Source organism: Dasypus novemcinctus, chromosome 10, assembly GCF_030445035.2.
Source record: "Dasypus novemcinctus isolate mDasNov1 chromosome 10, mDasNov1.1.hap2, whole genome shotgun sequence".
In the NCBI taxonomy this organism is placed as follows: domain Eukaryota; kingdom Metazoa; phylum Chordata; class Mammalia; order Cingulata; family Dasypodidae; genus Dasypus; species Dasypus novemcinctus.
The window spans coordinates 16,528,823-16,673,001 of record NC_080682.1 but is presented as its reverse complement, the minus strand read 5'-3'; the positions used below and the strand labels follow the sequence as shown (position 1 = coordinate 16,673,001).

Here is a 144,179-nt window from a genome sequence, read left to right as displayed (position 1 = left end):
ACATTAACAACATCCTTCATTAGAGTGGTACATTTGTTACAATTGATGAACACATATTGGAGCATTGTCACTAAGTGTGGATTATAGTTTACATTATACTTTATACTCTTTCCTGCACAATTTTGTAAGTTATGACAAAATATATAATGGCTTGTATCCATCATTACAACATCATTCAGGACAACTCCAGTGTCCTAAAAATGCCCTCCATGTTACAGCTGTTTTTCCCTCTCCCTTCCCTCAGAACTTCCGGTGGCCACTGTCTCCACATCAATGATAAAAGTCTATAGTAGAATAACAGGAAGAGATTCCAAGTGTTTTGAAGGTAGCTGAGAACTTGATGATATCACCAGCTTTCAGAGGATTACTGCCTTGGAAAAACAACGCTTACTGATTTCTGGGTTCATTATGGTCAGTCTGACTAGCTTTGCTTCTTGGCTGGGAATGGAAAGTTGAGGACTTTGAGTAACAACTCTTAATTGTTAGTTTATATTTGCCCTTATGGATTACTAGAATTTATTAAATATAACAATTGTCCTAAAACTTATACAGGTCAAATCATGTGTAGGGCTTTCAATAATGGGAAGGAGAAAACTGTAATATTGGGGGTATCTAAAAGATTACCAGATCCAGTTTTTAAAGAGGAGTTCATGTTTGAGGTCATGCTATTTAGAAATATTTCTGCTCCTTGTCATTGGAGATCTATGTGTTCGATTCATGTTCTTTATGAAGGTGCCTCTGAAAACTGCAAAGACTGCTTTTTCAAACTCTGCTTTTTTTCCAAAGTCATCTTTAACATCCTCTCATACTAAGTTACTCTCGGCTGCATGCTTCCAACACCATAATCCTACATCAACATAATACTTTCAATTGATTTGCAAAGAATTTCCTGAACCCTGTCCTTTGCAACATTTTCTGAGAAGGATAGATCAACACTCGGAAGAAGCAATGGTTAAAGAGCACAGGTATTTGGAGTAAGACATACCTTGGTTTGAAACAAGGCTCAACCAGCCATGTTATCTGAATCTTTCAGTACCTCAATTTCCCCATCTATAAAATCAGGATAATAATATCACAAGGAAATTATAGGTCTTGAAAGAGTTAAAATGAAACACTTACTATAGCATATAAGAATCAGTCAATAAATGTTAGCTAAAAACAAACAAAAGATAAACAAAACAGAGCTGCGTTATTCAGCCCACAGTTCTATAATGCTGAGAACTTGAAGTTGCCTGGAACCCCTGGGGCCTGATATCCAGATAACTGGATTTCATATTGAGGATTATGGTTCCTTTTCTTTTTCTAAAGGTTATGACATAAAATATCTATAATTTTAACTGCATGCAAAATAATTTATGATACTCCGAAATTTTTGGACATGTATCCTAGCTCAAATTTCTAAGCAAAAAGGAAAAATATCCCCAGAGGAGAGAAGGCATTTTCCACTTGCACATAGCTGTTGGGAAAAGGACTTTAAATTGCAGGGGTTGTAATAGGATTAGCCACTCTCAGACAAGTCCCCAGAGATGAACCAGGCATATATAAGAAGAAAAGAACACACCTGGGACTGGCTGGACTGGGTAGTCACTGGTAAAACCAGATTCCTCAGCTGCTTTCAGTTTCCAATGTAGACATATTCTTGCCCACTCCTTAGAAGCTTCCTTGTACACAGTAAGCCTTAATATCATGATTTTGTAGATAAATTATAATGTGTGTTTAGAATTGACCCTATGCCATGCCCTGTGCACATCACAAAAGTTTCCCATGAATTTGGTACAGTTCTCGCGTAACTTGTCTGAAATCTCACCAGGCAAGGAGTGGTAAAAACCCAAATTGCATAAATGTTCCAGATGATTCACATATGAAAAAAAAAATTCAAATACAGAAGTGATTTTTTTCAGCAGAGCTCCCGGACAGCAGGAGGTTTTAAACATTACACACCCAAATGGGTCTTCCTGCTGTTTTTCATGGACTACCTTGATCTTGTACCGTCTCACCTTTCCTTCTGCCGATTTCATAAGCTGCAACACTCTCCTTGTCTTAATTCTAATCTTTTTAGTTGTCACCTTTCCCCCAAAGACCATCTCAATGCCATTGAAATAGTAAATGGGAGAAGAAAAAAAAGAGAGAGAAAATAGAAAAAAAGGAAAGAAAAACAGAAGAGAGAAAGAAACAGAGGAGAGAGGGGTTGGACAGGGACACAGGAAGTTCTTAAGCCTGTCACAGTGGTCTCCTAAGTGCATACCATCTGATTTTGTTTACATAAAGAATGAAAATATATAATACTGAAGGGAGAATGAGGGAGGCTTCTAGGGTGCTGCTAATGTTCTCTTTCTTGATCTGATTGCTTGCTATAACTGTATGTTCAGTATGTATGAGAATTCAGTGAGCTGAAAATCATTGACATATTCCAATATCCAAAAGAAAGATTCTAAAGTGGGCTGCTGTCTAATTAAAATGTGTTTCTATTTTCCAGATGGAACAAAGACTCCTTTGGGGATGATTCCTCCCTTTCTTGCCTTGGTCAGAATAGTATGGAAAACTCTCACTTCAGAGATTCTGGAAACCTAAAATCTCCTGTGATCATTATTTTGAGCATTCTACTGAGTACTGTTGACATAAACACCAAAAAGGAAGGGACAGAAATGAATCTGAACTAATGCCAATGGAATGAGAAAGTGGGCTCTTAATCATAATATTCTGTGTGAGTAAAAAGGAAAGTGCCCCTTGGGGAACCATGGTCATTTAAGGGTATTTCTAAGATTAGATGATATCGTGGGGCAAAAAAATTAGAGAAACAAAAAACCAAAATCAGAGAAAGAATTGCATGTAGACAGCAAGGCAATTTGCATAACTAGAGAGCTTGGGAGGACCTAAAGTTCATAATTGAGAGGAAGATCAAACAGTAACTCTAAGATTGTACCTGGTGAAAGTTTGTTATAAAATTACCTGTTAGTAAAGTAGGCAGTCAAATAATGTTTGTTTTAAATTACATTCATCTTTAGACATGAGGTAAAATATTATAAAATCATTATTATAAATATTTATTATTTTTAACTTTTATCAAAGTATAATATACACAGCAGAAATGCACATAAGCGTTGAGCTCAATGGATGTTCACACAAACTGAAAATAACTCTATAGCAAGCACCCAGATTAAGAGAGGTGACATTACTAGTACCCCAGCAGCCTCCCTCATGCTTCCTTCAATTTTGTATACTTCTGTTCTTTATATAAACAAAGCCAGACAGTATGCACTCATTTATGCCTGGTTTATTTAGCTCGACATTATTCTTGAGGTTCATTTATAATGTCACATGCAATTGTAGGTAATTCTCATTGCTGTATAGTAATTTCATTGTGTGTATTTAGCACAGCTTATTTATCTTTTCTACTATTGGTGGAAATTTGTGTCTTTTCCAGTTTGAGACAATTACAAACAAACACTGTATGCTTTGAATCATCTGTCTTTTGGTGAACATATGCATGTATTTCCTAGGAGTGGAATATTGCTATCGAGAACTGGTTAGCAGATATAATCAAACAGTGATTATATCAATTTTACTCATACACCAGTGTGCAAGAGTTTCCTTTTCTCCACGTCTTCACCATCACTTGGTATTTTTTATCTCTTGCAGTTTAGCCATTCTGGTGTGTGTAGAGAGGTTTCTTGCTATAATTTTAATTTACAGGAAGTTGAATTAGCATTTGGATAACTTCTTTTGTGAAGTGCTGATTCATGTCTTTTGCCATTTTTTTTGTTGGATTATTTGTCTTTTGTATTGATTTGTGGATGTCCTCTGTATAATTTGGATGTAATATAATTCTCTTAACATTGTCTTTTGTGAAAAGAAAATCTTAATATAAAACAATTTATGCTTTTTATTTAGTATTTTAAGTGGCAGATATTATAGTAAACATGTAATAGAATAGCTTCACAGACTGTAACCTGTATTTCAGTGGCCACAATGGTGGAACCTGGCTGCTTGGATGACTGAGTCAAAAATCTAGGTAATTTTCCACCTGATGACAGCATACTGAATTGCCTGCACAGTGTATGGGTAGAAAAGGAAGAACCGTATTCCTGAGTCAAAAACGAAATCTTGAAGTGACAACAAAAAACACTAGATTTCGTAGTACACTCTCTAACTGCACTGTGCATGGGCTCTCTGATCCAATGGATCAGGGAAATTATACCAGAGTGAAAGAGTTTGTCTTTCTGGGAATTACACAGTCCAGGGAGCTAAGCTGGGTCTTATTTGTCTTCTTATTTTTAGTGTATATGACAACTCTAGTGGGAAACCTCCTCATCATGGTTGCAGTTACCTGTGAATCTCATCTTCACACTCCCATGTACTTCCTCCTCCGCAATCTATCTGTTCTTGACATCTGCTTTTCCTCCATCACAGCTCCTAAAGTCCTGGGGGATCTGCTATCAGAGAGAAAGACCATCTCCTTCCATAACTGTGTCACTCAGATATTCTTCTTCCACCTTCTGGGGGGAGCAGATGTTTTTTCTCTCTCTGTAATGGCATTTGATCGTTACATAGCCATTTCAAAACCCCTCCACTATATGACCATTATGAGTAAAGGACGATGCACCAACCTGGTGATGGCCTCCTGGGTGGGGGGTTTTGTCCATTCCATTGTACAGATTTCCCTGTTGCTGCCCCTCCCCTTCTGTGGACCCAATGTTCTTGACACTTTCTACTGTGATGTCCCCCAGGTCCTCAAACTTGCCTGCACTGACACCTCCACACTGGAACTCCTGATGATTTCCAATAATGGGTTAGTCAGTTGGTTTATATTCTTCTTTCTCCTCATATCTTACACAGTCATCTTGAGGATGTTGAGATCTCATACTGGTGAAGGCAGGAGGAAAGCCATCTCCACCTGCACTTCCCACATTACTGTGGTGACCCTGCATTTTGTGCCTTGCATCTATGTCTACGCCAGGCCCTTCACTGCCCTCCCCACAGACACTGCCATCTCTGTCACCTTCACTGTTATCTCCCCTTTGCTCAATCCTATGATCTACACCCTGAGGAATCACGAAATGAAGTCAGCCATGAGGAAACTAAAGAAACGGTTAGGGCATTCTGCAAGGATTTAAATTTGTGATGAGTGAGGTAGCACCAATATTTAAAGATACACTTTGAATTTCATTTTCTCAGAATGAGAAAAGACCACCTTAAGACCAAAAACAAAGGGACGTCTCTGACTTACAGGAGTCCTAAAAGAGGTTGGACCTATAGTATTTGCCGAGGACCGTGTGGGTGATAACTGCTTTCAGGAGAGGTCCATTCATATATTCCACACTCTGTCAATTATTCATTCCACAAATATCTATGGAGCACATCCTATAAGCTAGAATACAGACTGATGCAAACATTGAATACATTTACTGTCTTAGAGGCATACTTTAATAAGTAGATGAACAAATGTTTTAATAAAAAATGACCGGTGTGCTAGAGAAACATTGTAGGCACCTTACTTGAGAACTTCAAAATACGTTTGACAACGAGTAAAGTTTTTTCAAAGGGAAAAAAGCAGAGAAGGTCATTCCAAGCAAAGAAAACAATATTGCAGAGGGAGAGAATGGTTTAAGTTATGCCGCATTTGTGCAGCAGTGAGTTCAGTGTAGTCACTAAGTAGTGTGCTCACAGGATGAATGCCAATAGTTAACATTTATAAGGAAGTTGGGAAACAAGGACTCCATCTGTGCCATCTGTGCAATCAAATTGAGAGAAAGCATCAATTTTACTTTCCATTGGAGAGAAAGCATGCCTAAATCACTTCAAGGCTATGGAAAGAAGGAACCAATGCTGTCAGTGGGAGTATTCATCAAGAAATAACACTGATAGGAATAAGCTGGGGAAAGTTCATTTGAATTTTGATAACTTAAGCAAAGGCAGATGCTAAGCACTCTCATGGAAATCAACTGACTCCCCATTATAAAGCAGGATTATCCTAATCACAGACTAGCCAGGCCCAAATTTCTCATTGTTTCTGTATATAGGAACCTCATCACTCCTTTACACTTTCCACTAAATCCAATGGAAGTAGATAAAGGGCCATAAAAACCATAAGTAGTAGAGAAAGGGCCATAAAAACCATGAAAGTTTAATCAGCAAATCCAAAAATTTTCTAGTCTATGTAGTTAAAGAGATGGAAATGGTGCTAGGAGAAGGTTTATTTGACAATTTAGCTGATATTTTGTTGAGATCCAATGACCTTTACCGTACTACATCTCTCATTATCACAGAGTTCAAGACACAGCAGTACTTATGTATTAATCCAAGTAGGCCAATGACCATAACAAAAACTCCCAATCTCCGTAGTTACCCACAATAAAAGTTTGTTTCCTGCTTACATCATAAGTCAGTACTGTTCTGCAGAAAGAGGGAACTGCTCCATGTAATTACTCAGGATGTAGGTCCCTTCCATCTTGGGTTTCTTCTATTCTCTTCCCACCACTTAAAATCTGAATTGTTTTCCAATATTAGCTGTAGTAAATATTAGAAGTATTTCCCCAAGTATCACCATTCCAATAAAGACATACATTTTTCTTCATTTGCATCTATCTGCAGCCTACTCACCCTTTTCTGCCTATTTCCATCTTGGCTCTGTGTCATTGCTCTTCAGTCCCTTTATATTTTTGGAGTTGTGCCCTTCTTTTGCTACATCATTGTTGGCTTTCCCTCGAGCAGGGTTTTTGTAACCAAGGCAGAATTTATTTTAACTTTATTTTGTACATTTAATAATTGAAAATATAGACAATAATTTTAAAAATAAAAAGTACAGTTGAATAAAAACATACATTTCTCAATTAAATGGACTGATACATATAATTTTTTTAATCATACAGTATGTTACACAATATATTTGTTTCACAGTAATGCAATTATACAGTATTTGTCCTTCTGTCTCCAGCTTGCTTCACTCATCATAGTCCTCCAGGCTCATCCATGTTGTCATATACTTTACAACTTCATTTCTTCTTACAGCTGCATAATATTCCATCATATGAATATACCACAGTTTGTTTATCCATTCATTGGTCAATGGACACCTGGGTTGTTTCCAAGTTTTGGCAATCGTGAATAATGCTGCTATGAACATTGGTGTGCAGATGTCTGTCCATGTCACTGCTCTCAATCCTCTGGGTATATACCCAGTAGTGGTATTGCAGAGTCATGTGGCAAGTCTATATTAAGCTTCTTTAGAAACTCCAAGGCAGAATTTTAAATGACCAAAGATCTGAACAATCAGAGTGTATGTTCCCAATATAGCACCCCAAAATGACAGTAACACCCTGGAGCTATGCCAAGCTTTGGCTACTATAATCTTGAGTAAAGCCTACCTTGACTGCATCCTGTTTTGAGAAAGGATCACATACCAAAATGTTACCCAATACTTGCACACAAACCCTTGGCACTTAACCACCTTTGTTCTTCAACCACATATAATCTGTGGAGCAATTGCCATAGTTACAAACATACTCAAGTGAACTTCTTTCAAACTTGCTGCCTATAGCAAGGTAGCTGCAGCTCTGTGGACACAAATTTCCCTAGTAATGCTTTTGGACTCATCACCCTAGTGTTTAATGCCTCTTTTTGTTTTATTTTGATTTGTTCTTTTTCTCTTTTGTTGCTTTTAGGTTTTTTTGTTTTGTTTTGTTTTGTTTTTTTATTGTCTTTTTTTTTTAAGATACATAGATCACACAAAATGTTACATTAAAAAATATAAGAGGTTCCCATATAACCCACTTCCCACCCCACCCCCGCTCCTCTCACATCAACAACCTCTTTCATCAGTGCCTTTCTTCCAAATCTCAACCAGTCCCTGTAGGTCAGTTTAAGGCAGTACCAAGAGGTCTTTCCCTATTTCTTCTTCCAGAGTGAGTCCTGCTGCTGGTTTGGCAGGTTACTTCAGTCACTATGTCCAACACGCATACACAAGGGCATGAATACTAGGAGGTGAGGATCATTGGAAGCCATTTCTGAAGTGTCTATCAGAGAATCAAAAGGACTTAATCTGTGAACAGCATTACGTAAGTACTGACAAGGGTACAAAATCAGTCTTTCTGGGAGTGAGCAGTTGGATTGGGACAGACATACAAACACAATACATTTGCACATTATGTGTGTTCTGATCCCTCTAGAATCAGGTATCAGGAACTCTCACTCAGAATATAATCTGGGGAAGAAGATGTGGCTCACACAATTGAGTGCCTGCTTCCCACTAGGGAAGTCCCATGTTTGGTCTCCAGTGCCTCCTAAAAATAAAAACAAACAACAAGCAAACAAGCAAACAAAAGAACCAACTCAAGGCAGCTGATGTGGCTCAATGGTTGAGTGCCAGCTTTCCACATACAAGGTCCCAGTTCAATCCCCGGCCCTGATACCTAAAAAATAATAATAATAAATGTTTTAAAAGAATATAATCTGCTGTCCCACAGATGCTTTTGAATTAGAAGGGGTTGTGGGACCATGAAAAGTAGAGTCACACAGCTCTCCTACTCTTTTAGTTGCCTTTTTTCTTGATGCACTGTTCACTTGGTTGCTTCTTATTCTACCATCTTGTGGGTGTCACCTCTAGGTAACCTTCAATTCTTGGTTGATTAAAAATAGTAACTTACCCTCTGCCAAAAGAAATTCTTTGTACAAGTGGTGTGTATCTTACATAGGGATGACACTCACAAGATGGCAGAATAAGAAGTTCTAAATATGTACTCCCCATCCAAAAAAATTTTTTAAATTTTCCTAGAATTCTGGAAATAGTCAAAGGTTCACAGTAATGAAGATCAAGATCCTCATCTGTTTTACTTACCCAGAACTCCCCTCAGGATGGAGAAGTGGTACTGAGAAGTGGAATGGAACTGAGAAAATTTCAGTTGAAATATACAATTCAGTGCTTAGGACCTAGGAGAAACTGGAGGGGGAAACTTTGTGATGGGAAATTAGCATATCAAGAAGCACTCATACACACTGGAGAATTGAAAACACCACACATGTCCAGGGCAAAACAAATGGCCAGAAAAGCCTGAGAAGCTCATAAACATACACCTCAGACTGATCTATAAGCTCGCTGTAAACTGGACTAAGTGTTGAAGGAGAGCCTCAACACAGACCAATTTGTACCAAAGCCTTCTGCAAAAAAACAGCATACAACAACATTAACAAATACAAGAATGCTGGGGGAGTGGAAGAATCTGATTCTTAGAGTTAACACATAAAATATTCAAATGTCCAGACTTCAGCCAAAAAAAAAAAAAAATCACAAGGCAAAAAAGCAGTAAGAGACAGTTCATTCTAAGGGACAAAATTAAGTGACAAAATATCCCTGAGAGGAAGCCCAGACATTAGAATTACTAATCAAAGACAGTAAGTCAACCATTCCTAAATAAATTCAATGAGCTAAAGAAAAGCATAGACAAAGACCTGAAGGAAATCAAGGGGGAAAATGTCTGAACAAAAGGTAAAATTCAATAAAGAGACAAACTTTTAAAAGGAACCAAATAAATTCTGAGTTGAAAAGTAAAGTAACTGAAAAAAAAATATTTCACTAGAGGAGTTCAATAGCAGAATTGGACAGTCAAAAGAAAGAATCAGTAGCCTTGAAGATAAGAGAGTTGGAATTATTCAGCTTGAGGGGCAGAAAGAAAAAATGAGAAAAAGTGAAAACAACCTAAGGAATTTGTGGCACACCATGACACATAGGGAGTCCCAGAAGAAAAAAAACTAATGGATGGAAAGAATATTTGCATATTTAATGTTGAAAACTTCCCAAATTTGATGAAGGACATGAACATGCACATCCAAGAAGCGCAACAAACTGTAAATAGGATATACTCAAAAAGAACTAACCAAGACACATTATAGTCAAACTGTAGAAGACCAAAGACAAAGAGAGAATCCTAAAATCAACAAGGGAGAAGTGGCTCATCACATACAAGGGATTTTCAATAAGATTTAAATGTGAATTTCTCTTCAGAGACCATTGAGGACAGAAAGCAATGGTATGACATATTTAAGGTGCTGAAAGAAAAAAGTGTGAACCAAAAATTCTATATGTAGTAAAACCATCCTTCAAATATGAGAGAGAAATCAAGATATTCTCTGGTGAAAACTGTGTGAGTTCATTGCCACCAGACCTGCCCAATAAAAATGCTAAACAGAACTTTTCAGGATGACAGAAAGGGCACTAAATAGTAACTCAAATCATAAGAAATAAAGACCCAAGACAAAGCTAAAAATATGGGTAAATATAAATGTCAGTATTATTATCTTCTTGTCCTGTAACTCTTCTTTGTATTTCTTTCATAATCTAAAATACAAATGCATAAATATAATAAATCTATGTACCTCCTAAAAGAAATCTATGTTATTAGGCACACAAAGTATAAATGTATAATTTGTGATAAGACCAACATAAAAGGGGACTAAAGGGGTATAGGAGCAGAGACTGCATGCTACTGAAGCTAAGTTGGTATTAATTAAAACTAGATTTTTATAGATTTAGAATGTTAGATATAAACCATACAGTAACAACAAAGAAAATACCTTAAAAATATACAGAAAAGGAAATGAGAAGGGAATCGAAATTTTTTTTACAAAAAATCAATGAAATTAAAAAGAAGGCCATAATGGAAGATATGAGGGACAAAAAAGTTATAACTTACAACAAACAAATGACAAAATGACTGAAGTCCCAGCTTATCTGTAATTACTTTGAATATAAATGGATTAAACTCTCTAATAAAAAGACACAGACTGGCAGAATGTATTAAGAATATGACACAACTACAAACTGTTTAAAAGAGACTCATTTCTAAGCCCCCTCTCAATTAGAGATGGGGTGGGCATTACCATCACAGAATCCTCAGGATTGAGGAATGAACCATGGACTAGAGCAGACTTACTGTTATCCTACTGTAGACTTATTGTGATTCTAACAATGGAAGAACTTTTACCACTGATGTGGAGGCAGTGTCCACTGAAGGTTCTGGGGGGGGGAGGGAAAAATAGGTGGAATATGTGGGCATTTTGGGGACTTTGGAATTGTCCTGAATGGCACTGCAATGACAGATACAGGCCATTATATACCTTGTGATGACTTACAAAATTGTGCAGGAAGAGCATAAACTACAATGTAAACTATAATCCATGGTTAGTTGCAGTACTCCAAATTGTGTTCATCAGTTGTAACAAATGTATCACACTAATGAAGGATGTTGTTAATGTGGGAAAATGTGGGAGGGTAGGGAGCAGAGAATATGGGAATCCCTTATATTTTTTAGATAACATTTATGTAATCCAAATATCTTTAAAAACAATAAAAATCAAAGTATATAACAATTTTTAAAATGAGACTCATCTTAGATCCAAAGATACTAAATAGGTTAAAAGTTATTAAAGGATGGAAAAATTATTCCATGAAAATAGTAACCAAAAGAGAGCTAGATGGCTATGCTAATATCAGACAAATTAGACTTTTAAGTCAAAAAATGTTAAAAAGAACAAGTAAGAATATGATATATTGATAAATAGTTGACTCCATTCAGAATATAAAACAATTATAAACATATATGCACCTAACAAGAGAGTCCCAAAATACATATGCAAGCACTGACAAAATTGAAGGGAGAAATAGGCAGTTCTATAACAGCAGTTGGAGATTTCAAGACAACACTTTCAATAGCAGATATAGGAAAGCAGATATGGCTCAATGAATAGAGCTTCTACCTAGCATATGGGAGGTCTGATTTTCAATACCCAGAGTCTCCTGAACCAGTTGGCCCACATGGAGTGCTGCCATGTGCAAGGATTGTCACCCCACACAGGGGTGACACCCATGCAAGGAGTGCAGCTCCACACAGGAGAGCAGACCACCCAGGAGTGGTGCCACCCACATGGAGAACTGACACAGCAAGATGATACAACAACAAAAAACAGACGCAGACAAGAGACAATGTGAGACTCAGTGAAGTAGACAGCTAAGGTGGAGCAAGAGAATGATCACCTCTCTCCCACTCTGGAAGGTCCCAGGATGTGTTCCCAGAGCTGTCTAATGAAAATACAACAGACACAAAAGAACACACAGTGAATGGACACAGAGAGCAGACAACAGAGGGAGGAGGGGGGAGAAATAAGAAAAATATAGATAAAGAGCTAAAAAAAATAGATATGACATTTATACAAAAGATCAATGAGGAGACAGAAAACTTAAACAATACTATAGAGCAACTAGACATAGAAGACATATATATGGAATACAATAGCAAATACACACTCTTCTCTAGTGCACATAGATCATTCTCTATGATAGGCCATATGTTTGGTAACAAAACAAGTCTCAATAAACTTTAGAAGATTGAAATAATACAAAGCCTCTTAGTCAACAACAATGGAATGAAGTTAGAAATCCATAAAAGAAGGAAAACTGTAAAATTCATAAATATGTGGCAATTTTAAAAGTCTTAATCAACAGTGGGTCAAAAAGGAAATCAAGGAGATTAGAAATTTCTTAGAAACAAATAAAAATGAAAGCACAGCAAACCAAAATTTATGAGATAAAGAGAAATCAATACACAGGGGGGAATTTAAAGCTGTAAATTCTTACATTTAAAAAAGAAGAGGGAAGTAGATGTGGCTCAAGCAATTGTGTCCCATCTACCATATGGGAGGTCCAGGGTTGATTCCCCAGGCAAGCTGGCCCACAGAAGAGTGCTGGCACATGTGGCAAACTGGGATGAACAGAGAGCTGGTGAAGCAAGATGAAGCACCAAAAAAGACATAGAGGAGAGACAGCAAGTGATGCAGCAAACTGGGGAGCTGAGGTGGCATAAGAGATGGAGCACCTATCTTCCACTCTGGAAGGTCCCAAGATGGGATCCCAGTGCTGCCTACAGAGAAGAAAAGCAGAGACAGAAGAACACACAGCAAATGGACACAGAGAGTAGATAATGGGGGAATAAATAAATCTTTGAAGGAAAAAAAAGATCTCAAATCAATAACCTAACAGCATATCTTAAGCAACTAGAAAAAGAACAGCAGTCTAAACCTAAAGTTAGGAGAAGAAAGGATATAATAAAGATGACAGTGGAGATAAATTAAATAGAGAATAGAAAAATAATTTAGAGAATCAACATAATGAAAAGTTGATTCTTTGCAAAGATCAATAAAATAGATAAATCCCTAGCTTGACTGGTAAAGGGAAAAAGATAAATAATTGGAAATGAAAGTGAGGTCTTTTGGAAATTAAAATAATTAAAAGAGAATACTATAAACAATTGTATGCTAAAATAACAGATAATCTAGATGAAATGGAAAATTTCTAGAAACATGCCATCGATCCAGACTGACTCAGAAGAAAGAGAATTTCTCCATAGACACATAACAAGTAAAGAGATTGAATCAGTAATCCAAACCTCCCAACCAAGAATTCTGGTAACAGATGACTTCATTAGTCATTTCTACCAAACATTCAAAGAATTAACACCAATCCTTCTCAAACTCTTCCAAAAAAATGAAGGGAACTCTTCTAAATCATTCTATCAAGCCTGCATTGCCATGACTCCAAAGCCAGATAAAGACATCAAAAGTAAAGGTAATTGCTCCTGAGTGTGACACAGCTGGACTCAGATGTGACTTTTCTACACATGCCTCTTCTGTCACTTTTACTGAACCTGTGGTTGGTGCTAGGGATGGTCCATATTCAGGAGACTTGAGTCTCTGGACTGCCTATGTGCCAGCTGGACCCTGAGCCTCAGCAGGGTGGCAATTCCTACTCTCTGGTCCATTGGTCTTACTCAATCAGATAAAAGGAAGGTGAAGATGGTCAACCACCACACCAGGGAATCAAGAGTACTTACAACTGTAAGCAGAGGAATTGCATCCATCATCCATGCAGAATCTAAGCCCCTCTTGATCTAGAGTGGAGGGAACATCACCATCCCAGTGTCCACAGAATGGAGGAATAAAATATGGACTAGAGTGGACTTACTGATATTCAACTATAAAACTATTGTGACTAGTAATAGAATAAATTTTAGCATCGAGATGGAGAAAGTGGCCACAGTAGTTGCTGAGAGCAGGGGAGAGGGTAGAAGAGATGTGATGCGGGGACTTTTTTTGGGATTTTGAGTTGCCTTAATGATACTAAAAGGTCAGATGCTGGACTTTATATATCCTGCCATACCCACTGAATGTACTGGGAGTGAGTGCGAACTACAGGGTAAACGATTATCTTTGTAGTGCAGCAGTACCCAAAATGTGTTCACTGAGTGTGATGAGGGTGCTGCTATGATGAGGGAGGTTGTTGGAGTAGAAGGAGTGGGGTGAGGGGATGGGGTGTATACAAGAACTTCTTATATTTTTTAGTGACACTTTTTTTTGTGATGTACATTTCTTCAAAAAATTACAATTTACAAAAATGATGTGGTGGGGAGTGGGTTATATGGGGAAATCATGTTTTTTGTTTTTTTATGTTTTTTAATGTAACATTCCTTGTGATCTATTAATTTTTTTAAAAAACTTTTTAAATTTAAAATAGAAGTAAAGTTAATTAAGGACCAATTTCCCTTATGAATACAGATGCAAAAATCCTCAACAAAAATATTTGCACATCAAATATAATGACATATTTAAAGCCTTATATACAAGGACCAAGTGAGATTTATCCCAGTAATGCAAGGGTGGTTCAAATTAAGAAAATTAATCAATGTAATACAGCACACTAATAGAATGGAGGGGAAAAAACACATAATCATCTCAACTGATGCAGAAAATGCAAATGACAAAATCCAAAACCCTTTCATAATTAAAAAAAAAAAAAGGAAAACAAACACTCAGAAAACTAGGAACAGAGGGCAGGGCAAGATGTGGTTGAGTGAGTGCACCTGATAATCTCTCCTGCAAAGAAGCAGCTGGGCAGCATTGGAAACTCTTTGGGACCAGGCTGTTTAGGGATTTTGCAGGGCAGGAGGTGTCTGGACATCGATTTGGTGGGAAGGTAACAGAGAAAATTCATGCATAAGATAAAATTGAGGCTCTCTTACATGGAGGTGGGGGCTGCGTGCAGGATGCTCCCTCCTGGGGTGGGCGGAGCCGCAGCACCGGCACCGCTGGGGCGATTCCTGGAGGCTCTGCGGTACTGGGGAATTGATAAGCCCTTAGCGGGCTAATTGGGAGCTAACAGGGCAGAAGGCCTTTGCAGACCGATGTGGGAAGACAGACAGGAGATTTATTGCGAGGTGGGGAATTTTTGATTGCAGACACAAATAATACCGCTTCCAACTAGAGCCCCGCCCCCAAGGCGGGCTGCCAATCTGCAGCGGCCTTAAATCACTGGCAATAAAGAGACATCACCAGGAGGCTGTTTCAGGGGCTGGAAGGGTGGGAGACGTCTGGAAGCCAATTAGGGGAATATTTTGCGAGGCGTGGGAATTTTGGTTTCGAACACTGATATCAGCACTTCTAGCTGGAGCCCCGCCCCTGGGCCTGGCTACTGATCTGCATCATTAAATTGGCTGCAGTGTAGAGGCGCCCCTAGGTGCCTGTTTCGGGGGCTTACAGGGCGGAAGATGTCCTGAAGTCGAATTGGTGATAAATCCACAGAGGAGACCCTAGTGAGAGGGTGAATTGCGGGTTTCTGACACATAGGTCAGAGTTTGTGGATATGACCACCCCCCTCGGGCTGGCAACCAGCTGTGGGAATCCCTGAAGTCTGTGTTGCACTGCAGTGCTCCCAGGCTCCCTGTTAACCAGATTTGAGGTTGTCAGGTCTGTGTCCCCTAAACCCTGGTGGCCCACACCCCAGAGACTCACATCTCTTGAGTCTGCAATATCACAGACTTTCCATCCCTGAACCCACCATGTCCTGAGGTCCATCTGAGGTCCTTGAATGTCCTAGCCCTCAACGTTTGCGTTTTTTCTTTTTTGTTTTGTTTTGTTTTGTTTTTTTATTTTTTATTTTTTATTGTCCTGATTGCTAACATTACATTATCTCCTAGTCTTTTATCCCATTATATCCCCCAAGGTCTTTTTTTTTTTTCTTCAGTTATTTAGGGGGTTTTTTTGTTGTTGCTGTTGTGGTTGTTCTATATAGTTTTCTCTTTTCCTTACTTGTTCCCCTCCCTTTACTCACCCCGCTTTTTTCTTTCTTTCTTTCTTCTCTTTTTTTTTTCCTCTCTTTTCCCTCATTTTCTTTATTTTATTTTATCTTAATTATACAATAGGTGCTGCAGGGAACACCTCACATTTGCTGGGTTTCCTCATCCTCCATTGCCTCATTTCTGTGTGAACTGATTTTGGCTACCTACACTATCCCCTTTCCCCCACATCTTGATATCTCCATCATCTACTGTCTCTCCTATATTCCACCTCCCTTTCTTTGATCCCCAAATTGTCTAACTCTTAATTTCTAATACCGTTGTTTTGTTTTCTTTTATCCACCCTTGAAACTATTGCCTTTCTTTTCTCTTTCCCTCTCTCACGAAAACACTAGCTTTTTAATTCATACCATATTCCTCCCATATTCAGTCGACTACCTCATTATAGGTACTCTACCTACTGCTATAACTCTACACAACTTACATGAATCTAATATCCATCCTCCCAGATATCATATTGTTGCTCTGTTAACATTTATTACCAATACTACTTTACACATTTTCCTTTCTTACACAATTGACTTTCCCTGGCCCTAATACTTTCCTTCAAATTGAACTCAGCCAGCAATAAGAAATTAGAATAAGAAGAACAAAGTGACAAAGAGAAGATATAACACTTACACAAAAACAACAGCTAATTAATCCCAAAGACTAGACAAAGAAGCTAAAGAACTAATTAAATGCGTCAAGATAAAATGATGACCAGACAGCAACAAAAATCTACAAACAAAACCAGTAATCAGGAAAACATGGCTGAATCCAATGAACAAACTAAAAACCAGGAAGGGGAGCAGAACTTCACACAAGTAATTAAAGATCTCAGAACATACATCACAGAAAAATTTAATAAAGTAAAGGAAGAGGTTAACAATATGAAGACAACACTTGGAGGGGAAATTGCAGACATACACAAAAAGATAACAGATATGATGGGAATGAATAACACAATTCAAGAAATCAAAAATACACTTGCAGCAAATAACAGCAGATTAGAAGAGGCAGAGCACAGAATTAGTGATGTGAAAGACAGTATATTGGAAATCAAACAGATAGTAGAATTGATCAATAAAAATATAGAAAAAATCCAGCTAAGACTTAGGGACCTAAATGACAATGCAAAATGAACAAACATACGTATTATAGGCATCCCAGAAGGAGAAGAGAAGGGAAAGGGGTCAGAAGGAGCGTTGCAGGAAATAATGGCTGAAAACTTCCCAAATCTGCTGAAAGAGACAGATGTACATATCTAAGAAGCACAGTGCACCCCAAAAATCATAAACCCCAACAGGCCCACCCAAGATATATACTTGTCAAATTATCCAATGCTCAAGACAAAGAGAAAATTCTAAATGCAGCAAGAGAAAAGAAAACCATCACATACAAGGGAAGCTCCATAAGATTTCTCATGTGAAACCATGGCGGCAAGAAGGCAGTGGTATGATATAGTCAAGGTACTAAAAGAAAAAAATTTTCAACCAAGAATATTCTATCCGGTACACTAGCATTCAAAAATGATGGAGAGTTCAAAATATTCACAGATAAACAGAAATTGAAAGAGTATGCCAACAAGAAACCTCCGCTTCAAGAAATTCTAAAGTGAGTTCTGCAGGAAGAAAGGAAAAAACAGGACAGGCAGAGTTGGAGGAGAGTGTAAGAGCAACAAAAAAGACAAAAAGAGAAGAAAAAAAAATATGACAAACACAAATCCAATCAAAATATTGCTAACATAAATAATTCCTTGAAAGTAATAACACTGAATGTCAATGGATTAAACTCACCTATCAAAAGATTCAGACTGGGACACTGGGTAAGGAAATATGACTCATCTATCTAGTGTCTACAAGAGACACATCTTAGATGCAGAAATTCATGGAGGCTGAAAGTGAATGGTTGGAAAACAATCTTACAAGCAAACAATAACCAAAAAAAGGCAGGAGTAGCTATATTAATATCAGACAAAATAGACTTTAAATGCAAAACAATTGTGAGAGACAAAGAAGGATACTATGTATTAGTGGAAGGGACAATCTGTCAAGAAGAACGAACAATCATAAATATTTATCCTCCTAACAAGGGCGCCTCTAAATGTGTGAGGCAAATGCTGGAAAAACTAAGTGAAAGAATAGATGCATCTACAATTATAGTAGGGGATTTTAATACACCACTATCAACTCTGGACAGAACATATCAAAAGGGAATCACTAAAGAAATGAAATATTTGAACAGTATATTAGAGGAGCTGGATCTAATAGACATATACAGATCATTACACCCAAACACAGCAGGATATACATTTTTCTCAAGTGCACATGGATCATTCTCCAAGATAGACCAAATGCAAGGCCACAAAGAAAGGCTTAATGAATTCAGAAAGATTGAAATCATACAAAATAATATCTCTTACCACAGTGGAGTGAAGCTGGAAATTTGCAAGGGCCAGAGGCCCAGATTTCACACCAAGATATGGAAATTGAACAGCACACTCTTAGAAAAACAGTGGGTGAAAGAGGAAATCTCAAAAGAAATCAATGACTACCCTGAAATAAATGATAATGATAACACAACATACCAAAATTTATGGGATGCAGCAAAAGCAGTACTGAGAGGGAAATTTATAGCCATAAATTCATACATCAAAATAGAAGAAAGAGCAAAATTTGAAGAACTAACTGTACATTTGGATGAATTAGAAAAAACAACAACAAAGTAATCCCACAGGAAGAAGAAGGGAGGAAATAACAAAGATAAGAGCAGAACTAAATGAAATAGAAAATAAGAAAGCACTTGAAAAGATAAACAAGACCCCAAGAGCTGGTTTTTTGAGAAGATCCATAAAATTGACAAACCTTTAGCAAGACTAACAAAGAAAAAAAGAGAGAAGATGCAAATACACAAAATAAGAAATGAGAAAGGAGATATCACCACTGACCCCACAGAAATAAAGACTATCATAAGAGGATACTTTGAAAAACTATATTCCAACAAAAATGACAATTCAGAGGAAATGGACAAATTCCTAGAAACACATAAGCAGCCCATATTGACAAAAGAAGAAATTGATTGATCTCAACAAACCAATTACAAGTAAAGATATAGAATCAGTCATTAAAAACCTCCCAACTAAGAAGAGCCCAGGGCCAGAAGGCTTCACAGGTGAATTCTACAAAACATTCTGGGAAAGAACTAACACCAATCCTGCTGAAACTCTTCCAAAAAATCAAAACAGAAGGAACATTGCCTAACTCCTTCTATGATGCCAACATTACCCTAGCACCAAAGCCAAACAAAGACACCACAAGAAAGGAAAATTACAGACCAATTTCTCTAATGAACCTAGACGCAAAAAAACTTAAAAAATACTTGCTAATCGTATTCACCAACACATTAAATGAATTATACACCACGACCAAGTGGGATTCATTCCAGGTATGCAAGAATGGTTCAACATAAAATCAATCAATGTAATACACCATATAAACAGACTGAAAGAAAAAAATCACATGATTATATCTATAGATGCAGAAAAAGCATTTGACAAAATACAGCACCCTTTCTTGTAAAAACACACCAAAAGGTCAGAATATAAGGAAATTTTTTGAACATGATAAAGAGTATATATGAAAAATCTACAGCCAACATCATTTACAATGGAGAAATCCTAAAATCCTTCCCTCTAAAGTCAGGAACAAGAAAAGGATGCCCACTCTCTCCCCTTCTATTTAACACTGTCTTAGAAGTACTTGCTTGAGCACTGAGGCAAGAACCAGATATAAAAGGCATTCAAATTGGAAAGGAAGAAGTCAAAATTTCATTATTAGCAGATGACATGATCCCATACATAGAAAACCCTGAGAGGTCTACAACAAGCTTCTAGAACCCATAAATGAGTTTAGTCAAGTCACAGGTTATAAGATCAATGCGCAAAAATCACTAGCATTTCTGTACACCAATAACGAGCAAGATCAGGAGGAAATCAAGAAACAAATACCATTCACAATAGTAAATAAAAAAATCAAATATTTAGGAATAAATTTAACTAAAGATGTAAAAAACTTATACACCGAGACTATACAAGACTGTTCAAGGAAATCAAAGACCTAAAAAAATGGAAGAATATTCCCTGTTCATGGATAGGAAGACTAAATATTATTAAGATGTCTATTCTACCAAAACTGATCTACACATTCAATGCAATCCCAATAAAAATAAACAAGCCTTCTTTAAGGAACTAGAAAAACTAGCTATGAAATTTATTTGGAAAGGAAAGAGGCCCCGAATAACCAAAGACATATTGAAAAAGAAAAACAAAATTGGAGGAATCACACTACCTGACTTCAAAACATACTACAAAGCTACAGTAGTGAAAACAACATGGTATTGGCATAAAGAGAGACACACAGACCAATGGAATTGAATTGAAAGTTCTGATATAGAACCTCATATATATAGCCATATAATATTCGATAAAGCCACCAAACCCTCTCAACTGGGAGAGAATGGCCTATTCAACAAATGGTGCCTGGAGAACTGGATAGCCATATGTAGAAGAATGAAAGAGGATTACCATCTCACACCTTATACAAAGATCAACTCAAAATGGATCCAAGACCTAAATATAAGAGCCAAGACCATAAAGACCTTGGAAAGCAATGTAGGGAAACATCTACAAGACCTTGTAATAGGAAATGGCTTCATGAATATCACACCAAAAGCACGAGCAGCAAAATAACAAATAGATAAATGGCACTTCCTCAAAATTAAAGCCTTCTGCACCTCAAAGGAGTGTGCCAAGAAAGTAAAAAGGGAACCTACACAATGGGAGAAAATATTTGGCAACCATATATTCGATAAGAGACTTATAACTTGCATATATAAAGAACTCCTGTATCTTGAAAATAAAAAGATAAACAATCCCTTTAAAAAATGGGAAAAAGATTTAAACAGACACTTCTCCAAAGAAGGATTGCAAATGGCTAAAAAGCACATGAAAAAATGCTCCAAATCTTTAGCTATCAGGGAATTGCAAATCAAAACTACAATGAGATACCATCTCACTCCCATAAGATTGGCAGCTATGAAAAAAAAAACAGAAGAATACAAATGCTGGAGAGGATGTGAAGAAATGGGAACACTCATCCACTGCTGGTCAGAATGCAGAAGGATCCAACCATTCTGGAGGACAGTTTGGCAGTTTCTCAAAAAACTAACCATAGATTTGCCATATGACCCAGCAATACCACTGCTGGGTATATACCTAGCAGAACTGAAAACAAGGACACAAAACGATATATGCACACCAATGTTCATAGCAGCATTGTTCACTATCACCGAAGGTTGGAATCGACCCAAATGCCCATCAACAGATGAGTGGATCAATAAAATGTAGTATATACATACAATGGAATACTACTCAGTTTTAAGAACAAATACACTACAAACACACGTGATAACATGGATGAATTTTGGGAACCTTATGTTGAGTGAAGCAACCCAGGCATGGAAGGACAAATACTTCATGACCGCAATAATATGAAATAAGCAAGCTGCCTCAGAGAGCTAGAGACTGGAAGATAGGCTTACAGGACATCGGGGGGTAGAGGAAGGATGTAAGCTGACATCTACATGGGTGAAATCTATGATAAGCTGGAGGTAAGCATGTGTACAAGGAAGCGATAAAACGGGGGCATAGGGTTACATTTGGGTGGGGCTTTGTGGGCTTGAGGGGAGCTAGGGATGGGCGGATGGGTAATATTGCCCAAGAAATTGGGGAGTGGGTGGGGCAACATACGAACATAGGAGATTGTCAGGTGTTGGTTGAAATTATAATGCTGAGAAAACCTTTTCAAAATATAATTAGGAAAGCTACCTGTTTAAGATACTCAAAGGGGATAATCTGATGCAGGACAGACTCCTAGGGAATATGTGAATGCTCATTTTGCCAGAGTGGGCTATACCATTGGGTAGAGACCCATATAATGAGAGTGAAGGTAGACCCACATCCTGGGGAGGACTAATGTCATCAAATATAGGGAACTGTATCTCTCAAGAGAAAGGGTGCCTCCCAGGGCATTAGGGCAGTTGAACAAGTCAATCCCTCAACACTATTGCAAGTATCTCTGAACATGGCTCCTCAAGAAATGAAGATTGACTGTCACCGTGGGCCCCAAGGGAAGGCGGAAATAGATATTGAATAGATGAAACCAAAGTAATGTGAGGACAAAAGAAGTGTTTCACAAGAGTACACAAGGATGGATATAAAACATGTAATATTACACCAAAAACATATAGGGGACGACAGACTAATAATGTAAACCATAATGTAAAACATAGGATAACTAAAAAATTTAGAAAACGGTATAGCCTAAAGTATAAACCACAATGTAAACACAAATGTTACCTTGTTTGAAAGCTATTGTCTCAATATCTGTACATCAGTTTCAGTAAATAGGATATGAATAAGTTAAAAGATTATCGCTGTGGAAGGGAACAGGTTTCATAATGGATATGTGGGAGTACTGTATATTGTATATATGAATTACTGTGATCTAAGGCTCTTGTGAAGAGAAGCTCAATAATTAGGAAAAAAGAAAAGAAAAAGATAGGATGTAGAATTTTTCCAAATCAATATGTATACTATATCTACCCCTTAAACTCATTGCTATACTCCATTTTACTAGTAAGGGAACCTGACATTATATTGGACTTCACTTCTCAGGAAGTTTTGGATCACAGAGTGGTTCAACAATGGCAGTGGAGGAATACTGGTATGGGATGTTATTGACAGGCGATACATGGTTGACAGGGAGTTATACAGGGCATGTGTCCAGGATGCATGGAAATGTTTGGATATACTCATAGTGGAAACAATTAAAAACAACAGCTGGAGGGGTACTGGGTTCCTGGCCAGGGAGGAGGCTCTGTCGTGGTCCCTAGGGGAGCAGCGGCAGTCCCCCAGATGCAACGGTAAGGACCAGGAAGGAATGAGGGTCCAACAGCGAGCCCCTGATACTAATGACTATACTTGTGAGCCTATACACCTGAAATAAGAACAAGGCCTAGAGCAGCACTGTGCCTAAGTGTTCCCTCCTGACAGCCTCCGTGTTACTCAAATGTGGCCAGTCTCGTAGCCAAACTCAGCATGTTAATGCAATGCCTTCCCCCCAGCGTGGGACATGACACCTGGGGATGAGCCTCCCTGGCACCAAGGGTTCACTACCAAGTACCAGCTGATGACGTAACTAGAAAATGACCTTGAATTAAAGGTTCAATGCGGACCAGCAGAATATCCCTGCCTACATATAATAACAGGAGTTAAAAATGCTGTTTGACCTAAAGTAAGGGGGAAATGGAAAGGACAAATGAGTTTATATGGCTATGGGTCTCTAAACAAGAGTCTAGAGGTTGTCAGAAGGATTGCCCTTATGCACACCTGAGCAGAGTCTCAGAGCCAGATAAAGTAGATACAACCCCAGGTATTGGTCCTTTTGAGGGCTAAAGAGACCCACAGGTTCTATGGTCATGGCAGATGGGGTTCACTGCCATGTCATTTGGCCCTTCTTTGGAACTGGTGTTTCTGCATGATGGAGCTGGACTCAGATGGGATCTCTTTTCACAAGCCTTTCATGCTACTTTACTGGAATTGTAGTTGGTGCTGGGGCTTAAGATATATCTAGGGGATTTGAATCTCTGGACTGACAATACGATAGCCAGGCCCTGAGCATCAACAGACTTCAGCTCCTACACTCTGATTTATTGGACTTTCCCCACTCAGCTAACATAGAGTTGAAGAATGTCAGCCACCACACCATGGAGCCTGGAGTGCCTACAACTGAAAGCAGGAGGGCTGCATCCAGTATCCATGTGGAATCTAAGCCCCCTCTTGACATAGATGTGGAATGGACACAACCAAGTCAAGGTCCACAGGAATGAGGAATACAGTAAGGATTAGAGTGGACTTAATGATATTCTATTCATGAACTATTGTGGTTAATAATCGAGAAAATTGGGAAACGGACTTTGGCCCAGTGGTTAGGGCGTCCGTCTACCACATGGGAGGTCCGCGGTTCAAACCCCGGGCCTCCTTGACCCGTGTGGAGCTGGCCCATGTGCAGTGCTGATGCGTGCAAAGGAGTGCCGTGCCACACAGGGGTGTCCCCCGCGTAAGGGAGCCCCATGCACAAGGAGTGCACCCGTAAGGAGAGCCGCCCAGCGCGAAAGAGAGCGCAGCCTGCCGAGGAATGGCACCGCCCACACTTCCTATGCCGCTGACGACAACAGAAGCAGAGAAAGAAACAAGACGCAACAAAAAGACAGAAAACAGACAACTGGGGGAGGGAAGGGGAATTAAATAAATAAATAAATAAATAAATAAATAAATAATCGAGAAAATGTGGCATTGGTGTGGAAAAAGTGGCCATGGTGGCTGCTGGGTGCGGGGAATGGGAGGAAGAGATGAGATGTGGAGGCCTTTTCAGGACTTGGAGTTGTCCTGGGTGGTGCTCCAGGGACAATTGCCGGGCATTGTATGTCCTCCCATGGCCCACTGGATGGAACGTGGAAGAGTATGGGCTATGGTGTGGACCACAGGCCATGGGGTGCAGCAATGCCCAGAGATGTACTCACCAGATGCAATGGATGTGTCATGATGATGAGGGAGAATGTTACTGTGGGGGGAGTGGCGGGGTGGAGGCAGTGGGGGTGAATGGGGACCTCATATTTTTTGAAAGTAATATTTTTTTAAAAATGAATAAATTGAGTAGAATTAGAAGGAAAAAAAAAAGAAAACTAGGAACAGAAAGGAGCAAGCTCAACCTGATGAAGGGCATATATGAAAACCCCACAGCAAACATCAAGCACAATAGTGAAAGACTCAAATCCTTCAGCCTAAGATCAGGAGCAACATGAGGATTGACATTTTCACTACCATTATTCAGCATTGTACCAGAAGTTCTAGCAAGAGCAATTAGGCAAGTTAAAGAAATAAAATGCATCTAAATTGGAAAGGAAAATATATAACAATCTCTATTCACAGATGATATTATCTATTATACAGAAAACTCCTAGGAACTCACAAGAAAACTATTAAAACTAATATACTAACTCAGCAAAACTGCAAGGTAGAAGATTAAGATTCAAAAGCAGTTGTGTTTCTATACACTGGCAATGAACAATCTGAAAATGAAATTGGGGAAACAGTCCTATTTACAATAGAATCTCAAAGAAGAAATTACCTAGGGGTAATTTAACCAAGGAGATGAAAGACTTGTGCACTAAAAACTACAAAACACTGCTGATAGAAAGAAAGCCTAAATAAATGGAATGACATTTCATGGTCATGTATTGGAAAACTTTATATTATTAAGATGTAAGTTCTACCCAAAGCAATTTACATACTCTATGCAAATCTCAATCAAATTTCCATCAATCTTTTTTGAAGAAATGAAAAATCTTATCCTCAAATTTATGTGAAATCTCAAGGGATCTTGAATAACCAAAATCGTCTTGAAAAAGAACAAAGTGGGGAGGCAAGATGGTCGCTGAGTGAACTTGCCTTTGCGGTAGGTCCCGGGAGGACACGGTTGGGCGTGGCTGCAGGCTCTCCAAGGTCAGGCTTTTTTGGGATTTTTGCAGGGCAGAAGTGCCTGGACATCGATTGGGTGGAAAGGTAACGGAGAGGATTGGTCTAGTAGATATAGTTTGGGTTCTATTGCCTGTGGGTGAGACCCGCGCGGGCTCCTCCCTGCTGGGGGTGGGGGGAGTCGCGGTTCAGCCCAGCGGCACCGCTTTTACACGGCTCTGAGCTGTCGAGGAGTTCACGAGCTCTGGGCGAGCTGTGCACGGGTTGATGCGACGGGTCGCCTTTGCAGTGGGATTTGGGAAGATAGACGGTGCTTTGATGTGAAGCGGGAGAAACTTGTGATTGCGAAAATAAACAATAGTGCTTCCGCCTGAAGCCCCGCCCCCAAAAGCCCGGCAGCCGGTCTCCGACCCAAATAGGCTGTAGGCAATAAAGAGACGTAATCAGAAAGTTGTATTAGGCTGCGGCAAGGGAGGGGGATACGTCTGGAAGCAGATTAGGGAATATTTTGCGAAGCTTGGGAAATCCGATTTTCGAATCTGTTTTCGGCGTCACAGGCCGGGCTTCAGATCTGTACTAGCAAAGTGGCTGCGGTGTAGAGGCGCCCTCTAGTGGCAGAGGTTTGGAATCACAGGACGGGAGCTGTCTAAAAGCTGAAGTGAAATATACTAATGAGCCCAGCTAAGTAAATGAATTGCAGGGTTCAGTCATAATATAAAGTTTGCGGATCTGACTTCCCCCTTAAGGCTGGCACCCAGCTGAGGGGATCCCTGAGGGCTGTATTATACTGCGGGGCTCCCAGGCTTCCTGTAGACCAGATTGGAGGGTGCCAAGTCTGAATTCCCTAAAATCTGGTGGCCCACACCACAGAGACTCACATCTCTTGAGACCTCAATATCTCAGACTTTCCATCCCTGAATCCATCACGCACTGAGGTCCATCTGAGGTCCTTAAATGCCCTAGCCTTCAACGTTGGCGTTCTTTCCTTATCGTTTCATTTTGTTTTGTTTTTATTTTCATTTTGACTTATTCTTTACTTTTTTCAATTTCCTGATTGCTAACACCGCATTATCCCCTAGTCTTCTCTCACAGCGTATCCCCCAAAGTCTTTCTTTTACTCAGTTATTTAAGGCTTTTTTTCATGGTAGGTGCTGTGAAGTGGGTGTTTTAATTCTGGGTCGTGCATATCTGTTTTTTTTTTCTTTCCCCTCTCTGTTCCCCACCCCTTGCCCATCCCCTTCTACTTTCTTCCTCTCGTCCCTTCCCCCCCACTTTCTTTTTTTTTCTTTCTTTCTTTTTTTCTGTTGTCTCTCTCCCTCTTGTCCCTCATATTCTACTTAGTTTATTTTAACTCAATTATAAAATAGGTGCGGCAGGAAACACCTCACATTCGCTGGGGTTTTCTCATCCTCCACTGCCTCATTTCTGTGTGAACTGATTTAGCCTACCTGCACTATCCTCTTCCCCCTACATCTTGATACCCGCTATCATCTACTGGCTCTCCCATATTCCACCTCCCACCTCCCTTTCTTCGATCCACGAAGGGTCTAAGTCTTAACTTCCAATACCTATGTTTTGTTTTCTGTCTGTTATCCACTCTTGAAACTATTACCATTTTTTTTTCTCTTTCCCTCTCTCACGAAATCAATAGCTTTTTAGCTCATACCATAATCCTCCCATATTCAATCACCTACCTCATAATAGGTACTCTACCTACTGCTATAACTCTACACAATTTACATAAATCTAACCTCCATCCTCCCAGATCTCATATTCTTGCTTTGCTAACATATATTACCAATATTACTTTACACTTTTCCCTTGCTTACACAATTGCCTTCCCCCAACACTAATACTTTCCTTTAAAGTGAACTTAACCAACAACAAGAAACTAGAATAAGAAGAAAAAAGTGACAAAGAGAAGATATAACACCTATGCAAAAATAACAGTTAATTAACCTCCAAGAGCAGACAAAGAAGCTAAGGAACTGATTAAATCCGTCAAGATAAAGAGATGACCAGAAAGCAACAAAAATCTACAAACCAAACCAGTAATCAGGAAAACATGGCTGAATCCAATCAACAAACCAATAATCACGAAGGGGAGCAAAACTTGGCACAAGCATTGAAAGATCTCAGAACATTTATCACCGACAAATTTGACGAAGTAATGAAAGAGGTTAACAACATGAAGACATCACTTGGAGGGGAAATTGCAGACATACGAAAAAACATAACAGATATGATGGGAATGAACACCACAGTTCAAGAAATCAAAAATACACTTGCAGCAAATATCAGCAGACTAGAAGAGACAGAGCAGAGAATTAGTGATGTGGAAGACAGTACTTCAGAAATCAAACAGATAGTAGAAGGGGTCAATAAGAAGATAGAAAAAATCCAATTAGGATTTAGGGACCTGAATGACAATGCAAAACGCTCAAACATACGTATTATAGGCATTCCAGAAGGTGAAGAGAAGGGAAAGGGGTCAGAAGGAATGCTGCAGGAAATAATGGCTGAAAACTTCCCAAATCTACTGAAAGAGACAGATGTACATATACAAGAAGCACAGCGCACTCCACAAGTCATAAACCCCAACAGGCCCACCCCAAGACATATACTTGTCAAATTATCCAATGCTCAAGACAAAGAGAAAATCCTAAAAGCAGCAAGAGAAAAGAAAACCATCACATACAAGGGAAGCTCAATTAGATTAAGTGCTGATTTCTCTTCTGAAACCATGGAGGCAAGAAGACAGTGGTATGATATAGTCAAGGTACTAAAGGAAAAAAATTTCCAACCAAGAATACTCTATCCAGCTAAATTAGCATTCAAACATGATGGAGAGTTCAAAATATTCGCAGACAAACAGAAACTGAAAGAGTATACCAACAAGAAACCTCCCCTTCAAGAAATTCTAAAGGGAGTTCTACAGGAAGAAAGGAAAAAACAGGAAAGGCAGAGTTGGAGGAGAGTATAAGACCAACAACAATAACAAAAAAGACAAAAAAATATATACAAACAAAATATGACAAACACAAATCCAATCAAAATATGGCTAGCACAAATAATTCCTTGACAGTAATAACACTGAATGTCAATGGATTAAACTCACCTATCAAAAGATTCAGACTGGGACATTGGATAAGGAAATATGACCCATCCATATGCTGTCTACAAGAGACACATCTTAGACCCAGAGACGCATGGAGATTGAAAGTGAATGGCTGGAAAACAATCATACAAGCTAACAATAACCAAAAAAAGGCAGGAGTAGCTATATTAATATCAGACAAAATAGACTTTAAATGTGAAACAATTGTGAGAGACAAAGAAGGATACTACATTTTAGTGAAAGGAAAAATCTGTCAAGAAGATCGAACAATCATAAATATCTATGCCCCTAACAAGGGTGCCTCTAAATAGGTCAGGCAAGCACTGGAAAAACTAAGTGAAAGAATAGATACATCTACAATTATAGTGGGAGATTTTAATACACCACTATCAAATCTGGACAGAACATCTCAAAAGAGAATCACCAAAGAAACAAAACATCTGAATAGTATATTAGAGGAGGTGGATCTAATAGATATATATAGATCGCTACACCCAAACACAGCAGGATATACATTTTTCTCAAGCGCACATGGATCATTCTCCAAGATAGATCATATGCTAGGCCACAAAGAAAGGCTGAATGAATTCAGAAAGATTGAAATCATACAAAACATTATCTCTGACCACAGTGGAGTCAAGCTGGAGATTTGCAAGGGACAGAAGCCCAGATTTCACACCAGGATTTGGAAATTAAACAGCACACTCTTAGAAAAACAGTGGGTCAAAGAGGAAATCTCAAAAGAAATCAATGACTACCTTGAAACAAATGATAATGATAACACAACATACCAAAATTTATGGGATGCAGCAAAAGCAGTACTGAGAGGGAAGTTTATAGCCATAAATTCATATATCAAAAAAGAAGAAAGAGCAAAAATTGAAGAACTAACTGCACATTTGAAGGAATTAGAAAAACAACAACAAAGTAACCCAACAGGAAGAAGAAGGAAGGAAATAACAAAGATAAGAGCAGAACTAAATGAAATAGAAAATAAGAAAGCACTTGAACAGATAAACAAGACCAAGAGCTGGTTTTTTGAGAAGATTAACAAAATTGACAAACCTTTAGCAACACTAACAAAGAAAAAAAGAGAGAAGATGCAAATACACAAAATAAGAAATGAGAAAGGCGATATCACCACTGACCCCACAGAAATAAAGACTATCATAAGAGGATATTTTGAAAAACTATATTCCAACAAAAATGACAATCTAGAGGAAATGGACAAATTCCTAGAAACACATAAGCAGCCCATATTGACAAAAGAAGAAATTGATGATCTTAACAAACCAATCACAAGCAGAGAGATAGAATCAGTTATTAAAAATCTCCCAACTAAGAAGAGCCCAGGGCCAGATGGCTTCACAGGTGAATTCTACAAAACATTCCGGAAAGAACTGACACCAATCCTGCTGAAACTATTCCAAAAAATCGAAACAAAAAGAACATTACCCAACTCCTTCTATGATGCCAACATTACCCTAGTACCAAAGCCAAACAAAGACATCACAAGAAAGGAAAATTACAGACCAATTTCTCTAATGAATCTAGACGCAAAAATACTTAACAAAATACTTGCTAATCATGCCTTCCCCCCAGCGCGGGACATGACACCCGGGGATGAGCCTCCCTGGCAACGAGGGACCACTATCAACTACCAACTGATGATGCAACTGGAAAATGACCTTATATGGAAGGTTCAATGCGGATCAGCAGAATATCCATGTCTACATAAAATACCATGACTTTAAAATGCTGTTTGACCTAAAGTAAGGGGGAAATGGAAAGGAGAAATGAGTTTATATGGCTACGAGTTTCTAAAAAGGAGTCTGGAGGCTGGCAGAAGGTTTGCCCTCATGCACAACTGAGCAGAGTCAGAGAGACAGATAAAGCAGATACAACCCCCAGATATTGGTTCCTTTGAGGGCTAAAGAGACCCATGGGAGTTATGGTCATGGCCGATGGGGTTAACTACCAGGGCAGATGGCCCCTCTTTGGAAATGGTGTTTATGTGTGATGAATCTGGACTCAGATGGGATCTCCCTTCATAAGACTTTCATGCTAATGTACTGGAGGTGCAGTTAATGTTGGGGTTTAAGATATATTTAGGGGATTTGAATCTCTGGACTGACAATGTGATAGCCAGATCCTGAGCCTCAACAGACTCCAGCACCTACAATCTGATTTATTGGACTTACCACACTCAGCTAAGACGGAGTTGAAGAAGGACAACCACCACACCATGGAGCCTAGAGTGATTACAACTGAAAATGGGAGGATTGCATCCAGCATCCAGGTGGAATCTGACCCTCCTCTTGACATAGAGGTGCAATGGACACAACCAATCCAATGTCCACATAGAAGAGGTGGCATTGGATTGGGAAAAGGGGACATAATGGACAAAGGGTATGGGGAAAGGCAGGAAGAGATGAGAGGTGGAGGCGTCTTCGGGACATGGAGCTGCCCTGGATGGTGCTTCAGAGGTAATCACCGGACATTGTAAATCCTCACAGGGCCCACTTGATGGAATAGAGGAGAGTATGGGCCATGATGTGAACCAATGTATATGAGGTGCAGAGGTGCCCAAAGATGTACTTACCAAATCCAATGGATGTGTCATGATGATGGGAACGAGTGTTGTTGGGGGGGGGGGAGAAGGGGGGTGGGGGGGTGGGGTTGAATGGGACCTCACATATATATTTTTAATGTAATATTATTACAAAGTCAATAAAAAATAAAAAATAAAAAAAAAATAAAAAATACTTGCTAATCGTATTCAACAACACATTAAACGTATTATACACCACGACCAAGTGGGATTCATCCCAGGTATGCAAGGATGGTTTAACATAAGAAAATCAATCAACGTAATACACCATATAAACAGATTGAAGGAAAAAAATCACATGATTATATCTATTGATGCAGAAAAAGCATTTGACAAAATACAGCACCCTTTCTTGATAAAAACACTCCAAAAGATTGGAATACAGGGAAATTTTCTGAACATGATAAAGAGTATATATGAAAAACCTAAAGCCAATATTGTTTACAATGGAGAAATCCTAGACTCCTTCCCTCTAAACTCAGGAACAAGACAAGGATGCCCACTGTCTCCGCTCCTATTTAACATTGTCTTAGAAGTACTTGCTCGAGCACTGAGGCAAGAACCAGAAATAAAAGGCATTCAAATTGGAAAGGAAGAAGTCAAAATTTCATTATTTGCAGATGACATGATCCTATACATAGAAAACCCTGAGAGATCTACAACGAAGATTCTAGAACTCATAAATGAGTTTAGTAAAGTCGCAGGTTATAAGATCAATGCGCAAAAATCAGTAGCATTTCTGTACACTAATAATGAGCAAGATCAGGAGGAAATCAAGAAACAAATACCATTCACAATAGTAAATAAAAAAATCAAATACTTAGGAATAAATTTAACTAAAGAGGTAAAGAACTTATACACCAAGAACTATACAAGATTGTTCAAGGAAATCAAAAGAAGACCTAAATAAATGGAAGACTATTCCTTGTTCATGGATAGGAAGACTGAATATTATTAAGATGTCTATCCTACCAAAACTGATCTACACATTCAATGCAATCCCAATAAAAATCAATGCAGCCTTCTTTAAGGAACTAGAAAAACTAACTATGAAATTTATTTGGAAAGGAAAGAGACCCCGAATAGCCAAAGACATACTGAAAAAGAAAAATGAAATTGGAGGAATCACACTACCTGACTTCAAAACATACTACAAAGCTACGGTGGTGAAAACAGCATGGTATTGGCATAAGGAGAGACACATAGACCAATGGAATCGAATTGAAAGCTCTGATATAGAACCTCACATATACAGCCACATAATATTCGATAAAGCCACCAAACCCTCTCAACTGGGAGAGAGTGGCCTATTCAACAAATGGTGTCTGGAGAACTGGATAGCCATATGTAGAAGAATGAAAGAGGATTACCATCTCACACCCTATACAAAGATCAACGCAAGATGGATCAAAGACCTAAATATAAGAGCCAAGACCATAAAAACCTTAGAAAGCAGTGTAGGGAAACATCTACAGGACCTTGTAATAGGTAATGGATTTATGAATATCTCACCAAAAGCACGAGCAGCAAAAGAACTAATAGATAAATGGGACTACCTCAAAATTAAAGCCTTCTGCACCTCAAAGGAGTTTGTCAAGAAAGTAAAAAGGGAGCCCACACAGTGGGAGAAAATATTTGGCAATCATATATCTGATAAGAAACTTATAACGTGCATATATAAAGAACTTCTATATCTTGAAAATAAAAAGATAAACAACCCATTTAAAAAATGGGAAAAAGACTTAAACAGACACTTCTCTGAAGAAGAAATACAAATGGCAAAAAAGCACATGAAAAAATGTTCCAAATCTCTAGCTATCAGGGAAATGCAAATCAAAACTACAATGAGATACCATCTTACACCCATAAGATTGGCAGCTATGAAAAAAACAGAAGAATACAAGTGCTGGAGAGGATGTGAAGGAAGGGGAACACTCATCCACTGCTGGTGGGAATGCAGAAGGATCCAACCGTTCTGGAGGACAGTATGGCGGTTTCTCAAAAAACTAGCCATAGATTTGCCATATGACCCAGCAATACCACTGCTGGGTATATACCCAGCAGAACTGAAAACAAGGACACAAACAGATATACGTACACCAATGTTCATAGCAGCATTGTTCACTATTGCCAAAAGTTGGAATCAACCCAAATGCCCATCAACAGATGAGTGGATCAATAAAATGTGGTATATACACACAATGGAATACTACTCGGCTGTAAGAACAAACACTCTACAAACACATGTGATAATATGGATGAATCTTGAGAACCTTATGTTGAGTGAAGCAACCCAGACATTGAAGGACAAATACTACATGACCTCAATGATATGAAATAAACAAGCTGCCTTAGATAGCAAGAGACTGAACGATAGGCTTACAGGAAATCGGAGGGTGGAGGAAGGATATGAGCTGATGTCTGCAGGGGTGGAATTTAAGACGAGATGGTGGTAAGTATGAACACAAAGAAGAGATAAAAGGGGGGCAAGGGGTTGCCTTTGGTTGGGGCTTTGGGGGTTTGAGGGTGGCTGGGGAGGGACGGATGGGTAACATTGCCCAAAAGTGGGGGGAGGGAGGGGTAGCATACGAACACAGGAGAGGGTCAGGTGTTGGTGGAGAGTAAAATGCCGAGAAAATCATATCAAAATATAATAAAGAGGGTTACCTGTTTAGAATGCTCAGAGGGGAGGGTCTGATGCAGGACAGGCTCCTGGGGAATGTCTAAATGCTCATTCTGCCAGAGTGGGTGTCACCATGGGGTAGAAACCCAAGTAGTGAGAGTGGGGGTGGACCCACATCCTGGGGAGGACTAATGCCACCAAATAGAGGGAACTGTATCCCTCGAGAGAAAGGGTGGCTCCCAGGGCATTGGGGCAGTTGAGCAAGTTAGGCCCTGAACACTATTCCATCTATCTCTGGAAGTGGCTCCTCAGGAAACGGAGGTTGGCTGTCACTGTGGGCACCAAGGTGGAAGGGAAAATGGACGTTAAATGTGTGGAACCAAGGTAAATAGGGGATAAGAGAGGAGTTTCTTGAGAGTACACAAGGATGGATATAAAACATGTAATATTACACCATAACATATAGGAGATGACAGACTGATAATGTAAACCATAATGTAAAACATAGGATAACTAAGAATGTAAAGAACTGTATATCCTAAAGTATGCACCATAATGTAAGCACAGATGTCACCTTGTTAGAAAGCTAATGTCTCAGACTCTGTACATCACGTTAAGTAAATATGATATGAATAGGGTGTAAGAGTTTCGCTGTGGAAGGAAAAAGGTTTTGTGGTGGATGTATGGGAGTGCTGTATATTATATATATGCATTGCTGTGGTCTAGGACTCCTGTGAAGAGAAGCTGAATAATTAGGGGGGGGGGGGAAAAAAAAAAAAGATAGGATGTAGAATTTTTTCAAGTCAACATTCTTTATCTAAGTTCTTTATCTAACTTTATCCAAGTTCTTTATCTAACCTTTAAATCCATCGCTATATGCCATTCCCTAGTAAGGGACCATGACATTATATTGGGCTTCAAATTTCGGGGAGTTCTGGATCACAGAGTGTTTCAACAATGGCAATGGAGGGATACTGGTATGGGATACCAATGACAGGTAATATATGGCTGACAGGGAGCTGTACAGAACATATGTCCAGGGTGCATGGTAATGTTTGGATATACTCATAGTGGCAACAATTAAAAACCACAGCAGGGGGGGTACTGGGTTCCTGGCCAATGGTGTTCTGTTGTGGTCCCTAGGGGAGCAGCGATAGTCTCCCAGGTACAGCGGCGGGGACCGGGAGGGAGTGAGGGTTCAACAGTGAGCCCCTGATGCTAATGACTATGCTTGTGAGCTGATAAGCCTAAAATAAGAACAAGGCCTAGAGCAACATTGTGCCTGGGAATTTCCTCCTGTCAGCCTTCATGTTACTCAAATGTGGCCAGTCTCGTAGCCAAACTCAGCATGTAAATGCAATGCCTTCCCCCCAGCGTGGGACATGACACCCGGGGATGAGCCTCCCTGGCACCGAGGGACCACTATCAACTACCAACTGATGATGCAACTGGAAAATGACCTTATACGGAAGGTTCAATGTGGATCAGCAGAATATCCCTGTCTACATAAAATAACATGACTTTAAAATGCTGTTTGACCTAAAGTAAGGGGGAAATGGAAAGGAGAAATGAGTTTATATGGCTACGAGTTTCTAAAAAGGAGTCTGGAGGCTGGCAGAAGGATTGCCCTCATGCACAACTGAGCAGAGTCAGAGAGACAGATAAAGCAGATACAACCCCCAGATATTGGTTCCTTTGAAGGCTAAAGAGACCCATGAGAGTTATGGTCATGGCCGATGGGGTTAACTACCAGGGCAGATGGCCCCTCTTTGGAAATGGTGATTATGTGTGATGAATCTGGACTCAGATGAGATCTCCCTTCATAAAACTTTCATGCTAATGTGCTGGAGGTGCAGTTAATGTTGGGGTTTAAGATATATTTAGGGGATTTGAATATCTGGACTGACAATGTGATAGCCAGGTCCTGAGCCTCAACAGACTCCAGCACCTACAATCTGATTTATTGGACTTACCACACTCAGCTAAGATGGAGTTGAAGAAGGACAATCACCACACCATTGAGCCTAGAGTGATTACAACTGAAAATGGGAGGATTGCATCCAGCATCCATGTGGAATCTGAGCCTCCTCTTGACATAGAGGTGCAATGGACACAACCAATCCAATGTCCACATAGAAGAGGTGGCATTGGATTGGGAAAAGGGGACATAATGGACAAAGGGTATGGGGAAAGGCAGGAAGAGATGAGAGGTGGAGGCGTCTTTGGGACATGGAGCTGCCCTGGATGGTGCCTCAGAGGTAATCACCGGACATTGTAAATCCTCACAGGGCCCACTGGATGGAATGGAGGAGAGTATAGGCCATGATGTGGACCATTGTCTATGAGGTGCAGAGGTGCCCAAAGATGTACTTACCAAATCCAATGGATGTGTCATGATGATGGGAACGAGTGTTGTTGGGGGGGGAAAGGGGGGGTGGGGGGTGGGGTTGAATGGGACCTCACATATATATATATATTTTTAATGTAATATTATTACAAAGTCAATTAAAAAAAAAAAAAAAAAAAAAGAACAAAGTGTAGGAACACACTTCCCAATTTCAAAATCTACTGCAAAGCCACAGCAAGCAAAATAGTGTGGTACTGGTATATAGACCAAAGGACTAGACTTGAGAGTCCAGAAATGAACCCACATGTCTAAAGTCAGATGATTTTCAATGGGTGTCAATTCCACTCAATAGACGAAAAATAGTTGCTTCAACATATGGTGCTGGGAAAGTAGGATATCCACATGCAATGAGATTTTGTTTGGGGTTATTTAAATGTCTTGGTAATGGATGGTGGTGATAGTAGCATAACACTGTGAATGTAATTCATACCACTGAAGTGTATAATTAAAAGTGGTTAAAATGGGAGATTTTGCATTATACATGTTAACACAATAAATAAATAAATAAAACAAAGGGAAAAAGAAGGTTATTTTAAAGTGCTTTTGTGGGGAAATATTTGTTCCTTTGAATACAGTGAACACTATTGTAAATGATGGACTATAGTCAATAGTACAACTATAAAAATATTCTTTAATGAGCTATAATAAATATACCATACTAATGCAATGTATTAATAATAGGGTGGTATATGGGAACTCTGTATTTTATGCATAATTTTTATGTAAATCTATAACTTCTCCAATAAAAATTTTTTAAAGGCAAAGAGAAAAAATTTTTGCAAAGGAACTTTGTGTTGAGCCAATATAGGTATTATTTTTCACTAGTTTAGGAGTTTTCTGCTTAGCCTTCTATCCATGAAACAAGAAAACTGGACATGGGTAATTTTTTTCTTAATTTTATAAATGGGTGGTATGGGACTGGCTCATACTAATAATTGGATGGGTGGAAGTAAAAATACAGAATGTAAAGCACAAAACACCTCAAAAATTACCTGTCACAAATAGGAAAAGAGTTTGGCAGTTCCTCAGAAAGTATAGCAATTACCATATGACCGAGTATTCCCACTTCTGGTTCTATACTGAAAAGAATTGAAAGCAGGGTTTCGAACAGACATTTGCACACCGATGTTAATAGCAGCATTATTCACAGTTGCCAAAAGGTGGAAGCAACCTAAGTGTCCAGGGACAAATGAATGGAAAAACAAAATGTGGTATATACACACAATGGAATATTACCCAGTCATAAAAAGGAATGAAGTTCTGATACATGTGACAGCACAGATGAACATTGAAGACAAAATGTTAAGTGAAATAAGCAAGCCACAAAAAGACAAATATTGTATGATCTCACTGATATGAAATAATTAGAATAAGCAACTTCATAGAGTCAGAAATTACCAGGGGTTGGGGTAGGAATAGGGAATGGAGAGTTAATGCTTGATTAGTACAGAGTTTCTGTTTGGGGTGATGGAAATATTTTGGTAATGGATGTTGGTGATGGTAGCATAATATTGTGAATGTAATTAACAGCACTGAATGATATAATTGAATATAAAGAGGTAAATGCTAGGATATTTATTATTTAGAATAAAAATAAGAAGAAGAACATAATACTGTACCACATAAACAGTGAAGCTTAATGTAAACTATGGACTATAGTAAATAGTATAATTATAGTATTTTTCATCAACTGTAACAAAGATACCACACTAATACACAGTATTAATACTAGGGAAACCTGTATATGTGATTCAAAGGGTGGATTTTCTTTATGATTTTTCTGTAAACCTACAACTTATCTTTTTAAAGTACATAATTTTTTTAAAGAAAAAAAATTACCTGCCACAAATACATTACATAAATCAAAAAACACAATCACGCTCAACCTTGGTTTCATTACCTAAAATTGAGCTTTTATAGTTGGACAGTTTTATCTCCAAAAAAACTACATTTATTAGTAATAATTAATTTTCTCATTTTTAGATAATCAAAGAATGAATATACAAAGAGGTAGTTGCAGCAAAGACTGGACGGGAACTGATAAATTCCAAATGTAAATGCTTGAGGGGACATGGACTTGGCCCAGTGGTTAGGATGTCCATATACCAAACGGGAGGCCCACTGGTTCAAACCCCGGGCCTCCTTGACCCGTGTGGAGCTGACCCATGCGTAGTGCTGATGAGCACAAGGAGTGCCGTGCCACACAGGGGTGTCCCATGCGCAAGGAGTGAGCCCCCTAAGGAGAGCCACCCAGCGCGAAAGAAAGTGCAGCCTGCCTGGGAATGGCACCACACACACGGAGAGCTGACACAACAAGATGACACAACAAAAAGAAATACAGATTCCCGTGCAGCTGGCAACAACAGAAGTGGACAAAGAAGATGATGCAGCAAATAGACACAGAGAACAGACAACCAGGGCAGGGCGTAAATAAATAAATCTTTTTTTTTTTAAATGTAAATACTTGAGAATGAAGTGGAGGTTGCCAATACAAAGTAAATTATGAAACAAACCAGAAAGTATGTTATTCAAGAATGGCTGGCAAAAGACAGTAAAAGGGGGCAGAAGGGTGTCCCCACTTAATTCTGATAACGAAAATGATAGGCCAGCTACAGAAAGAGAAGTATTTAGTTCTTGATGACACTGATCAGGTCAATTTTAGATGTTTTAAGTTGGAGTTGTGCAATATAGCCACATGAGAATATCCATAGGGCTATGATGAGAGATGAGGTTTCAAAAACTGACATTAGGATAAAGAACTCCTACAGCTCAAAAACAACAACTAAAGCAACCCAATTTAAAGCTGGGCAAAGAAGCCAAATAGACATTTTCCCAAAGGAGGTATACAAATGGCCAAAAGGCACATGAACAGATGTTCAACATGATGGCTAAAATGGCTATTATTAAAAAACAGGGAAAATAACAAGTGCTGGCAAGGTTATGGAGAAATAGGAACACTCATTCCCTGTTGGTGGGTATGTAAAATGGTGTAGCTGCTGTAGAAAACTTTTTGGCCAGTCTTCAAAAAGTTAAACATAGAATTACCATATGATCTGGCAGTTCCACAACTAGGTATATACCTAAAAGAATTGAAAGCAAAAACTTGGACAGATATTTCTACACCAATGTTCATAGCAGCATTATTCACAACAGCCAAAAGGTGAACACAGTCCAAATGTCAATCAACAGATGAATGGGTAAGCAAAGTGTGGTGTATATGCAGTGGAATATTAGCCTTAAAAAGGAATGAACTTTTATTTTTAATTTATTTCCCCCCACCCCCTTGCTGTTTGCATCTGCTGTGTCTGCTTGTCTTCCTTTCAATAGGCACCAGGAACCAAACCCAGGACCTCCCAGTGTGGGAACAAGGCACCTAATCACCTGAGCCACCTCTGCTCCCTGCTTTATTGTATCTCTTATCATGTTTTCCTTGTGTCTCTTGTTGCATCAGCTCACCGTACCTGCTCAGCCCCTCAGCTTGCAGAACCAGAACCTTCCATGTGGTAGATGGGAGCACAATCTTTTGAGCCACATTTGCTTCCCAGGATTGAACTTCGGATGCAAACTACTATATGGATGAACCTTGAGTACATCACATTGAGTGAAAAAGTCAACCACAAAAAGTCAGATACTGTATGATTCCACTTATATAAAATAGCTGGAATATGTAAACTCACAAAAACAGAAAGCAGTGTACAGGTTAACCAGGGCAAAGCGGCAGGGGCAATGAGACATTAGTGCATAATGGGTGTAGGGTTTCTGTTTGGAGTGATGAGAAATTTCTGGCAATAGATGGCACTGAGGCTAGCATAACATTATGAAAATGATTAATCCCCCTGAATGATATGCTTAGAAGTGGTTGAGATGGAAAAGCTTATGTTGTTTATGTTTCCACAATTTGAAAAAAAAATAACAGCAACTAAAGAGACAATGACATTTAAAGGCAATACATGATCCTGGATGAGATCTAATAAAGAGTGAGAAAAAGACTTGATGTTGAAAAAGTTGGGGCAATGGAAATGGGTGATGGCAACACCCATATTATGAATGCAGTTAATACAACTGAATTGTATACTTAAAAGTGGTTAAAATGGGAAATTTTGAGTTGTACCTATTTACTATGACAAAAGGTTTTTAAGGGAAACGGACTTTGGCCCAGTGGTTAGGGCGTCTGTCTACCATATGGGAGGTCCGCGGTTCAAACCCCGGGCCTCCTTGACCCGTGTGGAGCTGGCCATGCGCAGCGCTGATGCGCGCAAGGAGTGCCATGCCACGCAAGGGTGTCCCCCGCGTGGGGGAGCCCCACGCGCAAGGAGTGCGCCCGTGAGGAATGCCGCCCAGCGTGAAAAGAAAGTGCAGCCTGCCCAGGAATGGCGCCGCCCACACTTCCCATACCGCTGATGACAACAGAAGCGGACAAAGAAACAAGACGCAGCAAATGGACACCAAGAACAGACAACCAGGGGAGGGGGGGAAATTAAATAAATAAATAAACCTTTAAAAAAAAAAAAAAAAGTTTTTAAGTCTTTACTATGACATATGAAAAAATTGGAATATAAACTATAAATTTTATATCAATGTTAAATCTTTCACTTGATAACTGTATTTAAAGGGGTTAGTGGGAAGCAGACTTGGCTCAATGGATAAAGCGTTTGCCTACCACATGGGAGGTCCGCGGTTCAAACCCCGGGCCTCCTTGACCCGTGTGGAGCTGGCCCATGCACAGTGCTGATGTGCCCAAGGAGTGTCATGCCACACAGGGGTGTCCCCCATGTAAGGGGAGCCCCACACACAAGGAGTGTGCCCTGTAAGGAAAGCCACCCAGTGTGAAAGAAAGTTCAGCCTGCCCAGGAGTAGCAGCCATACACATGGAGAGCTGACACAGTAAGAGGATGCAGCAAAAAGAGGCACAGTTTCCCAGTGCCACAGACACAGAACACACAGTGAATGGACACAGAGAACAGACAACGGGGGCGGGGGGATAAATTAAATAAATAAATAAAGGGGTTAGTAAGTAAATACCCATGTTCTTAGGAAATGTACATGTATGTCTTGTGTGTTCAAGGAGCATGATGTATACAACCTATTTTCAAGTGTTCTGAAGATGATAGATGTATAGATTAGATATAGATAAAGATAGATAGATGGATGATAGATACTGGATATTTAGTATGATAAGGCCAATGCAGCAAAATGTCAAAATTGGTGGCTCTGGGCATCTGGGTTGTGGAGGGTAAGCTACAGTTCTCTGTATGGGATTTGCATTATTTTTGCAACTTTCCTGTAAGTTTGAAATTATTTCAAAATAAAAAGTTTTTTAAAAAATGAATTTTAAATGACATTGGGGATGAACTGAGGCCACAAGATTTTTGAGGAAGAAAATGGAATTCTTTGTTTTTTGGACTCCTGAAACCACAAGGTCTGGAAAGTGGTGGATATAGTATTTTGTAAATGGAATCAGTTCATTCTTTATCTGCATCTATCCCCTTTTCATGTGATAAATTTGATGGAAAATGCATTTTCCAGTTTTTCTGATGCTTCTGAATAATATGCCTTCATAAGACAATAAGGAAATAACAAGGAAACCATAAGTACCTATTCTATGTGCCTAGAAAAAAATGGGATGGGATGAAACATACTGTATTGGGAGTTCTACCACTTGAGGAGACAAACTCATCTTTGTCCCTTATGAGTCCTTTGGATAAAGACATTTGGGCACTAAGCACAAAGTCTACGATGATTCATCTCCTCTCTACATTAAGAGAATTTCAAAACCAAAATATGTATGTTTTCACACATCTTCCAGTGCATGTTTACTTGTTACTAACTCCCAAGGAAGTTTCATCCCAGTAGATAAGGCCGACCACTCAACTTCAACAGTCACCTCCAAAAATATTCCCTTTGGGGATTTTTCTCTTGGGTTTGGTACTCATGACAGGGGCACTGTGTGGCCATGTGAAAGAACCATGCAGAGGTGGCTCTTGGATACTGCCCTTTTCCTCTGCTAGTACAAGAGAAGTTATTGAACCATACAATCCTCAGATGCATGTCTGCCTTAAAGGGGAATATTCCTTGACAATAAATGACTCCTGAGGTCAGTGTGTACAACTGAATGTCCTGTTCTGCAACTTGGGTAGGAATTAGAGGTGGGGGCTGTAAGTGACGGCATTTAAACCTTAGGGCTTTTTGGTATTTGTTTGTATGCCCATCTGTATGTCTGTCTGAACACCACCAATTCTGAAATATCATTGTAGATTATTCAGAAATGTTTTTAATGTTAATAATGTTCCTAAAGTGTGCAGGATACTGGATATGAAAGCTGAAAACTTTAGTGGTGCAATGTAGAATAATTAGTTGTTCAATATTAGGAAGGTGGCTTGAAGGGAATAGAAAGAAGGTCAGCTAGTGTAAGATGATGGAGTAACATTTGCTTAGTGGACAATGGGGTTTAGGGGTTCCCTCAGGTGGGGGTTCTGTCTATGAAATTCAATGAGTCTGCTTAATTAGAATGGACTTACTTGGCATATATCTAAAGAACTGCTTGGGATCTTGGGTTTGTTCTTGACAAAAAGAAAAGAAAGGAAAGTCATGGGAAGGAAAGGGAAGGGGAGGGGAGGGAAAGGACAAGAAAAATTATAAAAATACTTCTCTGTTTTCTTTTTTCCTGTACCAAACACATAGTTATGCATACATGTTCTGCAAAGGAAAGCATTTTTGTCATTTTTCAGTTAAATTTGTGTTTCGATCACTTTCACGACTAATTTCTGCACAGACCTTCCCGTAATTGACCTTGTTCCATTGTTTAGACAGAACGCAAACACAATACGCTTTTAGATTTGCCCTATTTTTCTTTTATCCAGTTACTTAACAGCACATATTCCGCCATTCAAGTTTTCATCTGTTTCCCAACTAATTAATCTTCCATGTATGAGGCTCAAGGCACATGTGAACACTTCTTCTCGATCCAACACAGTGCATTTGGACTGCCCCAAACATTTAAACAGACATTGCAGGAAATCTAGGAGCCTCAATTTAGCTCTTATGCAGATCTCCAATCAAATTCAAATTGAATTCAGAATAACCCCAATTCTCATGGTTCTGCCACTTGCACCTGTATAGCCTTGACCAAATAACTTCTCCTAGCCTCAGCCTCCCCATCTGTAAAACAGAGAATTTATCTTAACACGGTGACTCTGAGTGTTAAATAGCTACAGAATGTAAATTGTCCAGTAAAATACCTCAATTAATGTCTGTCACTTTATCCACTTATGATAACTTGCACATTCCGTGGGTGTTAAGTATGCTCTGGCTTTAAGATTAACGTTCCTCTAGAATTGCTTTTTTCCACTACCTGTATCAGTATCTTCAATAACAGCTTACCACCCTGACCAGGTGAGGTGTTAAAAACATAATAGGAGTCATAAAATGATCTAGTTGGGTTTTTTTTAAGTATAAATCTGAGGTGGTTTGGAATTGAAAAGTAAATACATTCTGGAACCAGGTTTCTTAGCTCTGAACTACCCATGATCAGTTGGATGGACAAAGGCAAGAAAATCTATTTTTCATATTTTTATTGTTCCTTTTCTGATTATAGACAGTTATTAAGTATATGTAATTTCAAACAATAGAGAAATTGTTATATATGTGATATATATGTCTACATAGTTGTGTATATAACTCATTTCTAAGAGATCACCAGTTCTGAAATTTTTTATTAACTTTTAGCCTTTTATTTTGTAAATAAATCATACAAATTCTTCTGCTACCTCCTTCTTTCACATAATATGTCATGAGCAGTTTTCTATCATCATATATAAATCTACCTCAACTTTTTAAAAACCACATGAAATCCAATTGAAAAGATTTGCCAAAATTTATTTAACCAATACTCTGTGGCTAGGTATTTCCCATTGCAGCTATTATAAACATCACTGAAATAAACACCCTTGTAAATATATATATCTTTGCAAACCTCATTCTATTCTCATTGTCCTACCCAGGAAACACAGAAGGTGTAAATCCCTCAGCCTGGAAATAGAAATTAGCTCTTGTGACAGGAGAGTAATGGGCCCTAAACCTTGGAGACTGGGAAATATACCCAAGAGGGATTTCAGAGTCTTGGAAATTCTCCTGAGTGGACACAGCAGCAGCTCCTGAAACACAAGGAAAGGCTGGTCTTACAGAGGCCAAGAAGTTACGGTGGGGAGCCCAGGATAAGACCCATTGCAGCACAAGAGTGAGCATGCCCTGGGCTATTTGCAGTTCTGAAGGCCTTTGCTGAAGGAATAGGGGCAGCAGTGACCTGAAACACAACATTTTAATTTATTGACTGCCTGACCCCCCTCTATAACAATTTTTGCCTTCATTTCTTTTGCTACATATGCTTGGATTATCTCTTTAAATGAGAACATTTTTGTACTTTCTATAGACAGAATAGAAATATGAAACAGTTTATTTCTCCAGTTGGTCAAATGTGTTTTTTATTACTGATGGTTTAGAAAATAATCTTTCAGTTTTGCAACTGTTGATCATAATGTCATATAAATTTTTAGGACTATTGTTAAATTTGGGGAAGTCACGATCTGTTTTCTTTCTTAGATGAACTTTAAGATTTTAGGGCATTTCAAATTTTCTTGAGCAATGACTGATCCTAACTACTCCAAGAACTGACAATACTTGAGTATCAACCATTTTGCCACCAATGTCTTCCTTGCTGTGGCATAATATGAGTTTTATTTCTGTATTCACTGATTCCAGTGGTTCAATAAAAATTAATAAGGACCTGTGTAGATGTGATTGGGCAGGGCCATTTTGGGACTAGGGGAGAGCATGAAGAGAAGTAGGGTCCAACAAAGTCCAGTTTGAAGGGGATGTGGTGCATAGGTAGAACAACAGAGGGAAAGCATTTTGAAAAGTGTGTTGGAGCCAGGTGGGAAGGTGGGATCTGGGGTCGAATGCTGGCATTGGCTGCACTAGTACTCCTTTAAGCAAAAGTATCAAAGTTGATGCCTTGTTAAGCATAAAAATGCCACACTTGGTTTGAATCCTACCTTTACCATTTATTAACTGATTAATCCTTGGATGTTAATACACAAAATAACTGCAACCACATAAAAATACCCCACTAAGCTCAAAATACCTACATCCCAACTCAATATCCCCTTAGGAGGATCCCAAAATTGCCTATGAACTCTCCAACATCACCCAAGTAAGAAACGTGATGGAAGGGAAGTCAGAGTAGAAAGAGACAGATGTCCTGATTGTGATTATAATATTTTACTTTTTAAAATCAAAGAATGCAAGTGACTGTGTGAACACATTGCTAGGACCCTTCTGGGGCCTTGAAAGAGGCTCAGGCAACTGAAGGACCATGAAGTTTAAACTTCATTAGCTTTATGAGCAACCCAACTCTAACCCTCCCTTCAGGTCAGTGGTTCCTTCCTCCAGACCTGCAACCTCTGAAGCCTGGAGTCTAATTTACTAATTTGATCTTACGGATTTCACCTTTCCAGAGTTTCATAATGCAGATATCACTGAAACATTCCATTAACCACACTCCAAAATAAAGAGTTTTATTTATAGACAAAACTAGCCTGGGAATGTATTGGTGTCAAGTAGTCTCTTAAACACATAAACATTTATATTTGGAATGGCAGCTGCAGAGATGACACCTTCCAGTGAACTTCAGAGGCACTAGACAGGCTGCTTCACCCTAAGGATGTGATCTAAAGTGCCAAAAACAGGCGAGTGTTTCAGCCTGCTTGGTCACTTCTTTACATGTGTGAATTCCAAGTTCTTTGATTGTTATGGTTAACTCCAATGACCTTCCTTCTTTCCACACTCTCTCTTTTTTTTTTTGTTTTAAAGATTTATATTTTTATTTATTTCTCTTCGCTTCCCTCCCCACCAGTTGTCTGCTCTCTGTGTCCACTTGTATTCTTGTCAGTGGCACTGGGAATCTGTGTCTCTTTTTCTTGAATTATCATGTTGCCTCAGCTCTCCGTGTATGTGGCTCCACTCTTGGGCAGACTGCACTTTTTTTGCATGGGGCAGCTCTCCTTACAGGGTGCACTCCTTGAGAGTGGGGCTCCCCTTCATGGGGGACACCCCTGTATGGCACAGCACTCCTTGCACACACCAGCACTGCGCATGGGCCAGCTTCACCACGTGGGTCAGGAGGCCCTGAGTTTGAACCTTGGACCGCCCATGTTGTAGGTGGATACTCTATCCATTGAGCCAAATCCACTTCCCCACACTCTCTCTTAACAACCTTAACACAACAAATAACTTGCCCAAGGTCACACAACCAATAAATAGTGCTTTAGAAGCTTACTTTAAGTATTTCAGGCTATTGGCAGCCACCCTCCAAGATGGCCCCAGTGAGCCCTGCCTCCTCTTTTCACACCCTTTTGTAGTCCCTCCAGCAATGCACCAGGACAGGTTGCTCAGTTTGACCCATAGAATACTGGAGAAATGATGGTACATCTGAGCTATAAAGGAAACTGAGGCTTCTGGCTTGGATGCTTTCTCTCTGTTAGACATTTTGTTCTGGGGCAAGCTAGTTGCTATGTTGTGAAGAGTCATATGAAGAGGCCCATATGGTGAGGAACTAAGGCCACATGAAGGAAATTAGGGGTATATCTTTCAGTCCTAATTAAGCCTTCAAATGACTGGAGCCCCCAATGACATTTTGACTGGCAACATTATGAGTATCCTGAGCAAAAGCCACCCAGCCTGGCTGTTCCCAAATTCCTGACTCTCAGAAAATGTGTGAGATAATAAATGTTTATTGGTTTAAGCCACTAAATTTTGAGGTAATTTGCTATTTAGCAATATGTAATTAATACAATGTTCCTGCAATGTCTCAGGATAATGATTCTACAGAGTAATGATCATTACATGATATTAAAGAGGTAGACTGAAAATATGAGAGATTTATTTCAGAATTCAGCCTAAAATAATTTTTTAAAATAGCTAATATTTATTGAAGAGCTTTTAGGCTATTTCTAGACTTACTACATTAATTATCTCATTAAATCCTCACATTATTAGCCACATATTTCAAATGAGGAACAGAAAGGTTAAATAACTGACAGTTTTAGTTTCCTAGCTTCTCAAGCAAATATCATGCAATGAGTTGGCATAAATAATGAAAATTTATTAGTTCCTGGGTTTGAATCTAGAAAAATTCAAATCAAGGCATCTTCAAGGCTATACTTTCTTCCCACAGACTGACATTCTGGAGCTGCCTGCTGGCAATCCTTCGCCCTTGGCTCCTCTCTCACATGGCTGTGCATATGGCAGTCTCTCCTGGCTTCTCCCTTCTCTTCCAGGTTCTCTTGATGTTCAGCTTCTGACTGTTCCCTTGTGGCTTTCTCTCTGTCTGAATTTCATTCTGCTTATAAAGGACTCCATTAATAGAATTAAGACCCCTATCCTGATTGAGTTGAGACACACCTTAACAGAAGTAACCCCATCAAAAGGTCCTACTAATAATGGGTTCAAGCCCACAAGAAATGGATTAGATTTAAGAATATGTTTTTCTGGGGTACATAGCTCAAAACCACCACAATCTTCCCTCCAGACCCCCAAAAAAGACACGTTCTTTCTACATGCAATACATATTCATTCCATCACAATATCCCAAAAGTCTTAAGTCATTTCAATAACAATGCTAAGTACAAAGTCTCAAAATCAGTCATTGGTGTGGTCTGTCCTGGGGCATAATTCCCTTCTCTCTGTTGACCTGGGAAACCCAGAGAACAAGTTAGCTGCTTCCAATTTACAATGGAGGAACAGGTATAGGATAGAAATTCCCATTCCTGTAGGGAGAAACTGGAAGGAAAACAAGGGTCATAGGTCCCAAACAATGCCACAACCCAGCAAGGCAAACTCCTTTAGATTTCAAGGTCTGAGAGTTACTTATGGATCAATATCTTGTCCCTCAGGCCTAATTGGGTGACAGCCACAACTCTTCCCAAGTGCTTGTGTACACTCCTCAAACACAGGGATGAAGGTCCATCCTCTCTGAGCACTGGGATGGTGACCAGGCTCTCCATGAATGCTGGGGCACAGGCCCCACTATCTCTGCACATTGGGGTAGTGGTACTTTTCCTAAACAATGAGGCAGAAGACCCACCACCTCCAAGCACAGTGGTGTGTACCCACCCTTACCACACTCAAGAGTGGGCCTGGCCTCTTGGCCCAAGGAGATACGTTTGGTCCAGACCTCACCTTCGGCCCTTTTTATTTTTAAAGATTTAGTTATTTATTTATTTCTCTTCCCTTCCCTGCCCATCCCGGTTATCTGCTCTCTGAATCCATTTTGCTGGGTCTTCTTTTTTGTCCGCTTCTGTTGTTGTCAGCAGCACGGGAATCTGTGTTTCTCTTTGTTGAGTCATCTTGCTGTGTCAGCTCTCTGTGCTTGCAGCACCATTCCTGGGCAGGCTGCACTTTCTTCTGCGCTGGGCGGCTCTCTTTACGAGGCGCACTCCCTGCGCATGGGGCTCCCCTATGTGCCATGGCACTCCCTGAGCCACTCCCTGCTCATGGGCCAGCTGCACACGGGTCATCATCAGCACTGCTCATGGGCCAGCTGCACACGGGTCAAGGAGGCCCGGGGTTTGAACCACGGACCTCCCATGTGGCAGACGGACACCCTAACCACTGGGCCAAGTCCGCCGCCTGGTTCTGCCCTTGAAGTCTTTCTTCCTTCCATTTGTACTTTCTCTGTCCCTGTCAGTCCAGAAGGACAGTAGATCTGTTTATAAATTTCACAAAAATCTTTTTGGGTTTTGCATGCAGTTCACAGGGATCCAAACCAGAGAGTTTTCCACAGATCCTTCCTGCATAACTGCATTTCCAGTCCTGACTTCCACTGAAATGACTGACTGGATCCATGTTCAGTTAAACCCTCACATGAAGCCCTATTCTCTGAGGACTTACTTTCTAGAAGTTCCAGGAGGACTTACTTTCTAGAAGAGCTGCTTATGGTCCTAGTCTCAGAGCACACTATCAGATAAGCTCAGAATTTCCCAAACCATCAATTTCTGGTTTCTTTGTGCTTAAAAGTTCAGTATTCAGCATATCTCTTTCCTCTAACATTTTACTACAAATCTGCAAGAAGAAATCAGGCTGCAGTGCCCACTCTCAGCTTAGAAATCTCTTCAGCTAAATACCCAAGCTCATTGTTTTCAAGTTCTGCCATCCATCCTGTATCAGAACTCAATTTTGCCAAGTTCTCTTACACTTTGAAACAATGATGACCTTTCCTCTAGTTTCTAATAGCACACTCATCATTTCTTTCTTAGCATTCATATTTCTACCAACAGTCTCTTCAAAGCAATGTAGACTTTTTCTATAAAACACCTCACAATTCTTCTGGCCTCTATGCGTTACCCAATTTCAAAATGTTTCTACATTTTTTGGTATTTGCAATGGCAGCACCCCATTCCCAGTACCAAAATCTGTTTTGGTTTCCTGGGTTGCTCAAGCAAATATCATGCAATGAGTTGTTTTAAGCAATGGGAATTTAATTCATAGTTTTGAAGCTAGGAAAAGTCCAAATCAAGGCATCATCAAGGCAATACTTTCTTCCCAAAGACTGGCATTCTGGGGCTGCCTGCTGGTGAGCCTTGGGCCTGGGATTTTCTGTCACATATCAATGCATATGGCAGCCTCTGTGGCCACTCCCTCCTGTTTCAATTTCCACTGACCTTTAGCTCTTGCTTCCTGAGGCTTTCTCACTGTGTTTGAATTTCATTTGACAGGACTCCAAAAGTGGGATGAAGACCCATCCTGATTAAGTTGGGCCCACCTTAACTGAAGTAACCTCTGAAGTAACCTCATAAAAAGGTCTTACAGTGGGTTCACATACATAGAAATGGATTAAGTTTAAGTACTTGTTTTTCTGGGGTACATAGCTTCAAACAACCATACTGGCCAAAGATTAAATAGCTAGAAAGTAGCAGAACCATGATCTAAAATCACCTAGTCTGGTTCCAAAGGCCCTTCTCTTAACCACTATCTAAACAGCTCCAGGAAATTCTTGAACTCAGCAGGGCTTTTTTTTTTTTTTTTTGCCACCACTAATCAGCTTAAAGTTAAATGTGCAAGAGGCAAAGCCTAGTTAATCATGGCTTATGGCTAATAGAGGTTTAAATTGTTGGTACGCAATGGGCAAAAACAATCTTAACTTAGTGTGGTAGATTGAATTATATACCCCAACAACAATAGGTCCTTAATCTTAATCTGCTTTCCTGTGAGGGTAAACGTATTTGTAAATAGAAACTTTTGAAGATGTTATTTATAGTTAAGATGTGACCCAGTTGAGTCAGAGTAGGCCTTAATCTGTATTACTGGAGCTCTTTTCAAGTAGAAAAAAATCAGATGCAGTCAGTCAGAGAGGAGCAAAAAGAGTAGACGCAGGAGAGGGAGATGGCCATGTGCAGAGGCAGAATTACAAACTCCAAAGATTGTGACAAGCCAGCATCAGAACGCAACAGAGTCTGGGGAGAAAGCATGGTCTTGCTGATTTTGGATAAACCATGAACCAATAACTTACTTTTTTTAAGCCAGCCCATTGTGTTATATTTGTCAAAGCAGCCTGGCAAACTAAGACACCTAGTCACAAAGCAATTAAGTATAACATTGTTTAAAATAATTGAATGTAAAAGCTCAAAAAGGCCTATAAATCACTTTGACTTCAAAACTGACAGAATATGGAGCAAAGGATTACAAAGGCATATAAGGAAACTTCTGGGGGTGAAGAGATGTTCATTACCCTGGTTGGGGTAATGTTTTCATGGGTATGTGGGTATGTGTCTATATACTCAAAATTCATCAACTTGTCACTTGTTTTTTTTAAGATTTATTTATTTATTTAATCCCCCCTTGTTGTTTTGTGCTCACTGTCTGTTTTCTGTGTCCACTTGCTGTGTGTTCTGTGTCTGCTTGTCTTCTCTTTAGGCAGTACCGGAACCAATCCTGGGACCTTCCAGAGTGGCAGAGAGGTGCTCAATTTCTTGCACCACCTCAGCTCCCCAGTGTGCTGTGTCTCTCACTGTCTCTCCTCTGTGTCTCTTTTTGTTGCATCATCTTGCTGAGCCAACTCTCTGCATGGATCAGCACTCCACATGGGCCAGTACTCCAATCAGGCCAGCTCACCACATAGGCCAGCTTGCCCTCACCAGGAGACCCCAGGTATCAAACTCTGGACCTCCTATATGGTAGGCAGGAGCCCAATCACTTGAGCCACATCCACTTCCCATATACACTTAAAATATGTGCAATTTATTGAATATATGTTACACCTCAGTGAAGATGATTTTTTTTTTTAAAGGAAGAAAGTAAGCTGCAAAGGGCAATTTCATTTTAGGCAGTTGGCAAAATCACAATATCTGGATACCTATCAACACTTAAAAAACAGGATGGGAAGGAGGGAAAAAAGTTGAACTGGATTTATAAGAAGGGTATTTTGATCCTGAAGGTTGAAAATGTGTGTTTGTTTACATTTGTTCTAATTGTTTTATCCTTTGGTAAACCTGTTTTTAACTGTTATATTAGATAATAGTTGAAATTATTTCAGAGTTCTATTTTATCAGAAAAGTATAACAGCATGGATTTTTTTTTGTCATCATTTCCCAAATGTGTAAAAGCCAGATCTGCAAAATGTTAATTGGTGGTATCTGAAAAGGGAAAATGGTCTGTGACAAACTCATGCTAAACAAATTAAACAAGTCTCTTCATTTTTCAGAGATTTTAGTGAATTTCCAAGATAGTAGAGAATATTATAAAATTATGTGACCATGATATTTTTGTAATGATTTTATGAACATTCCAATGAAGGTGTTTCAATTAATTACACCCACTGGAAATCCACAATTTGGTTTGTTCTAAGAAACTCAACTAACACCAACTACTGGGGATAGCTTACTGAATTGCAGGCAACCATACTCAAAAGAAAAACATCTCATTTCCTAAAAACTAACCCTGAAATAATTCCAATTGTATATCTCACATTCTTTTCGTTTTTAATGATATACCTTCTATAAAAAAAATATTTTCTCCCCAGGTTTTTAAAGAAGAAACATGATTCAATGCAACAGGGAAATTACACCAGGGTGAAGGAATTTCTTTTCCAAGGACTGACCCAGTCCCAAGAGCTGAGCTTGCTCTTATTTCTTTTCTTATTTTTGGTGTACACAGCAACTGTGATGGGAAACCTCCTCATCATGGTCACAGTGACTTGTGAGAATCGCCTTCACACGCCCATGTACTTCCTGCTCCGCAATCTCTCTGTCTTGGACTTCTGCTTTTCCTCCACCACTGCTCCGAAAGTACTGGTAGACCTTCTTTCAAGGAGAAAGACCATCTCCTTCAATGGTTGCATCACCCAGATGTTTTTCTTCCACCTCCTCGGTGGGGCTGACATTTTCTCTCTCTCTATGATGGCATTTGATCGTTACATGGCCATCTCAAAGCCCCTGCACTACGTGACCATCATGAGTAGGGGCCGATGCACTGCACTCATTGTGGCCTCCTGGGTGGGGGGCTTTGTCCACTCCATCGTGCAGATTTCCCTGTTGCTTCCCCTCCCTTTCTGTGGGCCTAATGTTGTCGATGGCTTCTACTGCGATGTCCCCCAGGTCCTCAAACTTGCCTGCACCAACACCTTTGCTCTTGAGATCTTAATGATTTCCAACAATGGCCTGGTCACTACCCTATGGTTTGTCTTTCTCCTGGTGTCCTACACAGTCATCTTGATGATGCTTAGGTCTCACACTGGAGAAGGCAGGAGGAAAGCCATCTCCACCTGCACCTCCCACATCACTGTGGTTACCCTGCATTTTGTGCCCTGCATCTATGTCTATGCTCGGCCCTTCACTGCCCTCCCCATGGACAGAGCTGTCTCCATCACCTTCACTGTGATCATTCCTGTCCTGAACCCCATGATCTACACCCTGAGAAACCAGGAAATGAAGTCATCCATGAGGAAACTAAGGAGAAGACTTGTACCTTCTGAAAAGGAATAGATGCTATGAAGTCCAGACTGAAAATTCAGAATGAAAAATTATTTTCTCACAACACAATAGGAGGTCCTACTCAATATACCATCTTGAGACAAAATCCTTATCTTTGTCCCATGGCAGAGTCCTGTAATAAGGCTGGCCTGAGACAATCATACCTGTAGGCTTGTCTCATGGTGAGGTTCTTGGCCACTTAGTCTCAGATCCATAAATTGTCAGGTCTTAAAAGACTCTAACGTTTATGTGACCTTCGTGCCTCATTTTACAGGAGAGGAAATGGAGACAGAAAGGAAATAACCTCTCTCTTCTGGAGTTGTGGCTGTACCATGTGTAGCCCAAGCAATATTTAGTAAAATGACCTCCAGGACTAGGAATTAAGGTTATAAATTCCAGTCACCTCGCCATATGTAGGAATTTGTTTTCAATAACTCCCTTGGAGGATTCAGGTTCCATTTTTCTAAGTAAGACTTGGAGTTTCCTTTGCAAAAGCTGAGAGAAGTTTCATACTTTATCAAAGGCTTCCTAGCTAATTAATGGCAGGGGCAAGACTAGAACTGATATAGCTGACCCTCAGCTAAGTGAAAATTTTGCTACTCCCACTGCTTCATTCACAATTTCATGGAGTCTAAAACAAGCTTAACTATAAAAATTTCCCCTCTGTTACAGTGTTATAAAAAGTCATTGGTTGTCCTCACCTGATCAAGAAGTATACACTGCAGTGCTTCCAATCCCTCTCAGCACTTCTACATAATTTTCATTCCTAGCCATCTTATTCTATCCCGCCTGCATCCCTAGAATGTGCCTGGCTCACATGTCCATGAGAAGGAAAGTCTTAAGAAAAATGCTTACTTTTCATTATTCAGGAACCGATGATCTAAAAGACTATAGTCAGCCCATTCCAAATTTGTCCTAGAAGTCCTATCATCTTTTTCACACCTCCTCCTTAAGCTGTTAAAGGGAACAAAAATAAGATTCAATACTGTTAGTCCCCTGGAAAATTATTAATTTCTCAAGCAAACAGTTGAATTGGTATTCCAGTAAAATCTTGACAGGATATATTAATGACCCTGTAACATTTCAGGCCTATCTCCCATGTAATCTCTAATATATGTTTGGATGGATTACTGTAAGGAAAGTAAAGAGCCATTTGTATAATATAACTTGGGGAAACACAAACAAGGGAAACCCACTCCAAAATATAACCCATGCCAACTCTCTGTATCACTGCCTACAGGTTACCTTTGATGCTGGCCTAAAAAGTCTGCTTTTAGAATATTTCCTAAGTTAGACGGTTCAAGGAGACAAGTGACACAATGCCACAACTTCATAAGGTAGATACAGCCCCAGAAGTTCATAGCAATTTCAGCACATGTAGTGGGGGTGGAATGGTCTCTTAAGTCCATTCACAGTAGTATCTCTCTAGGGATTAATTTCAGATGATCTAGGTGATGCTTGAAAGGCACCAGATATCATCCCAGAGTGGAGCAGAGACAGAACAGGAAAGCTTCAGTGGGTGGACATGAGGGGTACTGGTCCAAACCCAGGGTCTCAGAAGTAGCCTGAGGAATCCATATACAGAAGGATCCAAATACAGCAAGGTAGCCTAGACCAAGCAAGGTAAACACTAATGACAAAACTCACAATTGCATACAGCTGATCCTGGGCACGCATGGATGCTTTACTAAAGTCTGATGTTCTTTTCAAAATCTGCACTTGCTTGGTTCACATGGTTGTTACTTCCTGCCTAGAATTAAAATGCTTCACCACACCCCTGACTTCATCCTTGAGTTTTGCATCTAATTACCCACGTAATGAAAGCCTCAAAAACAATTCAAACTTACCTTTGAACCAAAGAGTACAGAATCACATTCTGCCATAACCAGGATGTTCCTTTATCTATCAACATGAACAGATATTTTCTTCCTTGTAAATCAATGCTCTGAAAAAATTCAAAATAAGGCTTGCTTCTCATAAAAATTAAACTTCCTTTTCTGATACCCTTTGCCGAGTTATCTAACATTTAGTCTTTACTTTCTAGGAGCAAAATAAATTGAGGATTCATAAGAGATTAATTTCATTAAAAATATTCATATGTAAAATATATGTGTGTTTTATGTGTATGCACAAAGATGTATTTTCTTTGAGACTAGCCCAGGGTACATAAACACACACAACCATACACAAACACAGAGACCCTTCCTATTAAGGGATAATGAATTTATTATGAGATTCCTAAATGACTACAGTACTCTTGGATGAAAAGAATATTTTTTTAATTATTTATTTTTAAAGAAGCTTTAGGTTACAAATAAAGTCACATCAAAAATATAGGAGGTTCCCATACACCCACCTCCTCCCACATCACATTTTCCCCATTAACAACATCTTTCATTAGCGTGGTACATTTGTTACAATTGACAAACAAATATTGATGCATTGCTAGTAACTATGGTTTAGACTTTACATTATGGTCTACAAGTAATATTCTTAAAACTCCATTTCCCATGAAAGTGTGTTTCTTCTTCTCCAAGGTAATGAGAACATCTTTTTTTTTTTTTTTTGACAATATTTTAACATTTAGACTCTAATTCAGGATCATTTAAGGTTTTGCTAAATTGTTCAGCATCTTTGACATTGGGAAATTGAATTTCTAGAAAACCTTTTCTTCTTTGTTTTTTAACGTTACATTCAAAAAATATGAGGTCCCCCTATATCCCTCTCCTCCCTCACCCCACTCCTCCCACATCAACAACCTCTTTCATCATAGAAGCAGTGTCTACAGAGCAAATGTTATAATGTTTCTTCACCACTAGAGGGAGTTATTTCTTCTCCGTGTTTCTCTCTTTGGCAGAAGCTGAATTCCCTGAGATTTTTATTTCCAGAGGTGTAGTAGCCTCGAAATGCATATCACATTTATTTTCTCTCCCTAAGATTTTAGATCTTTTTCTTAAGAGTGGAAACCTCCCTACATATGAGTCTTTACAGAGATCAAGACAAGCAACTCTGTAAATATTTCCCTGAGGAATTTTTGGTATAGTCTTCTAGGGTGCCACAGATCAGTTTGAAAACCCTTCTATGGTGTTCTATGTGCTTTGGAGCCAGAGGTTCTCAAATCTCAGCAGGCATAAGAATCACCAGGGACTTAGTAAAAATGCAAAATTCCAGGCACCACCCTGAAGAGACTCAATAATTCTCCCATGGATATCAGGAATCTCTATTTTTAACCTGGCCTCTTAGGTGATTCTGATACAGTAAGTCTGTGAACCACATTTTGAGAACATTCCTCCAGGGCAGTGGTTTTCAAACTGCAGATCTTGAAACGGTAAGGAGTTGTGATGTCATTTTAGTACATGTAGGCTTTTTTTTTTCAATGAAATAGAATATTCTAGATTAGACTAGAAAAAAATTAAACACAGTATTCATTGAATATAAAAAATACTGTTTCCCAAAACCTTTGTTTCATATATATGTGTGTGTGCATGCATGCACGCGCATGTGTTTTATGTCAAAAAACTTTGAAATCCACTGGGCTAGGGCATACTTTCTGACTTGGATTTTATGAAACCCCGAAACCATCAGTTCATTATTTTACCTTCATTCCCACTAATATGGAGCAACATACCTGGAGCTCTGCTCCAGCCCCTTTGCCATCTGTACATCTGTCTCATGTCTCATGTAAAAGCTAAAGTTCCTGGCAATAAATCCTTTCCCCCACATTGTCCTCTTCACATTCAGGAAAAATGATCTCAGGTATGTGGGATCTTAGGGCATCATGTCAAATCCTGCTCAGACTTCCAGAATAGATTCATCAATCTGTGTTATGTTCCTATAGCTTTCCCATTTCCAGAATGCTTTATAAACGGGTGCAAATAGCCTGTAGCATGTTGCATATGGCTTATTTCACTTTGCATAATCCTTTTGAAAACACTCCATGTTGTTTCACATATCTGAAATTCATTCCCTTTTATTATTGAGTAGTATTCAAATGCATGGATGTGCTACCATCACCTTGTCTATTCACCAGTTGAGACACTTGCTTGTTTCCAGTTTGGGGTGATTTTGAATAAATTTACTATAAATATTCACTGACAAGTCTTTCTTTGACATGTGTTTTCATTTCACTTGATTAAATACCTAGAAAAGGGATTATTGGGTCATATGATAAGTGTGTTTAATTTTATAGAAACTCCCAAACGCTTTTCCTAAGTGACTATACCATTCTGCATTCCCATAAGCAACATATGGGAGTTCTAGACACGCTAATTCTAGTTGCTCCAGCACTTGGTATGGTCAGCTGTTTTTGGTTTTGTTTTTAATTTTAGTGAATCTCATAAGTGTGTAGTGACATTCAATTGTGATTTTAGTGTGCATTTTCCTATTGACTAATACTGTTGTGAATGTTATTAAGCACTTATTTGCCATCTGTATGTCTTCTTCAGTGAAATGTCTGTTCAGATTTTTTGCCCATTTTTAAGTGAATCATTTGTCTTGTTATTGCATTATAAGAGTTCTGTATACAAGACTTTTTTAAGATGTCTTTTGTAAATATTTTCTCCCAATATATGACTTCTTCTTTCTTTTCTTTAGTAATGTTTTTCAAGGAGTAGAACATTTTAACTTTATTAATTTTACTTATGGATCATACTTTTATGTTATATTGAAGAAATATTTGCCTAACCCATGATCACAATGCTTTTCTCCTATGTTTTCTTCAAGAAGAGTAAATACCGAATAATTCCAGGTTTTACATTTTGGCCAATGATAAGCCCTGCCTTTTTTTTTCCCTCCCCCCTTCCCCTCTTCCCCCTCAGACAGATGGGGCTGCAAGAATCCACCTTCCCAGGAAAAGGGAGAGAGAGGGACTGCAGCCTAAGGCTGATTCGGCTTTTGGCCAGCAAATTAGGTCTGATGTGTCCCACAAGACCTTCCAGGCTGGGTGGGGCCGCACTATTGTTTGCCTTGGTAGCCAGCATGGTACTAAAGGGATCCAACCTTATCTGTCACCCTCGCTACTGACGGAAACTTCTTGTTGAGGACACAGAGGGGAGTGGAATTATTTTCTACCTGGGGAAAGAGAGGAGGCTACCAGCAAAGGTTGGAGAACAGCCCTTGAGAAAGTTGGAATTGCAAGGGTCTGAACAGCCTCCAGGCAGGATCCTCTGTCACAATTTTGCAGTTTGAGTTGCAGTGAACACACTATAACCAGATATTGAACAGAAAGAGCTGCTGAAGAGCACCATCTGCAGTGGACCAAGGAAATGCATGTGAGGAAATTAAAAGTGAACAAGAGGGAGCAGGCGTAGCTCAAGCTATTGAGCACCTGCTTCCCAGTTCTTGGTGCCTCCTAAAAACAAAGAAAAGCAAAAAAAAAAAAAAAAAAAACAAGTCAGGGAGCTGATGTGACTCAGTGGTCGAGTGCTGGCATCCTACTTAGGAGGACCCAGATTCATTCCCTGATCCTGATACCTCAACAACAACAACAAAAAGTAGATAAAAGGACCTTTTCAGACTTTTACATCCTCCCTTCCTAAGATCCTTGGAAGTGGGTCTATAACCCATTATTGGGTCCAGGGCCCAGATTTGAGCAAATGACAGGGAAAATCCTAAAGACCTAGACAGGTCAAACCAAGAATCAAGATTAGCAGTAACACACAGCCTCCCACCAAAAAGTGAAAGAGAAAGAAATTGAGCATCTGAGCAAACTCACAATCCTAATCAGATGCCTAGACATCAGCAGCAAAATTACCAGCCATACGAGAAAATGGAAGAAAAGGCCCAAGCAAAGGAATATGCCAAAGCCCCAGAAAAGACACAGGATTTGAGACAGCCAATCAACAAGATTCATACAAATCTCCAAAATCAAACTAATGAATTGCATGACAATATGGATAAAGAGATAAAGGGTATCAAGAAGACACTGAGTAAGCACAAAGAAGAATTTGAAAACCTAAATAGAAAAATAATAGAACTTATGGGAATGAAAAATACAATAGATTAGAGCAAAAACACATTAGAGGCATACAACAGTAAACTCAAAATGATAGAAATAATAGTAAGCAATGCAGATGATAGTAGAGCTGAAATTGAGAGATAAGAAAAGAGAGGAAAAGAATGGAAAAAACTGAGCTGGGGCTCAGGGAGTTGAATGATAATATGAAAAACAAAATACATGTAATGGGGGTTCCTGTAGGAGTTTGATACGGTTACAAATTCCAGAAATAAATATTGGATTATGTTTGTAATGTGATCTATACCTGGGCATGATTGAGTTATGATTAGGGGTGGGGACTCATAGATAAAAGGCGGACAGAGTTGAGGGTTTTTAATGTTGGCCTTTTGCTGTTGGAGTTTGATACTGAAGCCTTAAGCTAGAACCCTGGGAAGTAAGCTCACAGAGGTAAGAGAAGCCAGCCCCAGGAAGAAGCAAGCCCTGGAAAGAAAGGAACCTTGAGCCCAGAGAGAAGCAAGATCCTTGAAGGGAAGAACCCAGGAAGCCTGAACCCTCACAAGCATCCGTAGCCATCTTGCTCCAAAACATGGAAATAGACTTTGGTGAGGGAAGTAACTTATGTTTTATGACCTGGTATCTGTAAGTTCCTACCCCAAATAAATACCCTATATAAAAACCAACTCATTTCTGGTATTTTGCATCAGCACTCCTTTGGTTGACTAATACAGTTCCAGAAGGAGAAAATAAGGGAAAAGGGACAGAAAGAGTATTTGAGGAAATAATGGCTGAAAATTCCCCAACTCTCATGAAAGAAATAAATTTACATGTCCAAGAAAGACAGCATGCCCCAATGAGAATAACTCTGAATAGACCTACTCCAAGACACACACCACTCAGAATGTTAAACAACAAAGATAAAGAAAAAATTCTGAGAGTAGCAAGGGAGAAGCAAACCATCATATACAATGGATGTCCAGTAAGACTTAGTGCTGTTTTCTCATCAGAAACCATGGAGGCAAGAAGACAATAGTATGATATAATTAGGATACTGAAAGAGAAAAATTGCCAGCCAAGAAGTCTTTATCTTGCAAAACTGTCCTTCAAATATGAAGGTGAGTTTAAAATATTCACAAATATACAGAAACTAAGAGAGTTCATAAAAAAGAATCCTACTTTGCAGGAAGTATTAAAGAAAGTCTTACAGCCTGAAAGAAAAAGGTGGGGAAAAAGAGGCTTGGAGGAGAGTAGAAGCTAAGAATAGCAGAAAGGGGAAACGGACTTTGGCCCAGTGGTTAAGGCGTCCGTCTACCACATGGGAGGTCCGCGGTTCAAGGCCCGGGCCTCCTTGACCCGTGTGGAGCTGGCCCATGAGCAGTGCTTATGCGCGCAAGGAGTGCCGTTCTACACAGGGGTGTCCCCCGCGTAGGGGAGCCCCACGCGCAAGGAGTGCACCCTGTGGAGTGCACCCTGTAAGGAGAGCCGCCCAGCGCGAAGGAGGGAGCAGCCTGCCCAGGAATGGCGCCGCCCACACTTCCCGTGCCTGCCGCTGACGACAACAGAAGCAGACAAAGAAACAAGATGCAGCAAAAAGACACAGAAAACACACAACCGGGGGAGGGGAGGGGAATTAAATAAATAAAAAATAAATCTTTAAAAAAAAAAAAAAAAGAATAGCAGAAAGGATAACCAAAAGAATAAAAAGACAGACAAAAATAAGGTAAATAAGATATGACATATGAAAACCAAAGAATAAAATAGTAGAAGTAAATAATGTATTTATAATAATATCATTAAAGAAATAAACTCCCTAATCAAAATATATAGGCTGACAGAAAGGGATAAAACATGAACCATCCATATACTGTTTACAAGAGACTCACCTTAGACTCAAGGATTCAAACCAACTGAAAATGAAAGGTTGGAAAAAGACACTCCATGAAAACAGTAAGCAAAAAAGAGCAGGGGTAGCTATATTAATATCAGAAAAAATAGACTTTAAATGAGAAAAAGTTATAAGAGATAGAAGGCCACTTTATATTAATAAAAAGGACAATCTACCAGGAAGAAATAACAGTCATAAACATCTATGCACCTAACCAGGGTGCCCCAAAATATATGAGGCAAACTCTGGCAAAACTGAAGGAAGAAGTAGACATCTCGACAATAAAAGTTGGAGACTTCAACACACAACTCACATCATTAGATAGAACAGCTAGACAGAAGATTCACAAGGAAGCAGAGAAATTCAACAATATGATAAAAGAGCTAGACCTAACAGACATAGACAAAACACTGTATTCAAATCAATGGGTTATACATTCTTCTCAAGGGCTCATGGATCTTTCTCCAGGATAGACCACATGTTAGGTCACAAGTCAGGTGTCAAGAAGTATAAAAAGATTGAAATTATACAAAGCACCATCTCAGATCATAACAGATGAAACCGGAAGTTACTAATAGACAAGAAAGGGGGAAATTTACAAATATGTGGAGGCTAAAAAAACACTCCTAAACAATCAGTGGGTCAAAGAAGAAAATGTGAGTGAAATTAGTAAATATATTGAGACAAATGAAAATGAGAACACAACTTATCAAAACTTATGGGGTAGGTGTATGTTCAAGAGACTTGATTCTCTGAGCTGTCCATGTGCTAGCTGGGCCCTGAGCCTCAGTGGAGTTGCAACACCTTCTCTCCAGTTCATTGGACTCACCCAGGACAGCTAACAAGGAGGTGAGGATGGACAACCACCTCACCAAGGACCTGAAGAGAGTCTACAACTGAAAGCAAGAGTGTCCCTTCCATCAGCCATATGGGATCAAAGCTCTCAAGTAGAGGTAGAATGGGCATCACCATCCCAGAATCCTCAGGACTGCAGGATAAAATATGGACTAGAGTGGACTTACTGGTATTCTACTATAGACTTACTATGATTCTAGCAATGGAAGAAATTATCTCATTAATGTGGAGACAGTGGCCACTGGAGTTGCTGAAAGCAGGGAGAGGGAAAAAGAGGTGTAATATGGGGGCATTTTTGGGACATGGAATTGTCCTGAATGACACTGCAAAGACAGATACAGAACATTATATTATCCTGCCATAACCTACAGAGTGGGAGAGAATGTAAACTACAATGTACACAATAATCCATGCTGTGTGGCAATGCTCCAAAATGTATTCATCAATTGCAATGAATGTACCACCCTAATGAAAAAAAGTTGTTAATGTGGGAAAAGTGGGAGGCATATGGGAATCCTCTCTATTGTTTCAATGTAACATTTTATGTAATCTATGAATCTTTTAAAAATAAAAGCATATTTTTAAAAACTGTAATGGGATACAATAGGGTGAGCTAGAGTAAAAGAACACCAAATGTAAGATATAGACTATAGTAAGTAGTAATATTTTGACAATATTCTTTCATAATTTGTAACAAATTATACAATATTTTACCAAAATGCAGGGTCTTAGTGGTGGGCTGATGTATGATGTTATGCATGTTTGTTTTGTAAGTTCACAACTTTTACTATATACTTATTGTTTATGTATGTTAATGTACAAATGATATACTTCAATTTTTTAAAAATCTAGAAACAAAAACTCATGGGATACAATGAAGGCAGTCTGAGAAAGAAATTTATAGCTCTAAACACCAATATTAAAAAACACCAGGGAAACGGACTTTGGTCCAGTGGTTAGGGCGTCCGTCTACCATATGGGAGGTCCGCGGTTCAAACCCCGGGCCTCCTTGACCCGTGTGGAGCTGGCCATGCGCAGCGCTGATGCGCGCAAGGAGTGCCGTGCCACGCAAGGGTGTCCCCCGCGTGGGAGAGCCCCACGCGCAAGGAGTGCACCCATAAGGAGAGCCGCCCAGCGTGAAAAGAAAGAGCAGCCTGCCCAGGAATGGCGCCGCCCACACTTCCCGTGCCGCTGACGACAACAGAAGCGGACAAAGAAACAAGATGCAGCAAATAGACACCAAGAACAGACAACCAGGGGAGGGGGGGAAATTAAATAAATAAATAAATCTTTAAAAAAAAAAAAAACACCAATATTAAAAAAGAAGGGGGAGCAAAAGAAAGAGGGAGGGGGAAAAAAAACAATGAGCAGACAAGTAGTAAAAAAAAACAACAGGCAGGAAAGTGGATGTGACTCAAGCAGCTGGGTGCCCACCTACCATGAGAGGTCCCAGATTTGGTTTGCAGTGCCTCCTAAAGAAGATGACCAAGACAGTGAGCTGATGTGACAGACTGGCATGGCAAGCTGACATAAGATAATTCAGTGAAGAGAAACAGCAAGGAAACACAATGAGAGACACAAGGAGGGAGCAGAGATGGCTCAAATGATTGGGTGCCTCCCTCCCACATGGGATGTCCTGGGTTCAGTTCCCATGGCCTCCTAAAAAAAAAGAAATGAACAGAGAGCAGACAATGAGGGAGGAGAAATAAATGAATAAAATTAATCTTAAAAAAAAAAAAAGCAAGCAGACAATGAGCAAAAACAAAAACAAGCAGGGAGCAGATGTGGCTCAAGCAGTTAAGTATCTGCCATCTGCCTCCCACATAGGAGATCCCAGTTTCAGTTCCCAGTGCTTCCTAAACAGAAAAAAAAAAAAAAAAAAAAAAAGCAGGCAACAAGCAGACAATGAGCACAAACAACAAAGCAGACAGAGGAAGCAGCCACGTTAGGGGGATGGAGAAAGAGCTAAAATCAAAACCTAGCTGAACAACTGGAGAAACTAGAAAAAGTACAAAGCAAGAAGAAGGAAAGAAATAATAAAAACTAGAGCAGAAATAAATGAAACGGAGAACAAAAAAATAAAGAAAATAAAAATCTAGTTCTTCAAGAAGATCAAAAGAATTGACAAATTAGCTAGACTAACAAAGAAAAAAAGCAGGAGATGCAAATAAATACAATCAAAAATGAACAGGGGGAAGTTATAACAGACCTCACAGAAATAAAAAGGTACATAAGAGGGTATTATGAGAAACTGTATGCCAACAAAGTAGACAACCTAAATGAAATGGACAAATTCCTAGAAATGCACAAACAACTTTACAGTGACTCTACAAGAAATATAAGAACTCAACAAATCAATCATATTTAAAGTGATTGAATTAGTCATAAAAAATCTCCTGATAAAGAAAAGTCCAGGAGCAGATGGCTTCACAGGTGAATTCTACCAAAGAAGAATTAATTTCAAGAAGAATTAATCCTGTTTAAACTCTTCCAAAATGTTTAAGAGGAAGGAAAATTATCTGTGATGATTAGGCTATTGTGTCAACTCGACCAGGTAATTGTACCCAGCTGTTTGGTCAAGCAAGTACTGGGCTAACTGTAATAAAAGGACATTTATGGACCTTAGTCACCATTGACTTTACTGCAGTGGTAAATCATAGAGAGCTGATTACAATTACATCAATCAGGGAGATTGCCATCAGCAATGAGTGACGCTTTATCCCATCAGTCGAATGCCTTAAAAAGACAAGTGATTCCAGCATCGAGAGGGAATTTCCCAGCTCATCTTTGGACAGCCAATGTCTCCCAGAACTCATCAAGAACCTTCATTGGACTTTCACTGTAGCCCCTGGTTGCAACCTGCCTGCAAAACCTGGACTTGTGCATCCCCACGGTCATGTGAGGGACTCTTATAAAATCACATACTATTGACAGATATCCCTTGTTGATTCTGTTTGCCTAGAGAACCCTGACTAATACATTATCCAACACATTTTATGAGGCCAACATCACCGTAATACCAAAGCCAAATAAAAATATTACAGGAAAGGAAAATTACAGACGAATCTCTCTAATTAACATAGATGCTAAATTTCTCAATGAAATACTTACAAATAGAATCCAACAGTATATCAAAAGGTCTATATATCATTACCAAGTTAGATTTACTCCTGGTACACATGGATGGTTCAAAATAAGAAAATCAGTTGGGGAGCAGATGTAGTTCAAGTGGTTGAGCACCTGCCTTTAAAAAATCAACTAACATAATACACCACATTAACAAATTGAAGGGAAAAAGAACACATGATGATCTCAATCAATGCAGAAACGGCATTTGACAAAATTCAGCATACTTTCTTGGGAAAAAAAACACTTCAAAAGATAGGAATTAAAGGAAAATTCCTCAATATAATAAAAGGCATATATGAAAACCCCATAGACAATATCACATTTAATGGGGAGAGATTGAAAGCTTTCCCTCTAAAATTGGGAACTAGGCAAAGATGCCCACTGTCGCCACTGTTATTCAATATTGTGCTAGAAGTTCTACCTAGAGCACTTAGACAAGAAAAATAAATAAATAGAAAGTATCCAAATAAGAAAAGAAGTAAAACTCTCACTATTCATAGATGACATGATCCTATATTTAGAAAATTCTGAAATGACTGTGACAAAGCTATTTGAGCTAACAAACAAGTTCAGCAACATGGCAGGATACAAGACCAACACAAAAAAATAAGTAATGTTTCTGTGCAATAGTATTGAACAATCCGAGGAGGAAATCAGGGGGGGAAAAAATCCATTTATAAAAGCAACAAAAAGACTCAAATACTCAGGAATCAACTTAATCAAAGAAGTATAGAACCTATATTCAGTAAACTACAAAAGAATGCTAAAAGAAATCAAAGAAGACCTAAACAAATGGAAAGACATTCCATGTTCATGGACTGGAAGACTAAATATCATGAAGATACCAATCCTACCCAAACTGATTTGCAGATTCAATGCAATACCAATCAAAATTCCAAGCAGGGAAACGGACTTGGCCCAATGTATAGGGCATCCGCCTACCACATGAGAGGTCCGTGGTTCAAACCCCGGACCTCCTTGACCTGTGTGGAGCTAGCCCACGCGCAGTGCTGATGCGTGCAAGGAGTGCCCTGCTACACAGGGGTGTCCCCCACGTAGGGGAGCCCCATGCACAAGGAGTGTACCCCATAAGGAGAGCTGCCCAGCGCAAAAGAAAGTGCAGCCTGCCCAAGAATGACACCGCACACACGGAGAGCTGACACAACAAGACAACACAACAAAAAGAAACACAGATTCCTGGTGCCTCTGATAAGGATAGAAGTGGTCACAGAAGAACACACAGAGAATAGGCACAGAGAGCAGACAACTGGGGGGGGGGATAAATAAATAAATCTTAAAAAAAAAAAAGATCTTGTGGAAGGTAGTGGCTTCTTGGATCTTGAACCCAAATCATGTACAACAAAAGAAAAAATAAACAAATGGGACCCCCCCAAAATTAAATGCTTTTGTAATTCAAAAGACTTTGTCAAAAGAATGAAAAGGCAGCCAATTCAATGGGAGAAGTATTTGCAAATCACATATCGGATAAGGGTTTAACATCCATGATATATTATATAAACAGATGCTCCAACTCAACAATAAAAAGACAACCCAATTTAAAAATGGACAAAAGGCTTGAACAGACATTTGTCTGAAAAAGAAATACAAATGGCAAAAAAAAAAAAAGTTCAACATCAGATAAGGGAAATGCAAACCAAAGCTACATTGAGATATCATTTCACACTTATTAGATTAGCCTCCATTAAAAAGTCAGAAAACCACAAGTGTTGGAGAGGATTTGGAGAGATTAGGAAAATTTATTCTCAGTTGGTGGGGGGGGGCGGGGGGATGTAGAATGGTGCAGCCACTGTGAAGAACTGTTTGGCAGTTCTAAAGAAGCTGTATATAGATTTGCCATGTTATCCAGCAATTCAACTACTAGGCATATACCCAGAAGAATTGAGAGAAGTGACACGAACAGATATTTGCACACCAATGTTCATAACAGCATTATTCACAATTGCCAAAAGATGGAAACAACCCAGGTGTCCATCAACCAATGAAGGCATAAACAACCTGTGTTGTATACACACAATGGAATATTATGCAGCCGTACGAAGAATTGAAGTTGTAAAGCATATGACAAGATGGGTGAACCTGGAGGACATTATGTTGACTGAAGCAAGCCAGACACAAAAGAACAAATAATATATGAATGCATTATTATGAACTAAATATATTGTGTAAACTCTTAGAGTTAATAACTTGAATAAGGATGACTAGAAAATAGAATGAGGTTAGAGAATGGAAAGCTGAGTGTTAACCTGTATATAGATGGTAAAAAGATTGTTTGCTAATCTTTGGAATTGAATAGAAAAAGTGAAAGCACATAATAGTGTTTGCTATTTATGGGTATGACAGTGGTTAAAAGGGAAAGTCTAAGGTCATGTATATTACTAGAAGAAAGCTAAATAATGTAACATGGGATTGTTTTACATAGTGAAACCTCATGTGAGCTATGAATATGGGAAATATTGCATATTTAAGACTTTTTTTCTTTGAACAAATATATGTTAATGTTACAAGACGTTAATATCGGGCAGGAAAAAAAAATTATGCTAAGTGAAAGAAACCAGACCACTACAAAGTGCTACATATCGTATGATTCCATTTATATAAAATGTAAATATAAATCTATTTATAAAGATGGAATTAGATTAGTGGTTATGTCGGGTTGGGGACAGATAGAGAGACTGAGAGGTGAGGTGGCTGCTACAGGGTATGGAGCTTTTCTTTTTGGAGTAATGAAATTGTTCCAAAATTTTTTGTGGTGATGAATGCACAACACTGATTATACTAAATGTCATTGATTGTAGACTCTGGATGGATTGTATAGTATGTGAATATATCTCAATAAAATTTTTTTTTAAAAAAAAGAAGACTTTAAGGGGTACAGGGGAGGAGGGCATGGCATTTGCATTTTAGAGACATCACTTAGTAGCTTCCCGAAGCATAGATTGAAACAGGGCAAGGCTGCGGGCTTTATCATTGGTAGTTCAGGGAAGAGATGAAAGTGGCCTGATTTAGGCAGCAGCAAAGGGAGAAGTAGATACAGATAAAACAATCTGCAGAATCTGATAAAGGTCTGGAAAGTGGAAGAGAGAGAGGGAGGAGGAAACAAGGAAACTGCTTTGTGTCTGGCTAGGGCTGTAGGTGGATGATGGTGCCATTCATCAAGCTGGGAAACACAAAAGGAGCCCGTTGTTTGGGGGCAAAATCACGTGTTCTGTATTGGTCACCTTAGATTTGATAGGCTAGTGGGACCCTGAGGTACAATTGAATATGTAGTAGCTGGAAATGCAATTCTGGAGCCCAGAATTCTAAGTCATCTCTCCCTTCTGTAAGTGGCAGTTAACTATAGAGAAGAGCATGGGTGAGATAACTAAGGAACACATGAAGAAAGAAGTGATTCAAAAGCAGAACCCTAAGATAAACTGACATCTACTAGGTGGGAAAAGGAAGTGGAACCAGTGAAGAAGCCTGAGAAGGAGGAATCTCACTGGCAGGAAGAGAACAAAGAAAGCGAGAGGATTTCACGAGGCAAGAGAGGTGTTTTAGGAACAGAGAGTTCAACCATGAAAAATTCCAGCTACCATAAGATAAGGGATGAAGACTCCATTAGAGACAGCAATTAGAAGGCAGGTGGTGGTCTTGGTGGCTTCCACATCAGGGGTATGATGGGATAAAAATCTGACCAAATTGGGTACAATAGTTGCTTCACATCATTAGTCACTGGAGAAATGCAAATTTAAATCATAAAATTTACATTTCACACCCACTAGAATAGCTACCACCGAATGTTCTCAAGGATGTGGAACAACTAAAAGTCTCATACACATCACTGGCAAGAATGTAAAATGGTAAAACTGTTTGGAAAATTGTCAGTTTCCATAAAAGTGAAACATATACCTCCCTATGACCCAGCAATTCCACTCCTAAGTATGTAAGCAAGAGAAATTAATGCTTATGCCCACAAAAAGGATTATACAAGAATGTTCAGAGCAGTATTATGCACCATAGCCAAAACACGAAAACAACCCAAATGTCCACCAACAGGAAAATGACTAGTCAATTTATGGAATTTTCATTCAATGGAATACTACTCAGCAATAAAAAGAATGGAACCTTTGGTACATTTAAGAACGTGGATGAATCTCAGAAACATTATGCTAAGTGAAAAAGCCAGTCACTAAAGAGTACATACTTTATAATTCCATTATATGAAGCTCAAGAACTTTAGGCAAAACTAATCCATTGTGCTAGAAATCAGAATGGTGCTTGCCTTTTGGCAGGGGGCAGCGGAAGGGAAGACCGACTAGAAAGGAAAGAGAAGGAACTCTTGATGTGATGGTTACGCAGGTGTGTACATTTATCAGAACTGAGGGGACTGTACAATAAACTGTTTTTCTGTAGGTGAATTATACTTCAATTAATGAAAATATAAACAGGAGGTGAGTAAGTACAGCAGTTCAGGAGCTTGGTTGTGAAGGAATGGAAACGGTTCTATACAATACCTCCTAGAAGCATAGAAATCGGACTAGCACTTAGCATTTTCTAAACATGTTCCTAAAGGAAAAGTCTTATTGTTCCAACCAAAATGTATCACAGGCTTCCCTGCCAAAACAATAGTAATGGAATAAGAAACAATACTTAGTGTTTACTATGTGCAGATCAATCTAAATGCTTTGCTTATAGAAATTAACTAAATCCTCTCATGAATCACGTGAGCTAATATTCCATTTTACAGAGGAGAAATCAGCTCACCAGCACAGATCTGTTAAGTATTGTGCCAAGGTCACACAATCAAGAGAAGACAGAACCCAAAATTGAAGTGATAGTTAGGCTCTGGAGGTTCAACATGTAGAACCTCTATAGTCCATGTACAGTCCATGTCATACTGCCCAAAACTATGCCCTTTATGGGAGGGGAACCAACCCAGACTTATGGAACACAGAAAAGCAAAAGGAAGGGGGGTTGGATGAGTCCAAGGAACTCAAAGAGGGAAGGGAAGGTCCACAGAGTTTCCAGAAAGTTCTAAAGAAATGATATTGAGGAATTTGAGACTAGAGACCTTATTACTGGCAGATTTAGTTTAATTTCTGGAATCTGTGTAATTTCACTGAACTGACCAATTTAATCACATATACAACCACCCCAATCTTCCAGGGTGCTTTATATAAATCCTTGAACATGATCTGTCTTACACCAATTTCAGATGAACCAAAGATTTAAACACAAAAAAAAATTTAAACTGAATAATAATCAGAGAAGATATAGCGTAGTTTTTGGAATGTAATTATAGTACAAGAAAAACCCAATATAACTTAAATAGGAAGACACTGTTCTATACCTTATAATATTAGAAAAATTCAATGTGACTCTTGTTCACAACCATGCAGAGCTACAGATTTAACATTAACCAGATTTGGCTCCACCAAAAATGTGTAACTATGTACTTCCTCACTTGTTATCTTTACTGTAATCTATCCACTATCTGTATCTTCACATCAGTACCACAGCTCCCCATTCTTATCATCCCAAGGTTGCCTGACTGTACTTACAAGATTAACTAGGGAAAGCAAAAACTAATTTTTCCAGGCCCTTCTTAGAATTGTCACCCCTTGGTAATTCTAGAATGAACTTACCTTTGTTTATGGTTATTTTAGAACTAGGCTGACCTTGTATACTTGCCATTGTGATGGTAACCACTCCACCCTTCCCTCTTTGAATCTATAAAACACTCCTGCTCCCCTAGTTCAGGGAGGGCAGATTTGCAACACCCGCTTCTTTGTACTTCTGCCAGTGTTAACAAAACTGCTTTCTCTCATGACCATCCTGGTGTGGACCCTAATTCAACTGTTCTGGGCAAGAACCCAGAGGGACGCCTTTGGGATTTCCATTATAATCTCAAAATGGTGGAGCATTTTCTAAGGAAGAAATTGTAAAGCCCTTCCCCCCAAAAATCAATAAAAGAATAATTTTCTTTTGATTAGACTACATAAAATACTTAAATTTCTTCTTAGCAAGAATAAAATATACCAAAAATAAAATATAAATTCAAAAGGCAAATGGCAAGCCCAGGAAATACATTTGTAAAACTCACAGGAATTCTAAATTTATAAAGAGCACCTAAAAATCTATAAAACAGAAAACATTTACAACCTAATAGAAAATGGGCAAAAAAGGTGAACAGATAAAAGGAAGGAAGGAGGGAAGGAGTGATAAGGAGTAAAGATAGTCTCCCCGTGCTTATTTAAAGCCAATCCTTGAAACACCAGGATTTCAAAAAGAGAAAAAGTTTACTTGGTTGCTCAAGCAAAGGACCTCGGTCGCCTTAGACAGACCAAAAACTACCTCTCTGATCTGCAGAAATTCTAGTATTTTATAACATTGGGGTGCAAATGAATAATTGGCATGGAGCTCATGGCTTCCTTCATTAATAAATATTAAGGGGTTGAACAAGCTGGGGGTAGGGGCCAAACCAGGGGGAGATACAAAGTTACAATCATTTTCAGAGATGAAGTTTCTGAAAGGAGAAGTTAGTTTCAAGCCTTTCCATATGTATATTAAACAGGGGACGGCTATCATGCCAGTAGTAAGCATACACAAGGGTGGGGTTAAGTCTAGAGTGAGCTGGCCACAGAGGTGGGGCCACTCTAGTCAGCTTCGGTAATTTCAGGTACTAACCTTTTGCTGTTTCATATAAAGTCATCAATATAATGATTTAGCAATCATAATTATTTATTAGTTCTTAACTGTCCACTAAAGAGGGAAGGTAGGGAGGGAAGGAGGCAAGAAAGGAGGAAGGGAAAGAACTAGAGAGGGAAGAAGGGAGGGAGGAAGGAAGGATGGAAGGAACTGGAGCCAGCTAGTAAGACAGGGAATCAATAGATGGATCTGGATCCTGGCAAGAAGTCCACATGGACATCAATAACTCACAGGTGGCTGCTGGAAGAGCCCCCAAACACACAAGATTCTGCCATTCAGAGCAAGATTGCCCTGGAAGCCGGGAGAAGCCCCAGACATTCCCCAAGGACTTTATCACTGGGCCCTCATAGGGGATTGATGGGTGGGGTATCAATCAAAACAGCAAGCAACTGGAACCCCTCCCCTACCATTAGCAAAGGGGTGGAATAATAAAGAGTTCAAAAGCAGGCACAAGGCCTAAATTTACTCTCTGTCTTTGGACCTCTGTTTCTGCCTTCTGTGCCCTGTTCTCAACGTTTTTCCTCTGCCATGATGGCCACATAAGTAAAACCTGGGCATTTATAATCTATAATGGGAAAGTATAATCTGTAAATCAACCCATTTTCTCACTTTTCAGCCCCTTTCTCTTCATCTGGGACCCATGCTCTTATTTTCTCCCATTTCTCATCCCTCCCTGCCTGAATAAATTACTGGCCTAACTCACCCAATGTGCTCTTGAAATTCATTGCTGCAGCATAGTGAAGAAGTCTGTGAGAGTGTGGGCTACGATGTGGACCATTGACCATGAGGTGCAGCAGTGCTCAGAGATGTATTCACCAAATGCAATGAATGTCTCATGATGATGGAGGAGATTGTTGTTATGGGGGGAGAAGTGGAGGGAGGAGTGGGGAGAAGGGGGTGGGGGTATATGGGGACCTCATATTTTTTTAATGTAATATTAAAAAAAATTTAAAAAGACAAAAAAGTAGATAAGACACACTAACAGAAACATTAAAAAAAAAAAAAAAGAACCTGGACAAAATCTGGTAACAAAAGGGAGGGAGGCAGGGAGGGAGGCAGAGAGAGAGGGAGGACAAAGCCATTAAGCACATAATAAAACACTCAACCTTACTCAGAATAAAAGACATATAAATTAAAACATTTTCTGCATTCAAACAGGCAAAGACCCAAAAGTCTGTTAATACTTTTCATTTGGGAGAGACTGAGGAAAAGCACATTCTCTCCTTCAGTGTTGGTGGGAGTATAATTTCTTACAAACTGTCTGGAGGTGAAGGCAGGAATTTAAATTATAGAAATTTAAAAAACAAATGCCCGGCAATTAAATAAATGCCCAGCAATTCATTTGCTAAGACAAAGAAGGTAACACACTGCTTGCCCGGGTTTGTACCTCATTCCGTCCCTCACCAGGGGTTGTGACCTTGGACAATTATTTAATCTCTCCCTGCTTCCTCTTCCTTATCTGTACATACTGACAGTCATCATGAGCATTGAGTCATCTAAGTCTAAGGCCAGCCACATAGGAAGTGCCTATTCAAGACTGTGCTGTTATTACTCTGTGTGTTTACCTGTCCCAAGACCAATGAGCAAAGTTATTCACTACAGCATTGGCATCGACTAAAGTAATTGTGTATCAGGTAGGGTTCTCCAGAGAACCAGAATCAAGAACCAGTAGGATATATGGGCATGGTGGGGAGCAGACCCAGCTCAACTGATAGAGTACCCACCTGCCATGTAGGCGGTCCAGGGTTCCATACCCACGAGGCCTGGCCCACGGGCAGTGCCACCCTGCGCAAGGAGAGCGGCCCCCTGGGAAGAAAGCACAGCCCACCCAGGAGTGGCACCCCACACACGGAGATGCAACAAAAAGAGACACAGATTCCCTGTGCCACCTGATAAGTATGCAAGTGGACACAAAAGAACACACAACAAATGGACACAGAGAGCAGACAACAGGGGACCGGGAGAGGGGAAAGAAAGAAATATAGTCTACCGGGCATGTATATACGCATACCTGGAGCTGACAGAGATATAAATACTGGTACAGAGACTGCTGTAAAGAGATTAATTATAGGAATTGGGTCACAGATTTGTGGGGTCCAGCAAGTCCAAAACCTATAGGCGGCAGGCAGACTGAAAACTCAGGCAAGAGTTGCTGTTGCAGACTTGAATCTTCAGGCAGATTCCGAGTACTGGAAATGAAAGGATTTATGAACCGACGTAAAGATATCCAGAATTTCCATAATATTGAGGGAGAGGGGGAGGAGGAACAGTACCCTTGGTGTGCTACCTTTTGTACAAAACCATAAGTGGTTTATAAAAATAAATGCACCTCTATACTGATTAATGCATAAAACTTCTCTGGAGGCTCACAAAAGAAATTTCTAACATTTGAAAGATGCGAAGAAGACATCTTTGTAAAACATGTAGAGCTGTTGGAAAGCTATACCTTGTGCCGACAAAAGGAGGAGGTGGCCTCCGCAAATGAGAGGGGGCAGCAACTTGTAAACATGGCCAGAGTGATAGGAAGGGGCAGGAGAGCCAAGAGCCGCCGCCGGGAGAAAAAGCGCGACGCCCTGGCACCTGGCGGCCAGAGCAGCACATCGGGTCCGCAGCACGGTGGAGTCGCCTGCACCTCCGGGAGGCACCACGCGGGGGCAGCCTCGGCAGCCGAGTCCCGAAATCGCTCAGGGGAGACGCGCCTCCCGAACTGGGCGCGCCAGGGAGATGCCGGCAAAACGGCTACGCCGTCCGCTTCTCGGAGTAGTAGCTGTGCTCTATCTCGTAAAATATGTTAACCTTAAAAATAATAATAATAATAAACATAAGGTTGGAACAATACCCACGATCTGGTTCGCAAAAGATAATGTTAACCTAAAGAAAACAAGAAAAGCCAAGACTGGTTCCACTGGGGCTCGAACCCAGGACCTTCTGCGTGTAAAGCAGACGTGATAACCGCTACACTATGGAACCTACGCGATACTGTACAGGCAGAATTCAATAACTCCATTCGCAGCCTTCCCCAACCTGCTTACTGCAGAAAAATGTTGAGATTTAATGCTTAGCCTTCGCTCACAAAAAGAAACTTTCAAAAGGATTTTAATCTTTCAAGTGTAAACCTCAACCCTGATTCTCCCGGTGGCACGGGTTACACAGCTATTTGGCGCTAGCGTTTGAGGGGAAAGAAAGCGCATCCTGACCCGCTGGCGAGTGGCGCCCCTGCCCTCCTAACTCGCTCCCTGGCCAGAGACTCCTTGATATATGCAGCTTAAAATGGCTCCACGTGTGGCTCTGTGGCGCAATGGATAGCGCATTGGACTTCTAGATAGTTGGAGGCATTCAAAGGTTGTGGGTTCGAGTCCCACCAGAGTCGCTTTTTGCTTTTGATAAAATGGGGTATGAGATGAGAAAGAAGAAAATCTTAACCACGTAAATTACCAGTCCCTTTACCTCACTCTGAATAGGAAAGAAAATGACTTCACTTCCCTGTCCGCTCACGTGGAAGTATTATAGGTGCCCTCCTGCTCGAGTTTTCTTAATCACCTTCATGACTGATGATGGTGAAACTTTTTACCAGTGTTTCTGGTTGAGTGGAGAATAGTAGATTAACAGGAGATGATAAGTTATTAAATTTTTTCTCATATTGTTCGTTTACACAGTAATTAAAATCATTTTATGATGTTCTGAAACTTTCTAGTTGCCATTACCTGAATAGTCTAAAAATAGAAAACTAACTTGAAAATACCAGAATGGCCGAGTGGTTAAGGCGTTGGACTTAAGATCCAATGGATTTGATATCCGCGTGGGTTCGAACCCCACTTCTGGTACAAGGATGTCTGCTTTTCTGACCACAGCGCAATACTTCCAAGCTTACTGACTGCTGTTGTTCCTGAAATCCTGGGTGTCCATATAATGTAGAAGATAAGGCTGTCCAAAATAGTGAATTCTGTGAATGGCACATTTCCAAAATCATGTTAACTTGCAAATACCGAGACAAGCTTTTGTATGGGGAAAAAATGTCTCGGTGAATTAATTAGTCAACAGCTATTTCTTGAGATCTGCAATGTTCTAAATACCATTTTAAACGCTAGAGTTATGGGGATGCAGAGATTAGAAACAAAAACAAGCAAAACCAAACAAAAAAATAACAGCAACCAAAAAAGCAGACAAGGTCCTTACCAACATAGTTACTGCCCAGTGGCACTTACAAGAGACAGTACGTCAACAAGCAAACAAATAAATAGGACATTTTCAGATGTTGTAAAGCACTGTAAAGAAAATAAAATGGTGGAATCACCTTTTTCAGGACACACTTATTCCATTTGATTATGAAAGTTATTCACTTTGACAAGAATGCTCTTCCGTTCATTCTACCAAACAAAAACTTTGAAAAACCAATTCTGTACCAGCTCCCCTCGCACTAAAAGCTTTTGCAGACCAATGGCCCTAATCCAACCATCCACTTATTCATTCAACAACAGTTTTCCAGAGCTCGTTGTGCTCCAGGCCCTTAACTAGGTAGGCATTAAGGATATACGAGGGTCCTGTCCTCACAGAGAAACATTCTAGGAAGTAAGACGGATCCTTTAAACAAGGGTTTAAACAAGAGTTTGAGAGAGGTTGTGGTGAACATCGCAACAGGCACAGGCTCACTCCAACCCCGTCTGAGAATGATCAAGCAGAAATCTCTGGAGCAACTCCTGAGCCCTGGCTTTAAGGATCAAAAAGCACATTACAAACCAAAGGGGATGAAGAAGTGAGAAGAGGGTGGCACTTCAACATGGCAGAAACAATACAAAGAAAATAAGTAATATAGAGTATTAAGGGAAAGGGACTTGGTCCAATGGATAGGGTGTCTGCCTACCACATGGGAGGTCCAAGGTTCAAACCCCGGGCCTCCTTGACCCTTGTGGAGCTTGCCCATGCGCAGTGCTGATGCGCGCAAGGAGTGCCCTGCCACGCAGGGGTCCCCTGCGTAAGGGGCCCCCACAAGCAAGGAGTGCACCCCATAAGGAGAGCTGCCCAGCGGGAAAGAAAGTGCGGCCTGCCCAGGAATGGCGCGGCCCACACTTCCCGTGCCGCTGACGACAACAGAAACGGACAAAGAAAGAAGACGCAGCAAATAGACACAGTGAACAGACAAACGGGGGGTGGGGTGGGGTGGGGTGGGGTGGGGTGGGGTGGGGAATTAAATAAATAAATAAATCTTTAAAAAAAAAAAATAGAGTATTAATGAAATACAAACAGCTCCTCTACTTCTCTCTGTACTATGCAAGATTTGTGTCCTGGGTCACACAATTAACACTTGATTACATACAGTTTGAGAAGTTTGCTCTCAAAGTGTTTGGTGCTTGTCTGGTCTTTACTAGGAGAACAGGAAACAGATCTTCATGCTCTCAACCTTTCCAACTTTTACTCAACAGACATGGTATACTGGGCACTGTCGTAAGAGGGAGAGGTTTGGAGAGAAGAGGCCAAAGGCTCAATTGCTCCAGCCATTGACCTCCTCCTGGCACAAAAAGTTTCTTTCATAGAGGCAATTCGTTTTAGTTTTCTTGGTTGAACCGAGACTTGTCATCTGATGCTTAAGGATCCAAGTCTTTGCAAAAACTGTACCTAATGCATCTGTGATTTTCCAATACAAGAAATCTCCTCCAAAATAAAGAGGCATGAAGGGACCCTCACCCATAAAAATCTCCGTGCTTTTCCGCTGGCAGCTGCAGAAAACACGGATCAGAGGAGCTTTGATCTGAGGGCTGCCTATGATAAACTAGAGGGTGAGATAATTTAATTTAACAGATCACATTTTTTTCTTCATTTATGTTATTACGAAAGTAATTCATGCTTGTTTTTAAAAATACAATAATACAGATGTACGGATTAGAGTGGATTTACTGGTATTCTACTATAGAACTATTGTGACTCTAGCAATGGAAGAAATTGTGTCGTTGATGTGGAGACAGTGGCCATAGGAGTTCCTGAGGGCAGGCAAAGGGAAGAAGATATGTGATGTGGGGGCATTTTCAGGACTTGGAGTTGTCCTAAATGATATTGCAGGGACAGACACTGGGCATTATATATCCTGTCATAACCCACTGAATGGACTGGGGAAAAGAGTCAACGACAATGTAAACTATAATCCATGAAGTGCAGCAGTACTCCAAAATGTATTCACCAAATTCAATGAATGTGCTACAATGATGAAAGAGGTTATTGATGTGGGAGGGGGTGGGGGGTATATGAGAACCTCTTATATTTTTTAATGTAACATTTTTTTGTGATCTATGTATCTTTCAAAAATAAAAGGCAATTTAAAAAAATACAGATGTATGTAAAGGAAATGAGGAAAGCTTCCTCTTTCAAACATCATGACCATTCTCCAAAAGGTAGTCGTTTTCATCAGATTGTTCAATCCTTACGGGTCATCAATGTATAGGCGAACACCATATATATAGCTAAACATATATAAAAATACATAATTCTTTAATTCTATAAAAATAATTAAAATAAGAATATAAATAACATCCTTTAATTTTTATTTTATTTATTTTTTTAAATTAACACTATGTCATGCATATTTTTTGGCACCTGGCGGGGGAGGGAGGGGGTTTGCTTAACATAACACAGATATCTTTGAGTAATAGATCATTTTTAAAACGTTGCCCGTCGTTCTCCTAACATAGTTCTCCATAAAAGAATGCAAACCTAATCGTTCCTGCATATAATCCAGTGTTTCTGAACTCCAAGGAGGGCTGAAACGCAAATTATGAAGGCGCAAGAAGAATTATTAAATTGACTGATTCTGTTCGGGACACAGCTGCCAGGGTGATAGAAATTCCTAAAAATATAAAACCTGGACTGTAGCTTGGCTGATCCAAAATTTCAAGGCAAGCGTCTGGAAACTGTTCTATGCCCTAGCGAGGTAAATGACGTCAGTTCCCCCTCGCTGTTCCCTTTGCCCAGAGTTCTCTTGCCGAGGCTTCAGGAGCCGGATCGTCGCTCACGGTCCAGTTCAGCATCAGCACCCTGGAAGACTTCGTGGGCCCTTGACTTCCGAGTCCGTCGGGACCTCCGCCCTCTGCAAGACCTGGTTTCTCACCATCCAAGCGCTTGATTGGGTGCTTCTGTTTTGCTTGTCTTCCGACCCCACCGAGGACAGGAACTGTGCCTCTGCACACCCCAGCTCGCTTAGGTCCTGAGGTGCGGTAAGCACCCAGTAAACACCTGTCGAATATTGAATATTAGATTGGAAACTGAATATTGGATTGGAAAACTAATCAATTATTCATAATCGCTCCACCCAAGTCTCCCCAGGGCTTCTCAAAGACCAAGGGTCGATTTAGAAATCCCGCTGCGCACCCGGAGGTCGCCCACGAGATCCTAAATCTGGAGAATTCTCGTGGGAAGTCACCTTCGGGTCGCCGGGTGGGTGCGACGCTTCCCGGGGCAAGGTCTGTCCGGGCAGCTGTACGAGCTGGAGCAGGCCGTTGCTTTCATGGTATTCACATCAATGACGAGGGCATAGCACAAGTGAAGACTCGACTCAGGTGGTCAACAAAAACTCAAGACCGTAAATCTTCAGGAAAAGAATGCAGCCGCGAGACCGATTTTACCGTGAATCTGGGAAGGGAACGAAGGCCTGCGGGGCCTTGCGTAGCACAATCGGTAAAACACCAGGCTTTTAGTCTGGGGGTCCAAGGTTCAAGTCCCTCTTCCGGCGGCTGATGTTTCCAATACCGAGTTTGAATATTCTGAATTGGTGTGAGATTTAAGGAAATAAGAGTCTGGAAACACCTTCCCCGTGGTACCTTCGGAAAAAGTGAAACGGGAGCAAAGTGGCACTTCTCGTCAGTTGTTTCTCGTGGAATCTTTGAATATTACTTATGTTTCCCGACAGTCCTTAGAACTGATATGCATTACTTTTATAGTCAGAGCACCAATAAACATGTAGCCAAGAAAAATCGCACGCTTTAGAGACGTTATAGTGACGTTTTCGTTAGTAATTGTGTGGCTTTTGACGCGGATGAAACAGGTTCCAAGAAATACTTCGGATAGACGCAAGCGTTTATCCATTCCCAGTTTGGGAACAGTCCTTCCTTAAGGTACTGCTGGAACCCAACGTGTGACAAATGCTTTGGAGACTATCGATGACTATCGCCGATGAGTTGATTCCAAGTCCCAGCGAGACTGGGGATCGAGCCTGGAACCCTCTGCGTGTAAAGCGGAGGTGACATCCACTAGGCAGGGAAACCGATAATCCTTTCGTTTCTGATTTAAGAAACTTCATATTTGTATTTTTAATGCCAGTAACTTCATATTTGTATTTTTAATGCCAGTACTCTTCCAAACGGGAGATCTCATTATTAAGATGACACAGCAAAGAAGATCCCGGGATGGAATTGTAGGTGTGCATAAACGTGCAGATAAAGCCTCTGCCGAGACCCGGGATCGAACCAGGGACCTTTAGATCTTCAGTCTAACGCTCTCCCAACTGAGCTATTTCGGCAGGAACAAACAAAAGCGCCCCCGCTCTATTCTAGAAATTTTAAAGACTTTTTTCGTCTTCCACGTCCATCTTTTCAATTTTCAATTTCACCTTACGAGTAGTATTACTTTCAACTCTGAGATTTACAAAGCTGTGAATGAATAAGCTAGTTCCTGTCAAGTGAAAAAACTTTCCAGTTCTACCACGTCCCAGGCTACTGAGTACTTTTTTATTGTCTCCCTAGAACTTTTTCTCTCTTTTCCTTAGAGCCCTTAAAAAAGTAGAGACAGCTACTTACTAAGTGCCTACTGTGTGGCCAGCACTTGATCTACATGGTCGCACTTGATCCACATGGTTGCATTAAGTGCACTCCTCCACCCCCGTACACACACGCACAGCACAGGTGTGAGGTCGATAAGATCTTATAGTTTTTAGATGAAATAATGAGTTTGACCCCAAATCATGCCGAAGTGTCTCACAGCTATCCAAGTTCAAAGCCGAAAAGACCACCCAAAGGGTGAAAAACACAGCTGGAGAGAGTGAATTTGAGGAAGGGAAGAGGGGAAGACCAGGGGGTCCTTACCTTGGCCCAGTCAGCAGACAATTGGAGACAAAAAGTGGACCTGAACACTTTCCAGGTGACTCCCTCAGGAAGAAGATGAGTGTTTGTCAGAGCTCTTTACCTTGTTTCTCTCCCTGGAATGCTTTCTGAGCCCCATGATTCACTTTCTTTAAGTGAATCTTAAAGATTCACTTCGTGAAATCTTGGATCAGTGTCTATCCCGGTCCCTTCAGTACATACCAGCTAACAGGTCACATGAATATGAGCCTGTGTATGGGCTTGGGCATAATGGGCATATATTTCTTTGAAATGGCTCCTTACCTGTTTCATTATGTATCTTTGCTTCCTGGCAAGATGAAAATTATTTAATAGTAATAATAATGGCTACCATGTATTGAACGCTTGCTTTTTGGCCAAGACTACATTAAGCACTGTGCATGCATTGTTATCTCATTTAATCACCACAAGCTTATGAGGTGGACGCTGTTATTATCTTTCCCTTTTTCCTAGTGTGCAAACTAAGCTTTGGAGAGAGGGAGGTCATTGTGGGTTTGTGTGGGCTCTGGGTAAGGCCTTCGTGCGTGGGTGGTGAGAGCCATGCCTCACCACTGAGCCTTCTCTGCAACTTGGCCTTGCCTCATTAATCAGGACTCACTAGGTACCATAGTTCCTCGGCCGAGCGGCAGCTGCTTCATTCAGGCTACATCTCGACATCCTTCAATTTGACTGAAGCAAGGAAGACCCAATCTCTAACTAAACAAGGGCTGCTCCTGATCCGATCCTTTCACCTCACAGAAAATTAGTTTAATTCTGGTGAATCCATGCCTGCAACTCTTGCATTCACAGGCCAACTTCCTAAAACTCTCTCCAGGAGCCGAAGATTTTACTTAGTAACTGGTGACGGGGGGAACTGGGCTGTGGGGTTGGAGCTAACTTCTTCCTTTTTCCAACACCCGCACATTTGTCCAATCCCTTAATGCACTTTCTTCCAATATGCAGCAGAAGCTACCATCTGAACCTCAACTTCTCCCTATCTACGCGACCCCACACTTTGGGAGAAAGAGACTTGCCCGGGTTCGAGAGGGCTGCTCCTCTGCTAAGGACTTCGTTTTCCAGCTGGTCACCTCTTCCTTTTCAGAGTGCGGAAAAGCTCTCTCCAAGGGTAGTAACGTTTTCCCAACGGAGCTATTTGAGCGAAGAGGAAAGGTGCTTCCACCCTGTTCTAGAAATTTTAAAAAGATTTTTTCCATTTTCTCCCACCTCCATCCTTTCCAGTCTCAATCTCACCTTCCAGGCCGTATTACTTTTAGCTCTAAGGCTTTCAGAGCAGTGAATGAATAAACTAATTCCTTTCATGTGAAGACACTTTCTGGTTCTCTCTAAAGTTCTGCCTTGTCCCAGGCTACATTTTATTGTCTCCCTAATCCTTTTTCTCTTTCTGCCTAAGGCCCTAATAAGAGTAAAGACAGCTACTTACTAAGTGTCTACTGTGGGACAGTAAAAGGTCCACGTCAAATTCCGCAGGCAGCGAGCAGGAAACAACCAGAGAGAGAGGGTGGGCAGGGACCACTCTGCGGAAAGCCAAGGGCGGGCGGCGTCTGGGGCTATCCGGGGTCTTATTGAAGGGGTCTCTTCCCCCATCATTTAAGACAGCAGTAGTAAAAGTCAGTTAATTTCGGTTATCAGGTGATGCCTTTGCATTTCCGTCGTGGTGGAGATCCCAGCTTCTCTCCAGGAAACAGCTGGGCTCACAGCACAAACATTTCAGCATTTCAGTATTTCTGTCCCTTCTCTTGGGGGAATACCGCTACCAAATGCAGCATTTCAAACTTAGCCCTCAATTTTTTATTTAACGATTGCGAACTGAAAAAGTACACGCCCGAACAGGGACTTGAACCCTGGACCCTCAGATTAAAAGTCTGATGCTCTACCGACTGAGCTATCCGGGCTCTGTGAAGCCACCTCTGTCTGGTGAATGAAGACTGTGGTGCCTTTTGTGCTGTGGGCTGAGCACGCCGAAAGCTAGGTTCTGTTTTTGTGTGATTTAATCCAATTCCAATCCACAAATCCCGCGAGAGCTGGAAGGTGACATGGTGGAGAATGAAAGGAAGATGATTAGGTTGTTATTTCACAGTCTAATACAGACTTCTTAGAAAATAAAATAAAATAAAACATGCTCGTCCTGGCCCCCAAGACAAACGTAATCCCTGTGTTCTGCAAAACCCCGCAGTGGGAGGAGAAGCCGCCTCTTCACTGTTCTTCGCCCCCACGCTTTTCTTTGTGTCTGAGGCCACAGTTTAGGGGTTAATAGTCTCCGACTGCCCCTTCCTCAGAAAAGACACCACTTGACAGTTCCTTGTCCCCACGCCTAAAAGACGCTCCGCGCAGACTAGCAGACACCACCAGGGCTCAGGCTTTTTGCAGAGGGAGGCACAGCTCGCCAGCGCCCCCGAGAGCCCCGCCCCCAGTCGCACCTCGCCTGCGGGGCGCCCACTAGCCAGGCGTCTGCGCACGCGCGTCACTTGCTAGCTGAGCCCACCCCCTTGCAAACTTCTCACCACCGCAGGCCTTTATTTGCGTTTTACAGTTCCTGCCACGCCCGTTCTGTCGGCTGTGCTGTTCCCTCTAACTGGAATTCCAACGACCTTTCACTCCCTCCCCCTCTGGCGCGCCCAAGCACCCTGGAGAATTCAGCGTCCTTGCTATTCTCTCTGGGAAGTGTCCTGTTACCTCCTCTTTACCTTACCTGGAGACAGCAAATATTTGAGAGTCGTTCAATCAATGCCTTGATCAAGGAATATAGAAGTGTTTTGGTGGCACAAAGGAATGACTAGAAGTGGGGCAGAGTAGCACCTGGCATGGGGAAAAAAAGGCTTTGGAACTGTGCCTTGAAAGGTGAGGAGAATGTCGGGCATGCAGGAATATGGTTCATTCAGAGACGCCCTGCTTCTCAGACCTTCTTACTTGGATCCCAAGTACTTAAATAGGGATTACCCCTTTCCTTCTGAGGCTGGAAAACTGGAAAGAGTTTGTCTTCTCAGGCCAAAGAACCAGCATTTCCTAAGATGATGATGCCTGCCTTTAACCTTTTCTTAAAGCACTTTTTCCTCCTGAGCAGTAACAGCCCCACCCTTACCCCCATTAAATGTGAGCAACAATTCAAGGCACACTGGCGCATGTCATGTAAAGTTTGAACTGCCCAACCTGTTAGTAAACCATTTAAAAGTTCTTTGTTTTGATCATCACTGACTTTTCAAGACTCCCCTAACAAAATTCATCCTTCCACCCCAGAACCCTAAATTTGGCAAGAAGCCCCCATCAACTTGCATCTTGGCCCAGTTTAACCGAAAGGGGTGGTGGGTGTACCTAAGTCTAAAGATAGTATGTCTGCATTTAGCATTTCACCACGCTGCAAGTTCTCCGAATGCAAAGTTCTGGATCTTTAGGCCCTTTCCCCAGGGACCAGCCTGGCACTGGACCAAAAAGAGGCTCTGCCTAAGCACCTGTTGAATTGCACTGCCTAGACTGGAGCAACTCATCATCTTCAAAAGGTTTTTGTGGGTTTTTTTTGTCTTTTTTTTTTTTTAATGTTACATTAAAAAAATATGAGGTCCCCATATACCCCCCACCCCCCTCACCCCACTCCTCCCATAACAACAACCTCCTCCATCATCATGGGACAATCATTGCACTTGGTGAATACATCTCTGAACACTGCTGCACCACATGGTCAATGTTCCACATTATAGTTTACACTCTCCCCCAGTCCACCCAGTGGGCCATGGGAGGACATACAATGTCCAGTAACTGTCCCTGCAGTACCACTCAGGACAACTCCAAGTCCTGAAAATGCCCCCACATCACATCTCTTCTTCCCACTTCCTACCCTCAGCATCTACATGGCCACTTTCTCCATCTCAACGCTACATTTACTTCCATTACTAATCACAATAGTTCCAGAATAGAATATCAGTAAGTCCACTCTAATCCATACTCTATTCCTCCATTCTGTGTTAGGCTTTAGTCCAGTCTCTGGATTCCTCCTTTCTCCACCCCCATCCCAGATCTTGACAGACATTCTAGAAGTCTGGACATAGGTGGTATGACTGATTTCTGGAGCGTTTCGTGATATATCCTGCCACACGTGTGTGTGGTGGTAGTAGGAACAAATCAGCTAAGGAATGCAAGTAAATTTCTTTAACAGTGAGGTGTTGGGGATCAGAAACTACGGATAGTCTCTGAATCCAGTCCATTCTGACTACCTTTCTGGGTTATCTCTGCGGCGGAGGAGAGGGTGGGCATTGAGTTAAGAGCCATACGAGAATATGATGTACAATAGTGGCTTATGACTTAGCAAATACAAATACAGGACGCCCAGTTATTAAATTTGAATTTCAGAGAAACAGCGAATGCTTTTTTAGTATAGATATACTCCATACAATATTTAGGACATAAACACTAAAAAATATTCCCCGTTTCTCTGAATTCAAATTTAATTGGGCGTCCTGTGTTTTATTTGGTAACACTAGTGTAGACGTGAACCAGAAAGGATTTCCTAACCCCCCAAGAACTGTCCTTCGCAGCTTATTATTGTTAAACCACCTCGACAAAGCCAAGAGTATCCGACGCGTTAGAGGACTCCTTTGGAGGAACCGGGCCTCGGGTTCTCAGCGACGGGGGGAAAGCAGGTATCCGAAACGTGGCAGCCTCACACCCCTTTGAACTTACTAGAAAGTTCTCCCTGGCAACTGCCTGAAATGTCAAGGGAAACGAAAAAAAGGACGGAGGGCCTGGGAAGATGGAAGGAAGGAAGGGAGGGAGGAAGGAAGGAAGGGAGGGAGGGAGGGAGAAGCAAAGTGAAGGGAAGCCGTGCGCAGTGCTTCCCAAATTCATTGTCAGGGAAGGGATACTGGCCTTATGAGCATAAAAGCCACAACATAAATCCCCTTCCGGTCTTCATTTCCCCCTTCCTTTCACTCCCAGAAGAAAAAGAAAAGGAGAGGACATCTTGGTATTTAGTCATGTATGATACCACCTATAGGGGGTAAGAACCCAAAAATAGCAACCTTAGCTCTCTTTGGAAACTCTCGAACAGGCATTACAAATCAAGACTGCCAGGTCACTGCTCTTAGCGCCCAGATCTAAAACTCACTGCCAAAACCCGGTCAAACCAGGGACTCTTAGATTTTCGGTCTAACCTTATCCCAACCGAGGTATTTCGGCGATGCTTGTCAAATAATCAAAACGGAATAATATGTGTTCTACTATAACAAAAAGGTCACTGTTCAGTTGAGGTAGGCAATTAACAATTACAGAGGCCAAAAGGCAAGTTCCTGTTTACAAACTACAAGTAATATATAATTTCGATTTCCTAACTTTTTAAAACTGCCCTGCAATTGGTTTTTCTCATTCAAGATAAATCATTGACTTATTTTCACATTACATAGATCTATTTCATTCTTTTTAATATATGAACAGTATTGGATTGCATGGACATAACGGACATTAGGGTTTTTTTTTTCTAGTTTGTATTGTTAAAAAACAATAGTGTATTCACACCCAAAGCCAATAATCGGAGTTTCTAGTAACAGTGGTTTACACAGTGGGGTGAACAGCAAGCAAATTTCGTTGCCTCTTATGGGGCTGTGCCCTGCCCCTCACAGTGAGTTTTAATTGTTTACCTCAATTGAACAAAATGACCTTTTTGTTAGGGTAGAACACACACATATATATAAGAAAATAAACAATGGTGCAACAACTAACCTTTTCTATATATCTGTTGTTCTTGTGAGAAGGGTTCTGTAGTATAAATGCAAAACAGATTTTTCAAGGTTAAAAGATTTGACTACTTTGAATTGTTACAGATATCATCAAATTGGACTCCAGAATTGTATGGAAGAGGTCAAGGCAGCCATTTGTAAAGTCTCCAAATATAGACTTTCAATGTTACCTCCAGATGAAGTAGACAGTAATTGCATTTGTGCTTTAAACACATTGACTTGCTAAAGGTAAACATTTAAAATACACCCCAAGGTTTGTAATTCCATCTTGGTAATTCTTCATTTTTAAATATATATTCTCAAAAAATGGAATTGGCTCAGGCCTGTCTCATACCAGAGAAGTCCTGGTTTAACGATATCCCCTAATGAGCTATCTTTATTTCACCTCTACATCCCATTGTATAATTCTGCATCCTTTACATTCATTCAATTTAGTTTAAAAAAAGGTTTTAATAAATTCCATAAGACTGTTGAGCTAGAATAATTCAATACTTCAGAATCACTTGATTAGTAGGGGCATATAGGTGTCTTATAAGTTGAAATGAAAACATGACTGGTTTGCTCTTCTCAAAAGGATTAAGAGTATGCCTAAAATTAAAAGTATGGGACTGTTAAACTAAATGACTTCAATTTTTTTTTCAGACTCAAGAGCCTATCATTTGTTTAGTCTAAACTGCACTCTTTTTGTTTTCCATGTTTAGAGGTAGTAAATCAGCATTCTAAAATGGCTCCCAAAATCCCCTCCCAAACAAATGCACTACATAATTCCTGGGACTGTTAAAATGATGGATTTTACTCCTGTGAGCATGTGGCTTTAAAATATATTATCTGGGGGGCTGACCTAATCACAAGCCTGTTAAATGCAGTTTTCTCCATCTGGTCAAACAAGAGGAAGTCAAAAGAAGGATTCCATACCCATTGATGGCTTGGAGATGGAGGGGACCACATGGCAAGGAACGGGGGCAGCTTTTGGAGCTGAGAACAGCTCCCAGCCGACAGCCTAGGAGGAAATAGGAACCTCAGTCCTACGGTTGCAGGAAACTGAATTCTGCCAATAATGAACTTGGCAACAGATTTTTCCCCAATGCCTCCAGGTGAGAATTTAACCTGGCCATCACCTTGATTTCAGCATGTGATACCCTGAGCAGAGGACCCAGCCATGCATGCAGGACTTCTGAACTATGGAACTGTTAGTTAATGAATGGGTGTTATTTTAAGTTGCTAACTTTATGGTAATTAGTGATGCAGCAATGGAAAACTAATACAGTAGTATAAACCTGCTCTAGGTTTCGTATACTGAAGACAAAGTGTGGATTTAAAGCCCAGTTCTGGTCACCTACTTGCCTATGGTTTTGAGCGAATCAGTTCCTTTTTATTCATTAAAAAAAAAAAAAAAGTCATATTATTGCATAGCCCTAGCCCTTAAAAAAATCAGAATCTCTGCACATGAGGCCCAGGTATTACATATCTTTTAAGTTTGCCAGCTGATTTTAACATGTAGCCTCTCTCATACCATACCTGTTTTCCTAAGAATGTAGCTATCACATACAAGACCTTTTTTTTAACTCCATACTTGACCTCTTCACAAGAACCTCCAACTAAAACATGTCCAAGATGAAACTCAATATCTTTATCTTAACCACCACTTTCCATCTAAGATTACCAAGACAGAAAAATATGAATTCTTCCCCCTCCTTCAACTTCACATCAGTATTCATACCCAAGTCCTGTGCTATTTCACTTCAATTATCTCGGAAACTCTTCCACTTCTCTTCCTCTTCACATCCCCTCTAACTTTTAATTGGTCTTACATCCTGTAAAGCATTTTTAATGCTGGAACCCAGCATCCTGCTTAAAGTTCCTTCCCTGGCCTCCCTAATTGAAAACAAAAGCCTGGGCTTTTTTATATGGTATATAAAGCCCTCGCTCTAACACCAACTACATCTATTGCAGTGCTCTCTCCTTGACCCTAAATTCTAGCCATTCATAAGGCCATCTGAACTAAGGTCTTGCTCTCCACTGTCCATGCAGCATTTTTTACGTTGTCCTTCCCCTAACCCCTATTTAACTTTCAGTTCTCAGCTCAGGTACATTCTTATAGCTCTAGAAGTCTTCTCTGATATCCCCTATAGGTTAGTTACCCCTTTCTCTCCCCACCCCCTGCAGGTTAGTTACCCCTCTACGGTGCTTTTATACCACTTATTGAACTAGATTACAATGCCCTGCTTATCTGAGTCTTTCTTGCTGTTTGTATCCCCAATGTATGGTATATAACAGGTTCCAAGTAAATGTTTAATGAATGAATGAATGAAGACATTCTCAGGGCCAACTGGTCAAGCTTGGAGCTCTTTGTTTAAAGATGCCTCAGCTGGCCATCATGATTCCTTGCCCTGGGAGAATAATGTGAACCAAAGCAGGAAGTTGCCAAGCACTTGACCTGGAAAGATAGTAGGGAGGAAAGCCTGAGGTAAGTGTAACCACAGATTACTTTGAGTTTTGGAAGGAAAGGTCAATGAAAGGCATGGAATGCTTTCCACAGGGCAGGATAGAGTACTGGGCAAAAGCTTTATAAATTTTGAGAAGCAAACTCTAAATTTTGCTATTAACCTGAGTTTCATAAGGCACACATCTACAGGGAGTAAATTCCATAACTTTTCTACATCTCCCTTTAGAGCTATATTGTTGGTTGGGTCTTGCTTATCTCTTATCTTTCTCGTAGTTGAACAAACCCTTGAAATTTGAGTTTAATGTTTTTGTGGGACTTCAGAGGTCCCTGGAAAATGTAGTTTATAATTTTGCCAAGTCATAATTTTAAATCTTGAGTGAGCATGGTAGAACTCTAAGGATCCATATTCCCAGCTCATCACATTTCAGTATTCCTTCAAAGCACTCAAAAAGGGATTAAAATTTCAGCTACATTTGACTGTTTCCAGTGGAGGAAATTATATGCCACAATGGTATTTAGGATTGTGGGATGCATTTCTCACAAACTTCGAGGGTCTGCCATAGTGATTTTTAGCTTGCCAGAAAAAACATGCTGAAATTTTACCACAAATCTAGCAATGAGAATTGGGTGATGACTTGAACAGGTAAGTGGCCTTCCCAAGATCCAGGCTAAGAAAATATTCTCTGACAGCATAGCTAATATTTTTGGACATGAGTGTCTTGAGAAATCAAGGAGTCTAGAGGCTGAACTTCAAGTATACTCCTTCCCTCAGATGCCCTCTGCCAAATACACACAGAGTGTCATCTACATTAATAAGCCTCTGGAAAAAGAAATGTGTGTTTTAGCATGATGTATATAATCCAAGATGGATCTACTTAACATCAATTGTCTTTTAGCCCAAAGCATTTCTCCCAGAGCACAGGATTTTGCAGAGGTCACAAACTCTGGGGTTTAACAAACCCACTTTAAATTTCAATACTGTGAGTAACCAGTCAGCTATGGGTGCTTGAGAGAATTTGCCCAAATTAGGTTACTAATTTCCTCTGAGCAATTTTCATCTGCAAAATGATAACTGTAACATTTGAGTCTTAAAATTGCTTAAGTGTAAAGCAATGTTCAGAGTCCCCACCTCAGGACACCATAAACAGAAGCAGATATGGAGTAAATGAGGTCCTTCCTAGAGGGCAGGAATGGCCTTCCCTGAACTTGAATTTTACAGAGAAAAACTAAACAAGCATTTTTGCTGACATTACTCCACAAAGGTCTTCAAATCAAAACTTAATTGCTTCTACTAAAAAAAAAAAAAAAAGTCTACAACTGCACACAGCAGAATCCCATCCATCAGCCATGTGGGACCTAAGCCCCCTCCCAATTTAGAGGTGGAGTAGGTATCACCATCCCAGGGTCCACAGGATTGAGGAATAAAATATGGATTAGAGTGAACTTACTGGTATTTTACTATAAAATTGTGACTCTAGCAATGAAAGAAATTATATCACTGATGTGGAGTCAGTTGCCACAGGAGTTGTTGAAGGCAGGGAGAGAGAAAACGAGGTGTGATATGGGGGAATTTTTGGGACTTGGAGTTGTCCTGAATGATACTCTAGGGACAGATGCAGGACATTATATATCCTGCCATGACCCAATGAATGGACTGGGAGAGAGTGTATACTACAACATAAACCATAATCCCTGCTGTGTAGCAGTGCTCCAAAATGTATTCATCAAACGCAATGAATGTAGCACACTAATGAAAGAAGTTGTTGATGTGGGAGGAGTAGGGAGTGTGGGGAGTGGGATATATGGGAACTGTCTCATACTTCATAAAGTAACTTTTTGTGATTTATGTATCTTTTTTTAAAAAAAGATAAAAAAAACAGAAATTGAAATCCTAGATGAAATAGCTAAGAATCCGAGTCTAAATTGGGCAACAGAAGTTTAATTCATTAAGAAAACTTTAATATTTTGACGATGCTCTTTCACAGTTTGTAACAAATGTTTTACAACAATGCAAGGTGTTCATGGTGGGATGATGGGAGCCTGGTATGATGATATGCATGTTTGTTTTGTAAGTTCATAATTTTTACTATACACTTATTGCTTATGTATGTTCATGTATGAATGACATACTTCAGTAAAATTTTATTTTAAAAAAAGGAAAAAAAAGAGAAAACTTTGTTTTGTTTTTAAGGTGAAAGAAGCCCAGTATCAAAAAGCTAGAAGTTATCCGCCTTTACCAAGGTGGGGCATTGATAATTACATTATATCAAAGCAGTAGGGATTGTTAAAACTACTCTTCTGCTCATGGGCCCTCCAGAATGGTACTGAACAGTTAAAACATCTTAAATCCAAGTGCAGTTTAACTCTCAGGTCTACTTATCTCTTTAAGTTCTCATGAAGACCAGGGCTCCCAGACTCCCATGAAGAACAAATCACCATTGGACCACACCTCTCCAATCCCACCACCACCACCACTTCCTCCTAGCTGTAGAAGCAAATCAGACCAACAATAGGACTTTTTAAAAATTATTTAATTTAGTAGTTTTCTTGGAAAAAAGCAATAAGGCAAAAAAAAAAAAAAAAAAACTGAAAAGATATATAGTTTTGTTTTGTTTTGATGTGACTTAATTCCACCTGAAGGACTAGAAGCTTCTTCCATTAGCAGGAATTGATTGGGGATCAAGCCAGAAATGTAGTGCAAATGGTGGAACAACAACATGGGATAAAGCAGGAAAAGTTCGATTTAGTTGAGGAATTCCCATTCTGTCTAAAGTCTGCTGATTCGGTCACAGCTTTTATGGGCCTCCTTAAAAGAAGCCCTGGCACAACCCCTTACTTACATTAATAGGGTTCTTGGGAGGAAATCCCCAGCAGTTGCCCCTCTCTCATGTCTATCACAGCTATGAAGGAAAGGATGGTGGGGAAAGAGAGAACTCAGTTACCCAGTATAAATCCAATTTCCCTGGAGGGATGGCTTCCTTTGGAATGATATTTACCCCCAGGACCCACAGTGGCTGAGGTTCAGCAGTTAAGGAACAGAAACAAAAAACACTAACCAAACACATACAAGGAAGGCACCTCAATTTGTGATCCTCAACCAAGGGAGGGTGGCACAGGGGTTAGATTTCTGAAGACAACTAAAACAAATACAGAATTAAAAAATTAAGGAAGCCAGGACCCAAAGGAAGCAGTTCTTTCATCCATTCCACATATCAGTGCTTTTAGTCCCATATCTTGGGAAAATGATTCTTTTGGGATTCAACTTATGTGCTGTGATTTGGACAGAGGCAGAGTTCAACTGGAAATCACCCTCCTGGCCTTCTAGCCATACTCTCCTAACAAAATAAGGAAAAGAGGCAGAAAAGGGGTTAGGATTTCATTTTCAAGAGTTGGGTAATTAGGAGAGCAGAGTTGAGACAGCAGTGGATACCCCATGATACAAACCATGTGACAATGCCCCTGTTCAATAATTGCCAGACATGATCTTGCTCAGATTTCATATCTGTCTGCCTCTAAGATGGGAAGCAGAGGAGCTCCAAATCACATCAACACAGATCCAACATAGAGAATCCCAGGGAGACAATAGCAAAAAACAAAAAAACAAAAAACAAAACAAAACCAAAAAACACCCCAAAATATCAAGATTCTTAATGGGAGGAAAAGCAAACAAAAAATTAGATTTTTCTCTACATATATATAATATACAGATATTTAATACATTATTCCAGAGGTGGTGGCTCCAGTCCATGGGGCTTGAGAGATGGTGAAAACTTTCATTTGATTAACTCCTTCTCTCAACTTCTGAAGTATATCAGAATGGGACAGGCCATTGCTCTATATGGGACACAGACCCAAATTGGTATTTTTCCAGGAGAGAGAAGCCAGGAAGGCAATGAAGGATGGGGGTGAGAAGGAATTGGGATAGTTAAAGTGGCTAGCAGTCTTTTTCCATCCTGCCCTGTGTTCTCAGAATTTCTCTACCTGAGAAGTCTGTAAAACCCTTTCATGAGAATGTAACTCTCCTACGTATCACAAAAGAGGCCTCTAGTTGCTGTCAAAGGAAACATAGAACAGCAGAAGGGTGTTTTATGCAAGTGAAAATAGAAACTTCCAAGAATGTAACTCTGAATATTCCAATCCTACAGGAAAATCCCTCTCACAGGAATCCCATTAATGCTGTTATCTATGCTTGGATACCCCATTAAACCTACCCCACTTGTGAGCACATTTCATAATGGTATACCTAAGCTCCACTGCAACCATTCACGATGCTTCCATTGGTTAAGTCTTGTGTGGTTCTTTTGAAAAGAACTTCCAAAATCAGCTCTTGCTTTGAACAGCACCAAAATGACCCTGAATCATAATCTTACGTAAATATTGGCTGAATAGAATACTACGGGGGGAGGGTGAATGGCATCATCGTCAATAGGCGCAGAGGGAAAGGAAGAGCCAAGAACACTTGACTTTGCAGATGTGGACTAATACTAACTTCTAGCCACTAAACCTCTCCCTTACAAACACAGGTATCTAGTGTGTCGATTTCAGTTTCAATCAGCTAAGGCAACCAGCCAATCACCACCACTGATGTCTGCTTCTGGTGATTGATTTGGAGAAAAATGATTGGTTAAGACAGACAAGCTTGAGGAAAGCACTCGGTAAGAAAGTCACAATTGCCAGCTTTCCCACACATCCTCTGTCCTTTTTTCCTTTGGATCCTCCTCTTATTTTCTACTGCCATTTCAGAAAATGTCCGGGCATGTGTTCCAGTCCTGTTTTTCTTTACACTCCCAGTATCCTCCCCTATAAATATGGGTTAACTCCTTGGTTACAGGGTCCTTCTTCCGCTCAAACCACAGTGCCTTATAGGGATCATAGGGTGTGCCTAAAAGGAGAGAGAGGAAAGAAAAACAGAATCAGAGCTGAAAAAACATTGGCATTCTCTACACATTAACAAACAGATTACATGGCAGATTCATTACCATCCTCTGTAGCTCTCATGGCTTCTGCTTCTCTCTTCTTTCTGGAAAGTCTTTGTTTTTCCTCCAGGCGCTGCTTCTCAGCATTTGCTTCATCCCAGCGCCCATTTTCCATCAGTCTCTGGTCGGGCCGTAATCGGCTGTCTGTGGGGGCAGTGCCAGCTTCCCAGGCATTTAGAGTTAGGGCAAGTTCTGAGAAATAGTACATGTTTTCTGCATTCTTCCTAAAAGTAAAGGATGAGAAAGAGAAAGGGTAATGCCAGAGCCATATCCTAGTTAGGGAACAATGATTACAATGCCAAAAGACTACAACACCAAGGCTGTCTTACAAATCGAAAGAATCCAGGACCATGGCATATACCCATAACTGAGAGATCCAAACTGGACAATTCCCTGTCCCCTCCCCAGCATCCTCAATTTGATACAGTTTTCAGGGTTTGTGGTATACTCAGCAGAAATTATCCACATTCACTAGGAAGAAGGAAGCATTCTACTAAATGAAAATTCCTTATTCCTATTTCCCTTGCTCTCCTTTTATCTCTTTCTTGGTTATTACCACAGACTGACCAGTATTAGATGATGACAGGAGACAAATTGCCTCCATCTTAAACTGATTCCAAAGTCCTGTATGTTGTCTCAGGAACATTTCTACTGCTGCTGGGCCTTTGAGCTAAACTATTAACAGAAGGCAGGCATTTTTCTCATCTGGCCACTTCTAGTTTTGCTTCAAATTCTAAAAAATATCCTTCTGAATCACATTTCTAAGGACCATTAGAAAGCAGCAAATATTTTCTGGCAGATGAAGTTTGATTAGTTTGAACTCTCTTGAGACAAGGCATGCTACAACTCAAATGATACAGTGACAGTTTTCAAATAATCTCTCCAAAGGTTCTGATTCCCCTTGCTTGATCCCTCACATAAGTAAGTGGGAAGGCAGAAATGCCATCAGTATTGCTTCAAGGTCAAGGATGAAGCTGTATCCGGGCAGCATGCATACTGATACTCACGGTAAAGGATTCCTTTTCCATAGCATGACCCTGCTTTCCTCTGCTTCATGGCCTCTCTGTCGAGCATCACCCCCATTTTCCCCAATGACCGGTTGTACTTTGAAACAATCCATTTTCTCATCCCACGTCCCCAGAAGAGCAAAGTGAACTTTTCCTGATGGATCTGTCACTTCCCCTGTCACCTACAAGGATGAAAAGCAGGGCTTTCGAGTGCAGCATTCACTGTGGGTTAGCTTACCTGATTGTTCTGAAAACCAAAGTCCTAGGACAAATACTGATTAAATCCCATTATGGAAAACAACATGGCGCTATATAAATCATTCTGTTCTATTTTCTTGTATTGCTTAAAATAACTGAGCCATGAGATGTGGGCTTCATCAGCATTTTGTTATATAGGAATTTTTATTGCAATGATATACATAGGAAAAACATCTGATGGGTACTCAGAATTGTGTTATTTTCTTCTCTTCAGAAATTGGAGAGAGCCACAAGAGATTTAAATTCCCAGCTATTCTTCACTCACCCAGAGAAACTCATGGCACAATTCCACTGCAGTGGTAACACACCATTCTCCCTCAAACTTCACAGGGTTAAACTGCCCATGTTACTTTCTGAAATCCTTCTATTAGTCCTTACTCTGTATTTCCCATTTTGATATTTCTTATTGCTTTTAAATTTTACTTGCTCATTTTTTGTCTTTCCCCCCAAAAAGAAGGATTTGGTTTAGTGATACAATATAGTTTCCTTTCTTGCCAACTTCTCCTTCACCTCTACTTTTTTGAATCCCCATGTGTGACAGTTTGAATTTCTTTTATGAATCTCAAAAGAGAAAGATTATACTTTTGAACTAATCATTCCTGTGAGCATGGGACCTTTTTGACTGGACTACATCAGTGAGGCACTGAGTCTCCATCCTCTTGCTGGGTCTGATATAAATGGAGACACAGAGAGAGACATACAGGAAAAGGAGCTCTGCCATTTTGGATCCCACAATATGAAAGGAGGACTCAAGGATCACTAGCAGCTAATGCTTAAGCATGAAGCTCCCAAGAGGTTGGGCCCACGGAGCAGTTCAAGGTTGAAGAGAAGAGCCCAGGTTGAAGAGCCCTGACATATGCCTGGTAGCTCACATCTGAACTTGGGAGAAAGTGGAGCAGCTAAGACTGAGAGAGGAGGCCTGGAAAGAGACAAGCCCTATGACCGGTTGCTCACAGCTAAGCTCCAGGAGCTGGGCTCCAAGACATAGTGAGCTTGAAGGGGAAGGCAGAGACCTCGGCAGAGACTGGTGGCCATCTTGCTCACCACATGGCAGGACCCTGAGAAAACACCTCTGCTGATGTCTCGATTTGGACATTTCACGGACTTGGAACTGTAAGCTTTTACCCTAAATAAAATTCCCATTATAAAAGCCAACCCACTTCTGGTACTTTGCATCAGCAGCCCTTTGCCAAACAAAGATACCATGTTTGGACAGGTATACACACACACAAACACACACCATCCCCAAAGGAGTTGGCTTTCTAAGGGACACAGAGTAAGTGAAAAAAATTTAAGTTCTAACTTCCCTTACCTTCCTTGCTACATCCCGAGAGAAGTAGCTATAGGGAACAAACTTTAGATTGCACTTGTCTCCGGTCTTGTGATTCACAATATCAATTTCACCAGACTATAAAATGAAAAGAAACATGGATTAAGACTGGATGACTCATAACTACAAAACCCCAAACCTCGTAATTCCTTACTTCTCAGTCTTATACTCCAGTACTTCCTCACTTAAGATTCAGGTCTCTGTCAACCTTGGAAATGCTGTAGAATCCTTCTGCAACCTTGGTATTCCAGGTTGTGATCAAGAACAAATGTTTTTTTTTTTAAACAAATCAATTTTATTGATACATATTAATAAAGCATAGAATTCATCTGAAGTGTACAATCAATGTATTAGGTATAATCAAATAATTGTGCATTCATCACTTCAAACACTGTTAGAGGATTTTCATTATTCCAATAATAATAAATAAAAAACAGACAAACAAGCAAACAAGAAAATTCCTTACTTCTCAATCTCTCTATGCTTCCCCCACTATACATAGCTGCTGTCAAATAATCTTTTTTGTTTTGTTTTTAACAATGTCACATTTTAGGTGGCATGATTTGACCTTCAGCATATACTGAAATTCACATAAGTAATTTACCTTTCCAAACCAATCCCCCACTACTACACTTCATGACTTCTGTGCTTATATCAAAGGTCCACATGGTGAACCTTATTTATATACCATATTCATTTCATTCCCTTACTTTCTGCCTTTCTAATATCAACCATTTGACTCAGCTCAATTATCATATCCTCCCTCACTGCTCAGAAGACAGCATTCCTCAACTTCTCTGAATTTACTGTACCTGTGGTCTTAATCTTATACTGGTGTAATAATAACTATATTAAATATACTTCATCGTACACATAATTATCATATATCTCCAATGAGACAACAGCTCCTTGAAAGACAAGGTCTTATCTGACTTTGTAGCCCCAGGACCTAGCATACTGCTTGGCTAATAAATGTTAGATGAATAACAAAAGGATGAAGAGTGGGGACTGTGTTAATTATTTCCTTGTATTCCCCATGGTGCCCAGCACAGTCCTAGTAGAAGTATTGAGTGAATATTCTAATTTGATCAATTTAAAATAATAATTTGTGGTGTACAAACTAGGGGAGGCAGGTACTACATTCCTTAGGAGAAACTGATAAACCAGTAACAACATTCTGGGGCCAGATCATATGTCCTGAGTACTGCAAAAATGTAGCTAAGGAGGCATTCTTCTGAACTGCAGAAACACTTTGGGCACCTTTGCTCACCTGATCTATCCACAACTTCCCCACGATAATGTTGTGCACTGTTGTGGTAACTTTTTTCCAAGTGTAGTGGTGCCCAGTTGCATGGAAAATACAGTGGATGGTACCTGAAAGCAGACAGAGGTATACAAATTCAGTCAAATATTAGAAAAAAAGCACCATGCTAGCTAGAAATAACAATGGATTTATTTCCTTTTACTGTATTTCTTACTTTAAAAAAAGACAACAATAATTAAAAAGGATTTAGAGCTTTCTTAAATGTTAGAAGCACTGGTTAATTTTTTTCCTCAATTTTTAAATCTATGAATAAAAAATAACTAAATGGTGACAAACATTGGTAACTGATACATCTTAATAGGAAGCTATATTCTGCAACTGTCAAAATAAAAACAAAAGCAAAAAGCATGATGTTTTCACCTACTGTGCTTCCAACAACAACTGAAAAATTTATAGGGATGGTTCAAATCTGCCACACAATGAAAAAATAAAACTGTATTACAGAAATAGCCAAATTGGAAGTTAGGATTGAAGGCTTCACTGTTGGTAACTAGCTGTGTGACCTTAAGCAAACCACTTATGTGTGGGCCTTAAGAGAGAAAAAGGAATAGCGGATAGAGCATGGACTTTGGAATCACACAGAACTGGATTCAATCCTAGCTCCCCTGCATCATTAGATGTGTGACTTGGATATTTTTTTAACTCCTTAATCCTCAGGTTTATTATGTATAAACCTGGGATAAGCATATCTTGTATAGAGTAAATAAGAAAAATGTGTTTTTTTGCCCAAGAAAATGCTTGAAACAAGATAGGCAATCGGTAGATATAGCTTCTCCTGTTCCTATGAGCTGCTCTAGATGAATACTTAAAAAAAAAAAAATCAAGTTTGAACAGAAGTAACTGGAGACACAAAATGATCAAAAATTTTTTGAGGTTTAAATAAATTTGTGTATGTGTATCTATATGTGTACACACACAAATACACACACATAGGAGCTGAAAACATAGTCAATAAAAGTAACACCATAATTCTAAACTCCCTCTTTAAGTACTAATGAATTAAAGAAGGCTGTAACTGTGGTTAGGTATGTTATTCTTGTATAAAAGATTAAAGAAGCACTGGTAGTTGCAGCAACAGTGATGCTATGAGGATAATGCCAACAATAATGAAGTGAATGAAAGTAAGTTCTGCTGAAAGCACTTGCCATGTACCAGGCACTGTACAGTGTTCTCATGTATTATCTTGTTTCATCCTCACAACCACCTTCGAAATACCTGCTCTACCTAATTATATCCAAAATCTATTGCTTAAGCATTTCTTCACCAACACTGCAATCTAACCACCATCATTTCTTTACTTTAACCTCTGTAATATCCTCCTTTCGGTCTCCCAGTTTCCACTTTGGGCCCCCAGTGTCCAGTCAAAATGATCTTTTGAAACATAAGTCATATCAAGTTACCATACTGTGTAAAAATCCTCAATTACTTCCTACTGCACTAAGAATAAAAACAGCTCCTTACCATGGCATATAAGATCCTATGATATCCGGCACCTGCCGACCTCTTTCAACTCATCCAAAACTTTCCTTGCTCATGTTGAGCCAGCTGCTGTGGCCTTCTTACTGTTTTGCTGGCTCCCACCTCAGGGTTTTTATCTTTATAGTTCTCTCTGCCTTGAACAGTCTTCCCTTAAATCATCTGTTGTTTGGTTCCTTTTTGTTATTTAGGTCTCGGTTCAAAACGTGACCATTTCCGAGAGGATTTCCTTGAGCACTCTATCTAACGGACCACAGATAAACACTGTGTCTCCATCATTATCCCCTATTTCCATTTATTTTTTATGACTTGGCATTGCGTTTATTTATTTATTTTTTTAAAGATTTATTTTATTTACTTCTCTCCCCTTCCCCCAGCACCCATTGTCTGCTTTCGTATGTCCAGTCACTGTGTGTTCTTCTGTCCCACTTGCATTCTCATCAGGCGGCCCACTTATTTTAATCTTCACACGATTACTGCTATCTAAAATCAGTTTACTTTTTATCTGTTTTCCAAAAGCATGCAAGCTAAATGGGAACAAATGGTTTTTTTGTTTTTTTGAGGTACAAGGGCTGGGGATTGAACCCCAGACCTCATGTGGGAAACCGGCGCTCAACCACTGAGCCACACTGGCTCCCGAGTTGGTTTTTTCATTTGTTTGCTTGTTGTTTTTTTTGTTTTTAGGACGCACCACCCAGGACCTCTTATGTGGGAAGCAGGTACTTAACCGCTTGAGCAACATCTGCTCCAAAATGGGTTTTGTTCACCATTGTACTCACAGCACCTGCGATGAGTACTACAGAGGCATATAACTATAGAGGCATATCGTGGGTGCTCAAATCTGTTGACATCTCAGCTTCAGATGCTATTATCCCCTTGAAATAGCTGTACTGCTGCTGTAACAAGTTACCACAAACTTAGTGGCTTAAAACAACACAAATTTATCCTGACAGTTCTGGAGTACAGAAGTCTCAGATTAAGGTGTTCTTAGGGTTGTGTTGCTTCTGGAGGCTCTAGAGAAGTTCCCATTTCCTTGCCTTATACTGCAATTCTTGGCTCATGTACCCTTCCTCACATCAATCAAACTTCTTATTTTCATCATCACTGACTTTGATTCTCCTGCCTCCCTCTTATAAAAACCCCTGTGACTGCACTGGAACAAAAAGAATAATCCAGGATAACCTCCCCATCTCAAGCTCTGTAACCTAATCACACTTACAAAGTCCTTTTTACTATGTAAGGAAATATATTCACAGGTTCCAAGGATTAGGATATGGGCATCTCAGATAGGAGGCATGATTCAGCCTACATATTATGGATGAGGAATCTGAGCTTAGAGAGGTCAAGTAACTTGCCCAAGGTCACACAGCTACTGAGTACCGCAACTGCAATTCAATACCCTAACCCCAGATTCCACACTGACAATGTACCTGTTATTCTATAGAACATCCCTTTCTTCTCACAGGGATGGTAGAAAAATGAATTTCTTATGACAGCCTTCCTTTTTATATTTGTTTCTTAAAAATTCACATTAACTTAATGGTCTAAAATCTGAGCCATTTAGAAGTATGAAGAAGACAGCCACTTACAGAATGGTAGAGTAAGGACTTCCATATATCCACTTTCCAATAAAAGCAGTAAGAACACTGGCAAAAACTGTCCAAATCAATTTTTAAGAACTCTGGAAATTAACCAAAGATTGCAACAATCCAACGAGCATTTATGCAAGATAATTGGCTAAATTTCATGAAGAACAGTAAGCTTTATGGCCTTTTAACTTGCCCTATCTGTAGTCTCCTCTCCCCAGCTCTTCAGTAACCTTGAAAACCAAAAGTCTCACAATCACAGTAGATGTGAAAAACAGCAGCCTAAAAACAAACTCTGGAAGGAGCAAAATGGCATGGTGCTCCCCAAAAGTTCTATCTCCAGAGACCTGTCCGGCAGGTCCCTGTAAACCATCATTCACAAGGCTTGTCTTTATTTGACCTGATTCAGAGTTTCCTCGCTGCAAATAGACTTTACAGAATTAGTTCCTGAAGGTGACTAAACAAATACACAGCAGTAACAACAAACCCTGGAATCTGATTTCCAGGGCTGTTACATTATATTACATAAAGTACCAGTTTTAAATATAAAATTATATGCAAAGACACAGGAAAGTGAGGCCCATAAAACAGGGAAGAAAAAAAAAAGCAGTCAACAGAAACTATTTCCAAAGAAGCTCAGACATTGATTTACTAGATAAAGACTTTAACCCATCTATTAAAAATATGTTCAAAGAAGTAAAAGAAACAATGACTAAAGATCTAAAGGAGGGAAACGGATTTAGCCCAGTGGTTAGGGCATCTGTCTACCACATGGGAGGTCTGCGGTTCAAACCCCAGGCCTCCTCGACCCGTGTGGAGCTGGCACATGTGCAGCGCTGATGCGTGCAAGGAGTGCCATGCCACACAGGGGTGCCCCCGCGTAGGGGAGCCCCACGCGCAAGGAATGCACCTCCGTAAGGAGAGCCGCCCAGCGCGAAAGAAAGTGCAGCCTGCCCAGGAATGGTGCTGCACACATGGAGAGCTGACACAACAAGATGACGCAACAAAAAGAGACACAGATTCCCGTGCCGCTGACAACAAGAGAAGCAGACAAAGAAACAAGACGCAGCAAACAGACACAGAGAACAGACAACCGGGGTGGGGGAGAGGGGAGAGAAATAAATAAATAAATCTTAAAAAAAAAAAAAAGATCTAAGGGAAACTATGAGAACAAATGCCTCACCAAATAAAGACTGTCAACAGAAATAAATTATATTTATTTTAAAAATTATATATATTATATTTATAAAGAACCAGTTAGAGAGAAGCGGATGTGGCTCAAGTGACTGGGCTTCCATCTATCATATGGGAGGACCCAGGTTCGATTCCTGGGGCCTCCTGGCTGAAAAAAAAAAGTATGCCCATGCAGTGAGCTAAGTACCCATGCAGTGAGCCAGAGCCCATGCAAGTGAGTCACACAGCAAGATGATGACGCAACAAAAGAGAAACAAAGGGGAGAGTGAAGGCAAGGCACAACAGAAACCAGGAACTGAGGTGGCACAAGTGACAGGGAACCACTCTCCACATGAGAGGACCCCAGGATTGAATCCCAGTGACTCCTACAGGAGAAAAACGAGAAGACAAAAAGAGAAATAGATACAGAAGATCACACAGCAAATGGACACAGACAGCAAAAGCAGCAAGGTGAGTGGGAGGTAGGGGTGGGGGAAAGAACCACTTAGAAATTCTAGAGTTGAAAAGCACAATAACTGAAATGAAAAATTCACTAGAGTGGCTCAACAGCAGCTCTGGAACAGCAAAAGAAATCAGCAAACTTGAAGACAGGTCAATATAGATTATCCAGTCTGAGGAAAAGAGAGAACAGAACAAAGAAAAATGAACAGAATCTCAGAGACCTGTGAAACATCATCAAGCACAACATACACATAATGGAAGACCCCATAAGAGAGGAGAGAAAGGGGCAAAAGGAACATCTGAAGAAATAATGGCCAAAAATACCCCAAATTTGATGATTCATCTATATATCCAAGAAGCCCAACAAATTATAAGTAGGATAGACTCAAAGAAATCCATAGCTGAGACACATCATAATAAAACTATCAAAAGCCAAAGATAAAAAAGAATCTTAAAAGCAGAAAGAGAGAAGCAATGGGTCATGTAGAAGTAAACACACAATACATGTTTTTTTCAGGTACCAGGATTGAATCCGGGACCTTATACTTGGGAGGCAAGCAGTCAACCACTGAGCTACATCTGCTCCCTTTTTAAAATTAAAAAAAGGTTTTTTATAATGTTATTCTAATTATAATAGTTTGTTTGTTTGTTTGTTTTTGAGGTAATGGGACTGATGATTGAACCCAGGACCTCATATGTAGGAAGCTGTTGCTCGACCACTGAGCCACAGAGGCTCCCATGAGTAGGTATTTTCATTTGTTTGCTTGTTTGTTTTTTGTTGCTGTTTTTAGAAGACACTGGGAACTGCACCCAAGACCTCCCATGTAGGAAGCAAGTACTCAACTGCTTGAGCCACATCTACTTCCCTCAGAATAGATTTAATTACTTTTCTCTATAATACTTTATGCATAACAACACTGGAGTGTACTAGTCATCTATCTGCCTAATTCATTTACAACCCTGTTTATATTATCTTTCTTTAATTACATCTATTGGCTTAACATTTTACCCTCTGAGAGTTGAGTACCATTGCAAACATGAACACTTCATCACATAATTCTCCTTCCAAGTCACTGATCCAAACATGTTAAATACAGCCATCCCCAGGGCCAATGTCTGGAGATCCTACTCTTTATACCGCTCTATGTAAGTTCTCTATTTCCTGCCACTATGTCAACTCTTTTTCTTCAAACTCCCCCAAGAAGTTTAGGATCCTTGCTTTGTTGACTCATATTTTCCCTTGCACGTGGCAGGCAGGCAGTCAGGAAAGTATCCAATGAATGGCAGGATTTAAGACAATACATCCTGGTGATTTGAATCCTTAAATAACTGCAAGAATGGAAAACTATCAAAGCTTTTTTTTTTAACTCTAAAAAATAAAATCCACCAATTATCCCATGTTAATACAGTTAACCCATGTTCATATGGTTATTCACAAACTCAAAGAATTCTAGATTAATCAAATTATAGCATTTCACTGGTAAGTTACGTTTACTGTTACCTTTTAAATGTATACAAGCTTCCTTACAAGGAATATAATTTGTCCCTTTAGAGACCCTCAAGGGGCTTCTAGAACTCTAATGGAAGTCACACTGCAATTTTACTACTGGCATCCAAGTTCTGCAAATTATGTGTGAATACCCCAAGCATTTACTACTCTTAACCTAATACTTGTGAAATAATAGTTAAAAAAACAACTAAGCAGTTAGAACCTTTTTAAAGTTCCCCAGTAAACATCAAGGCCAAATCATTACATTAGTATACTTTTCACCTAAGAATGGCATTTTGCAGAGTAACCATGGAATGATAAAGTTCAAACTCCTGTTTGTTTTCTCCTTTTAATATAGCAGAAGAAAATTTTACCAGTGGTTGTGTAAAAGTCCTCATAAAACATTCCTGGAATTTTTCTGGCTAATTTCTAGTTTGCACTATACATGCTAAAGTGTCCTTCTAGACCAAAGGGGAATTTATTAAAACAACCTATATACTATATAGGTTGCATACTTGTATCCAAGAACTGCAGTTTGTCTCATGAAAGACTAGAACCAGGAAATGGAAAGCCATCAGGTGCTCAGGCAGTTCTGTCACATCTATCGCTTGGGAGAGTCCCTGGGTCTCTCCTCTCTAGACATCTGCTTTATGCTTCTTTCTCTTTCTGTAGAATAGTGTTCATTCTCCAGCATGTACAAGGCCAAACATGCTGTTCTATTCCAAGAGAAGAGTGGGAATCTCTACTATACTTTTTGAGTAATTTCATTTCCCTTAATTCAAGATTGCAAATTAGGATTCCTAGTCCCAAGCCTAAACATTTTTAATCTTGGAACACAATTAACTTGTAATTCAGTAAGATCTTTTCAAATATACTGGGTATATACCCAGAAGAACTGAGAGCAGTGACAGGAACAGACATCAGCCCAACGATGTTCACAGAATTTTGACCTTACCTGGAATTCAGTCATTACATAAACAGTACCTAACTCATTTGGTAGAGGAAGAGAGAGGAGGAAGGAGATGAGAAGGGAAAGAGACTAGTCTGGAAAACTAACCTTGTAATCACAAAAGTTCTAATCAATAGACTACCAACCTGACTGCAAGGGTAATGTGGGAGATGATATCAGTTAAGAGACAGAATGAAAAGAGTGAATGTTAGAATTCCCTTTCTGAAACAATGCTTAGAAGATGTTTTAAATATGCCTGAGAAGACAAAGAATTTATGACTGGATAAGTCCTTAAGGAGTTTCTAACCTCCTCACTCATTTGATAGTTGTGAAGTTAAATGACCTGCCCAAAATCACAAACCTAGTGAGGTTCAACACCTGTATCAGGGAAGCGAATTTGGCCCAGTGGTTAGGGCATCCATCTATCCCATGGGAGGTCCGCGGTTCAAACCCCAGGCCTCCTTGACCCATGTAGAGCTGGCCCATGCGCAGTGCTTGACCCGTGTAGAGCTGGCCCATGCGCAGTGCTTGACCCGTGTAGAGCTGGCCCATGCGCAGTGCTTGACCCGTGTGGAGCTGGCCCATGCGCAGTGCTTATGCGTGCAAGGAGTGCCCTGCCACGCAAGGGTGTCCCCGTGTATGAGAGCCCACGCGCAAGGAGTGTGCCCCGTAAGGAAAGTCGCCCAGCGCAAAAGTGCAGCCTGCCCAGGAGTGGTGCTGCCCACATGGAGAGCTGACACAAGAAGAAACACAGATTCCCGTGCCGCTGACAACAACAGAAGCGAACAAATAACATGCAGCGAATAGACACAGAGAACAGACAACTGGGATGGGGGGTGGGGGGGGGGGAAATAAATAAATAAATAAATAAATAAATAAATCTTTAAAAAAAACAAAAACAAGCCAAAAAACACCTGTATCAGACCTCCAGTCTCCTGAATACTCCACTGTGCCAGAAAATCTTTCATTCATGGAGCGCTACCATTTACAACAATAGTGGCCTTACCAAGGGGCATAATGGAGAGGTATTTGCCTCGAAACTTGCTGGTAATTTTGATTTCCTGACGCAATGTCCAGCCATTTTTGGACTCAGCATGGTGCGCGGCAGCAGGAGGATGATGACTCACCTTAAAGAAATGAAAGGTTCAAATTAGGAAGGGCGAAAGAAGGAAACGATGCTGCCAATTAATTTCTGATAGACACCCAAAATTCACAGTTGACATTTTTACAACTATAATAGTAGGTAAGTACCAGGACCTCCAATGACAAAGTCCTGAAGGAAAAGAAAGAATGCTAGGATAAAAGGGACTGCCATTTCTGCAAACATAACACTCAAGGGATAAGCCAAAAAAATCACCCCTTTCTTCTAAAATGAAATGTATGATAGTCCCAAGGCTCATTTACCTGCTCACAGAGGGATCGATACCCATTCTCCTCTGATCGGTCCAGCTCAAAGGTCTCCCCAAGGAGTGGGTTGAATGGCTTGCTGGTTCGGAAGACAGTAGTGGAGTATGAGGACACGGTGAAAGCTGCAATGTAACAGAGTTGTTCTAGAGAGTTCTCACATTTTGCAGCTCTATCTAATAGCTCGTGGTATTCCAGATCTTCAGTAAGGCGCTGAAGCATGGACAAGGGCTCATTAAAGTTAACCTGTCAGGGAAAGAATAGATATAAAAACATTGCCCAAACACCCATAAGAGGCAGTTTCTTTTTTTTGCAAGCGGAGAAACAGACACTGAGATGTCAAGGTGATAAAGCAAATCACTGAGAAGTGGTTTGGCTCAGTCGAGCAGCTCTAAGATCTAACCTGCAAGCAGTTCATTCTCCCTGGCCAATTGTTCATGTCAGAAATCACTGTTTTTAGTTATTCGCAAACAATAAGCTCTTTGAGATTGGGAACTATGCCTCTTCTGTTCATCACTGCATAACTGAGATCCACTGGTGCCTGGCTCATAGGATACCATCATCAAGTATGTGTCGAATGAATGAATAAAGGAAAAATATATTTTAGTTTAGGTATACCCAAAGAAGAAGTGAGATATTTAAAATTCTTGGGGGAGGAAAGAAAGGAGAGGAAATGATAACTACAGGTGTGTCCTGACTAATGAAAAGACTGCATTATAAAAGTTAGCTTCTACTCCTGGACCAGAGCAGTCCATTCATTTACTTATTGCTTGGTTCACTTTGACATCAGGCCACAATTCCAATTTCTTCTCTGAGGCTGGACAGTTGTGCTTCTAGCCCTATAGTCCTTCCAATGGGGCAGTAAGTGCTTATTCCTTCCAAGCTTTAAGGCAACTTAGGGGGCTAACCACTGATTGAAGCAAGTGTGTGTTTGTGTGTGGGCTTCTTTTGGAGATATTCATTCATTCATTCATTTACTTCTATATATATTTAGTGAGCCCTTGAGCATGCTAGGTCCTATGCTACCCACTCGGAACAGAAAAACGAACTAGGAGACTTTGTCCATGTTGCCCTACCCCCCTAAAAAGGTAACTTCTAAATTGACTGCTGGGAATTAACAATTATTTTAAAATAGTAAAAGGCTGTTATAAAAATAAGTTAGGTTCCCAGGCTAACCTGGGAGCTTAGTTAATCAATAATACAACTGAACAAGCCTGAATATCACTTGTGTGAGCTCTGAGGTCAGAAAACAGAGAAGAAAGAAAAAGTTTCATTTCTATTTCACAGACCTGGCCTTAAGGAACATTTCAGGAGGGAAAACAAAACAAAGCAAAACAAAACTTTTCTTTGCTATGGTTCCACCTCTTTCAGCATTTTTGTCCAACCCCACCCACCAATCTCTGAGCTATATACTACCCTGAAATTTACATTCCCAACTATAAAATTAATATCATATCATTTTCACTTTCATTTTGAAAACAAAATATAATGGAAAAATTACCTAAAATTCCATCACCCAAAGATAGCCATTAATATTTTCATGTTTGTTTCAAGCATACACACATTAAAAAAAAAAAGCATATTACAGTCTGCTTTTTTTCTGAAAAAATATACCAACCTTTTCTCTGTAAACATTTCCCAATGAACACAAAGCCACAGTAGCAACATTACAACAGTCCTCCTTTAGGAAGTAGGATCTACCTTGCCTCAACCAAAACACACACAGTGCCACATTCCAAAACCACATCTTCTTTACACCATGAAGCACTGAGAAAAAATCATGATGATAAAACAAGTATACATTGACGGGTAATAAGATTGATAATGCCCTAATCCTCAAGAGTACTTTTTAAAGTACTTTTGGTTATTAACAAGCCAACAAACTAATGTCTAATTGGCAGAATTTCAGGCAACATAAAACAGTATTTCTATACATTTTGAGGAAAATGGGGAAGGGCGTGTACTCCACTGGTGGCTACTAGACCTAACAGCATTGCCTGGGACTGGAATTAGCACATAGGCTAGGACTGCATTTCACATTCCTCCCCCCTCCCCAGCAACAAATATTCCAGGTGCCGGTTTCTCCAAAAGCACCAAGCATTTTATAATGGTTATTTTTCTCACTCAGAGGCCTGGTATGGAAATAAATGAATCTGAGTATTGCTTGGTTCACTTGGACATCAGGAAATGATTCCGATATAGGAAATAGGGAATTAGTTACACAGCTGATAAAGAGTTAGGCAGTTAAAAAAAACAATCCAAGGATTAGCAATAGCAGGAAGCCATAGCCATTGGTAGGCTGGAAGGACAAAAAGAAAGTGATATTACTGCAGCCCAGTGGCAGAAGGCATCTGGCAGCTGCTAGTACCTCAGGGGACCTGTCCAGTAGAAAACAGTGCCACAGAAGAGAGGCACACAGCTGCCACCACAGCGCTACTCTGGGGAAGAAGCAGAGAAATACCCTGGAGTTTCTTACTTTCTCTCTGCTTGAATTTCCTTCCAGTGCCTTGCCCTGGCAGAGCCCAGCCAGATAAGAAATACAGCCTTGAGGGATTCACTTTCCAGTTATACAGCACAGAGGAAAGGGCACAGACAGGGCAGAGACTGGATCTGCGGGCAAATGGGCACAGGACTCATGCATTCCTAATGGCAATGTCAACAAGGAACTACTAGTAAAGGAGGACAGAGGACAGAGGTCACCTGATTGCGAAGCTATTTCTAAGCAGGAACTGCATTTCTAAGGCTGCAGTGGCCTGCCTTATCAGCCTTCCTCTCCTACTACCTAATGCCCCAGACAGGCAGGGCTTCTTTTCAGGCCCCAAACAAACCAATTACTTTAAATTTCTCCAGCTTATTCATGGCCTTTTCTTATCTAGAGTACCAACTTTTTCTAGCCAAAAAAAGTTAGCTTCTAAAAACTGACTGGAATTATAAATGACTTTACACAGTTTAAAGAATTGCTATAAAAAGAGGTAAGGTTCTTGGAGCAGCTGTTTGCAGTCTGCCTGCGGAACCTGGACGTGTGCATCCCCATGGTCACATGAGAGACTGATAAAATCTTACTATTGAAAGATATCTCTTGTTGATTCTGTTTCCCTACAGGCTATGTATTTATATAAAAATTTATTTGTTCTTCAAGACCCAGTTAATTAACATGACAATCTGTGTCCTCAAGGAATGCAGTCTGTTGAGAAGCAATAACTACACACTGGTCCATATGCCCCAAGAGGGCGGCAGAATGTTTTCTATGTTTCCGTATGCTGAGTACCTGGCTGTTTGCAGAATCTGCCAGCCACCCCCCACTGTATAGTCTACCCTTCTACAAGTAATAAAACCAATTTTCAACTAGGCCATTCTACCTAGGAGAGAAGTCTTCATTTCCAGCCTCTTCTCCAGCCAACTGTGGCCACATAACTAAGTTCTGGCCAGAGACTTGAGTGAAAGTGGTTTATGCAATTTCCAGGAAGTACTCTTAAAAAGAAGAGCATGCCCTTCTTCTCTTCCTTCTTCTTGCTGACTGAAATGAGATCCTGATGGCTTGAGCTGGTGCAGCCACACTGGACCTAGGAATTGAGGCCAATAAACAGAAAGGAACCTGTCCTGACACTGCAGAGTATGGTACCAGCCTTCGACTACCTACCTTTGTAATTTATTAAGAGAGTTAATTAAGCCAGTGTTTATTTAAGCAAGGGTTGGCCAACTTTTTCTGTAAAGGGGTAGATAGTAAATATTTAGGCTTTGAGGGTCATATTGTCTCTATCATAACTATTCGATGCTGACATTGTAGGGTGAAAGCTGCCTCAGAAAATATGTAAATGAGTGAGCATGGCTGTGTTTCAATAAAACTGTATGGACACTAATATCTGAATTTCACATAATTTTCATGTGCAATGAAACAGTATTCCTCTGATTTTTTCAACCATTTAAGAATATCAAAAACATTCTTAGCATGCATGTTGTAGATATGGCAGCTGGATTTGGTCCAAGGGTTATAGTTTGCTGACCCCTGATTTAAGGCAATATTTTTTTGAAACTGTTTCTTTAAATTGAACCTATACCTAACTGACACAGAGTACAACACAGACAGAAGGAAGGCACTCAATAAATGCTTATGGAATGAATGACCAAGTGATACGTACTGCCCAGACATAAACAATGGAACTTGATAGAGCACAGATATCTCACCCTGACAGGATGGACTGGTGAAGGTTTGTGGAAAAAGATGATCCTATAGCTGAATCCGAACAGAAAGGATGTTAGCAGTGGCAATGAAAAGTGGCAAGGATGGGTGGGGAATGGATGAAAAGACCAGGCAGAAAGCAGTGTGTAAATGCCCTGACCTGAGGGAAGACAACAAAATGCCTCTGAGTGCCTGAAGGAAAATCAGGATGACTAGAGCAAAGTGTGTGTATGGGCAGAGCAATGCACCCTGAGGAAGTACCAAGCAAGGAATCTAGACTGTCTTCAAAGCAGTGAGGATTCAGTAAAGGATTTCTTCTTAAGGAGGTACCAGGAATTGAATCCGGACCTTGCATATGGGAAGCAGGTGCTTAACCACTTCTGGCAACAGCCTTTGGACAGATTGGAGGAAAGCGATGCAGGGAAGTCAGCTCAAATGACATCTTCACAATGGAGACGGCCCTCATCTTACTGGTTAGGATGAATTGCTTTTTTTTTTTTTTGGTGAAAATATGACTGTTATTTTTTTAATTTATAGATTAAGTATAGTTTAAGGAGACATATTTGGTTGCCAAGTTGACAAGGGGTGGACTGTGATAGTTATGTTCATGTGTCAACTTGTCTAGGTTATGGTGTCCAGCAATTACTGGCCTGATTGTTTAAATCTACAAAATATGTAGAGTAACAATCAGTTCTGTGCTCCCCAAACCTTTGTACATATAGAAACTTCAGTAACTCTGAAATAGAAAAAAAATCTTTTCCAACTGTTTTCATGCCCGTCTCCTTTAAACCACATGCTTCCTAAACACAGAAACTATACCTTATTTGTCTTCGCAAGCCCCTAGCATATTTAGCATAATAATATGCACATAAATGTTATTGAACAAAGGCATCTGATTACAGGTGATCTAGGTACATACCAGATCCACAGCCAAAATTAAAGAAACTAATTCTAAGGGACAGTTTAAGATTACAAGGATAACAAACTCCAGTATCACAAATTGCCACACAAATGGGTGGGACTGTAATGTTAGCCTTCTTCCCACTAAGGCCCGGGGGTGTGCAGGAACCTCACCGGCATAGGGATCTTAGAGAGTTCTTTTCCAATGCAGTTCTTCATGATGCTCCATAAATTGAGGCTATAGTTTGGCTTGTATGGTATCCTAGTTCTCTTTTCCTTCTTGGTCTCTTCCAGCTGATGCTTGTACTAGAAACAAAGGCAAAGCCATTCAATCACCCAACGAATAGAAAACACGGTATTTTTAACCCTCTCTTCGCCCATGCTGAAAATCAGTATTTTCAGTTTCTCTTTTAGCTCTTTACAAGCAAATCTGTGGGGATAACACACCAAGTCCCCTGAAAAGTCCCACATAAAAGCTACCTGTTCATCAAGGCTGATGTCACTGCTGGCTCCACTTATATTGCTGCCAGTACGTCTGCACAAATGATAAATGTATGAGAATCAGAACAAAGATCAGAACTGAAGTTTTGGTACGTTTCTTTACAAAGCAAAATGCCAAGCACACTGCACAAACTTGTATTGAAGGAAGACCAAATTTATATTTAGGATATAATATGTATGAATATAAACATTTCTGGAGAACTTGGTCATGTAGAAAAACTGAGTTTCTACTTACTCAAGGATAAGGGCCCAAAACTTAGTAACAAGTGGCAACTACAATACTCTCACTAAAATGTTTCTAAGATTTTAATGGCCAGATATGGGCATTTTCTTCAGAAGTCAAGGATAACTTACTTATGGCCCAGATTTTCAGGCATGGTGATAATCTCAGGAGCATCAAAAAATTCATTCTCATCATCTTCATCACTCATGTCTCCTTTGCCAGAGCAGCACTGATCTATAAGGAGAAAAACCTTGTTCACGCACCTGGACTGTATTTACCATACACCTGATACAGCAGGATCTTTTCGATACACACCACAAAAATAGCAACAAATGGTAGAAAGCTGTGGGAAGGCCAAAAGAAAGAAACGACTCCAATTCCATTTCACATATGTTATTGATTCTAGAGAATCTGGAATTGTATCAACTACAGAAAGCTACCTGGCTCCTAGCAGAAAAGGCCTCTTACCTTTACCCGAACCAGTGCTGCCAGGAGTGTTAGCTGGCAGCACTGTGGCTCCTCGGAAGGCCCTCTCCAGGTGATTATGCTGCTTAGCCAGCTGCTCCAGGGTCTCTTCCAATCGGATACGCTGGTCTCTCTCATACTGTAGTGATTTCTGCCATTTTTTGCTATGGGTCTGGGCTAACACAAGGAAATCTCTGCAGGCCTGTAAAGGGAAAACATTGAGATGTGTCACCTCTGCTCAACTATCAGAGATTCTCTTCGGGCCTCTGTAAGTCCATTAAGTAACCCTATTCTGGGAACTTTAACTGACAAATTACAATGGAAGTCTTTTCCTGTTATTCCACAGTGTCAGTGACAGCCAATTCTGTGCTGCAATCAAGTGCAAAGAAAAAAGTGACCATGGTTGTCATAAAAATGCTAAGTGAGCAGCAAGCCTAGACAAATATTTGTGGCAGTATCACAAACGGCAGGTATGTAAAAGAAGGTATGTCCTACCTGAAAGGAAGATGAAAAAAATCTAAAATAGCTTTCAAAAAAATTTTAATGAAACTGAAGACATCTAAAGCTGAGGACGTCCAACACTGACAATAGAGAATCTGTACTGAACTAGACCAAATGTGAGGAAACATTTTGTTTTTACCTTGGCACCAAGAGAAACGACTGACCTTAAAAGTCGACCTAAGGAATCAAAGAAAAGGATCTAGAGAATAAAACACAAATGTGATGACATCAATCCTTTCAATGGCTCCGCCACTGGTATTATGATCGAATCCTAGCTACTGGTTATGACCATAGAGGACCCTTCACAGTATGACCACCCCCTGCCTTCTAGTCTGCTCTCCATGAGTACCTACCCCTGCACCCCACCATGGAGCCACACTGACCTGCTCACCATTCTTGGACACACAGATTTCTTTCTTAGCATAGGCTATTTGCTCTGCCCAGAAAGTCCTTCCCTATCGCCTGTCTCTCCCTCAGTCTCATAATTAGCCAGTCTCTTCTGTTCACTTCCACAACACTTTGTACACATCTCTATTTTACATCATCTAAGGCACCAAGGCAGTATTGTGACTGATTTTCTATTTCCCCAGATGGATTATAAGCAATTTGAAGATTGGGTTTATCGCTTATTCATATATAGATATCCAGCTCCCACCTTCATTGTTTTGTATACAGTAGAAGCCTGATAGTTTGCTTAAGAACTAAATGAAGGAAGGATGCAATGTAAACTTACAAGTCTATCCTGTTATAGAGAAATTAGAATATCTTCTCCCATGGCTTCAACTACTGCCTACCACCTAATTACTATTAAATCAGTAATTCTAGCCAAAGCTCACTGAACTTCAGACTAGATTATCTAATTGCCTATTCAATAGCTTAAGGTAATCTCAAAGCAAACTGGTCCCATATTGAACTCACCCTGTGCTCTTGCCAACTTAACTTCTCCCTTAAGTGTTTCCCATCTCAAGAAGAGTTCTAGGACCCTCTCAGCCGCCCAAGCCAGAAACCTAAAAGGCATCCTTGATTCTTAGTTCTCCTTCATTCCCCACAGACAATAACCAAGTTCTGTTGATCCTTCTTCAAAACTTTTGGAATCTGTATACCCTTTTCCATTCTTCTTTCTAGAAGCAATTTAACATATGCAACAAGCACAGGTTCTGGAGTTAGACTGTTAGAGCTCAGATGCCAGCTCTCTCCCACTATCTAGCTGTGGAACATTGGAAAAGTTATTTAACCTCTCTCTGCCTCATCTTCCTCATCTGTAAAAAGAGAATAACAACAGTGTCTAGTTCAAACAGTTGTTATTTTACATGTAAATCATTTAACCACTCAGGGCTCACAGTAAGATCAATATATCTTAGGATATTACACATAATTATCACTGCAACAAAAAGGTTTTACCTTTTTAATTCCTACTACTACCAAATTGATTTTAGCACAGCACCTGAGGCTCCCTATGATCTGTAACTCCATTTCCACCACTCACCCTACCCAACCCCAAATACACACACACTTATCTCCTCTCCAGCCTCATCTGTGGCTACTTCCTTGCTCTACTAATAGTCAATTACAAGCAATTCCCAGACTTTGGGGGAAGAGAGGGTATATGCAAATACCATACTTCTACCAGAATCAACTTTTCTCCTTGGTTTCCTCCAAATAACAGTACTGGTAAATAAGAGTTAGCAGGAGAGAACCATATGTTAAGCCCTTTACAAAGCACTTTACCTGAATTATCTCATAGAAGACTTTCAACAAACCCATGTGAGACAAGTATCATCACCAATTATAGATAAGGAATTATGTTACAAAGGAAATAGGTTGTCCCAGATTATAGAGATGGTTCATCAGGGCCTTAGTTTTACATTGCCTTTCTTCAGTAGGAAGATTCATGGGTCCTTCAGAACTGAATCAAGGTGTGCCTTCTCTAATAGTCCTAACCAAGTTAAATACCTCTAATGTGACTGTTTCTATCATAGCACATATCATACACCATTTATTTCTCTGTTCTGTCACTAGACGGTAATCTCACTGAGGGCAGGAACATACCACCATTCGCTTATATTCTCTAGCACAGTGCCTAGAACATAGAAGGTACTCAATAAATGTTTGCTGAATTAGCAAAGGATACACTGACAGTGTCAAATTTATTTCCTAGGTTAGAGTCACTCTGATAGAAAGAAAAGCCATATCCTAAGCGATCAAGAAATTGAGTGACATATATTCTTCCTTTTGATATAACTTTTCCTATACATTGCCCAGGTAGAGCTCTGAAATACTAGCATGTTGATTTTTAACATGCATTTTATACATGAGGTCTTCCCATCATCACCTAACAGGCACAAAGGAAACAACATAGGGATGCATTTCAAACAATAACTGGCAATAAAAGGGACACAGGCAGAGAAACAGAATGAGAAAACAGAACTTAACTCTGACTTCAGAGATCACTCTGTTTAATACAAACTCTGGATCTTCAGAACTTGGGAAAGAAGAATTGCCCCAAGGAATAAAGAAGAGTATATTTTTAAAAGAAAAGTCCAAACTAAAGTTTCAGTTTAATGAAAAAAATTTAAATCAAGAAGTATTTTTAAAATACCTCTTAAAACAAAAACAAACATACAAAAAAATACCTTAGCAAAATTTTCACAGTAGAACAGGAAAATAAAAAAGTAATGGAGTGTTCACCTGGCATGGATAAAAGCCAACATTCACTATCAGGAGACCATTGTGTCCCAAGTTGTCCTATTTTTAAAATAAACTTATCTTCTATTAAATTACTGATTAATTAACTTGCATGATTTAAGAGATTTTCCTGATCATGAGGATACAGGGAAAAGAAACAAAATCACTAAGAAGGACACAGATTGGAAAAAGAGCATGCAATAAATGTCAGAAACACAAGCAGTAGGGAAGCGGACTTGGCTCAACGGATAGAGCATCTGCCAACCACATGGGAGGTCCAGGGTTCAAACCCAAGGCCTCCTGACCTGCGTGGTGAGCTGGCCCATGCACAGTGCAGATGTGCGCAAGGAGTGCCGTGCCATGAAGGGGTCTCCCCCGTGTAGGGAGTGTGCCCTGTAGGGAGAGCTGCCATGCACAAAGAAAGTCCAGCCTGCCCAGAAGTGGCGCTGCACACATAGAGAGGTGACGCAACAAGATACAACAAAAAGAGACACAGATTCCCAGTGCTGCTGACAAGAATACAAGCGGACACAGAACACACAGCAAATGGATATAAAGAGCAGACAACTTGGGGGGGGGAAGGGGAGAGAAACAAATAAAAATAAATCTTAAAAAAAAAAAAGAAACATAAGCACTGTTGCTGATTTGCTAAATGATCCTGGGGTTATATTTGATCTGCCTACAATGTGTAAATGGAGACCATAATTTGTCTTCTTTCTACCTTTTATGAATGAGAACACTTAAGAAAGTGTTCAAAAGTTCAGGAAATGAAAAGAAAAGGTATCACAACATTCCATTGAGTAACAAAGGGGTTAAATGAGAGAAACCAAATTTTCCCTTGGTCATAAGAAAAGCCCTTTGATCACTGGGTAGTATGTGAACTAAACTAGTTCTAAGCAAAAGTCTTATTAATACTCACTAAACAAGGAAAAACCTGATCCTAAGTGAGGTAATTTTATCCCATTTAATTAGGGAAAAAAAAAACTTGCATAAGCCCTTTCTCACAGAATACTCTTCTCACTTACCTTATGAAATTTCTTCTAGTATTTTTATGTGGAAGCTAACTAAAACAACCTGCCAGGTGAGATTCAGTCACCAGTAGAAGAAAAACAGCATAGTTTAAGCCATGTATTTATTCATTTCATAATTGTTATCTATAATGCATCTGAAATGAATCAATAATGCCAGTAGTGCTTTGTGTTTACTTAGAGCCCTTCACCCAAGCTGCTAAAGTATTCTACAAACCAACAACAGCCACCCACGATAGTCATAAGGAAGCAGAAACTTTGGCCCCTTCTTTTAAAGAAAAAGATGCCCACAGTTGAGTATTTGCTCTTATCACCCACAGTTACCTTCAAATTAAGGACTAAGTAGGGACTAGCTGGTATTACAAGGTTCTCACAAGTACTTGATCCAGCCCCTACTTACCACACTGTAGGTCAGGATGCATTAATATAACAAAGTAGGGGAAGACTCCAACTTAAACATCAAAGAACATGGCAGCTGAAAGGACCCATGGAGATTTTGAGTTCCAACAGTTAGATTTAAAAACAATCCACAGATGCAACTCAACAATGAAAGAGCAAGCAATCCAAATTTTAAAATGGGCAAGACTTACATAGGCATTTCTCCAGAGGAAATACAAATGACCAAACTGCACATGAAAATATGTTCAATATCATTAGCTAGCAGGGAAATGCAAATCAAAACTACAATGTGATATCTCACAACTCACAGAATGGCCATTATTAAGAAAAACAGAAAATAACAAATGCTGGAGAGGATGTGGAGAAATAGGAACACTCCTTCACTGTAGGTGGAAATGAAGAATTGTGCAGCCTCCATGGAAGACAGTTTGGTGGCTCCTCAGGAAGCTAAATATAGAACTGCCAATGCTCCAGCAATCCCTCTACTAGGAATAGATCCAGTAGACTTGAAAACAGTGACACAACCTGGCATTTGCATGCTGATGTTCACAGTGGCATTATTCCCAATTGCCAAAAGATGGAAACAACCCAAATGTCCATCAGCCAATGAATGGATAAACAAAATGTGGTATACACATGCAATGGCAAACTATGCTACTGTAAGTAGAAATGAAATTGGGACACATATGATAACACTGATGAAACCGGAGAACATTATGTTGAATGAAATAAGCCAGACACAGAAGGATACGGATTGTATGGTTTCACTAATTGAAGAATAAACACAGTCTAGGAATGAAAATGTAAATTAAAAGAAAGCAAAAGAATAATTTTGGGACTGAATAACATAGTGAATCTGGAAGTGGATAAGGACTGTGGTTAATAATACCAATACAAAAAGGTTCTTTTACAAACTAGAACAAATGTACAACACTATTACAAGGTGGTGCGAATACAGTGATATAAGGGAAAAATACAATTAATGTAACTTATGGACAGTAGTTAACAGCAATATTGTAATATTCTGGCATCAAGGTCAAAGAAGGTACTATATCAAATCAATGCTAAGGGTCAATAATAGGGGTGCAGTATGGGATTTTTTCTTTTGGACTAATAAAATTGGTTAAAGGTTTATTGGGGGAATAACTAGACAACTCTGTGATGAAAGTGAGAGCCACTGAGCATACACTTTGGGTAGAATGTACACGGCATGGGACTGTATAACACAGTGAACCATGTGGTAAAAAACAGACTGTGGTTAATAGTACAAATGTGAGTGTGTTCACTCATGAACTATAACAAATATACAATACTAATACATGGTGCTAATACAGCAGGGGGTATATAGAAAAAATAAATCAAGTGTATGCTATGGACCACAGTTAGTGGTGATAGTCTGATCATGTTCTTTCATAATCTGTAATAAATGTACCACAACAATGTGAGGTATTAGTGTAAGGGTCATATATAGGAATTCTGTACATTATGCATGACTGTTTTGTAAGCTCATAACTTCTTTTTTTTTTTTTTTTAAGATTTATTTATTTTTTGTTGCATCATTTCATTGTGTCAGCTCTGTGTGTGCAGCGCCATTTCTGGGCAGGCTGAACTTTCTTTCACGCTGGGCGGCTCTCCTTACAGGGCGCACTCCTTGCGCATGGGGCTCCACTACACGGGGACACCCCTACGTGGCACGGAACTCCTTGCGTGCATCAGCACTGCACATGGGCCAGCTCCACATGGGTCAAGGAGGCCCGGGGTTTGAACCGTGTGTGGTAGACAGATGCCCTAACCACTGGGCCAAGTCCACTTCCCTTGTAACTTAATTAAAAAAAAAAATTATAGGGAGCAGAAGTAGCTCAGTGGTTAAGCTCCAGCTTCCCATATATGAGGTCCTGGGTTCCATCCCTGGTACCTCCTTAAAAAAAAAAATTATGAAAAGCAGTCCACAACCCAGGACTCAGTTACACAACTGTTAAGTGTTCTGATAGTTGCAAAAGCAGGGTTAGAACTCTGAGCACCTACTAACACTAGGCTGGAAGAATGTATCAATAATTCCATGGGGCTGTCCTCCTGACTGCTTGACCAGAGCATGAAAGTCATTTCATCTGCGCAGCCTGTTCTATTTCATGCGACAAACACTGTAACTTAAAATCTTTGAGCAGTGAAGCAGGACCTAACAGTCCATGCTTCATCAACCACACTTTCCAGCACTTGGGGAGAATTAACATTAAGAGGGAAAGAACCAAAAAGCCACCATTGGCACTTACATTAATCATGGCATTGGATGTTATCCTAAAGAGTGTGGCACGTTCGTTGACCTGTTTGATCTTTTCGTTGCTCTCAGCAGGCAGCTTCAGGGACTCCAGCTCACTAAGGGACCGCTGCAGAGCTGTGCCATGCTTGGCTATCAAGTCATTGCATGTGCTCAGGTCCTCCACTTTGCTGGAGAGGGTCCGGAGAGTATTCTGCAGCTCAGTCTTGTCAGTTTGTGAGACAGATTCTTCATCTCCGGATTCATCTATAGGGGTGAAAAGGCAAGTTAAATGACTAGGACCAAAACTAAGAGTTGGAAGCCTACCAACTCTGCCCACAAGCAAACTGGACACTCCTCAGACAGTACATTCTGAGTAAAGGGCTCACCACTACCAGACAATTTCTCTACAGTGTGGCCCACAGAGCACCTGCATCAGAAACACCTTCTTAAAGGTGCAGAGTCTCTGGTCCCATCCCCAGAAACTTTGATTCAGCTGCTATGAGGTAAGAATCAGGAAGCCACATCTCTACCAAGTTGTCCAGGTAATGCTGAGGTACACTAAGGTTCTGAGAATCACTGACCTACAGGATAGGATGGAGAAGCTGAATGGCTCTTAGGAAGAAATTTCTGAGCATTTTACCTCCAGCTTGCCAGGTACAATCCAGCCCAAGCTGGTTGTTATTGTAAATCCATTATCTTCCATCTGTTAGGTATTTAGTAGGCCTTGTATGAAATGAGTTGAAAAATCTTGATCTAGTTCTTTGCAGGCAAAGATCACATGACTAAAAGGCTCATTAATTTTTCTTCTCTAAAAGAGTGTTCAGGAACTTCACGATGAACTCATATGACACTAAAGCCACCATGAAAGCAATGCAAGATCTTACATTAAATACTTATCCAATAATAAGACAATTAGAACAGCAACACTGTACCTCTCACTATCAGTTTTGTACACAACACTTTGTAACTGCGAAGTGCTTTTCTAGGAGTGTCACTTCCTTTGGGGGAGCTAACATCAGCACAAATCAAGACAAAAGAAATAAGGAAAGACTTGCCCTATCTGCTAGACAGAAAAGTGGGGCCAAAGTAAAAATATAACTTGTTACAAAATAATCTACAAAGCAGTGAATTTTCCATTCCCTGCTTATTCAATATTAAATAAAGTATAGGAAAACAAAATAAACAAAAGTATAGGAAAACAAAATAAGAAAAACAAAATAAACAGATGAGCAAAAATCAGGAGGTGACCATCTTGGTGAGCTCTAAGTGAGCAACCTGGGGGGAGGCGGGGCTAGGATGGGGAATCCTAGCTTTTTCCCTGGGGAAAAAAATCAACGTTTTTGGCAGTCTACCAAAATCGTTTCAATTTAAATAGGATGTTAGGAGAAAAGGTGTTATAATAATCTTAAATTGTGAGTTATAATAATCCTAAAACTATTAATAAAAACTATTTCTCAAAACTTTTAGGTATCAGTTAGCATTAAAAGCAAAAGCACAGGGAAATTAGATTTGGCTCAACGGATAGGGCATCTGCCTACCACAGGGGAGGTCCAAGGTTCATACCCAGGGCCTCCTGACCCCTGTGATGAGCTGGCCCAGTAGCAGTGCCGATGCACGCAAGGAGTGCCCTGCCATGCATAGGGGAGCCCCACGCGCAAGGAGTGCGCCCTGTAAGGAGAGCCGTCCTGTGCAAAAAAAGTGCAGCCTGCTCTGGAGTGGCACCGCACACACGCAGAGCTGACGCAGCAAGATGATGCAACAAAATGAGACACAGATTCCGGATATTGCGGACACAGAGAGCAGACAACTGGGGGGGGTGGGGAAGGGGAGAGAAATAAATGAAAAATAATAATAAATCTTTGGAAAAAAAAGCAAAAGCAAAAGCAACTGTTCTGTCTCTAGAGTAGTTTTTCAACCTCAGCACTATTGATATTTTGGGCCGGAAAATTCTTTGTTGTGGGGGACTGTCCTGCGCATTGTAGGAGATTTAGCAGCATCTCTGGCCTCCATTCACTAGATGACACTAGAAACATCTCCACCTCCAAGCTGTGACAACCAAAAATCTCTCCAGACATTGTCAAATGTCCCACTCTATGAAAAATACTGCACAGTGATTAAAAACCCGAAACATCTAGGAGATAGCTGATAATCAAATCACAAAGCACAACGAGGGACAAAATAATATTTAGATATCTAAGGGCAAATAGAAACGTCTCTAGACACAGTGTTCTTTGTTCTGCTTCCTACCAGATTCTGCCAACATCTTCACAGCCTTGGCCTTGGCCAGTTCCAAGGCTGTCACCCAGCGCTGCCGCTCCACTTCTGAGCTCGCCTTCAGATGGTAGGTTTGAGCCCCTCCATTAGAAATGATGAAGTTGCAGGAGTCCTCCACAGTGATATTGGCTGTGGCAAGGTTGATGGTACCACGGCAGGTGTGCCTCATTTCTGCCTTTGACCTGAATGATACGAAGACATGTCAGAAGAAAGCTGACAGGTGGTTTATTCTTCATCACATTCTATCCCTTTTCATAATTTAAGACCTTTGAAAATATGGTAGTCTTGGGAGCCAGCAAGTTCTAGTCATATTTCCCTCAAATGGCTCCTTAAAATTCAAGGAACATTCAGTAGGGACTTCCTTTCAGAGCCTAAAAGCATTGCTTTTGTGTCTGTATTTTTAAAAACAAGGCTTTATCAAGGTATAAATACATAAAATATTAATTCATCAATTTTAAGGGTCCATTTCAATGAATGTGACATATGACAAATGTACACAACTGTGTAACCACCACCACCACCATCAGGAGGTAGAACATTTTCATCTTCATGCTCCTTTGCACTCAGGAATTACTTTTTACTTACAAGTTAAAATTGCAAAGTACTTTATAATTTCCTACAACAAATTTTGTATAATTTCATTCCCTAAAAAAAAAAAAAAAAAAAAAAAGCTCCATTTTATGTATATTGACCCATTCCCCCAATGTAATTCAGCCCACCTGAGAAGTGTCAGACCATCCATAAACTAATACTGCAGAAGTGTAGGAAAGCACACTTAGATGATTAGAGTATTAATATTGGCTATGATTCAAATGATATGAAATAGGAATAACTAGCTTTCTGAGGGAGTAAAGAAAGAATAATCATAAAAAGAAAGAGTCACCAGACGTTACAATCTTTCTGGAATATATTCTTTCCTAAGGCCCACTGAGTTTTATTGGTGGGAACTCCTAAGCCACCCTATTAATAGCTAGGAGAGATTCAGCAGATCTGTTCTCAGAGGACTGGGTGTAAAAATTTTCCTGATCTCTAATGACTGACAGTTCTATTAATAAATTAACTTATGAACTTTACTGCACTATTAGGTCACCAAAGCCGCAATTGTGCTTTTTGCACAATTGAGTGTTTTAGGGTACAGGGAAAACAGTTAATTTCCCCACCACCTATGTATGCCCAGCAACCCACATATTGCAAATGCACTTTTCACTGTCCAACTTTGGAACATAAAGAGGTCAAAGTCCTCTGCTAAATGCCACAGTACAAAGCAGAGCTATTTCCCTTTCACTGGAGTCAACAGGCGATACCTGGCTCATCCAGAATTCCGGCATGCCAGAATTGACATATACCCCTCCAATCTCCAACAGTAAGATTTGGTATGTGTGAGGACATCTGTTTACTATGCTTAGGAAGACAGATTTTCTATTTTTCTTTTTCAAATGCAACTGGTTTTTCTTCCTAATATGTACAAATGAGTAGTACAGGATGACCAGGGGGGTCTCAATGGACCTAGCCATTTTCTATCCCTTGCATCTGCTACACTGTAATATGAACTACTGTTTTTCCTATTCTTACCCCTTACTACCCTGGCTTCAGTTACATTATGAAAAATGCAGGCTGAATTACAGAGGCACAGCTGACAGGCTGGCTCACTCTTGCTTTCTACTCCAAAGGTGCTACTTGGAGCCACCACAACATTCCTCCTTAGTGGCACTTTTCACAAACCATTCCTAAGGAATCTCTTCTGCCTGGGTCATGTTCATGAACTAAAGAAGTCTCTCAAACCAAGTAAAGTCTGCAGCAATTTAAAAAACATCAAGGAACCCTGAGAGTAAGGCAGGTTTGACCTCAGAGCTGTTAAGTTCCAGCAGATTTATCTATGGCTATAAATGATTAGCGGAGAAGCTGAAGAGATATGATTCTCAGGTGTGAGGTAAGTTCTTCAGGCACTACAGTATTAGGTGGTATTTTCTAGCTTGAAAGGTCTTCCCTGAAAAGGCCAGCAGAAACAGTAATTCAATCTCTAGAGGCTGGCCAGGAAACTAATACGATGGGCCTGTCATGAGGTTTCTGGGAGAGCTAGGATTCTAACATAAGGTTTCAAGAAAAGGGACATCTTTGCCTAAGAAAGAACAGGATGAGTAAAAAGAGGGAAGCAGCTTGCCGGGCTATAAGGATAGTTCATCAGTGTATGAGTCTAAGAAGAACAAGGTCTCAGTTAAAAGGAAAACAGTATTTTGGAAAAGGTATACATAGGAGACTGTATGTTTTGGAAGCATGAAAAGTACAATGAATGACAATTTGGCTAAATAGTTCTTGGAGGGAGATGATGAACCAGAAGAACCCTGCTGGAAAGAATAAACTACAAACAGAGCTAGCAGGAAATATTTCAATGTGATTTTGAGAGTGGCATATAGATTTGATAACTCAGGATCTGTTGTTTGGTTGGTTTGTAGGTGGGACCATCTTAGCTGGCAAGGGCAGGCCTATGACAAAGTTCCCAATATGCAGTTTGGTATGTTTTGGAGGAGTTTTATCTGTAGTCAAACAGGTACCACTTGCTCTTTTAAGAAAGAAGTTAAACATGGCTATAATACTTGAAGAGATAGCAAGATATAAGTTATTGATGTCCAAGATCAAAACTGATCAAGACTGGTACTAATCAAAGAACCAACTGGCCTGGAAAGTAGATCTGACAAAAAGTTGAATCAGGAAAAAACAGCCACACACATTAAGGCCCACAGCTGATATACAACTTTTAATAACGGGGAGTCAGTGTGAATAGCGATTTACAAGCCAAGTCGGGATATGAATCAAACATTAGAACAATGGTCAATGTTAACAGGAACGCACGAACTTGAATAGGGGGAAAAGTTGGGCTTTGGGGCAAATTAAAAATCAACTGGTAGTCCTGGTCTGGATGGATAGTTTGAAAGGGTTATATAAAAATCAATACTGAATACATTAATTCAGATGATATCCATAACTATAAAACTAAAGTCCCTTAAGCAGTGAAGATGAGCTAAACTAAGGCATTTTTTTTACTGTTAGAGACTAGATAAGAATGCATTCCTACTTGAACAACCTCCAACTCCTACCTTTTCTTACAGAAAAATTCTGGAAGAGCCAATACAAGAGTCAGTGGAAAAAAAGATTCATTCACCTCTAACTTTCCTTGTGGCAGAGTGACTACTGGTGAAGGAAAAGAAATCCAGAGTGAGGTGCTTTTCATATCAGTGTTTTGAGCCACAAACAAGATGATCTTTAGAAAAAGACTTCAATTAGAATTGCCATTATATTAAATAAAGTCTCCCTTAAGGGAAACTTTTTGTATAAAATATATTAACTATGAACCATACCTCTTTCCTGTAGATAAGTAATTATCGCTGTATTTGATTGAGTCATATAACACTAACATGGGTTTCAAATCCTGACCCCACCAAAACCTCAGGAAAGCTACCTATCTTAAGTCTCTGTTTTTTTATCAGTAAAAAGGGAATATCTCCTAACTCCCAAGGTTGTTTTGGGGAATCGAGGAAATACACTATGTATAACAGCTAGGCACACTGTTTAGTCCTTAATAAAAGTTGATGTCCTGTCCCTGTATCACTTATCTTACTCCTTACCTATAGTAACATGAGTACCCAAAAGCAGAGAGCAGGTTCAGTCACCATAAAAATATATTAAACATTCCAAAATAAACACTGTTGAACGGAAGTAAACACACCAAAGACATGGATTCTTAGCTTAATAAAAGCTAAACCCTAACTAACCAGAAATGACAGAAATGCTGGACAGAACACATCATTCCCACGGGAGAAGATGGAGCAAGAAAAAAAAAACAGCAGCACTGGAGCGCACATCTCCATTCTGAGCTGTCCAGAAGGCAAAAGTAAACCAAGTCTTGAAAATATAAGGAAGACAGGCAACAGAATATCGAGGCCACCCTGTTTGTGGTGTCCTTGGGACTGATATGTGGAGTGAGCCAGCAAAAGCGGGTACATCAAGGGCCACCAGTAACCTTGGATTTTGGAGATTGGGCAGGACAGCTAAGACTTGGGACTTTGGCTGTAAATTCCTTGGGAGCAGTGCCTAAACGCTTTGCTCTTCTGTGTGTGCCGCTCAACACTCAGTAGAGTGCCTTCCCTGCAGAACTGGTAAGTACACCCAGGTGCTGCAGGAAACACAATGGAAGAGCAGCTGCTCTCCAAACGACTGCAGACTCTCAAGGCCAGGGAACCAGTGGAAGATATGTCACCAAGGATGGTATCCCAGGTAAGTAAGTCCTGGGGCTTTCAGTTCTCGTGTTGCGGGCTGTCATTCCGCGCAGGCGACGAAAAGAGGGCTGGGGCAATCTTGGCTGCGGGGCCAGCTGGAGGGGGCAAGTGGCGGGACCGGAGGTTGCGGTGGGGGAGGCGCGGCGGGGGACAGCGCCCCGGAAGCAGTTACCTGTAGTAGCTCAGGAGCCCGTTGCTCAGCACGAACCACCGCCGCTGGTAGCCTTTGATATAATTGGTCCATTTGAAGAGCCAGCCCTCTCTGGCCGAGCCCGAGCCCCCAGCGCCCGAGCCGCCCGAGCCCCCCGCCGGCGGCGCAGGGGCCGGCCCGGCCGCCGCCACTCCCCCGGCCCCGGGGCCCGGCCCGCCCGCAACCGCGGCGGCCACAGTTCCTGGCGCGGCCCCGGAGCCGGGCCCCGAGTCTCCGCGGCCACCGCCGCCGCCGCCGCCTCCCACCAGGGGGGGACCGGCGCCGCCACCGCCCGGCGCCGCCATGGCTGACGGGCCCGGCCCCACCACTCCTCTCAGCTCCGTCGCCGCCATGAGCCGCCGCCGCCTCTCGGAGACGCAGAACCGGAACCGCCTACGAGCGCCGCTGTGGCCGCCCAAAGCGCCTCACCGGGCTAGCGCATCAGCCACCGCCGCGCAGCGTCCCCACCCGGCCAGGCCCGCCGCGGGGAGGAGGGCCCGGTCACCGGGAAGGAGGATGTCTATTGGTGACTCCGAGTGTCACTTTGCAGAAGTCCCCGCGGACATTGGTATTTCTCTCGGGCCTGTCATTCTGTACCGCCCAGTGAGAGCCCGGGGTGGGACACGTTCGCCAGTCACGCCGTTGATTGGTTCAGGTGAAGGCCAATCAGACGCCTGTACAAGCTCATTGGCGCTTTCTCTTAGCCTCTAGCGCACCGGGAGGCATGGAGAACGCGGAGAGCCCTGCCAAGTTGACAGGGGATTGGCTTTTGTCTCCGCCACTCATTTCCGTTTATGCACCCGTCACTGCCACGTCACCTCCTCCCATCACTCTTTACTGCCCTTATGGATTGGTGGCTGGTATCAGCTGCTCAACCTTTTCTACCATTTACGGAACTGATTGAGGAAAAAAGGACGGAGTGTCGTCGTCACAGCCTCACCTTCATTTCTTATTGGTTGGAACTTATGTCAGTAAGTTGTCGGCGAAGAGGCGGGAAGGCGATTGGAGACGACCGGTTTCTGGAATTGTCTGTGAATGCTGGAGCTTGGCGGTGCTGACCAATGAAAAAGATCTAGTGGGAAAGGGGCAGGGTAGGGCAACCAATAAAACACAGGGAGGGAGTCTAGAGCGTGCGCGCCTATTTCCAGCTTTGGGGAAGTTGTTGGGCGATGAAAGCCTGTCAGCTTCTCAAGAGCGTTTTGTGATGCAGGCGCAGTTCAGGCTTCTCTGTTAGAGTTAAGGCGTACATTAGTTTCTCCTTAGGAAGGGCAGGATCTTCAGCGTGACTCTCAGCCAGACTCAGCTTGAGTCACCTCCTTAAGGATCAGGTTTTCTAGCAGCTAGTTGGGAGTAGAAGGCCTGAGTTTCTGGGGAGCCCATAAATAGCTTCCCCAGTTCTCTTAGATCCATGATCCTCATAATTCCGTCCCGTAGGTTGCTGTTCAGCTCATTATCCCTTCACATTTCCTATCACTTGATTCTAGACTGTCATATCCCTCCACTAACTGTCCGATGGGTTGTGGACCTAGATCTGAGGAGAAAAAGATTCTCGAGGACCTGAGTTTATATGTACTTCCTACCGAAGTACCTTAACAGATCTAAGGTTCTTTTGGGGTTTAGTGTTATAGGAGCTGAAAAGTATGACCGAACTTTATTCACACAGTTGTGAAAATCTCAAATTCAGTAACTAATTTATCATTTGGATGTTGTAAACTATTGTTACCAATGGAACCAAAAGCTTTGAACATTGAAGAATCTGACACCTATTACATTTTGCCAGTTCAAACAAACAATAGAAATAGCTGTTCGACACAGCATAACAAGTTACTTTTCCTTGACAGTGAGTTTCCCAGCCCCAAGAAAATAAAGTATCTGATGGCTTGAACCTTATGTACCCCCAGAAAAATATGTTCTTGAAGTTAATCCATTCCTGTGAATGTAGATTTATTGTAAGTAGGAGTTTTTTTTGAGTAAGATCTTAACATCCGACCCTGCTCATGCAGGCTGTCTTAATCCTTTTACTAAAGTTCTTTATATGAGAATGAAATTCAGACACAGAGAGAGAAAGCCATGGAAGCAACAAGCTGAAAGCAGTGAAACCTAGAAGAGAAGGTTGAGACCAGCGGATACCACTGTGTGACAGAAGAGCCCAGGATCACCAACAGCCAATCTTTGGGAAGGACGCATAGCCTGATGATGCCTTGATTTGGATATTTTTCTCAGCCTCAAACTGTAAGCTTCCAAGTAAATAAATCCCCATTGTTAAAGCCAACCCATTTCTGGTGTATTGCTTTCTGCAGTCTAGCAAACTAGAACAGATTTTTGTACCAGTAGAGTGGAGTGCTGCTATTGCAAATAAAAAAATGTGGGAACGGTTTTATAAGTGGGTAAGGGGTAAATTCTGGAAGAATTGTGAGGTGCTTGATAGAAAAGGCCTAGATTGCCTTGAAGAGATGGTATGTGGAAATCTGGATGGTAAAAGTACCTTGGATGAGACCTTAGACATCTGTAATGAACGTGTCATTGCAAACTGGAAGAAAGGTGACCCTTATTTTACAGCGGCAAAGAATTTGACAAAATTGAATCTTGGTGTTGGATGGAAGGCAGAATTTGAACGTGAGGAGCTTGGATATTTAGGTGAGGAGATTTCCAAACTAAATGTGGAGAGTGCTGCCTGGTTTCTCCTTGCAGCTTATAGTAAAATGTGGGAGAAAAGACATAGGCTGAGAACTGAACTCTTGGGCACAAAGAAACCAGAAACTGATAGTTTGAAAATTCTGAGCTTCCAGAAAGCAAATCCCCAGAGAAGTATTACATTTGAAGGTTTAATGGAACATGGAACCAGTCAGCCATTTCAGTACAAGCCAGCATTGGTAATGCAGTTATCTAGAAAGGATTTGTAGAAAGTCCTACTGTCTGATGGTTGGACCCCTGTGTAATATATGCTAAACCAACAAGTTTTTTGTGAGGTTTGTATGAACGGAACCACTGTCAGTCTGGACTAAAAGGGAGAGAATAGTATCCTTTTTTTAGAAAATGATTTTAAAAGGAGAAAAATATTTATTGAATTCCAGAAAGCGAAAACACTTTAAAAATCTGCAGGCAGACATTAGCTGAGATTTGGGATTAAAACAAAATTAACTGAGCCAAATTGAATCCATTTATGCTTGAGTCCTGGCTTTGCTACCTTTGAGAAAGTCATTTAAGCACTACAACCCTCAGTTTCTACTTCTCTTAAATAGGAATAAAACTTTACAGTATACAGTTGTGATGAAAAGCATTTGAGAGTGTTTTATAAACTGTAAAAGTCTACAAAAATGTGAGTTGTGTTGCCAAACACATCCCTTAAGTTACTTGCCAATTATAAAGGAGAAATACATATATGTACAATAGGAGATCTGGCTGTGTCCACCTTTACCAAATTATCCAACTTAGCATCACTAATCTTGGGACAACCAGACACTTTTATGAGGTCCCTGGTGTACTGCAACACAAAGAATACAGCATCATTTATGAGGGTTGGTTGTTTTTTTTTGCTAAAAATGTTGAGCCTAAATCTAATCAAACCTATAGATCTAAATTTACAGGGCATAGAGGAACCAGTTAGGACAGTACTCCAAGGAGATAATCAGATCAATCAAGAATGTGAGGTATTCTACAAAGCAACTAGTTTTATGCAATATAAGATATGAAGATAAGGGGAAAAGTTGACATCATAAAAAGGGGCAGGGGTTGATTGTTCTAGATTAAAAGAAACTTGAAAGACATATCCAAATGTTTGACTGGATTCTAGTTTTAAAAAAAGCATCTAATAGATGTCTTTTTATTAGATAATGTTAGGGAGTTATTATATTTTTTGGTATAATACTGGTATGGTGGATATGAAGGAAAATGTCTTTAAAATTTGGAGAAGCATGCTGACATATTTAGAGCTAAGGGATGATGCCTATAATTTCCTTTGAAATGGTTCAGAAAAAAGAGGGAAGAATCAATGAATAAAACATAAATTGAAATGCACACAAACATTTCTCTATATGTATACATAAAGCAAATTAAGACATGTTAATCATTGAATCTAGGTGACTAGTATATAGTTTTTATTGTGCCATTATTTCTACTTTTTTTATATAATTGAAAAATTAAAAAAAAAAATGTTTTGAAAACCTGAATTGAATTATGTTACCCATCACTGCCTCCAGAAAACTGCCCGGAGTTTTTAGCCTGGCAAATCTGGCCTCACCTTTCCTTTCCTGCTTTATCGCTTACTTTTTTGTCTTTCCACTCTCCATGCTGCAGTGAAATTATCCACATATTTTTCTCTACATTTGCCATACACTTACCCAGATCAGCACCTTTTAAAAATTTATTTATTTATTTATTTAGTTCTCCCTACCCCCCTTATTGTCTGCTCTCTGTGTCCATTCACTGTGAATTCTACTGTGTCTGCTTATCTTCTCTTTAGGTGGCACTGGGAACCAATCCTGGGACCTTCTGGAGTGGGAGAGAGTGCTCAATCTCTTGGCCACCTCAGCTCCCTGGTCTGCTGCACCTCTTATTGTCTCTCCTCTGTGTCTCTTTTTGTTGTGTCATCTTGCTACTCAAGCTCTCCATTCAGGCCCGCTTGCCGCATGGCCCAGCACTCCTGTGTAGGCCAGCTCACTGTGTGGCCCAGCTTGCCTTAACCAGGAGGCCCCAGGAATTGAACCCTGGACCTACCATATGTAGACGGGAACCCAATTGCTTGAGCCACATCCATTTCCCAGATCAGCACCTTTGCTTATGCTTTCCTTCCATTATTCATTGCCCAGCACAATACTCTCCCTCCAGAGTCCTCTCTGATTTCCCATCTTCAGAGAATGCCTCTTCCTTAGGACTCTCTTGCCATTTCCTGTGACATGGTTTTCCTTCAGAGTTATTTATGTTCCTATGGTATCTCCCCCACTAGAAAATGAGTTTTTCCATTGCATTACTCATGTCTTTGAAACCTCACAATAGCTAGCACACAACCCAGCATTTCCATTCATTCAACAGATATTTACTGGAACACCTACTATATATCTCCAGTTCTGAGCCAAGAGCTGGCGGCAGAGAATTAAACATTTAGATAGGCTCTGGATCCTCATGAAACATAAAGGATTTGGGGGGACTGTATTAGTCAGCCAAAAGGGGTGCTGATGCCAGAAATCGGTTGGTTTTTATAAAGGGTATTTATTTGGGATAGAAGCTTACAGTTACTAGGCCATAAAGTATAAGTTACTTCCCTCACCAAAGACTTTTGCCACATTTGGAGCAAAATGACTGCCAACATTTGCCAGGGTTCAGGCTTCCTGGGTTCCTCTCTTCCCAGAGTTTATTTCTCTCCAGGCTCAGCTCCTCTGTTTTCTCCACAAGGTCAGCTGTAGATGAAGCTCTCTAGGCCCTGCCTGTCTCCACAAGATCAGCTGTAGACTCTCAGGTGACCAGCTCTGTCTCTCTCCCTAGGGCTTCTGCTGTGTCCAAGGAGCCATCTCCATTCTTCTTTGTTCTTCTCCTATGTGTTCAGTTCCCTGGCTCCAGCTCAAAACTCCAGTGTCAAAAATCCAACTCTGTCCTTTGCCAGTATTTTATCTGTGAGTCCCCATCCACCAAGGGGTGGGGATTCAACACCATTCTGATATGGCCCAATCAAAGTCCTAATCAAAATTTCAAAACAAACAAACAAAAAAACCCCAGTTTATTTATACAAAGTATTGTAGCAGTTTGATATTATTGATAAATTCCAAAAAGAAATATTGGATTATATTTGTAAACTGGTCTTTTCCTCTGGGCATATTAGATTATATTGGATTCAGAGGTTCACTTGATTAGGTAATCAGGTAAACCTCTTTTGTCAGTAGGGCATTCAGTCCCCACCTGTTGGTGGTTGGGCATTCACAGATAAAAGGCATGGCAAAGGACAGAGTGGAGGGTTCTTAATGTTGGAGTTTTGATGTTGGAGTTTGATGCTGAAGCTGGAACCCTGGGAGGAGAGGAACCATAAGCCCAGAGAGAAGAAGACCTAGGATGAGAGGAACCCAGGAAGCCTGAACCCTCACAGACGTTGGCAGCCATCTTACTCCAACACATGAAAATAGACTTTGGTGAGGGAAGTAACTTATGCTTTATGACCTGGTATCTGTAAGCTCCAACCGCAAATAATTACCTTTTATAAACACCAACTGATTTCTGGTATTTTGCATCAACACCACTTTGGCTGACTAATACAAGTATTAACAGATAACTAAATATAATATGGTTTAAAATAATGAAATAAAATGAAAATGTATATTTGTAGTTGTATTCCTAAAGTATGCTAACCAAAAACTATACATTAACTGCAAATCCAAATACAAGTGAAGCTGTTATTTTGAATTCACGTTTCATCGAGCATCAGAAACTATCAATCTTCTAGTCCTTTTCTTGTACATTATTCTGTATCCACATTCTCTGCATCTGATTGGATCCCTGGATTTTATTTCATTTTCTGTGTGACATTCTCCACAGATATAGATCATTAGCTGCTGCTTTGGGGCTGCACATACTTCTGGGTGTCCATTGTTAGTCCCTACACAGCAGAGAGAACTCCTCTCACTCAGTTTGCAACTGATTCCCTAATCATAATTTCATTACACCCAGGTACAGACCAGTTTGCAAACATAATCAATATCTATTTTTGGAATTCATAAACAATAAACTGCTACAGATAGGTATTAAACAAGAAAACACAAATGAATATCATAGTATTTGTATTAAGAAAACACATGCAGTGTTTTTATATATATATATACACACACACACACACACACACATATATATACACAGTAATATGGAGGGCAATCAATTGCTATGAAAGAGAACAGGTGTAACCTGTTTCAAAGAGGTATCAACTCTAAGCTACTATCTGAAGCCTGGGCAGGAGTTAGCAAAGGAAAACCTTGAGACAGTCGTTCCTGTGTGTCAAGGCCTGAGGTGGAGAGACAAGGAATGGGACCACAGATCCAAAAGGCCTGTGAAGCCTCCTTAAGGAATTTGGGTTTTATTCAAAACAGGACAGGAGGCAATTGAATGGATTATGGTACGTGACCCCAATTTTTGTTTTAAAAAAACAAACACTGGCTGCTATGTGGAGTTACAAGAGTGGGCATGGGGCATGGGGGCAGCAGCTAGGAAGTTGCTTAAAATAGAAATACTTGTGAATTTCAAATACTTTCAACAAATATATTGAATGTGCTGGCAGTAGAAACAGAGAGAGTTGGACAAATTCCAGATATATATTTTGGAGATGGAATTGATGAAACTGGGTACATGATTGATTCAGTCAATGCTTAATATTTGAAATAATTACAACTTAAAAATTGTTTTAATTTTCTCACAAAGTCATGGCTGTCATTTCTTTATCCAGTCAATAACCAAATATAGATTTTTTTTTTTTTGTACCTCTTTCTTTACTGGTCTAGAAAAGTGCTGTGCTTTACACTGGCTATTTAACTGGTCTCTTTACCTTCCAGAATTCTCCTCCAACAGCAGCCAGATGGAACTTCCTTACACAGGCTGTTGTTTACCTGAGTCCCCTGCGCAATAATCCTCAACAGCACCCTTTTGCCAACAGGATAAAGTCTAAATACCTCCCCTTGCCATCTAAATCCCGTTACCACCAAGCCTTCCTTTTCACGTACCGTCTTTTACTACTGTTCAGTCCAGACCAGTTTACCTGCCAGACTCCAGAGCCTTTGGACATTTTCAATTCCATGCTTTTTCTCATGTCATTCTCCATGTAGGGAATGAGTCTCCCAACTTTTGCCAAGTGACAGTTTAACAGTACAGATCTTATCAATGTTATTCAATGTAGGTATTTGGCACTCCATTTTAATCTTACCTTCATTTGTATAATCAGTTTTTAAAATACTTAGAAAAGATAATTTGTGGTTTCAAGGGAGAGCAGGAGGATCTGTCTCAACTGACTAAGCAGACATTTTCAGTTGTCTTAGGTCAGATTCCCCTGGAAGTTCATTGGCAAGGGCTCCCAGGAACAACATATATGAAGGAGTGAAGGCAATGATGAGTCAGAGGGAGAAGTTAAACTGAGGGGCACTGGCAAGGAGGCCTCAGCCACTGGGGAGATGTGGAGTTGGGTTGGCCTAGTGCAGGTGTTCCTCCTTGAGACAAGGTGGCTGGGTGTTTATACAGCAGCAGCAATCCGTCACTGCATGTAGGCTTGTCCAAGGCGGCGGCTAACCTAAGGAATTTCTCTTCCTGAGAGGGCAATTCCCAGAGAGAGAGAGGGTCAGCTGTGGGCCACCAGCCACCAATACTTTTAGCAGCTGAGGATGAGTACCTGGTCCTAAAGAGGGGATCTTAGAGGTACCCCTGAGCATCCACAACATTAGACCATTGTTCCCCCTATGGATCAAGACTTAAATTATGTGGTTCTCTTAACATACACGAAAGAAACAGCAGACTGGACCCCTGACAGACATTGCTCTTGGTGGTAAGCATGTTATATTTGTCAGAAAGGCCCTGCAGTTAGTGTCTCTAATTCACTTTCCCCTAAACCATTCTTAAAGTTCCAGGAACTATGATCAGCAGTGGGAAAGAACATAGAGAATTAATTCTATCTCTGGAGTGGTCTGCCTGGTTTCCCTTGCTTGCTAACTAACTTTTCCTGGAGCATGGGCTACATCCGAGCCCTTCCATCTTCCTCTTTTGTTCAAGTTTGTGCAACAGGATGATGAAATTTGCTGTATCTGGGAAGACATCAGAACAGATGCTTCAAAAGAGTCTCAGGGGAGGTAATTCAACCCTCTGAGTTTTTCAGGGAATGGTTGCTCTTAGAGAGCAGGAACCACACAGACAGTCACACAGGGAGTAATTGTAAATTTTTAAAAGGTGAGCTGCATACTTACTGGGACAATCTCCAACTCCCTAACAGAGTGGTGCAATTGGCTCATTGAGGCATTATTGTATTGTGATTAATTATGCTGTTTCAGGGCCTTGATTACTTGAGTTCAAGTCCTGTTTTTGCTAACTGAATGCTATCTTGGACAGTTAACCCCTAACTGGTTTCCTTATGACAATATTATTAAAATCTTTTGCTCAAGGTTTGGGGGAGGATTAAATGAGAATGCATGAAATGTGCTTGGTATGTTTATCAAATAATCAATAAATGCTAACTGGCATGATTAATTATGCAAGATTATCTTTGCAGCACAACATACTTAACCCATGTGGAACCTACATATCTTCCTTGCGAATGAGTGTAAGACATGACATAGAAATGTCTGGAAATAAGGGAAAGGGAGATAGACGTTTGTTGAATGTTAGGCAATTTCACAAATATCATTTCATTTATTCTTAGTGCCAATCCTAGCTGTTTTACCACCCCTTTTACAGATGGGGAAACTGAGACTCAAGACATGAAAAGTAACTTGTAAAGGCAAAGCCAGCATTCTAAAAACAGATGTGAATAAAGACTGGGATCTTAGAAGGCTATCTCACACTACTTGTGCCTTGGAATCTTTTTTTTTTCAATAGCAAAACTAATTAAAATAGTTAAATCAGGTGCCATCAACACAATGAAGTGACATTTGGCTTAATTTCAATAGCAAACATCATATAATTAATGTCATGTATTTTTAAAAAGTATTAAAAGACTGCCCCTGCTCCTGTTATCACCAAGAACCATCCCAGTACTTTTCAACTCTCTTCAGGCTACACAAAATGCCTTTTTTCTCATTAGATAATCATGCATTACATGAAGGATGTGGGTGAAAAATTCCCTAAAATTTGGAATAATTTTTAAAAGGTAATTAAAAATTGTCCTCCCCAAACTTCCCAAAAGTACTTCAGGAACTCTGATACCAAATGATTGAAAGAGCCCTTTGTAATAATTAGGATTAGATTTATTAATATTTGCAAGAAACAGAAGCACAATTTACAGTGGCTTAAACCCGTTAAGAGTTTATTCTCATACATAAAAGAACTCCAGAGGTAGGATTGATATGGTATCTCACTGAAACAGACTCCTTTCTCCTCCACTATGCATTGTTTAAGCAGTTGTGATTACTTTTTGGTCCAAAATGGCTGCTGGAGCTCCAGTCATTACAACTACATTCTAAATATCAGGAAGAAGGAAAAGACAGAAGACAAAAGGGCATTCCCTCCCTTTAAGGAGTCTTTTTGGAAATTTTCTACAATGTATCTACTTACTTGTCTGTTAGATGAAAAATGATTATAACTCAGGTTTTCTTTTCTACCACTCACTGCAATCTTACAAAGTTATATTCACTTTCTCTCTTCTTTCTTTACTTGCTTCGAACACAAACCTATTATATAGTCACTGTAAATATTAAAAAGATTTGGAAGTGTAATTTTAGGAAATGGAAATTCCCCAAAATTACATTTTACACAAATGACCACTGTTAACACTTTGGTGGGTATTCTGCTATCTAATAGATTTTAAAATAATTTAAAAAATGTTTAATGATGAAATAGTTGACACTTAAAATTAATGCCTAGGGTATATTTAAGTTTTGAAATACAATGATAAAACTTGCAACACCCTGTTTAAATACAGATCCCCCAGATACTCTTAATTTGTATTATCCTCTTTTGTTTTTGTTAGCCCTTCTCACTATTTAAAAGTATTTGTCTCAAGATGGAAGCTGCACCAGAGCACGGGCTTAGTCCTTCCTGGTCACCACTGAACTTGGAATAGTGCTGGGCACACTACAAGTTTTGGCCTTACATACCATCAGTTGCTCCTGACCTAAGGGTTGTCATGATAAAATGAGTGACAATGCATTTTGAAAGGGCCTTTCACAGGCAGAATAATTTATTATATCAAAAGTCTGTCCTCTGAATAACCCCTTTAAGCTGTTTCATAATAACATAGCTATTTAGTTTCCTGGCTGCTAAAACAAATACCATACAATGGGTTGGCTTAGCAACAACCTTTACTAATGACAACTTCAAAAGTCCTATGTACAAAAGAGTTCACACCCACTAGACAAAGGGTTGGGATCTGGACAGGCCTTTTGTGGGGGACATAATTCAATCTCCAACCGTCTACCCTCTGGACCCCAAAAAGACATGTCCTTCCAAAAAATGCAAAATACATTCATTTTATCATAACGTCCCAAAAGCCTTAAACCACTTTAGAACAATGCTTAGTACAAAGTCTCATCAAAATCAGTTGCAGCCATGGGGCAAATTTCTTTGTCTGGTGGGCCTATGAATCCTCCAAAACGAGTTATCTGCTTCCAATAGTCAATAGTGAGATAGGCATAGGGTACACACTCCTATTCCAGAAAGGAGAAATTGGAAGGAAAACAGGGGTCACATATCCCAAATAAGTCTGAAACCCAGCCGGGCAAACTCTATTAGATCTCAAGTTCTGACAGCCATGTGTGGTTTGCTTCTTTGTTATCTTGGGCCTGATGGAGTGGCAGTCCCACCCCTTCCAAGCTCTTGTCCAACAGCCATGCTCTCCTCTGGAATGTAAGCCCCAACCACACCAAATATCAGAATGGGGGCCAGGCTCTCTGCAAATGCTGGGGTATAGGACCTACCATCTCCGAGCATTGGGGTGACAGGACTCTCCCTGAACAACAGAGCACAAGGTCTTCTCTCTCCAAGGACAGAGGTAGACTTGCCCTTTTTATATACAGGAGTAGGCCTGCACTGTTGGCCAGGGAAATCTTTTTGGTACAGACCTTTGTTTCCATGGCTCTGCCCTTCAAGTTATTCTGCCTTCAGTTTGTCCATTCTCTGTCCATTTCAGTGGACTGAAAGACTGGCAGCAGTTCTGCTCATACAAATTTTGCAAAAATCGTGTCGATTTTGCGTGCAGTTCCAGGGCCTCCAAACCACTAGACAGAACTTTCCAATGATCCTTCCTGGATAACTGCATTTCCAATCTTGTCTTCCACTGCAATGGCTGTCTGAATCCACATACAGCCGCACCCTCTTTAGCAAAGGATTGCTCAGTTAAACACTGACATGGAGCCCTGTCTTTTGGGGACTCATTTCCTTAAAGCACAGGTGCTGATAGAGCACTTCTGGTCCTAATCTCAGAGCATACTACCTAAATAGGGTGAGAATTTTCAAAATCATCAAAGTCTAGTTTCTTCATGCTTAAGTTTTAGACTCAGCTTACCCTTTTCTCTCATGTTTCACTATAAGCTGTAAGGAGAAACCAGGCTGCATCCTCTACACTTAGCTTGGAAATCACTAAATATCCAAGTTCATTGCTGTTTTAGTTTCCTAGGCTGTTCAAAGCAAACTATGAAAAGGGTCAGGTTTAAGCAATGGGATTTTATTAGCTTATGGTTTTGAAGCTGGGAAAATGTTCAAATCAAGGCATCATCAAGGTGATGCTTTCTCCCCTGTGGCATGCTGGTGATGCTTGGTCCTTAGGTAGCCACATGGCAGGGCACATGGAGGTATCTCCTGGTATCTACCTTCTCCTTTGGGTTCTGTTGATTTCAGCTTCTGGCTGCTCTGTTTGTGGCTTTCTCTCTCTCTGTGAATTCCATTCCTTATAAAGTACTCCGGTAATAGAATTAAGTCCCATCCTGATTGAGGTGGGCCACACCTTAACTGAAGTAACCTCATCAAAAGGTTCTACTTACAGGAAGCAGATTTGGCCCAACAGATAGGGCGTCTGCCTACCTCATGGAAGGTCCAAGGTTCAAACCCAGGGCCTCCTGACCCATGTGATGAGCTGGCCCACAAACAGTGCTGGTGCACACAAGGAGTGCCATGCCACGCAGGGGTGTCCCCCGTGTAGGGGAGTCCCACGTGTAAGGAGTGTGTCCCATAAGGAGAGCCGCCCAGTGTGAAAAAAGTGCAGCCTGCCCAGGCACACACGGAGAGCTGATGCAGTAAGATGACTCAACAAAAAGACACAAATTCCCACAGAAGAGCACACAGTGAACAGACACAGAGAGCAGACAACTGGGGGGGGGGGGGGGGGCCGAGGAGGGCTGCGGGGAAGGGGAGAGATAAAAAAAAGGTTCTACTTACAATAGGTTTACATTCATAAGAATGGAGTAAAGAATCTGTTTTTCTGGGGAGTACATACAGTTTCAAATACTACAATCGCTTTAAAGTTCAGCCTTCTATCCAACATTAGAACACAATTTTGCCAGTATCTCTGCCACTTTACAACAAGGATCATCTTTCTTTCAAATTTCCAATGACAAATCATCATTTTCATCTAAGACCTCATTAGAAGTAATGTTTATATCCATATTTTTACCAATGTCTCTTCAAAGCAATCTAGGCTTTTTCTATCAAGCACCTCACAATTCTTCCAACTTCTTGTCCATTACACAATTCCAAAGCCATTGCCACATTTTTAGGCATTTGTCACAGCAGCACCCCACTTTCAGGTACCAAAATACCATTCAATGGTTGGCTTAAAACCAGGAACTTATTGGCTCACAGTTTCAGATGTTTGAAGGTTTGCTTTCTCCTGGGGTCAGCAACTTGGCTTTTCTGTCACATGGGAATGCACATGGCAGGATCTTCTTTCTCTTCTGGGTTCTGTTGATGTCCCAGCTTCTGGGTGTCCAATTTCTTTTGCTTAATAAGGATTTCAAACATACTGGGTTAAAGCCCACCCTCATTCAGTTTGGGCCCACCTTAACTAATAACATCTTCAAAGTCCTATTTACAGATGGGTTCATACTCACAGGGCCAGCAGTTGAGACCTGAACATGCCTTTTGTGGGGAAGATGACCAATTCCCAACAATAACTATTTCATAATAGATATTTATTGGCTGTCTACTAGATCATCACCCTGTGATAAGTCCTAGAGTACAGCAGTGAAGAAGACATCCTGTTCCTGCAGTTGTGTTGTTAATGTATTAATGCAGTGACTTGAAATGGCAAGTCATCCATGACCGAATATATCTAATTGAGTTTAAAAAGTGCATTTCAAAATATTGAGAAGCAGGAAGGGTGAAAGAAAGTCTTTCCTCCTTTCTAAAATGTTTAAACCAAAAAGACCATACAGATACCTAACAGCTACCTTTCTATAACTCCAAGGCTTACATATTACAATTGGTCCCAGCAATTCCAACTGAATTGCCCCTTTTTTGACATTACTGAGAGGCAGTTTCTTAATTTGCTTCCTGAAAGTGAACGTATTAAAATCCAATTGCAGGAGTGAATGTGGCTCAAGTAATTGAGCGCCTGCATCCCACATAGGAGGTCCTGGGTTCAGTCCCCGGTGCCTCCTAAAAACAAAAAGCAAAAGCAAATAAATGAAACAGCCAACTCAGGGGAGTGCCGGCTTCCCACATACCAAGTCCTGGGTTCAATCCCTAGGTACCTCAAAAAAAAAAAAAAAAAATCCAAGTAGGAGTTTGTAGGTGTGTCTCTAAACGTTTGCAGCTTTTCAGCTACAATAATGTGAAGTATGGGTCTAGGAATAGGAGTGCTCTTGCAGCCAGGACACTAGATGTGGAGTGTAGAACTTAAGGTTTAAATTCTAGTTTTAGCCCTTCCTGGCTGGGTGGTTTTGTTAATCTACAGTTTTATTACAACTTGGTACAATTACCGTTGCCTATTTTATTTCAAAAGTTTAGATTAAAGATCAAACTAGAAAATGAGTGAGTGGTCTTTGTACACCATAAAATAGCTATAGAAATTGTGGTAGTTTGAGATTGTAGGTACCTGAGAAAATCATGTTCTTAAAGCTGGTCCATTCCTTTGCGTATGAACCAATTGTGGGTGAGATCTTTTGATTAGGTTAAGATCTTTTGATTAGATTCAGTTAAGGGTGTTTTAATTAGTTTACTTCAGGAAGGTTTAGCTTTTTTTTTTTAATCATATTTGCTTTTTCTTAAAAAAATTTTCAAGTCAAAGCATATAGTTTTGTAGCCTGCCTTTTCCTCATACTAGTAGCATAAACAACACTTTCCATGATTTAATGTGGTCTTTAACCATTCATGACCTATGGATTATTGTTTACTTAACCATTATTGTGATGTCAAACATTTAGTTTATTTCCAATTAAAAAATATATATAAATAACACTATTATGAGTATCTTTACTTTGGAAGCTTTTCTTAGGTTTCCAGAGTCAAAATTTGGTTAAAGGCCATGAATACTGTGGTAGTTTGATATTATTTATGAATTCCAAAAAGAAATATAGATTATGTTTGTAAACTGGTCCGTTCTTTTGGGTGTGATATCCTTTGCTTGTATTAAATTCACAAGTGCTCTTTCCACCATCTTGGAGCCTGTGGAGGCCTGCTGGGAACAGGACTTCTAAAACGGCAAATATGTCTGGAAGGCTGTGGTCCAAAGACACTTGCTGGCTGTAAGTGGGGGCTTCAGAATCAGAGGGAGCACACAGCCCTTCTTAAAATTGAAGGTGTTTATGCCCAATATGAAACTGAATTCTATTTGAGCAAGAGATGTGCTTATGTGTACAAAGCAAAAAACAACACAGTGACTCCTGGTGGCAAACCTAACAAAACCAGAGTAATCTGGGGAAAGGTAACTCGTGCTCATGGAAATAGTGGCATGGTTCATGCTAAGTTCCAAAGCAACCTTCCAGCTAAGGCCATTGGACACCAAATTCATGTAATGCTGTACCCCTCAAGGATTTAAACTTATCAAAAGTAAATAAATAAAATTGAAAAAAAAAATTCAGAAGTTTCACTTTTACTTATTAAATTAAGATTAGGGCTTTGATTTGGCCATGCCAGTAGGACGCTTAGTCCCCACCTCCTTGGTGGGTGGAGACTCACACAGAAAAACAATAAGGCAAGGAGAGAGCTGAGTTTTGACGCTGGAGTCCCAGGGAGAGAGCCAAGCCATTTGCCTGACAGTTTACAGCTGACCTTGTGAAGAAAGGAGTGCACCTGAGCCCAGAAAGAGACAAGACCTGGCAGAGAAATGAGCCTTTCACTAGCCTACAGCCGAGATCGGAAGAGGCTGGGACCATGGAGCCTTAAGAGGAAAGAGTAAGGCTGAACCATCACAGAGACCAGCAGCCATCTTGCTCCTACATGTCAAAAGACTTTGGTGAGAGAAGAAACTTACTCTTTAGGGCCTTGTGACTCTAAGTTTCTACTCCAAATAAATACCCTTAAAAAAGCCAACAGATTCCTGGTACTTTGCATCAGCACCTTTTGGCTGACTAATACAAATTCTTACTTCTGCAGTGCCAAAGGACTTCCAGAAACAGAAATTTACCTCCATCAGGTTGTGGCAGCCCCAAGTTCTCACTAGCATTATTTTAGAAGTTTTTGCTAATTTGATAGGTAAAATATATTTTATTATTTCATTACTAGTGGGGGTGAACTTTTAATATTTTTTATTCACTTGCATTTTATTTTTTGTTAACTTATTCACAAGTCTATCACCTATTATTGATGTGTTTATTATGTACCTATTACTTATTAGGTCTTTTTCTCATGTAAGGCAATTGCATACATTGATGTCAGTTTTTTTTTGTTTGTTTGTTTTTAATATGTAGCTTCCCTCCTTAAGGGCACCTCCCAGTCACCAGATGGCTGCTGTAGCACCAGTCATCACACACATGCACCAGGCAGGAAGGAGGAGGAAAATGGAAAGGGCAAAGGATATATGCCCAGTCAACCAATACTTTTTAAGGGGTTTTGTCTGTAATCTCACAGTATGACTTTTACTTAGATATTCTTGGCCAGAAATGAGTGCTAACTGCAAGGGAGTCTCAGACACGTAGTTTTCACTTGGGCACATTGCTTCCCAAAATAAAATTGAGTAGTTCTATTAGGATACTGGGTGGACTAATAGAAGTTTGCCAGATTGCTAAGCCTACAGAAAGTGAGTCTAGAGCACCTGAGAGCCACTGTGCTCAGGAGATGGAAAGAGCCTACAAGAGCTGGAGAGGCAGCAGTCTGACATTTTCTGTTATCAGTTTTCAACTTTGCCATCTTGTAAATTCTTATGGTGTCACCTAATTTGATTATTTTTGACATGTAATAGTAGGGGAGTCCTGATAGGATTTTCATTGGCTACTCTGAGGCTTTAAAAAGATTTTTAAAGCACCCAGAACAGTGTTTGGTACATATATGACTGAAAAATCAGTTGTCATTGTTCTTATAAACGTTATATTCATTAAATAGAAGAACTTGCCTCAAGATTAATTTTTTTCCTCACAAGAAACATAATACTTACAATCCCTGAACCAGGGCCAATATTTCTCAAAATGCAGTGGAAAGCTATAGTCTAAAGAGCAGCAGGGAACATACAGACCTGAGGTCTGGTTTGACTCTACCACTACTAGCCATGGGACCTCAAGCAAATCATTGCCCTCTCAGAGCATCAACTTCCTTATCTCTTATATGTGACAGCTGACCTACATAGTCTCTAAGGTTTTCTTAACTTCTGATATTCTAAATCTAGACTTCCAGGAATGTAAAGGCACACCCGGGCCAGTTTCATTCTAACAAAGCAGAACTATTTAACGAGACCTTGTGTTCTTTCACAGAAGAGCTAAGAATAAATTTATGAAAAGAT

At 40.3% G+C, this 144,179-nt stretch overlaps 3 protein-coding genes, 1 long non-coding RNA gene and 6 other non-coding genes across 10 annotated transcripts; 5 read left to right on the top strand and 5 right to left on the bottom strand.

Moving 5' to 3' along the window:
- Window positions 1-4,178: 4,178 nt before the first annotated feature.
- LOC101425486 (olfactory receptor 4D9) lies at window positions 4,179-5,114 on the top strand. The gene has a single exon (XM_004456753.1). It carries the CDS (start codon window positions 4,179-4,181, stop codon window positions 5,112-5,114), a length of 936 nt encoding a protein of 311 aa, XP_004456810.1.
- Window positions 5,115-52,608: 47,494 nt separating this feature from the next.
- LOC101425944 (olfactory receptor 4D11-like) lies at window positions 52,609-53,544 on the top strand. Its single transcript, XM_004456754.1, has one exon. The coding sequence runs from the start codon at window positions 52,609-52,611 to the stop codon at window positions 53,542-53,544; it is 936 nt and encodes a 311-aa protein (XP_004456811.1).
- A 21,415-nt stretch (window positions 53,545-74,959) lies between these two features.
- On the bottom strand, window positions 74,960-75,032 carry TRNAV-UAC (transfer RNA valine (anticodon UAC)). The gene has a single exon. It is a non-coding gene; the product is annotated as a tRNA-Val (tRNA).
- Window positions 75,033-75,346: 314 nt separating this feature from the next.
- TRNAR-UCU (transfer RNA arginine (anticodon UCU)) lies at window positions 75,347-75,432 on the top strand. Its single transcript is given in 2 exon segments — window positions 75,347-75,383; window positions 75,397-75,432. It is a non-coding gene; the product is annotated as a tRNA-Arg (tRNA).
- A 370-nt stretch (window positions 75,433-75,802) lies between these two features.
- Window positions 75,803-75,886, top strand: TRNAL-UAA (transfer RNA leucine (anticodon UAA)). The gene has a single exon. It is a non-coding gene; the product is annotated as a tRNA-Leu (tRNA).
- A 2,702-nt stretch (window positions 75,887-78,588) lies between these two features.
- Window positions 78,589-83,742, bottom strand: LOC131280003 (uncharacterized). The gene is made up of 3 exons (XR_009187553.2): window positions 83,665-83,742; window positions 82,584-83,184; window positions 78,589-79,283 (listed from the first exon to the last, which is right to left on the bottom strand). It is a non-coding gene; the product is annotated as an uncharacterized lncRNA (long non-coding RNA).
- On the bottom strand, window positions 80,493-80,565 carry TRNAF-GAA (transfer RNA phenylalanine (anticodon GAA)). Its single transcript has one exon. It is a non-coding gene; the product is annotated as a tRNA-Phe (tRNA).
- On the bottom strand, window positions 82,983-83,055 carry TRNAK-UUU (transfer RNA lysine (anticodon UUU)). The gene has a single exon. It is a non-coding gene; the product is annotated as a tRNA-Lys (tRNA).
- Window positions 83,743-86,658: 2,916 nt separating the features above from the next.
- Window positions 86,659-86,791, top strand: LOC111763752 (small nucleolar RNA SNORA68). The gene has a single exon (XR_002796555.2). It is a non-coding gene; the product is annotated as a small nucleolar RNA SNORA68 (small nucleolar RNA).
- A 5,054-nt stretch (window positions 86,792-91,845) lies between these two features.
- Window positions 91,846-127,123, bottom strand: OSBP (oxysterol binding protein). The gene is made up of 14 exons (XM_058305393.2): window positions 126,626-127,123; window positions 122,153-122,361; window positions 119,919-120,169; window positions 113,039-113,237; window positions 112,702-112,804; window positions 112,327-112,381; window positions 112,021-112,152; window positions 106,767-107,012; window positions 106,369-106,489; window positions 98,174-98,277; window positions 96,886-96,981; window positions 95,316-95,497; window positions 94,312-94,532; window positions 91,846-94,214 (listed from the first exon to the last, which is right to left on the bottom strand). The coding sequence occupies exons 1-14, from the start codon at window positions 126,994-126,996 to the stop codon at window positions 94,072-94,074; spliced, it is 2,433 nt and encodes an 810-aa protein (XP_058161376.1). The 5' UTR covers window positions 126,997-127,123; the 3' UTR covers window positions 91,846-94,071.
- Window positions 127,124-144,179: the final 17,056 nt, after the last annotated feature.

Coding starts and splice junctions, on each gene's coding strand:
- LOC101425486 (XM_004456753.1), top strand. CDS start 4,179: ATGGATCAGGGAAATTATACCAGAGTGAAAGAGTTTGTCTTTCTGGGA.
- LOC101425944 (XM_004456754.1), top strand. CDS start 52,609: ATGCAACAGGGAAATTACACCAGGGTGAAGGAATTTCTTTTCCAAGGA.
- OSBP (XM_058305393.2), bottom strand. CDS start 126,996: ATGGCGGCGACGGAGCTGAGAGGAGTGGTGGGGCCGGGCCCGTCAGCC. Junction 112,382..112,701: donor CCTGAAAATCTGGGCCATAA/GTAAGTTATCCT, acceptor TCATTTGTGCAG/ACGTACTGGCAGCAATATAA. Junction 95,498..96,885: donor CTCGGGATGTAGCAAGGAAG/GTAAGGGAAGTT, acceptor TCATCCTTGTAG/GTGACAGGGGAAGTGACAGA.